At 39.5% G+C, this 144,179-nt stretch overlaps 2 protein-coding genes across 2 annotated transcripts; both read right to left on the bottom strand.

Annotated features, from left to right (window-relative positions):
• Positions 1-29,879: 29,879 nt before the first annotated feature.
• Positions 29,880-30,500, bottom strand: LOC126279119 (uncharacterized). Its single transcript, XM_049979598.1, has 2 exons — positions 30,321-30,500; positions 29,880-30,140 (listed from the first exon to the last, which is right to left on the bottom strand). Exons 1-2 carry the CDS (start codon positions 30,490-30,492, stop codon positions 29,977-29,979), a joined length of 336 nt encoding a protein of 111 aa, XP_049835555.1. The 5' UTR covers positions 30,493-30,500; the 3' UTR covers positions 29,880-29,976.
• A 2,714-nt stretch (positions 30,501-33,214) lies between these two features.
• Positions 33,215-89,232, bottom strand: LOC126278204 (origin recognition complex subunit 6-like). Its single transcript, XM_049978128.1, has 6 exons — positions 89,086-89,232; positions 88,077-88,215; positions 65,705-65,868; positions 63,108-63,182; positions 46,396-46,565; positions 33,215-33,535 (listed from the first exon to the last, which is right to left on the bottom strand). Exons 1-6 carry the CDS (start codon positions 89,154-89,156, stop codon positions 33,420-33,422), a joined length of 735 nt encoding a protein of 244 aa, XP_049834085.1. The 5' UTR covers positions 89,157-89,232; the 3' UTR covers positions 33,215-33,419.
• Between the last annotated feature and the right edge of the window lie 54,947 nt (positions 89,233-144,179).

Below are 144,179 nucleotides of genomic sequence, written 5' to 3'. Positions count from 1 at the left end.
GTTCCTCAAAAATTGTTATTCCAGTTGATCCTCTCTCCTTCTTTCTTGTTGTGATAATCATATCACTTTTACTTGTACTAAATTTCATCCCATATTCTTGTACTGTTCATTGCCATACGTCCAACTGCTCTTGTACATCCTCCTACTTATTCCCCCAAATCATCAGATCATCTGCAAACACCACAGCTTTCAGCTTCCTTTCACCAATTACTTGTGCTACAGTACTCGTTATATCATGCATTAGTACAATGAAGAGTAATGGTGAAAGTGCACTTCCCTGCCTCAAGCCATTCTATCAGTGTTATCCTCCGATAGTTCTTGCACTATTTTCTATTTCCCTTCTTAAAGATCGGGACAATTACTCCCTTTTACCAGTCTTCTGGGATCATCTTCTGTCTCCATACAATTTTCATTACTCGATATAGCCATTGTATCCCACCTCTCCTGCTGCTCTCACCATCTCTACACTTACTCATTCAGACCTGGTGACTTCCCTCCCTTCATCTTGCCCAATGCCTCTTCGACTTCTCATGTAAGGCCTTTTTCTATTTGCTGTTCCTCCTCTTTTTTCTTCTTGGCTTGTTCCTCCTCATCCAGGTCTCCATTCGAGTTCAGGAGTTCTTCAAAATACACCTTCCACGTATTCTTGAGTTCCTCCTTATTCTCTACATCTTGTCCACTTTTGTTCACCATTTGAGCATAATCTGTTGTACCATTCTTCCTCTTACTTTTAATCATCCCATATAACACCTTTTTTGAACCTTCACTATCCTCCTCCATCATTCTGGTCCACTGTTGCCTCTACTTTCTTCTTTCCTCCACCACCACTCTTTTTGCTTCTTTCTTTCTTGCCTGACACTCTTCCCTTGTCTTTACTGTTCTCTTCTGGAACCATACCCTAAAGGCTCTATTCTTCTTTTGTACTATATCCTTTGTTTTATCATTCCAGCAGGGTGTTTCTTTCCATCTCTTTTTTGTTGCTTGTCCTCCCACATACTGCTTCTGCCACACTTACTAATGTTCCCTTGAATCTACCCCACTCATCTTCTACTGTTTTTGGTTCATCCTTTGAGATGCTTTCCTTTACTACTCGTAGGTACTGTAGCCTGCTTTCTTCCTCCTTCAACTTCCATACCCTTATACATCTTTCCTGGTTTTCTGTCCCTTTATTATCCTTAGTCCTTATCAGGTTCATTACCAGTGATCAGTGATCGCTATCCAAGTCCTCTGATGGTAATACCTTAAGGTCAATGATGTTCCTATTCATCTCACTATCATACAGGAAGTAGTTAACTATTGACTTTCTCTGGACTGGGTAATCTTGTGGCTTTCCTTTTCCTGAACCAAGAGTTCCCAACCAGCAAGCCATTCCTTTGACAGAACTCCAATAGTCTTTCACCTTCCACATTTTGGCAGCCCCAAACCTCTGGTCCAAGCACACTTTCACAACCTTATCTTTCTCCTCCAATGTGTGTGTTTAAATCCCCCATTACTGTCATATTCTTCCTTCCCATCTGCTTCTGCATGCCCTCTTCAAGCTCTTGCTTCTCCTCAGAACTGCAACCCACCTGCGGTGCATACACTTGTATTACCTCTAGGATCGTCCCCTCCTTGAGTTATATTTTGTCTTCATCATCCTATCATTTACTCTCTTCACTTCCTCTTTTAATCCATGTCTTACTACTATTCTGACTCCATTTCTCCTTCCCTCCTCATTTCCACTCCAGTACAGTTAGTAGCCTTTCCTCAGTTCTCTTTTTCCTTCTCCTTTCCATCTCATTTCAGCTAATCCCAATAGGTCTACCATCTCCTCCACCTTTCCAGTCAATGTTTGTATATTTAATGTTCCAAATCTTAGTCCTTATTTATAGTCAGTTTGTTGTCGATTAAATCTGTCCTTTCTGAGGCCTGTTCTATTTTTGAAAACAGAAATCATAATGCACTACTGGCTTGCTGGGCCTATAGCAGCTTCACCACAGGCCTATTAGCCGCCACCTTTCAGGGGTCCTATAGGACCTTCATAGCTATCGTAGCGGTCCCGGGGCACACACAGTCCCCACTGTACCTTGCTCCTATAGGTAAGCCCCTAATTCATGCCACTGACCCTCCCCCATGACTTGGATGAGGGGTTGGACTTGAGAGAAACTGGGCATCTCATATAAATGAGGAACAGGGGTGGCCCCAGCACTGATCCCTGGGGCAACACCCATTTAACCATACCTCACTCAGATCCCACATCATAGCCATTCTCGAAACTGTGGATAATGACCTTTTGCAGTCTGTTGTTAATGTAGGAGGTGAACCAATTGTGAGCTGCTCCCCGTATTCCATAATGGCCCAACTTCAGGAGCAATATTTTGTGATTAACACAAACATCTTAGTAAAATCAAAAAAGGTGCCTAGCATTTGAAACCATTTATTTCATCCATTTAGTACCTCACAGAGAAAAGATAATATTGCATTTTCAATTGTTAAACCACTTCTAAAACCGAACTATACATCTGGTAGCAAATTATTTGAAATAAAATAATCAATTATCCTTACGGACACAACCTTTTCAATAATTTAGCAAAAACTGATGGCTTAGAAATGGGTTTAAAATTGTCTACATTATTGCTTTCTACAGAGCAGCTTTACTACTGAGTACTTCAGTTGTTCAGGAAACTGACTACTCTTAAAGGAAAAATTACAAATATGGCTAAGTACAGGGGTAACTGCTAGGTACTCCATCATATCCATGAGTCTTTAGTCTTCAGTGATTGGATTATTGACTCAATGTCCCCCTTGTCAGCATTACAGAGGAGATTTCAGACATCAGTCTCAGAAAGGCATTTTCCAAGAGAGTTAAATGATTACCTGTAAAACTAATTTTTTATTTAATACTCAGAAAGTTAAATACTGTACATGTATCTGACTTACCAGTAAAAGAAATATTTTTACATTGAACTCACTTTATATTGTTCACCTTGTGCTGCTGACGAGGCACTTCCTTCACAACTGACCATGTTGTTGTTGTTGTTGTCTTCAGTCCTGAGACTGGTTTGATGCAGCTACAACTGACCATATGGTTTTAATTTTATCCTGTGAATTTGTGATTCTATTTATGTCCACATACTCTTTGCATTCCTAATAACATTTTTAAGCACCTTAAAATACTGTTTATAGTGGGCTTCTGTAGCTCAATTGTGACTACTTCTAACATTTTGATATAATTCCCACTTTGTTTTATGTGATGTCCTTAACCCACTATTCAACTCACCCAGGCTGCCTTTTACTGCTATTGCACTATTCAGAACATTCTAATGGAAAGCAACTTTCAAAGAACATGAGAAATGTGTCAAGGGAAGCATTATATTTGTCATCTGTGTTATTGGCACTATAAACATCCTGCCACCCTTGTCCCTTAACAAGGTTTAAAAAACTCTCTATTTCCATTGTATTAGCTTTTCTACACAGTTTGTAATTACATATAACTTTCGTTTGGATACAAAAACATTTTAGTATTAAAATTTGTGCTTCATAGTCTGAAAGGCCATTCACTCGTTTACTAACAGAATGCCCATCTAGTAATGAAGAATGAATAAAAATATTGTCTATGGCTGTGATATTGTTACCCTGCACCCCAGTCTGCATCAGGTCAGATAAATTTAGAAGATCCTCCAACATCCTTTTTCTTGCACAGTCATATACAAAATTAATATTGAAGTCACCACATGTAACTAATTTTTGGTACTTCCTATAAGAGAACCAAGAACCTCTCTAGCTTGAGCAGAAATTCTCTGAAGTCCGAGTTTGGGGACCTATAAATAGCAACAATTAGAAGTTTAGTTCCCCTAAATTCAACTGCCCCTGTACACCATTCAAATACCTGTTCAGTGCAGTGCCATGATACATCTATGGACTCAAATGAAATACCGTACTGTGTTTTCATACACAGCCACTAACCCACTCCGCAAAGAACTTATTGAAAAACAGCCAGCTAATCTGTATCCTGGTAAAGGAAGCCTCTGAATTGTTAAATAATTTAAGTGTTGCTCTGAGATACCAATAATGTCCGAGTCAATATCTATAAGTAGTTCACAAACTTTATCTATAATAACTTTTATATTTTGTTGAAAAAAGCTAATTCCTTTAATATCTGGATCCCCAACCTCCTTTGAAGACCATTCCTTTGTTAGAGGGGCTTCCTTTAAGCAGGGATACCTATCAGCTAACTTCAATCTAAAAAAGTTGCAGCTCTAACACCAACTACTACAGTAATTTTCCCATTAGTTATCCCACTACCACCCACTACACTGTCCTCGATAAGCTTTGCATCCTCCCACTCCCATACCCACTGAGGTGCACACCATGCCTAATAACTCTGATCTATTGGTAGACTCAAGTGACACCACTAAAATGTGAGCCATGCCCTACACCATCAGTGTCTTCTACAGCCCCATGCCTAACAGTAGCATTAAGATAAGGCCAATCATGACGCTGAAATCAGTGTCATCAGTTTGAGTAACTATATTTGCCAGGTCACCACCTACATCATACTCCCCATCCCTATCAAGACTATTCCCAGCTCCACCCACAATCACTACCTGATCCTCTTTTGTAAAATTCCTACATAACTTCTCTATGTTAACAGTCACCTGAGTCAGCCCTGCACTAATGCTGGTGACCTGATACTCACTCCCCAGCACTTCCTGCCACTGCTGATCCACATCTCTGCCATGCGAACTACCTATCAGCAGAACCTTCCTCTTTCTGGTAGGATTTGCATCTGGCTTAGGCTTCCTAACTGCTGCATGTTCCTACACCTACAGCTACAAGAGGCTCTTCTCCACTAAACTCTGACAGTCGGTCAAATCTAATGATTATACGCAAAGTAAAATTGTCTGAATACCTCCTCCTCCCAACTGCCTTCTTACCAACTGCCACTTTTGACTCCCCAGTGCCTTTCACCCTCCTGTTTGTAATCTCATATGATGAGATTGGGTTACAGAGAATGGATATTGCCCTCAGATACTGGCACAAAGTAAACAATCAGGTTGAAGCACACTACTTTTTCTCTGCATTTTTAAGCCTTATTACTGCTGCCAATATTTTGGATGGCCTTAAGAAAGAAACTTCTTATATGAATTGAAGCGTATTCATGGAGACAGTGCATCTCCTTTTATTGCTGAGGCATCTTGTGGTCACCGTACAGTTCACCAGAGTTTTTTCTGAGATTGATTTATCATGTGTTGAAGAATTTATGTGCAAGAGGAGCTGATTACAAAAGATTTAATAATACAAAAAACTTGCCCTTCAGTTAAAAGTTTTGCTCCATGTGCTGGCTGGAAAATGAGGATTTGGCCAATATGGGTGTAAAAGTTATGCCCTTTTTAAAGACTTACAAGAACACATTAAAGGAGCTCAAGATTATTTACTTACAGCTGGCAGATTATGTTGAAGAACTTGGAAGATCCTCTGCCGCCGGCTAAATTACCTGTTTTTGGCTTTGTTTAGGGGCAAGTCGCACCCTTTTTGAGGGAATTCCTATGTGTGGCCGCATGCCACCTTTCCAGTACAATGTTTTGTCTTCTATTATTGTTGATGCAATGTCCATAGTAGTTAAGCCTAATGTATTATATACTTGAACGCAGCATGTGATATAAATCTCAATAATGAACCTAGACATTTCCCACCAAAGAAATTAACTCAGGTTATGCTGTATGGTCCTAGTTGAGAAAGATAAAAGGCCTCCAAAGATATTTTAACTTTCAGAACTGAGTGCAGGGACTTTTTGGGCAAAATGTGCTCAAACCTCCTTTTCAAGTCACTGTTAAAGAATAGCATTTGTAGATAATAAGCTTTTGTGATACAGTTGTAATAAATAGCACCCCAAGAACCAGTAAGACTTACATCTCAAATTCCTTGCAGACATTCTCTTCATGCTATTATATGAGTTCGAAGGCCAACTTCTTAGCAAGCAATAATATTTGGATCTCTGTGTGCACTACAAGAGATGTAAGATGAGAGTTGATCACTTTTGGAGAGACTTATTGACTGTTGGTTCCACCTGTCAGCATTTGTATAGCTTTCTTCAAAAGGTCCTCTTGCTGAAACATGGTCAAGCCTTCACAGGGCAAGGTTTTCCCATTAATAAGGAGTGTATTACAATCAAACAAGAAACTAATCACTGGACCCATATGTCAAATACATGATGTGCTGAAATTGGCTAGTGATGTCTTCAAGAATGGCATTAACAAGAGAATTATTTTGGACTGTTGCAGTCCTCGAGAACGGTATGGTGAGGATTTTAAAGCAGAATCAATGTGAAGATAATGAAGTCGAGAGAGCTACATGGAAGAGGTCCATCGTCCAGCAACTTATTGAACTAAAGGCCAAAAAGTTACAGATACTGGCTAGTAGGGCCACTGAACTAAGTGTTATTGACAGACATCATTTCTCTCACAAAGGAGTTTTGACTGGTTTTCATTGATTGATTTTAATTGTTTGCTTGACTTTTTATTGTTTGACAAAACACTGAGTATTATTTGGCAAAGTAACTGTCACTATACACTGATGAGCCAAAATATTAGGACCACTGCCCACCACGAGGCCGAATACCTCCTGGTCGTGTTGCGGCAATATAGTGCAGTGAGGAAAGAAAGCAAGTCGAAGAGAGATGAATGGACAGTCATTGTAGCAAAGACAGTGGAAATCCACTGATATAAGTGATTTTGACAAAGGGCACACTGTTGTGACACAGTGACTGGAAATGAGAATCTCTGACCTGTCGAGGAGCACCAGTCCTCGAGCTGCAGGTAAATCATTAAAAACCACAGATTTACATCATACGCAGATAAGACCTGAGCTGGAGGCAGGTTGGAGAGACTAGATCTGATGAGTGGGCCTGCATATTAATGGGAACGAAAAGGCTTCAGATCGGAGGGGACAATCCATCAGTGACACCCACGGAACTGGCCTGTCGTGGAAAATCGCTCGTATGTGGTCAGTTATTCATGCCCATAGTCATGTGTCACTGCCAGCATGTTGATGAACTGAGACAGCTCTGATCAATCTCTGCATCAGATAACTGTGTGAACACTCTAAGATCCAAACAAACTGGTCCTCACACCTCCCTGCTGCTCTCGTTGGCAGCTGCTCGGCTAGTGGCAAGCAGCAGCGGCACTACTGAGGTAACCAGTGGGGAGGGGAGAAGTGGTAGAAACAACGGAGTAGGGAGGAAGCGCATAACATTCAGCAGTTGTACTCAGCTGCACCCAGTGACGATGTGTGGCGTATATAAACAAACAATTTCATCCAGAGAACCAAAAACGAGATTTTCCAGTCCCCCCCCCCCCCCCTTTCATTAGTCCCCTATTCAGATCTCCAGGAGGGAACTGCTAAAAGGAAGGTGACTACACAGATATAAAAAAACCAACTAAATCACCATTCGGTGAGTGTGAATGCCAGAAGGTTGTATGTGGCAGGGAAGCAATCAAAACCAAAAAGGGAAATGCAAAAGCTCAATTGAGGTAAAGTAAAAGTCAGTGAAATGAAGTGGAAAGAACATAAAGATTTTTGGTTATTTGGATACAAAGTAATATCAACAGAAAATGGCACAATGAGAGTATGATTCATTACGACTAAAAAGTGAATTATTGTGAACTGTCCAGTGATAGAATTATTCTCACCAGGAAACCAATGCAAACAACAACAGTCCAGATAACAGGTGGTTATAATTAAAGTGCAGCTGCTGACGGAGGTCCCTCGTGGCCTGTAATTATTGATATGCTAATCCATTACCACAGAACCAGTTTACCCTGGAAAACAAATTAGTTCCAGTTGTGGCCCGAGAAGAGAGAACATGCCCTGTTACTGACACTGTTTTATGTGAATGGTAGTAATATGGTGCTGTGTTCAGAGAGTATCACCAACTGAAAGGTTTCAGGAGAGGCTCAATGTTATTATATGGTTTAAAGAAGATTACAAAGAAATTCAAACACATGCATGAGCTTTGCGTTGCACCTGGAAGAGGAAAGAGTCATATCCTGATGGAAGTTACTGACAATGTTGCTGTTGCTGTAACTGACCATGCAGCACATGCCCTGGGTAGTGCTAGAGCTCGTACAGTGTGATGACAGTTGTCCATTTCATGGTCAACTGTACAGAAAGTTTTACAGTCAGTTTTACATTGGCACCTGTACAACATCCAGACTACGCAGGAACTGAAGCATCATGATTCACAACAATATTCTGAACTTGCTCTTCAGTTACTGGCATGGATCAAAGTTGATGACAAGTGGTCATATAATATTAATGGAGTGACAAGGCACATTTTACAATACAGGACACAGTGAATACACAGAAATGCTTGACTTGGGGTACTATTAACCCATTAATGGCCACAACAATTTTCTGTTTTTGATTAAATTAAGTCAAAGTAGTCCTTTTAAGGGCAGCAACATGTTTCAATGACTAAAATATTAATTTTTAATTTTCACAATGTTTTATTTCACATATGATAAAACATATGATGGGCATTTACATTTACAGTTCAGTAGCACAATGTAAATTTTGTGCAGCAAGAAAGCAATGTTACAGCTACTTTTATTCATAAAAACTGACACATTACTCTTATTTAAATTTATAACCAATCATTAATGGTATTGGGAATATAAAAATAAACTGGATGAAATCCAACATCACATTATATCAACGATATGTTCTGTTATTTCGCACAATGTTTACCTGTGATACTGCTAAAACCCAGAAGCTGGATGAAGATGAACATTACATTTTATGCAATGAAATTTTGTGAATTTTCTGCAATTTTTACATCTCCTCTAATTTAGAATTTTGTCCACAAAGTGTCCAACATTGTCTCTGCAGATATCATTTGGTACACTGTTCCTGGATTTTGTCATGGTTGCCTGAAGGGTTATCCATTTCTGGTTACATCAATAGAGGTAGTGCAACACTTCATCAGAACACCAATAAGCTTATGTTATTTATGTTTCTATACAGCATCCACATATTAATGAGGCTACCATTAAGGCAGATTCTAACAAGAGGCAAGTACTATGTCTTAGAGCAGATCTTCATTCTATATAGACCTGTCAGTCTGTCGAAAAGATTGACACCTTCCCACCCCTTTGTTGTAGAGTTGTATTAAGCCTGGTTGAGGCACAGTTACATGTTTTCATTCTGCTTTATTCCATCTGTTGCAGGTTCCCTTGGTAAGACAATCACAGTTACAAGTTTTTGTTCTGCTTTACTCCATCTCTAGCAGGTTCCCTTGGAAGACACTCATTGATTTGCAGACTTGTTGCTACCACCATCACTTGGCTGTTATCACGCCACTTTAGCAGTTAAAGTCATTCATCTTGGAGATCCACAAGGTTCCTTTTTTAAGTTTTTCGTAGAGCTTTCTCAACCCCTCCCCCCCCCTCTCTCTCTCTCTCTCTCTCTCTCTCTCTCTCTCTCTCTCTCTCTCTCTCTCTCTCTCTCTCTCTCTCTCTCTCCCTCTCTCTCTCTCTGGATAGTGCCAATGTGGTGTAATTCATGCCTGATGCGTAATTCCAAGTGGCTGAGAGTTGAAATAGTTGTCAATAAAGACAGCAGAATTAGAAGCGAATAAACCTAGACAATGTTTTTCTTTAACTGAAGTTTCCAATGTTTTTCCTTCTTCTTTGTCACCAGCACCAGAGTAAGGACTGAACTTCACAATATGGCCCTCAGATGTTGCAAGGCACCCAACTTTTAACCATAGTGATTAGGTTTTCCCCTTATGAATTTTTTTTCATCTTGTTATGTCCTTAGTAGGGTTCCATGGCTTCATCTAAAGAGAACAAATGTCCTATTGACTGAACAAGTTGCAGAAACATGCTGTTGAGGTGTTTCAAAAGCGCATAATTTTGTAAGTTTCATTACTTAGATCTATAGTTGTGTTATCATTGAAATGCACAAAGTGATGGATTTTTTCAAACCTGTTTTTACTGAGTGAATTACTTACAAGGTAATTGTAAGTATCTGCCCCTGTCTCCCAACACATTCGAGGGGAATGGACTGTAACCAGAAAGAATAACGATTCCAAAATATTTGCATAATTCATCAACTGATAGTTCAAATTCTAAATATCCTTTATTAGCAGCATATTTCACTGTCTCTTTACAAATGTACTCCATGAATTCTTCATTGAAAACGTCCTTGAATAAATTTACAATCATCTTATGCGACTGCTTCATTTAAGCCATTAGAACAGGTTCTGTTATATTACCAGTGAAATATACTCAACTGCCAACGTTCATGTTTTCAGGTTTTTTTTTCTCTCACAGGCTGCACAATAACATTGTTTCTGTTTCCTTCTAAAGCGGTCTGTACTTCCATTGGCTGCGAAAGAATTCCTTTACAAATGTCAGTAAAACTAATGAGTCTTTCATTGTCACTAGGAGTATCATCAGGCACAATTGGAATCATTTCCCATCAGGCGATGGATGAAGAAATAAATCCGGCTCATCAGCTCATTCTATTTCAATGTAGGTACTATATTCATTGTTGAGATTCTCAAGTAGTGTTAGAATCTCTTCTGCATCAGCGGAATTGTCAGGATTATAATAGTATTCATTTGACCTGACAATGAAATATATCACCTAAGAATCTAGCAAAATGACCTCAGGAAACAAATGGTTCAAATGGCTCTGAGCACTTTGGGACTTAACTTCTGAGGACATCAGTACCCTAGAACTTAGAACTACTTAAACCTAACTAACCTAAGGACATCACATACATCCATGCCCGAGGCAGGATTCGAACCTGTTGCGCGGTTCCAGACTGTAGCGCCCAGAACCACTCGGCCACTCCAGCCGGCCTCAGGAAACAACTGCATCTATTTATTTTGCTCTAAAAGTAAAAAAAAAAAGGAAACGTTTTCTGAATTGTGTTTCAAAGTAGTGATAGTTTCTCATTGAATGGCATATGATACAACAAAGTATTACTCTATTATATAATCCTAGATAAAGATTTTACAACCAGAAATATCATCATCCTTAATTATTATTCTGATCTAATCCTAAAACCATAAGCCACTCACCTGTCACTCATTATGTTGCTGGTTCAGAGTAGCACCAAAAGTAAATGGCTAACTGTGCAATAATGGTATTTTTGTGTCACTGAAAACTACCACAGTGTGGAGCAGCACCCACTGACTGTACACACAAATATTTGTAAGCAGCCTACACCATTCTATCTTGTGGTAACAACACAAAATAAAAGCACACATGCAATGTACAATATAATACACGATGGGCATTAATGGATTCTGTGTTATGCAAGAAGAGCCACTGTACCTGCCATATGTGACTGTGTAGTAAGGATTCACAAGCATCTTTATTCTGAGTCTGTTCTTCTTCGAAGAGAATACACCCAGAGGGCTTGTCAGATGCACCGTAACATCTGCACATTATCAGACCACCTTGTACAGAACATGATTCTTGCTTTGGAAGAGTGGAACTGTGTAGAATCTTTGTTTTCATGCAAGGTGGGCAACATCGCATGTCACTCAAGCAGTGAAAGATCTACTTAATGCAACATTCCATAAACGTATATCTCCACAGGTTTTGCAGATGCGTGGCCTGTAAGATCACCTGATCTGAATCCATGTGTATTTGGCCCTGGGGATATCTAAAATAACAATTCACCAGGGACATGTCCCGTCTCACCTGATCTGAAGGCCACATTACAGAAACACATTGCTCAGATTCCACCAGTACTGCTGCCACCAACTGCTGATCACGTCATTTTATTGATGCAGCATCTCGTCAACATTACCTGTGCTCATATTGAACAAATTGTGTATGCAGCGGTTAATAATAAAATCAATACTATGTTTATTTCACTTGTTTGACCTTTTGTGCACATGTCGTTTTCCTAATCCTTACATACGGAAACATTTCTGTGCATCTTTCCTGCATTTACAGTAGCAGATTTGCACCGGGTGATCAAAATTGGAACTAATTTTTTTCCGCGTAAATCAATCCTACATTAACACATTAGAAAATCTATCAAGCTTCACTGCTATATTGTAATCAGAGCCCATACCGGACCTCCATGAGTAGCAGCACTTTAATTATAACCACCTGGTAAATGCTGATGTCACAAGCCAAAGATGAAGAGATTGTATGGAAAGGAATGGAAGGCAGAGTTACAGGAGAATACAGGTTCAATAGTAGGAATGAGGGAGGAGAAAGATTCCTTTACTCATGCAATCAATTTCAACTAGCAACAGCAAATACACTGTTCAAAAGTAGTAAGATGAGGAGGAGGAGTACTCTGAAAGGGCCTGGAGGTATAATGGTCATGTGGAGACTCTGATATGAGATACTGAATTGTAAGACATATCCAGGGGCAGATATAGACTCAGACCACAGTTCAGTGACGATGAAAAGATGGCCAAAACTTAAGAGAATGGTCAGAATGAATACATGTGTAAGGAAGTGAGATACTGAAGTACTGAGGAAAAAGCATGCGAAGTTCAGAAGAACGCGAAATCCCGAAGATGGGCTAAAATTTACAGACGCGCGAAATTTGGCACGTACTTCGATGCGAGATGCCTTTAATAGGTTCCACAACGAAACATTGTCTCGAAATTTGGTAGAAAATCCGAAGAAATTCTGGTCGTATGTAAAGTACACAAGCGGCAAGACGCAGTCAATACCTTCGCTGCGCAGTGCCGATGGTACTGTTATCGACGACTGTGCTGCTAAAGCGGAGTTATTGAACGCAGTTTTCCGAAATTCCTTCACCAGGGAAGACGAATGGAATATTCCAGAATTTGAAACACGAACATCTGCTAGCATGAGTTTCTTAGAAGTAGATACCTTAGGGGTTGCGAAGCAACTCAAATCGCTTGATACGGGCAAGTCTTCAGGTCCAGATTGTATACCGATTAGGTTCCTTTCAGATTACGCTGATACTATAGCTCCCTACTTAGCACTCATATACAACCGCTCGCTCACCGATAGATCTGTACCTACAGATTGGAAAATTGCGCAGGTCGCACCAGTGTTCAAGAAGGGTAGTAGGAGTAATCCATTTAACTACAGACCTATATCATTGACGTCGGTTTGCAGTAGGGTTTTGGAGCATATACTGTATTCAAACATTATGAATCACCTCGAAGGGAACGATCTATTGACACGTAATCAGCATGGCTTCAGAAAACATCGCTCTTGTGCAACGCAGCTAGCTCTTTATTCGCACGAAGTAATGGCCGCTATCGACAGGGGATCTCAAGTTGATTCCGTATTTCTAGATTTCCGGAAAGCTTTTGACACCGTTCCTCACAAGCGACTTCTAATCAAGCTGCGGAGCTATGGGATATCGTCTCAGTTGTGCGACTGGATTCGTGATTTCCTGTCAGGAAAGTCGCAGTTCGTAGTAATAGACGGCAAATCATCGAGTAAAACTGAAGTGATATCAGGAGTTCCCCAGGGAAGCGTCCTGGGACCTCTACTGTTCCTGATCTATATAAATGACCTGGGTGACAATCTGAGCAGTTCTCTTAGACTGTTCGCAGATGATGCTGTAATTTACCGTCTAGTAAGGTCATCCGAAGACCAGTATCAGCTGCAAAGCGATTTAGAAAAGATTGCTGTATGGTGTGTCAGGTGGCAGTTGACGCTAAATAACGAAAAGTGTGAGATGATCCACATGAGTTCCAAAAGAAATCCGTTGAAATTCGATTACTCGATAAATAGTACAATTCTCAAGGCTGTCAATTCAACTAAGTACCTGGGTGTTAAAATTACGAACAACTTCAGTTGGAAGGACCACATAGATAATATTGTCGGGAAGGCGAGCCAAAGGTTGCGTTTCATTGGCAGGACACTTAGAAGATGCAACAAGTCCACTAAAGAGACAGCTTACACTACACTCGTTCGTCCTCTGTTAGAATATTGCTGCGCGGTGTGGGATCCTTACCAGGTGGGATAGACGGAGGACATCGAAAGGGTGCAAAAAAGGGCAGCTCGTTTTGTATTATCGCGTTATAGGGGAGAGAGTGTGGCAGATATGATACACGAGTTGGGATGGAAGTCATTACAGCATAGACGTTTTTCGTCACGGCGAGATCTTTTTACGAAATTTCAGTCACCAACTTTCTCTTCCGAATGCGAAAATATTTTGTTGAGCCCAACCTACATTGGTAGGAATGATCATCAAAATAAAATAAGAGAAATCAGAGCTCGAACAGAAAGGTTTAGGTGTTCGTTTTTCCCGCTCGCTGTTCGGGAGTGGAATAGTAGAGAGATAGTATGATTGTGGTTCGATGAACCCTCTGCCAAGCACTTAAATGTGAATTGCAGAGTAGTCATGTAGATGTAGATTATGTGCACTTGAAGTTCTCTAAGGCTGTTCATGGTGCAATAACAAATATTATAGTATGCACTTCAGTTGACAAAAAACGTACAAACCTAAAAATGGAGTAATCAGTGAAGTTGCACAGGCAAATGTAAGTCACAAGGAAGGTAACTGTGAAGAAATTTTTGTTAATAGAAGAAATATTTCAATTCATACATGAAATACAAATATTTTCATGAAAAGATAGGAGCACAGCAATATAAACCACTTAGGAATAAAATCAATAAGACAGTAACGAATATAAAGCAAAATGGCTGCAGGAAAAAGATGGAAAAAGAAATGGTTGTCTGAAAGGCAGATTCATCATATAGCAAAAAGCAAGGTGACAACATTAATGGAGTAAAATGCAGTAGAGAGCATGTAGCACAATGAGGGCCTCTCAAATGACGATATCATAGAAGAAAATATGGATGTCAACTTGGAAAACCAGCAGATACGATATTAGATTAGAGTCTGGCACAGCTTCAGAAGACTCTCAATAACACTAAGTGGAAGGCAAAGGAAACATTCTTTCAGAATTACTAAAATCATTGAGGAAGTGGCAGCTGAAAGACTATTCAAGTTAGTGTGTAAAATTTATGAGATTGGAGACATACTATTAGACTTTCAGAAAAACATCACACACTTAATTCTAATGATAGCAAGGGCAGATAAATAAACGGATAACAGCATAACCAGTTTAACAGCTCACACGTCTAAGTTGATGACAAGAATAAAATACTGAGGAATAGGGAATAAAATAGAGGATCTAAGAGGTAACAAATAGTTTGGCTTCTTAAAAAGTAACAGCAATTGAGAAGAAGTGCAGGCAACACAACTGATATTGGAAAAATCAAGACACCTCCACTTTTTATTCAGGCTAGAAAAAGCACTCAATAAAGTGAAACTGTGCAATATGTGAGAAATGGGTATAAACTGTAGGGAGAGATGGATAATAAACAATATGTATAAGAACCAAGGGGGACTAATGAAAACTGACCAATAACAAAGGCTTTGAATTAGAAGGGAGATAAGACAGGGACACAGTCTTTCACACCTATTATTCATTATTCATCCTATACATCAGAGATTCTGTGACTGAAATAAAAGGAAGATTCAGGAGTGGGAATATAGGTCAGGGTGAAAGGATATATGTGATAAGATTCACAGATGAAACTTCTATCCTCAGTGGAATAAGGACAAACTGCATGACCTGTTGAAAGGAATGAATAGTGTTCTGAGAACAGAAGATGAACTGAGAGGAGACCAAAGAAAGACAAAAGTAATAAGGAGTAGCAGGAATGATAATGGTGATAAATGTAACATCAAGACAGGACATTATGAGATTTTAGAGTTCTGCTACCTAAATAATGCGTGATGGATGAAATATGAGATTATTAAAAACAAGACTAGTACAGCCAATGAGTATTCCTCACTACAACAAATTTAGTACTATGTAACATGGACCTCAAATCGAGATGGAAATTTGTGATAATGTACAGGCATGCTCAAAAGTATCCGAACGACCTGAATTGCACTTCGCCTGATTCACATGCAACCCGCATAACGCAGATGTCTAGCAGGTCCTCTAATCGCTCCTTGGTACAGTCGTTTGACTATTGAAACTGGTTCCAACAAGTCACCACTAGAAAACTTCTGTATCGCAGTACCTCAAGATGTAAAGTAATACTACGATACTACAAATATCAGGGAACACCTTATCACAGATAAGACTGACCTTAAGACTTGTAAGCTCACATTTATAACAATAAATGACATACCTGAAATGTTACCACTCTCATTATTACATCAGATAGGTAATGCACGTATTAAGTCGTCGTGTTCATGATTTCCTCTTCAGAGTAACATACTGTTCTTATTATTTAACAGAAAATGACATTAAAAATTTAACTTACTAACGAGCAGCTAGTTGGGAATATGTATGAACTTCAAATGACACGACGGACCGTCTCGTTCTGCATATGGATTCAAACCCAGGTCATCAGACTAAGCAAAGATTTCGTGACTGACGGAAACTAACAGTCATTCCTGGCTAGGCGTACAGAGAGTGATATACCTCAATTTTAGACAGTATAAGTTAGCAAATATCAACTTTAAATTACACAATGTAAACATTTTTAATGGACGCGAATTCCTAACCAACATCTGTTGTCCATGTTAACCAACTAGAAGGGATGTTAACTATTGATTCTTCACAAATAACTTACTTGAAATGCTGTGAGTTAAAGCTTTGTGTTCGAGAGGGATTCGAACCCAGAACCTAATCGGATTGATATCGAAGCACAATCAACTGTCACATATCGGATTTTCTCGACAGTAGGTAGATGTTTTAAGTGAAATGACGGGACGAAACATTACTTTTTTCCTTTCCTGAACTCGAACCTGGCACCTATCGCTGTCATATTCTAGAGAAAACGAACGTTAAATATGGGATTGTTACACCAGCAGCGACATGTGAGAATGTTTGAATTAGAAATAATATGACGAAGAGTTCAGTGCTGACTGGGAATCGAACCCCACACATAGCCTTGTTGACTACACACAAAGAGACGTGAACTACCGAATTTTTCTCCACCAGCAGCTCGGCATGATATCCTTGAACTTAGAGTGATCTCACAAATAGTTCTGTGTCTCATTGGTAGTCAAAAACGTCAGATATCGTTAGTGTTGACAACAAATGGAAATACATTAAAAATCAAAATTATTATCCACCAGCAGATAGGTGATCTCATGCTAGACCTTGATAATACATAATGAAAACTTTAGTGCCAGTCGAGGATTCGAACCCATTCCCGTGCAATATATGGAGATGCTGAATAATCTGCAGTTTTGAACAAACAACAAATTGTAGTCAAGCTGTATTGTCATGAAGAGGTCAAATTCCGCGTTAAGGGAGGTTTGAGTTGCATTCCCAGTTCAGAACCAATTTTATCGACGTGCAGGAAGTGCAAATAAGAGATGGAATAAGTGTCCTGTGATCCTACATAGCGTTTGTATTGTCACTAGAAATAAATAACTATTATAAGAAAGGTTACTAGTGGTAGAGTTTCTACATGTCGCCACTCCTGACTTTATTTTGGTTCAGCCTAATGTCTACTTGGTAGAGAAGGAATGTCATGATTAATATGAATTTCAGACCGCAATGCCATTACATCTTTACTTGGCGTAGCCAGAACAGAATAGAATCTGTCTCTCATTATCAAATATCAGCGGCAGAAGTTAAAATCGAACCCATACTGTATATGAACCTATCATCAATTCAATTCAACAGACCACCGAATCCTCTTTTCTATGACTCATTTCTCTATTATAACGCCGTGGCGCCACTCTGGATGAGAATTCTGACACAGGCACCCTGTAGTGGTTTGCAGCATGTTCAGTACATTGATTTACTTGTTTGACCGAATCGCCATGAATTGCTGCCTCGGCTACCCAGTGCATTCATCCGACTCTATTTTGTAATCACCGAAATAAAATCACGTAATTGCCACCTACACAGAACTGCCAACAGTGTAGGATGCAGAAATTTAAATAGGAAGTGTTCCTTTCCACTTGAGCTACTATATTGCGCTATATGTTTGTTGAAAACGTCAAGCAGTGCAAAAGAAAAGCTGGAACTGTCTGTCTCTCAGAAGTCTAGATCCGGCCATATGCATTATCTCACAGCACTGTGGAATGCGGAAGGTCTGGAGGAATTGTTGTTGGCTTCCGGAGCTCTATTGCTACGTGTCACCTAGTAGTGTAACGGTAAGTGTCGTTCACCACAGATAAGACATCGTGAGGTAGAGTACAGGAACTGCTACACTTTTTAAAACGCAGTGCTGCTGTCTGCTGAAGTTATCAGTCTAATGGAACTTCCCTTCACTTCCACCCCAAATAGCCGCGATATTTTGTTCTTTTCAGGTTTAATAGACGGCCAGGCAGCATATGCATCAGAAAAGTACTTCCTACTTTCGCTGTCGTGTGGTAGTGGCATTTTATTCTTCTTCAAACCTTGTTTGACAGCTTTAACTCAGAACAAATTTTCTACATGCATGTAATCAATAAACTGCATGTGCATTGTCAGACTATTATAGATAACACCTTTGCATACCTCTACAGAGCTGTTCCTAGCACAGCCGAGCATTGGCAACATCGTCACAAACATTTGGCAACACTGTGACAGTGCAATCACTTCCATGTACTGTACTGAATTGACTTACTAAATTCACTTGAATTCCCTTTATGTTTGAATGACTCGTTCTATACAATCCTCAAATAATCTAAGACACTGAGACAGAAAATTTTTAGGTTAAAGAAATGCTATTCTTCGATAAGTGACAACTTTTATTATCTTTCACGATGCATTAATGAGGGTGAGGACACAAGAAGACTGTTGTTGTTGTTGTTGTCTTCAGTCCTGAGACTGGTTTGATGCAGCTCTCCATGCTTCTCTATCCTGTGCAAGCTGCTTCATCTCCCAGTACCTACTGCAACCTACATCCTTCTGAATCTGCTTAGTGTACTCATCTATCGGTCTCCCTCTACGATTTTTACCCTCCACGCTGCCCTCCAATGCTAAATTTGTGATCCCTTGATGCCTCAAAACATGTCCTACCAACCGATCCCTTCTTCTAGTCAAGTTGTGCCACAAACTTCTCTTCTCCCCAATCCTATTCAATACCTCCTCATTAGTTACGTGCTCTATCCACCTTATCTTCAGTATTCTTCTGTAGCACCACATTTCGAAAGCTTCTATTCTCTTCTTGTCCAAACTAGTTATCGTCCATTTTGCACTTCCATACATGGCTACACTCCAAACAAATACTTTCAGAAACGACTTCCTAAAACATAAATCTATATTCGATGTTAACAAATTTCTCTTCTTCAGAAACGCTTTCCTTGCCATTGCCAGTCTACATTTTATATCCTCTCTACTTCGACCATCATCAGTTATTTTACTTCCTAAATAGCAAAACTCCTTTACTACTTTAAGTGTCTCATTTCCTAATCTAACTCCCTCAGCATCACCCGATTTAATTTGACTACATTCCATTATCCTCGTTTTGCTTTTGTTAATGTTCATCTTATATCCTCCTTTCAAGACACTGTCCATTCCGTTCAACTGCTCTTCCAAGTCCTTTGCCGTCTCTGACAGAATTACAATGTCATCGGCGAACCTCAAAGTTTTTACTTCGTCTCCATGAATTTTAATACCTACTCCAAATTTTTCTTTTGTTTCCTTTACTGCTTGCTCAATATACAGATTGAATAACATCGGGGAGAGGCTACAACCCTGTCTCACTCCTTTCCCAACCACTGCTTCCCTTTCATGCCCCTCGACTCTTATGACTGCCATCTGGTTTCTGTACAAATTATAAATAGCCTTTCGCTCCCTGTATTTTACCCCTGCCACCTTTAGAATTTGAAAAAGAGTATTCCAGTCAACATTGTCAAAAGCTTTCTCTAAGTCTACAAATGCTAGAAACGTAGGTTTGCCTTTTCTTAATCTTTCTTCTAAGATAAGTCGTAAGGTCAGTATTGCCTCACGTGTTCCAACATTTCGACGCAATCCAAACTGATCCTCCCCGAGGTCTGCATCTACCAGTTTTTCCATTCGTCTGTAAAGAATTCGCGTTAGTATTTTGCAGCCGTGGCTTATTAAACTGATAGTTCGGTAATTTTCACATCTGTCAGCACCTGCTTTCTTTGGGATTGGAATTATTATATTCTTCTTGAAGTCTGAGGGTATTTCACCTGTCTCATACATCTTGCTCACCAGCTGGTAGAGTTTTGTCAGGACTGGTTGTCCCAAGGCCGTCAGTAGTTCTAATGGAATGTTGTCTACTCCTGGGGCCTTGTTTCGACTCAGGACAAGAAGACTAACGAACTATAATCAAAATACACAGAGACGCCAACTTGTCCGTCATCATCGTGTTAAGTCGAAAGAAATAATTGGGTATTATTGCTTGCATCACCGTCATCCCATTGCCGACTTCTCGTACTGAGATTTTCATATCACCCTGATCACAAGACGCCGAGATATACCATGATGAGAGTGGTGTGCTGGCAGCAGTGTGTCCATAACCCCATGGTACAGGACGTGCCTCGTGTCGCAATGACTCAGTGAGTCGTCAGTTCTATATGTGGTAGGGGCCAGCATGTGCGAGCTTTTTTTCTGATTTATTTTATGGAGCTGCGAATTTCCAGCAAAAATTCTGTAATGAAATCTGAAGAAAACCTTCACACATCAAGTCCTCTTGGTAACTCGACTCAGTAAGTTGTGTTAACGGTCATAGATCTCGGCTTTCTGACTGCCAAGCTGCTCCACAATACAAGCATCTCTGAGGAAATTCGAATCGACCGTCAACAATACGAATTTCAATATCGCTCTTCACGTAAGACTCCTATGCCAGGGTGATAAGTATGAAGGAAATGAACCTCTTGATTACTATAGGGCCTCTATGCTAAATTTCCACAGTAGCAATTAGGAACTCTCTGCAGACATTTCCTAACAGTGGCTCTAGCAACTTACTGTTTCTCTGGGTAGCTTCAAATATGGGCAATTTTGTCGTCTTAAATCCAATTAAATTTTTTAAATATCACTTTTGAAAAGCATTCACTTCTCCATTAATTAATCTGTGAACCTAAAAACAAGCAATTTGCCTGAGTAGCTAAAGAGCAGGTTCTGAAAGGTATTGACACAATGTTTCGCATCCATTTACCATATGGAATCAAAGAAAGAAACCAAACACATTACATTGCATTTTCTCTCTGTTCCTTACTAACACATATGAATCCATGACATAAATAAATGATTTGAAGAATATTCTGTGTTAGGAAAAAGAACAGGGAGTGACACTTTAATTATAAGCACACTGGATCAGAAACAATCAAATTAATTCTGTGCCACATTGATGTATTGCATACTAGTGTAATAAAATGTTGTTGTTGTTGTTATTGTTGTTGTTGTGGTCTTCAGTCCTGAGACTGGTTTGATGCAGCTCTTCATGCTACCCTGTCCTGTGGAAGCTTCTTCATCTCCCTGTACTTAGTGCAACCTACATCCTTCTGAAACTGCTTAATGTATTCATCTCTTGGTCTCCCTCTACGATTTTTAACCTCCACGGTGCCTTCCAATGCTAAATTTGTGATCCCTTGATGCCTCAGAACATGTGCTACTAACCGGTCCCTTCTTTTTGTCAAGTTGTGACACAAACTCGTCCCCAATTCTATTCAATACTTCATCATTAGTTATGTGGTCTACCCATCTAATCTTCAGCATTCTTCTGTAGCACCACATTTTGAAAGCTTCTATTCTCTTCTTGTCCAAACTATTTATCGTCCATGTTTCACTTCCATACATGGCTAGACGCCATACAAATACTTTCAGAAATGACTTCCTGACATTTAAATCTATACTCGATGCTAACAAATTTCTCTTCTTCAGAAACGCTTTCCTTGCCATTGCCAGGCTACATTTTATATCTTCTCTACTTCGACCATCATCAGTTATTTTGCTCCCCAAATAGCAAAACTCCTTTACTACTTTAAGTGTTTCATTTCCTAATATAATTCCCTCAGAATCACCCGACTTAATTAGACTACATTCCATTTTCCCATTTTCCTCGCTTTGCTTTTGTTGATGTTCATCTTATAGCCTCCTTTCAAGACACTGTCCATTCCGTTAAACTGCTCTTCCAAGTCCTTTGCTGTCTCTGACAGAATTACAATGTCATCGGCGAACCTCAAAGTTTTTACTTCTTAAAATACTCATCAAATAAAAAGGGTTTTATGCCACCGTTGCTATCGAGAGTGAAACACAAGGTGTAGACTGATTTTATGGATCACCACTCAACGACATTAAAGCATTTTACAGTGTCGGAGTGAGGAGTGGAGCAGACGTAGGCGGCAGAAGGCGAGGGAGCACAGTGCCTCAGCCCCCGCCAGTAGGCAGCAAAGGGTCCCAGAGAACTGAGACACATGCGGTGTTTAGAGGCAGATCGTCGGCCAACAAATCGCTCGCTAAAATATTGTTGAAGCAAACTGTTATTACCAATGTGACAGAAAGCGAAATGTACTGTAGTTTCACTTGAATTACACTCATAGCGTCGGGACCGACAGGAAAGGTGCGATAAAAATTTTGTCGACGGGTGCTTTCATTTGCCAGAAGTCGTATTAGCTAGTCCCGCGCTTTACCTCAAGACTATGGTCATAGTTAAGGGTGAAGTACGCAGACTGCAGTCAAGATTTCCTCCAGGAAGTGCCTCAGTTACAATGTTGCCAGATGGAGCATACTGCCGGACATAGAATTCTGAGGGGAGCACGACTGTATTGTCCACCTTACGTGAACGACTCGGCGGTCAATTTTTTAGTCTAATACTGTATCTACAACACATATTGCACGCTGAAAACCCAGAAGAATTTAAAAAAGAAAATTAGTTAACTATAGCGTTCGAAGTATTGATAGTATTGTATACGTGTGTGTAAACGCCTTCCAATGCCCACTCAAGGAAGACAAGGATAGACAGTCTAGCTTTAATGTAATAAATACGCCTCTGTTGGTGGATAAACTCATACTCAGGTCACTAATCATTTTGAATATTTAGCAGTACTGTACACATTGGCGTTAAAATCGTTTTCAACCAATGATTCCCACAGCTACAGGAACACTACTTGTGATATCTCCTAGACAAAATACTAATGCAGTGCTATCAGACGAAAAGATCAACCTCTCACAAACTGTGCGAAGTTTGTTTTAGAACCTTTGTACATGGATAAAGAGCTTTTCCTATGACATATCTGTGAACGTTGCTGCATAAGGCGATTTAAGAGGAAACTAAATTCCTTCAGCTACAACAATGTTTTAAGAAATCGTGTTAACGGCACTAAATCGTGGTTTGTAAATCGTTTACCAGCCGTACTCTGCCGCATTTCGCTGGTTGGAAGGCAAAAAGCTTACTGACAAATTTCAAAGAAGGAAAAGGGGACGAAAAGTCTCCAACTGGAGGTTATGTTGTTTTATTTAAATGATTACAAAATCGTGTAAAACGAACAGTGAGGTTGTCAGTATAAGCACATTACTGTTTTCAGTACGATGTTGTACTGCCCAGGGCCTATAATGAAAAACGGCCCGTGTAGGTCAGGCATATTGTATACAAATGTAGAAGAGAGAGCATCACTAAATTCTACAATCCGTATGCATTGCATACACATAGAAATTACTGGTACAGTGTACTTGTGGAGCCCAATGAGTGAACTGCCTATTTTCCAGTGAGAAGAGCACTGGCAAACATTATCCGCTACATTAGGTTACTTAAACTGGTGTCACTCTGAGCTAGAATTTATGGTCAGCGACTACGCCAATGAGTCAAATGCGGGTTTTGCAACTGTGTAATACTTTCTTACATTATAGAAGCAATATTAAATTTGAACTAATGTTGCTAAAAGTTAGAACTTGGATAGCTTAGAATGAAAATATTTCTGTTTATTGCAAAGGAAAACTATTGATTTTCTAAAATATTCTCTGTCATACACAACTTGAAACAGGTCACGTCGACCAAATCATATGGCAGAACTGACAGCGACGTATATCGGAAGGCAGTAAGATCCCTTGGCTTTTGGTTTGGCAGTAGTCGACAGCCATTTCTAGGCGCAAGTAAATGAAGAAAGGCAACGTGTTTTGTTATCAAGTAACGTCTTCATCAATTACTTTAATTTTAATGTAATCTACGAGTAGTTGCTGATGTTTGATATTAACATGAAAAGGATTCTGTAGACAGGGAAAGAACCTGTTTTGGGCAACTGCTTCTATAATCACCAAAATGCATTAAATGATCTTCAAGCACATGTGTTTCAGCAGCGGTCTGAAGAAAATGATACTAATAATGACGGTAATAATCGAATTATCTGGTAATTTCACACGTCACAGTGGATTTTCTCGAACTAAGAAATTTGTTAAACTAGTGAAAATTTCAAAATGGCTTCACATCGAAGATATGACGCCTAGAAGAGTCTTTACATCCTGCTGACATGAGAGTAGCATAATCTCCGCGTCAGAATCTTGCTTCTACTTAACTATTTAATAGACTCACATTTTTTCTCCCCGTGACTAATTTTGTAAAGTAAGTACATCATCCGTTACAGTACACTCCTGGGACTGGAAAATGTGGCCACAATGGTCTGGTGGAACGAACTATCACAGGTGCAATGCGTGGGTTCAGGCTTTTACTTTTGAGACACACAAACAGGTTTACTTTACCTCTGGTAACCTCAAGAGAAAGACGTTATAATCCAGAATCCGCATTAAACATCACGTTTATGCATTACCAACGGGGCAGAGCCGGTTTGTGTTGGAAAAATGACATTGGCGGAAGTCATGGTAAACAGAAATACTGTCAAATTCAAATTGTTCTGAGCACTATGCGACTTAACTTCTGAGGTCATCAGTCGCCTAGAACTTAGAACTAATTAAACCCAACTAACCTAAGGACATCACACAGAGCCATGCCTGAGATAGGTTTCAAACCTGCGACCGTAGCGGTCGTTCGGTTCCAGACTGTAGCGCCTAGAAACGCACGGCCACACAGGCCGGCCGAAATACTGTCGCCACTAAACTTACTTAAATTAGAAAATTTTATTTTATTTGATGAACCGATAGCCATTTAAAGCAACAGGGCTCTTATTTTATTTGTACTTGATTGAAGTAGAGGCGCTGAAAAATTTGGTGCTGGACTGTGATTAGAATTCGTATCTCCTCTTTTGAGGATCTGAATCTCTCGAAACAGTATAGATCAATAATTTCGTTCCTTTTTCGAAGACTGCAGTCTTATATAGGTCTCCTCCAAAGATAAGTATGTTGGTCCGAATCCTGATCCAGTACAAAAATATTCATAATTTCATTTTCACGTGCAAACCAGCCTGCTAGTGAAAATTAACGTGCGTTTTTAATGTCTGTTCATGTGTTGTCAACAATCGCAGTAGGCGTCGTTATTGCTGGTCAACCACGCACACATCTTACTGTTGGTGACTAAGCAACTGATACTTAAGCTGTACTCGTGGATGATAAAGAAGGACGGTAGGTGTGCGGTTCGATTGTCGCTCAGGCAGAAAAATTTGTACCCTTATTTAAGATTCAAACACCTAGCAGCTGGTAAGAAAAACCGATACGTAACATTTCATTTTACTTAATTAACAATCCGATTATGAGTTGGGTTCGTATCTCCATCACAGAACTTCTCATCATGCGCTTCCTCTTAAAAAGCATGCACTCTTTGTTACTTCTGAATGGAAATATATCAGACATCTTTCATGGTTAATTAACAGAGACGAAAGAGTCTTGATGCGAGTACCATTTTATTACAAAGACAGTCGTCTTTTATTTTCAAACTTAGATTTGGTTACGGATATTGGCGAAAATTTCAGTAATTCCTGACTCTTCATGGCTAGTCGGCAGTATGATATGATTAAATTAGATTAATTCTGATTAGATTAATACTTGCTGCACAGATCATAAATACGACATTTTGTAATGATGCGGAACGCGTCATTTTAATGAAAGCTTTCTTTACATACCATGATTAAATTACTTTTCAACTATTTTTTACTCTCTCTCCTTTTTTTATATTTATGCCTCTCTCTCTCACTCTCTCTGTCACACACACACACACACACACACACACACACACACACACACACACACACACACACACACACACACATTTTTTTTATTTGTTTGTTGCGCTAGACTATCGGCCTGGCCGGAAAACGACAATAAATGAATCTCCTAGTTTTGAGTTCACTTATGAAAGAAATATAAAAATATCTCTGAGAGTTACTGATTTATGATGCTTAGTTTGCAGTCAGTTCTGAGTGTTATTAGTAACTCTACTCCAGTCCCTAAAACTAGTTACAGAGATTCGAATCAGATGCATTACGTATTTCAGCCCATGGCAGCCGCATCTCAGAGACGTCGGCTATGGTCACTTCCCAGCCCGCTGTAGGAACACATCTGTTCGCCCTCTTCCTGCTGGTACTGTAACAGATTTGGCAACAAGGCAAGGTATGTTTGGCGACTCTGTGATCGAAGAGTTACTTCCAGGTGTGCACGGAATTAAGACTCAAATTTCACTTGATTTTCTTGTCATATCCAATGAATAATCTGAGTTATTATTGCTTGAGGTGTAACAAAAGATTGTAAATTTACGGTTTTCAGTTCACTAAAGTCGCTGCACTGTCCTATCGCAACTTATCTCGTCTTTTAAATAGCGTTTTACAAGTTCTAGACAGTACTGGCCTCATAAGAGGAAGTTGAGACACATACAACTTTGCTGTTGCCTTAATAGAAATCTTGTTTTTTTTTTTTGTATTTTCTTCAATTCTTACAGGGAATAAGCAAATTTTTAGCTCAACAGATTAAAAGATAATCAGCAAGCTTAATTTATACTTATTTAGTCACTGCCATGTAATACACCACACCAGCTAAAATGCAGCCCCACTGTGAATGCCGTTCTCAAAAACGGAGTGAGTTGGTCGACATTTGCAAGGAGCTGGAAATCTCTCTACTACTGTCAAATGAATGGTAGCTGCTGTGAGTTGTCACATTGGAAGAGCTTCCGAAAGTCATGTACCTGTGGTACGAGTACCGAAGGTACCTGAAGTACTATCCGCTCCTGTGGATCCCATGTCCTCTGCAGTAAGTATGGGATCTGTCATTACTCACCCACTTTACTGCCAGAGGCATCTCAGCGGGAGAGCTAGGCCTCCTGTACAGGGTGGACAGGGACCAGGAAGGACTCACAGCGTTTCACCGATCCCCCTAAGCAACAAATTTCAGGTGCTGTCTTTCACTGAAACTGAGCCTGTGGGCCTCGCTTCACCTGTTTTGGGGAATCTGTTTGTCCAATATCAAGAGGAGGCAAACACAAAAGGACAGGGGACTATATGGATTAATTGTTGGCAGTTCAAATGTATGACAAATGCATTACTGAAATGGAAGCAAGGGACATGAAAGGACACCTGGTGCATTCAGTGTGTAGCCTGGTGGCCTCATACAGCATGTTGAAGAGGCTATACCTGCGGCCATTTAGGGAAAAGGGTGCATCCAACTGCACTCTGTGGCACACATTGGAACAAATGAGGCCTGTCATCTGGGCTCAGAGGTCGTTACTTGTGCCATTCCAGTGACTGGCAGACAAGATGAGATCAGCTTTATGGAGTTTTAATGGACTCACAATTTGCAGCATATTGCCCAGAACTGATTGTGGCCCTTTGGTCCTGAGTCAAGTGCAATACTGAACCAGAGACTTCGAAGGCTCTGTGACTTCCTGGACTTTGCACCATAGGGTTGAGAACTGTGGGGGTCTCACTAAATGAGTGAGGTGCACACTACACGTGTGAAGCTCACACAATACTAGGTACAGAAAGCTGGTTGAAATCTGAAACTGATAGCAGTGAGATCTAGGGGGGAGGGGGGGGGCAGAGTTTTATGGGTAAACGAAAGGCTATGCAAATGGGAAATGGAGATGATGCATCTGCCACAGTAAACATGAAACTCATATCCATCAAGATAGAAACTGAAGCTCCATGTGAGATTGATGGGTACACTCAGTATCAATCTTGGGCATAAAATGATAATTGGATTGTTCTATCACCCACTACACTCGTTTCTTGATGGAACCCAATGCTTACAGAAATCCTCAGTTCACTTGTATGCAAGTTCCCCAGTCACAGTGTAATCATCAGTGGAGATTTTTAAACATCCAAAAATCAAGTGAGAAAATTACAGTTTTGTTAGTGTTAGGTGTCATTAAAAAATGCCTACCTGGAAAATATAGTACAGAACCCCACTCATGATGGAAACATATTAGATCTAATGCCAAGAAATAGACTTTATTTCCTTGAGGGTGTCCACGTCAAAACTGGTATCAGTGACCATGGTGCAGTTGTGGCAATGATGATTACCACAGTACAAAGAAAAACTACAACAAACAGAAACTTGTTAATAAGCAGAAAGATGTTCAGTAAACCAGATAAAAAATCAGTAGTGTCATATCTCGATGAGGAGCTTGAAGCTTTCAGCGCAGGTCAGGAGCATTTAGAGAAACTATGACTCAGGTTTAAAAGAATATCTGACCATACACTGGATAGACATGTACCCAGTAGAACAATTCATAATGGGAGGGCCCTCCCATGGTAAAGAGTTCTAAAGAAACAGAGATTACTTTATAATAGGTGTAAAACAAACCATAGGGCTCTAGATACAGAGAAGCTAAATGAAACGTGTTTGGCCATCAAGAGAACGGAGCTTTTACTGACTACCGTAGCTGGGTACTGTCAAATGATCTTTCACAAAACCCAAATAAATTCTGGCCGGATGTAAAGGCTGTTAGTGGCACCACAGTAAAGTGTCCAGTCCCTAGTGAATGAGACAGGAATTGAAACTGACGGTAGCAAAGCAACAACTGAAATGCCTAATTTAATTTTCAAATGTTTCTTTGCAAAGGAAAATTCATAAGAATTGCCCCCAATTTAATCCTTGTACCCCTGAAAAGATGACTAAAAGAAGTATTAGTGTCAGTGTTATTGAGAAACAGCTGGAATTGTTAAAATTGAACAGAGCTCCAGGACACAATTGAATCCCTATCAGATTATATAATGGCTTTGTAGCTGAATTAGCTCCTCTTGTATCTATAATCTATTGTAGATTCCTCGATCAAAACACCAAGCACAGTTCTTGGCAAAAAGCACAGATCACACCTGTCTACAAGAAGGATAGCATAAGTGATCCACAAAACTACCATCCAGTATCCTTGACATCGATTTGCTGTAGAATCGTAGAACATATTCTGACCTCAGACATAATGACGTAGCTTAAACAGAATGACCACCTCCTCGCCAACCAGCATGGATTCCATAAACATCAATGATGTGAAAATCAACTCTCACTTTTCTCGCATGACATACTGAAGATTTGGATGAAGGCAGGCAGATGAATGCGGTATTTCTTGATTTCCGAAAAGCATTTGACTCAGTACCACACCTATGTAGATAGTCAAAAGTATGATCAAATTGGGTATCAAGTGAAATTTGTGACTGGATTGAGGACTTTTTGGTAAGGAGAAAATGCAGCATGTTATCTTGTATGGAAAGTCATCATCAGATGTAGAAGTAACTTCGAATGTGTCCCGGAGAACTGTGTTGGGACCCTTGCTGTTCATGTTGTATATTATTGACTTTACAGAGAATATTAACAGTAAGCATAGACTTTTAGCAGATGATGCAGTTATCTGTAATGAAGTGCTGTCTGAAGGAAGAGGCAATGGGAAAAATGATGGATGTCATTTGGAATCAGCTTTCAGGAGATGCAATTTAAAGTTTGAAACACTTTACGATCAAAGCTTGGGTGTGTAGTGTGAAGCTATGTGCACTAATACTTAAGAGTACTTCACTGCCTCATGTTGTTAATAAATTTTATAATTTTTATTTTAATATTACAGTCACTACATCCAATTTTCAAGTTTACTACACACTATTATCAGAAACAACAATGAATGTCAGATATGTGACACTGAAATAATACATTTAAGGCGATGTCTTTAGTTCTCACTGCTGCACCAAATACTTTGCTTTTTTCTGACACTTGCTCTTTGATTTTTTTCGTCTCATAAAATGGCTGTTTTCATGTAGCAAGCCCTGGCTGCTGGGCTTGCAAAACTGTGTCAAGTGTTGTAGGTCCCTAAACTTTTCAAGTAAGAGTGGGATGAGATCTGTAACAGAGCGTAAATGATATTATTTTCCTTCATAACTGCAGAAATTGATTTCTTGTAATGAAAGATTAATACTAAAACCACAGTGCCAGATATTTTGTTTTATTTTAAGAGCATGAAATGAGAGTAACCATCTTGGTTTGAAAAGTTCTCGGAACGCAACAGCAAAAGAGTACTTACATCGCTGAAACTTTTTATATTTTTTGATGTAGTCTCCTTGTAGGTTAATGCACTTGTTCCGACACAATTCCAGTGCCTTGATCCCATCTCGAAAATGAGTTTCCTCCAGGCCTGCAAAATAGTTGTCAACTCCAGCTATCAGTTCTTCGTTTGAAGCTGAATCTTCAACCATCAAGAAAAATTTTCAGTTTTGGGAAGAGATGGAAGTCTGACAGTGCCATATCAGGTGAACATAGCAGGTGTGGCAACAATTCATACCTTAGTTCGTGTAATTTTGCCATGGTGACGCACATGTGTGCGAGCGCGCATCAAGAGTCGCGGCACCCATCATGCAGATAATTTTTTCATTACTAATTCTTCAGTTAAAATGTGATATACCCTTTAGATGACATCTGACAAGCGTGAATAATTTCACGCACTTTCAGTCGGCAATCCCCCATGACCATTTTGTGCAGTTTTGCAATGATTTCTGGAGTAGTGACACATCTTGGCCGACCACTGTGTGGATCATTATCTAAGCTCTCCCGACCAAATTTAAATTCATTTGTCCACTTGGCAACAGCTGAATATGAAGGAGCAGAGTCCCCCAGTGTATTCTGGAAATTGGTATTAATGTCCTTTTCTTTCATACATTTCTTTACAAAGTACTTAATCACTGCTCGAATATAGGTTTTTTTTTTTTTTTTCCATCTTTGCAAATCACTACGCACGAACAACAACAGAACCACGTCATTGCCACAGCTCTCTTCCAAGAGCACTAATGTGGCATGTGTTTACAGGCAACAGCCCAATGAATATCACTCATTTCATTAGCACTGATCTCCTGTGGTGATTCTGAGAACTTTTTAAACCACCCTCGTAATCCAGAAGAAAGAATTCTCCAAGATTTAGCTCATTAGCTGTATCCTCAACTTCATGGCGACATGGGCTATGGAAAGGTTGCTTTACTGGTGAACTCTCCCATGCACCATTGTAACAACAGCTCCTTTACCGACTGAATTCAAAAGAGCACTTCTTCTTGAACAGAAGTGATAAAAAGCAAGTCCAAGATCTGAGAAGTGATGCAAATCTTGTCTAGGATACACTGTTTTATTGAGTTTATACACATCAGTCCAATTAAGCAAAAATTTTGCTCATCGTAACATTTCATTTGATAAAATTCTTTAAGAATTTGTAATATCTGTTCAACACACACATTTTCAAAACATTTTAATGTCTTACACTTACAGTCTTGGTCGGAGTCATGAGATGATAAACACAGTGTCATCACTGGCTTGAACATTCTGCCATAACTTCTTCTCTTCTTAAAAGACTTCTCTGTGTTACATACATTTTGAGAGTCATCTATGTCATCTTCTACATTTCCCATGTTATCGTCTTGCAAATAAATAACATCCATAGGGTGAATACGGAATAAAAGAAACAGATTTGGAAACATGTTGGAATGACAGTCATCATTTTTCCCTACGCCACAACTGACATCTAGCATTGTTTCCCCTCATAGGTAATTTTCAGATCATTACTACACAATCACTATCAGTGTCCTTGCTGTATAACACTGTATGTGCATTCTGTGTCTTCAGTTCTGCATTGCCACTCCTAACTCATTTTCGACAAAAAAGTGGCATCCACCATTTTTCCAGTTGGTTCTTCAAGTAGTAAGTCAGATTGTGATAAGATTTCAAAGTGATGCAAAGATTGTCAACTTGCTTTAAATATTTAAGAACATAAAATTGTGCACATCACACAATGAAAAAACAGTGTCCTTAGGCTCAGTTGTAGGTAAAGCAGGTAGTAGATTTCGGTTTATTGATAGAATACTGGGGAAGTGGAATCGTTTACAAAGGAGATTGCTTACAAATTACTTGTGCAACCAGTTCTAAAATATTGCTCAAATGTGTGGGACACACATCAAATACAAAAGGGGATATTGAATGTATACAGAGAAGGGCTACATGAATGGGACACACATCAAATAGAACTAACAGCGGTTATTGAATGTATACAGAGAAGGGCCGCATGAATGGTCACAGGTTTTTTGACCCATAGGAAAGTGTCAAGAGATACTGGAGAAACTGAACTGGTACTCTCTTGAAGATAGACATACACTATCCCAAGAAAGTCTACAAACAAATTTTCAAAAACTGGCTTTAAATGACTCTGGGGATATACTACAACCCTCTACATATTGCTCACATAGGGATCACGAGGACAAGATTAGAATAATTACAGCACACTCAGAGGCATTCAAACAATCATTCTTCCCATGCTCCATACATGAATGGAACAGCAAGAAACCCAAATAACTGGTACATTTGGATGTACCCTCTGCCATACACCTCATGGTGGTCTGCAGGGTATAGATGTAGACGTAGATCCAACAAATACTCAAGGACAATGGATGTAAATGCAACTCTGAGATGCAGACACAGACACAGAAGGGGAAGCTGTTGCAGGCCACAACATACCAGCCATAAGCCTGATGGGGTGGGGGTGGTGGGGAGTGGTGGGAGGGGTCAGCCCTCCTCTCTCAGGAGAAGTGGAGGGGAGGAGGTGAAACCTCATATGCTATGGCTATTTTCACAGTTGACACTGATGGCGTAGGATGTTTGTTTATTGCTTATTTAGCCTGACCGTTTTACATATGACCAGAACAACACATACAAAAAACACTGCAAAAACATTCACAAGAATACTGATACTAAGCGAAAGGACTGTGCTTTTTTTAAGACATGGTAATGAACAATATCACAACACGTTAGAAACAGGAGGTGCATGGGTATGAATCAGTGAAGTACAGGTGGTACAACAACTGTTTGTATTAGAGGAAATCATACAGAACATTCCAAGAAAATAAACTGGATATCAGGTTGGGAAGAAAGTAAGTAAAGAAATAATAAGGAAAGTGCTCTATTTATCATAATTTCAGGACATAAACAATAATAAAATACATTAGTTGCACATGAAATCACTGTACATAAAAAATATACAAAGAACAAAGAAAATTAGCTTGTTATTAACTGCATGCACAAATATCTTTCTGAACACAAACAAGTAATTGGCAGTATGTTAATCTTCCTTGTTCTTCCTATGAACACATCAGCAGTCATCTGATGATTCATTTATTTCCTGCAGCATTCTTCTCTTCCAGTCAGAATAGCTTTCCTCCTCTTTTGGAGGTGACTGACTTCTTCTTTTCACTGCTTTCTGCAAATCTGAAAGACGTGAATTGACTGCTAAAAGGGTACCAGTTTTTGATAAATATAACAGGCATATGTAGTTTCCTACTGACCTCTATTAAAAACACACAATAATACCACAACAGAGTGAGAAGGTAAAAGGATACGTGAGGGTGTGGGTGGAAAGACAAGGAGCACAGAGATCATAGATGTAGGTGGAAGAGAATTAAACGTTAATGATCAAGGAAACTACAGACAACACTTTTAAACTTGGTTCGACATTTAAAGAGTACTTTCAATCAAATACTGTCAATTCACTTTCTTTCTTTGTTGGTTCTAGCTCTTTCAATTTCTCTTATCATCTCCACAAATTGTTTTCTTTCTGATGTCCATATAACTCCTGTTATATTGGTTTTCCTATGTTGGAATTATTCTAATTTTAATAACAACGCTGTACAAAAAGACAGATTGTGGCTTACTATAAAGATGACACGTTGAGTTGCAGACAGCGGCAATTAAAAGACACTTCCACATAAGCTTTCGGCCACAGTCTTCATCTAAAAAAGAAGGAGAAACACACACCACTCGTTCACACGAACAAGCACACCTCATGCACAAGATTGCCAACTCTGGCAGCTCAGAGCAGAATTCTGGTCTGATATTGCAACCCATAGTTTCTATTGTTTAGTCTAAGTTTACCACCTTCTTTAAGGAATTTTTTTCTTTATTTGTGACTAACGAATATTATTTCTTTTCACATCTTTTTTGTTCCTTTGCTCTGGATCATTGTTCATTTCTTTTATCACATTAAAATGCACATTACCTTTGAAACTTCCTGGCAGATTAAAACCGTATGCCGGACCGAGACTCGAACTCAGGACCTTTGTGTTTCACAGGCAAGTGCTCTACCAACTGAGCTACCCAAGCACGACTCATGCCCCGTCCTCATAGCTTTACTTCTGCCAGTACCTCATTTCCTACCTTCCAAACTTAACAGAAGCTCTCCTGCGAACCTTGCAGAACTAGCACTCCTGAAAGAAAGGATACTGCAGAGACATGGCTTAGCCACAGCCTAGGGGATGTTTCCAGAATTCTGGGCACATTACCTTTATTAACCTGTTCCCACTAATTCTCTGAAAGATGTCTAAAGCGAATTAATCTCTATGCCACTAATACTTCTGAAATTTTTCATTATTCCAACAGACTGCTTCATCACCACTACTTTTTCTACCATCTTCAGTATGTAAATAACAACAAAAATAATGATGATGCTAATAATAGTAGTAATAATAATAATAATTTTTTCAACCACCTTCAGTATATAAATAACAACAATAATGATGATGATGCTAATAATAATAATAATAATAATAATAATAATAACCCCGTGGAGGCCTAGGGAAAAGAATAGGCCTCCGGTATGTTCTGCCACTCGTAAAAGACGACGAAAAGAACAAACCACTAATAGGGCTAACCCCCCCCCCCCCTTTAGTGTGATTAGTTGGTTCAGGACACAACTAAAGAAGCCTCGGACAAGCGCCGTCATGGTCGTGGACGACGCTTGAACCCTACGCCCATCCACAATGGTAACGACACTGCTAGCCAACTGGAAAATGATTTAAATCCAAATAGAGGTGTTTTGCAGGATATGCTTCCTGCAACCACCCTAGAAGGAAAACAAAGACAGAAGATGAGATGGTCAGATGAAGTTAATCAACACCTCATCTTCTGTTATTACCAAGCAACAAACCTAGGAACCAACACAACTGGATACAGATCACAAGTATACACAACATTTATCAACAGATACCCAGAATTAAAATTTTTAACAGAACAACAACTAGCTGATCAGATCCGTGTAATAATAAAAAATAACAGGATACCCCAGGCAGAATTAGAAAACATCAAACAACAAGTACAACAAATGCTGGAACAAAATAATGTGCAATCAGATGAAGAAGAAAATACAGTAATGGACTCACACATCCCAGAGCAAACAAACAAAGAACAACATGCGTCAATTAAACAATCAGAAACCTTAAGACTGCCACCAGAACAAGTACAGATAGAACACGAAGTGACACACATGTTAGATATAGAAGAAAAATTTCAGCTGACATATATAGAATACAAAGACACAAATACAGACATTAGACCATTCTTGCATAGACCGCCAAATAACCCACAAGTTGAAACAACAATAAAAACTATCACACACAACAAAATAAATGAAAACACAACTATGGAAGAGTTACAACTACTGGTTTATATAGGAGCACTCACTACACTAAATATCCACACTAGGCAGAGATCAGAACCAACCAACACAAAGAAGAAACCCACAAAACCAGCATGACAACACAGGATACAGATCATAATAGAAAAACTGAGAAAAGACATTGGACAGCTAACACAATTTATAAGACATCAAATGTCAGAAAAAAAAAAATAGGTTAGGTAAAATCACACAACAAGAAGCGATAGAGCAATTAGATGAAAAGATGTGGGAATGTGTTGTTTTATAAGTTTATGTTGTAAGGCAAGCTGTTGATGTATTATTTTTGCTACATTGTCATGTCTTCTGGGGTATTCTGTACTTGCTAGTATTGTACATCTGCTTGTGATGTGATCTACTGTTTCTATTTGTTGTTTGCAAAGTCTGCATTTATATGTTGTGGTATTGGGATCTTCAGTAATATGCTTGCTGTAATATCTGGTGTTTATTGTTTGATCCTGTATTGCAATCATGAATCCTTCCGTCTCACTGTATATATTGCCTTTTCTTAGCCATGTGTTGGATGCGTCTTGATCAATGTGTGGCTGTGTTAGATGATATGGGTGCTTGCCATGTAGTGTTTTCTTTTTCCAATTGACTTTCTTTGTATCTGTTGATGTTATGTGATCTAAAGGGTTATAGAAGTGGTTGTGAAATTGCAATGGTGTATCCAGTGTATTTATATTAGTGATTGCTTGGTACATTTTGTAGTTTCTGCTCGTTCCGTAAAGAATTTTCTGAAATTGTCTACTTGTCCATAATACACGTTTTTTATGTCAATAAATGCTCTTCCTCCTTCCTTTCTGCTTAATGTGAATCTTTCTGTTGCTTAATGTATGTGATGTATTCTATATTTGTGGCGTTGTGATTTTGTAAGTGTATTGAGTGCTTCTAGTTCTGTGGTACTGCCTTTCACTACTCCAAATGAATAGGTCAATATTGGTATAGCATAAGTATTTATAGCTTTTGTTTTGTTTCTTGCTGTCAATTCTATTTTCAGTATTTTTGTTAGTCTTTGTCTATATTTTTCTTTTAGGTCTTCTTTAATATTTGTATTATCTATTCCTATTTTTTGCCTGTATCCTAGATATTTATAGGCATCTGTTTTTTCCATCGCTTCTATGCAGTCACTGTGGTTATCCAATAAGTAATCTTCTTGTTTAGTGTGTTTTCTCTTGACTATGCTATTTTTCTTACATTTGTCTGTTCCGAAAGCCATATTTATATCATTGCTTAATACTTCTGTTATCGTTAGTAATTGGTCGAGTTGTTGATTTGTTGCTGCCAGTAGTTTTAGATCATCCATGTATAGCAAATGTGATTCCAGTAATATTGTATCCATAATTTGTATTATTTAGCATGTTGGATAGTGGGTTCAGAGCAAGGCAGAACCAGAAAGGACTTAATGAGTCTCCTTGGTATATTCCACGCTTAATCTGTATTGGCTGTGATGCGATATTATTTGAATTTGTTTGGATATTAAGTGTGGTTTTCCAATTTTTCATTACTATGTTTAGGAACTGTATCAGTTTAGGATCTACTTTGTATATTTCCAGTATTTGTGGTAACCATGAGTGGGGTACACTATCAAAAGTTTTTTGGTAATCAATGTATGTGTAATGTAGTGACCTTTGTTTAGTTTGAGCTTGATATGTCACCTCTGCATCTACTATCAGTTGCTCTTTACATCCTCGTGCTCCTTTGCAACAGCCTTTTTGTTCTTCATTTATAATTTTGTTCTGTGTTGTATGTGTCATTAATTTCTGTGTAATGATTGAAGTTAATATTTTGTATATTGTTGGTAGGCATGTTATGGGGCGGTATTTAGCTGGGTTTGCTGTGTCTGCTTGATCTTTAGGTTTCATATAAGTTATTCCATGTGTAAGTGTATCAGGGAATGTGTATGGGTCTGCAATGTAACTGTTAAATAACTTAGTTAGATGTGAATGTGTTGAGGTGAACTTCTTTAGCCAGAAATTTGCTATTTTATCTTTTCCAGGGGTTTTCCAACTGTGAGTAGAATTAATTGCTTTGGTGACTTCATGTTGCAAAATTATCAGTTCAGGCATTTGTGGTATCATCTTGTATGCGTCTGTTTCTGCTTCTATCCACCGTGCATGCCTGTTATGTTGTACCGGGTTTGACCATATGTTGCTCCAGAAGTGTTCCATGTCTGTTATGTTTGGTGGATTGTCTATTTTAATGTGTGTTATCTATTGTCTGGTAAAATTTCTTTTGGTTTGTGTTGAATGTTTGGTTTTGTTTCCTTCCATTTTCACTTTTTTTTATCTTCTAAGTCATTTGGCCAATGCTTGTAATTTCTGCTTCTTTTCATCTAATTGCTCTATCACTTCTTGTTGTGAGATTATTATTATTATTATTATTATTATTATTATTAAAAGAAATAATATAGCAGCAATAAAATGGTCACAATATCGTTTTCAGTTATCTCTGCCAAATACAAGACTTAATGTGGTGACCAGAGGCTGAAGCAGCTTACTTCAAGAAGCATCTGGCACAGGACATACCACTGGAACACCCAAGATGGAGCACCCCTTTGGTGCTTGTGATTGATGCAAGCCAAACAGCAGTGGGTGCAACTCTTCAACAAAAAGTAGGTGGCAAATGGCAGCTGTTCGCATTTGTTTCTAAGAACTTAACACATGAGTAGCAAAAATGAAGTGTTATCGACTGTGAGTTACTTGTTATTTATTTAGCTATCAAGCATTTCTGGCCATTTTGCAATTTTTATGGACCTCAAGCTGCTAGCAGCTATCTTTCAGTGAGCCGCACACCTCAGCTCACTGCGACAGTGTAGGCAGGAAGAGCCATCACACAGTTTACAATTCATGTGCGTCACATAACAGGAAAAACAATCCTGTCACAGACTGCCTACCTCAGAACTGTGCACTTTAAACTACATTCACTGGGCAGAGTTGGCATCTAAACATCAGGAAAATCCTCTCTTATGCAGCCATATGGAGGCGCAGTGAACGGCTCTAGCATCTGTCAGCTCCGAATGTGCCTGACAGAATTTGATGTGATGTAGCAAAGGGGAGGCAACAACCCTAGATACCAGAACAATATTGTCATAACTTGGTACACCCAAGAATCTGATCTACAGCCAATACAGTATTCAACAAATTGATGTGGCCTTTTATGACAGTGTAATAAGATTGGCAGGAATGTCTTCCTGCCAACCACTCACTTTCCAATGCCACCAACAGGATTTTCACATATACATGTGGACGTCATGGATCTGCTCCCATACACTTTGGGACAATGTTATTTACTCACTATCATTAATCATTTCACCTGGTGGTGAGATGTCATCACAATCCCATCTGCTGGGATGGTTGCAAGGGCGTTAGTGCATATACAGTTCTCTAGGTTTGGCTTCCTCAAAACATGATCACAGATTGTGGGAGGCAATTTGAAAGTCAACTTCTCCACAAACTTTTACTGCAGTGCAGCTGCAAACAAGAGTAATTCTACCACATGCTCAAAACTGCCCTAATGTGTAATGCAACATTGTGGACCAAAGAACTGCCTCTAGTCATGGTCGGACTGGGACTGAGGGTAAAGGAAGACATACAGTAATCCTCTGCGCAATTAGTCAATGGGGAGCAGCTGCTGGTTTTGGAAGAATTAATCCTCCCGCTCAGTTGCTCCAGAGCTATGTACACAGTTCGCACAACAACTCAGTGCCAGAATGAGGAACATTCAGCACACTAATATTGTCAGACATGGCAACCAGATAATGTTTGTGTACAGAGACCTGTACAAAAGTACGACGTTTGGCTCAGTGATGGTGCAGTGCGCAAATCACTCAAATCAATCATTTCTCTGTACTCTGGATCGTAACGGGTAGTTTCAACAGAAAACCACAATTTCAGAATTGATAATAGCAGCAAGAAGGAGTCAGTTTCTACAGAGCAGCTCAAACTTGCATACACCTACATGTGCACTCCTCACTAACCTCACATAACTGCACTGGAACATAGAGAACACAAAAGTGACATCCGCAGAACAGGAGCAGCTCGTTCCTGCACCAGCAACCTTTACAAGAACTTCCAGACAAGTACAGTGCAAGGTCCCTCAATGACCCGGTGCACCTAGTTCCAAAAACCTGGAGGGCTGATGTGTTGGCATCACAGATTTACTTTGTCACAGTGAATGAGCAAAGCTATTGCTGGCTATAAAAGGAATCGTTGCTTCATTTGGCATGGTGACAATTACGCATGTTAACCCAAAACTATCCACTATACCAGCAGCACAGCACGACTTGTGTGTGCTGACAAGAGATAGTTACCTCACATGTGGTTACAGTGTTACCAGATTGCCACTCTTTAACGTCCTTTTTCTGCCAGTTGAACTCGCCGGAGAGATTTTTTTTATCATTGGCATGTGAGGATTCATGCTGTGAAGCCCGACTGCACAAATTTCACTTCATCCTGTATATAGACTGACTAATTCAATATAATGAAAAATAGCTCCCAGCTCTCCAACTGGATGACACCTTTAACATTGCTTATGAACTCTTAAACGATCTTACTCGAATAACTACCGCATAATAGGTGGGAAGCATATCAAACAACTTTTTTACTATCCTATATATTGTGCTCATTCTGAAATTGACAATGAATTGTACAGGGTAAGATCTGCTTATAGCAACTAGTCTGAAATCTTGGTCTAAAGGTGCTTGGATTCACTGCTATGAAGTTACATAGCATCAGATTCTGCTGAAAGGAAGTAGCTTTACCTGAATGATTTTTTTAATTTTCTGCGAAATGTACTTTAATGTGTCCAGAATGAGATTTCACTCTGCAGCAGAGTGTGCACTGATATGAAACTTACTGGTAGATTAAAACTGTGTGCTGGACCGAGACTCGAACCTGAGCACACAGTTTTAATCTGCAAGGAAGTTACTTAAATGTGTGCTTTATATAAAAAGCTATTTTAACATAGTGGATTCTATATTGGCTGATACATTTAAAATCTTGTCCTTGGCTACAGCAAACAATAAAGCACAATTAAGTATCATTAAATTAAATGTATTGGTACTGCAGTAAACAAAGCACAATTCTCCTTAGTGGATTACTAAGAGCATATTTGAAATCTTACATCAGCTTTTCCACCAAGTACATTCAAACTGATTTCGACCCTGTTCTGATAAACTGATGGAAAATGGTTGAAATATAGAATTCAACTGACACTGATATTGGTGGAGATGGCATATCAGCTCACACAAAATGCAAGAAGGAATCCAAGTGTGATCTTGATTATGACAGAACTATTTTAGGGGACCAAGATCACAGTCTTCAGCACCTGTACTAAGCTACTAAACGCAAATATGGATAAAAAACAATAATCTCTCTCTCTCTCTCTCTCTCTCTCTCTCTCTCTCTCTCTCTCTCTCTCTCTCTCTCTCACACACACACACACACACACACACACACACACACACACACACAGGGCATAAGGCACATGTAGCACAGTGATGATGATGATGATGTGGAGATGTGTGCTTGGAGGAAAGACAGGCAGAGAAAGGAGAGACGGAACACGCCAGCAGTATTACAGGACTGAAGGATGTGTTGCAAGTGTACCTCCCATCCATGTAGTTCAGAAAAGCTGGTGTTGAAGGGAAGGATCCAGATGGCATGGATTTGAAGCAGCCACTGAACTCAAGCACATTGTGCTCAGCAGCACATTCTGCCACTGCGTGGTCAACTCTGTTCTTGACTATAGTTGTCATCTGAACGACCCCTCACACACCCACATTCTACAGGCTCACAAAATTCACACCCCCAACAATACAGGATGTCTCAATAGGTTCCCTGTGCTCCCACTGAAAGAATCTTGGCTCTTAACTAATTAGTCTCTCATATCAAAGATACAACCACATTCTTCATCGACACTCTACCATCTCCGCCCATAACCACCTGGATCCCTACTCGTCACTGCTGATGCAATCTTTCTACACACCAACATCCCTCAAGTCCATAACCTTGCTGCTATGTACACTAGCTCTCCTAATACCCTTCCAACTCCAAACCCTCTATCTCATTCCTTAAACTCCTTTCAATTACATTCTCACACACAGCTATTTCTCCTTAGATGGGAAGATATATAAATAAATCTGTGGTGTACAGTCATGGGCACCTCCATAGCACCTCCTATGCCAACCTGTTTATGGGCCGTCAAGAAGGAACCCTCCTGGCCTCCCGAAACACCAAGTCCCTTGTGCGGTTCAGATTCATTGATATCTTCAAGATCTGTACCTTATCCTCATACTTCTGCAACCGCAACACTTGACCTCAACCTCTCTGATGGCTCCATACATACCTCTATCCATATCAAGTCCACTAACCACCAACAGCAGACTTGAACTGCATTTTGACAGCTGTCACCAATTCCACACCAAATAATTGCTCCCATTTAGCCTGGCCACCTGTAGACAGCATGTCTACAATGATGAGAATACTGCTGCCCAGTATGCTGACGGTCTCACAAAAGCTTTCACAGACAGGCACTGATCCCCAAACCTAGTCTGCAAACAGATTTCCTGTGCCATATCCTCACACATTCCTCATCCGCACATTACCCTTACAAACCATCTGTAGAATGCGCTCCTGACCACACATCATCATCCTGGACTACAGCAACTCAATCATGTCCTTTGCCAGGGCTTCGACTACCGATCATCGTGCCCAAGAAAGAGGACCATCCCCTCAAGATCCTTTCCACCCTTCCTGAAGTGGTATTCCACCATCCATCCAACCTATACAACATCCTGGTCCATATGCCACTCCCACAAACTTGCCTTGTGGGAGGCCCGAATGAGAGATCTGCGTGGTTCACCCAGCCCATCCTGCTCTAATCCCTTCAAAGGCTTATCCTATCCCAAGCAAGAACCACCTCTGAAAGCAGTTATGTCATACACCACCTCTGCTGCAGTTTCTGTACAGCACTATATGTCAGCATGACCACCAACCAGCTGCCCACCAAGATGAATAGGCACTGACAAAATATAGCCAAGAACAGAGCTGATCATTCAGTAGTGGAACATGCTGCTCACTGCAACACGTTCAACAGTTGCATTACAAACTGTACCATCTGAATGGCACAATACCAGCTTTTATGAGTTACACAGTCTAGAGTTATCTTTGCAACACATCCTTCACTCCTGTAAACCTCCTGGTCACAATCTCTGCTAATCCACTGCACCCACATCTTCTACAGAACAGTCCAGTCCCCCCTTCCTCTGTTCCTTTACCCCCTCCCAATCCATACCACCACATCATTACTGTCACCTTGTGTCGCAAGAACTCACTGGCTACAGTGACAGCATGTCGCATTCCTAACCGTTGCACCTCGCTGCCTCTCCCTCCCGCATTCCATCCCAGTCCACACAATGAGCTGCAACCATTGCAGCATAGTGTGTTCAGATGACACACTGTAGCTGTGCAGGTGTGTGTGTGTGTGTGTGTGTCCTTTTTTTCCCCTAAGGGAAGTCTTTCCGCTCCCGGGATTGGAATGACTCCTTACCCTCTCCCTTAAAACCCACATCCTTTCATCTTCCTGAAGAAGCAACCATCGGTTGCGAAAGCTAGTAATTCTGTGTGTGTGTTTGTGTGTTTTGTTCATGTGCCTGTCTGCCGGCGCTTTCCCGCTTGGTAAGTCTTGGAATCTTTGTTTTTAATATATTATTCACATAAAGATCAAATTACATGGGCAACAGGCTGCCCCATTTCCAAATCCTTTAATTCTTGTTAGCTTTTCTAGTAACTTCAATTTCTCCATTTGTGTCCTTAATTAATTTATATTCAACTGAAGGATAGGAGCTTCCTAGTGGGTGTCAGCAATTTTTCTCCTCTCTTGCTATTTGTTGAAGAGGGGACAATGTGATGGTTGGAGAGCTCGCAGAGGAGCTTATTGGTTCTCTCTAGCTGATTTCAGTGTCAATGTTATCTGTAAGCTGCTCTATTTTCTACTCAAAAAGAAAAAAAAGAAAACTATGGTCTCATGCCATTGGACCTGGCAATATTTGTGTTCTGTCACTTTCGTCTGATACTACCTTGATTGAAACGAGGGGTCTTCTGAGATGGTTGTGGTAGGCTCATTTGCTCTCAGTAAGCCTATATGGCTGAGACAATGAGTCCTATTGAAGCTATGACTATCACTTTTGAAGATGGAGCGAAGGGGACTGCAGAGTTTAGCTAAGATCCACATTTGCATGAAAAATTCCAGGTACATGTGTTCATACTAGCTTGTGTTGACAGGGTCTGAGTTGAGGAACCTTTCCCCTAAGATGTGTTTATCATGGAAGCAAAATATGACACAAAACACAGAGAGGACTTTTTAATATGATAATCTGTCACTACTTCTGAATATATAATTTGCTTCATAAATGTCATTTTTGGTATTTTTGTTTCTTCAAATGTTGTTATGTTGTTACACAGATAAGACTCCAGGTTGAGTGTCCAACCAAAAATATTGTGCTCTTGTTTGGTCATGTGCATGGGATAGTTGACTAGTTGGTGATTAGTTTGTATTTCCCACAGATAGCCTACCATTGAAATGATAATGCTATCTCTCCTTGGTGCTAGCATTTGAAGTAGTGTGTTGGACTTGGAATGGACAGCTTCATCATAAATTGTGTGAAACCAGCCACACAAATGTAGCCATTCAGCAAAGCTTGTTGCTGATCTTCATTTTATCCTTCAAATCAGCAATACAGTCCCATTTACATTCTTCTTTTAGCTCTTTAATATCAATGCATATTAAATCTATGCATGAGAGAAAATTGCTGCTATAGATGATAATTTGATGAAGCTCCATCATTGCTGGATACTCACTTATTACTCTGCTGTGGCAGGAGGAGGAGGAGGAGGAGGAGGTGGTGGTGGTTTAACATCCTGTAACTGATAGGAGCACTACACAGAAGTACACATACAAGTAGGAACAAGGTTAGGGAAGAAAATGAGTTGTGTCCTTTTCAAAGGTATCACCCTGAAACCTTTAGGCAATTTACAAAAACAATGGACAATCTAAACAGCTGGATGAATATATGACGTGCCACCCTCCAGTGCTAACCACTGCAGCAGCACACTTGGCATTCTATGCTCAGGCTTTGTGAAGTCCAATGGGAAGGGTCTATGTTCCCATGCAGTGTTCTAGTTCTTAGAAAATTCACCAACTTCAGACTATTGGCCATGCACTGGAAGTCCTTTTTTTCTACACAGAAGGAATAAAACCTAGTCAAATGAAATCCTGTGGTATTTTTATGGTTGTAAAAACATGATTGACAACACCTGTTTCTTTGTAACTGTAAGTAATTCATTCTGGGCTGAGCTCTACTGATTATCAAAAGCCCTCTTTCACCGGTTGGTGTTACTGGTCGCAGAAGGCACAACTATTTGTAAGGAGGTTTTTCACTTGAGACAATGGTAAATGGTGTGCTCCCCCAAGCAGCAGTTAAATTTAAAGTGAATCCTGTCCCTGTCTCGTAAACCTGACAAAGCCTAAAACAACTGAAATGTAGCTTATTTTAAAGAATTTGCTTTGATAACAAATCTTTCAATAACCACCACCCCATCAGCATGCAGCCAACACATCAGCATGTACCCGACACTGAGACTGAAAGGGGGGTGGGGAGTCTTTATATAGGGTTTGTAACATTGTTATTGTCTAGAGTTGAACCAAGATCCCAATTTCCTGTGAAAAAGTGTATTCCATTATGGCACTCAGTGGTCTTCACCAGGGTATGCAAAGAACATATGTTTACAGAGAATTGTTACCACTGTCCAGCCCCCAGTTCAAGCATACCAGTTCTGCCAAACAAACACACACAGTCAAAGCTGGCTGAACTGCGTGACATGTTTGCCTTTGGCATCACACACAGAACACATGCAGCTTTTAAAATTTTTTGGAGATGTTTGAATTTGCTCTTTCCCACCCACGAAAATCTCGGCATACTCCAGTAATGACTTAGGAAAAGCTATGAAAATAATGAATCAACAATGTAGGAAAAGACAGAATGCTTCTTACCATGAAGAAGATGCATCAAGTTGCAGTCAGGCACACTTAAAAGATGCTCACATATATCTTTTGGCCAAAGCCTTCGTGACTAATGGAATTCTGGACTGAGATGTTGGAGTTGGTGGTCGTGTGTGTGTGTGTGTGTGTGTGTGTGTGTGTGTGTGTGTGTGTGTGTGTGTGCGCGTGCACGCACATATGTATGCGTGTACTTGTATGTGTATGCACGTGTGTGCATAGTGCATATGAGTCTCTCTCTTACTGATGAAGGCTGTCTACCTGGAATTAATTGGCATATCACATCAAGATTTATGTTCCAAAACATTACTACTAATCAATAAAGCAGCTGCCAACATTTCTTTTCCATACTCACAATTCCTTTAAATTCCACAAAAATCTCTTTCTGGATTTCTCAAGATTATTACTATAAAATGAAGGCAAGTTATACAGAGCCCCTGATTTAACACTTCAGATGTTCACTAATGACATTTTAGAAGCAAAATTACATAATAAAAAATTGAGACTCAATGATTTAAACTCTACTTATGACAAAAAGTAACAATCACACCCAGTTCCTTACCATTCAGATTGACTTCTTTTGATATTGGTGCATGTTCTGCAGGTTCTTCTTTTTGTCTTCTCATAGATGCAGCAGATTTGTCAAAATCAGCAACTAACTTAACAAACCCACTTTTTTTTAGATTACACATTTCCATGAATTTACGCATCTGAAGCTTTACTTTTCTTTCCCTGAAAAGATTAAGATTGAATGTCATGAGAAAACTGCTGTGCAATACTAATGGATCAAACAGTGCCACTGCCATGAAAGCTGTACATCTATAATTATCTCAGAAACTAAATTACAGTAAAGGTGCAAAACTATATTTTACAAAATAGCAGAAGGCAAGGCACAGACATTAGCTTTCAGGACCAAAGATTCCTTCTTACTGAAAAATCATGCACGAAATAGGGAGATTATTAGATAATGTTTGAAGTCGCCCACCATTTCATATTAAATTACAATCACTAGGATAGTGCAAGAAGGAAATCAACAATGAAATGTAAGCCACAAATAGGTTTTGTACACCTGAGAAGCCACAAGCAGCATGGAGGGTAGTCAACAATTCAGACTGAAGGGGTGAGAATACAGTTGGGTTTTTTATTGACTTTTTCAAGCAAAGAGTTTTTTTCCTAGTTTGGGTTCCCCCAAGAGGTAAATGACTTGCTTTTGTCTAATCCCAAGTTGAATGCTGGGGGTGGACATGGAATTGGGGAGGGGGAGGGGGGGGGGGCATGACAGCAGTTATATACAGAAGCATGAATGCTAATCTGGCAATAGAAGTGTTGAAAATTAAGTGACGAGGAAATTACTAAATCTGTATTTCAATAGCAATGTGGAGAAAAACAATAGATGTCTTTAATGAAGCCAAGAGTACTACGCTAAGTGGAAGCATTGCTACAAGTTACTCATCAGAGCTTTTTAAATCCATGTGATACATCCTACGTTGAATAGGTAGCATTAGTGAAAGCAGCAGTGACTACCTGGACACATCACAGCATTTAAATAGTATGCCAGGCCAGCCAGAATGTGCAAACACTGCTTAAGTACCCAACTAAGCTGCATCCATTTATGGAAACGTTTTTTTTTTAAATAAATGTTTTAAATTACAAGTGAAACAAGAGATATAAGATGATATATATGAATATAAGGAAAAAATTATATCTAAAGAAGAAATGGCAAAAAGTATACAATGTTTAAAGACTAAAAAAAGCTTCATGATAAGAAGGAATTATAACTGAACTAGCTGAAAAAGATCCGCTTTGTTTTCTAAGAACATTCCAAATCACTCAAGAACATTGTACAAATAAATACTTAAATAAATCACAAAAGTGTTAGTGCTTGACACTCAGAAATACTCTTGAATACTCAAAAATACTCTTATATCCATTTAAGTATTCAACACTACCTATTCAACAGCACCCTAATTTGAAATGTAGTCCTCTTTCATTTCTTGATCTGCACTGAATTGCTGATCATGTTCTTCAACTAGTCTCTTGTTGGCTCAAATCACAGTTTCACACTTACACTATTTGATCCAGTGCTCTATATTTGTATTTGCATGATGTTAATTAACTGTCATTTGTTCATTACCACCGAAATAAACCTGCAAAAATTTATAAGACTTGTTTGGAAATGGTGACAATGATTCAATTCTGTATCTGCTCTTTTACTGAAAACACAGGACTGAACTGATGTTCTTCACAGCACATGGAAGTAGCACCAAATTTGGTCATTTGAAAGTAAGCATTGTATGGTCTGATATTTTGTAGAAAATGTTTTGATTCCAGATTTTTTCCACTCATGTAGTTAAATAATTCTGGTGGAGAAATTTCCAGTAGTGCTAATCAAATTTTGCCACTCATGCAGCACATTCCTGGTGTTTCTCTACTGAATCTCTTGGCACCACAGAACTGGCACACATGATCCATTTTGCCAGAGACAACATGTTTGTGTTTGGTCTAGTCTCTATTGCGATCATAACGGAATGCTTATCATCATCATCATCATCATCATCATCTAAGACTGATTTTGCCTTTCAGCGTTCAGTCTGGAGCATAGCCCCCCTTATAAAATTCCTCCATGATCCCCTATTCAATGCTAACATTGGCGCCTCTTCTGATGTTAAACCTATTACTTCAAAATCATTTTTAACCGAATCCAGGTACCTTCTCCTTGGTGTGCCCCGACTCCCCCTACCCTCTACTGCTGAACCCATAAGCCTCTTGGGTAATCTTGCTTCTCCCATGCGTGAAACATGACCCCACCATCTAGGCCTATTCGCCCTGCCTGCTACATTTATAGAGTTCATTCCCAGTTTTTCTTTCATTTCCTCATTGTGGACACTCTCCTGCCATTGTTCCCATCTACTAGTACCTGCAATCATCCTAGCTACTTTCATATCCGTAACCTCAACCTTGTTGATAAGGTAACCTGAATCCAACCAGCTTTCGCTCCCATACAACAGAGTTGGTAGAATGATTGAACGGTGCACAGATAACTTAGTCTTGGTACTGACTTCCTTCTTGCAGAGAGTAGATCGTAGCTGAGTGCTCACTGCATTAGCTTTGCTACACCCCGCTTCCAGTTCTTTCACTATGTTGCCATCCTGTGAGAATATGCATCCTAAATACTTGCCACCTGTTCTAACTTTGTTCCTCCTATTTGGCACTCAATCCGTTTATATTTCTTTCCTACTGATATTGCTTTCGTTTTGGAGATGCTAATCTTCACACCATAGTCCTTACATTTCTGATCTAACTCTGAAATATTAATTTGCAAACTTTCAACCGAATCTGCCATCACAACTAAGTCATCCGCATATGCAAGACTGCTTATTTTGTGTTCACATAAAATAATCTCACCCAGCCAGTCTGTTGTTTTCAACATATTGTCCATAAATAATATGAACAACATTGGAGACAGGTTGCAGCCTTGTCTTACCCCTGAAATTACTCTGAACCATGAACTCAATTTACCGTCAGCTCTAACTGCTGCCTGACTATCCATGTAAAGACCTTTAATTGCTTGCAAAAGTTTGCCTCCTATTCCATAATCTCGTAGAACAGACAATAACTTCCTCCTAGGAACCCGATCATATGCCTTTTCTAGATCTATAAAGCATAGACACAATTCCCTGTTCCACTCATAACACTTCTCCATTACTTGCCGTAAGCTAAAGATCTCGTCCTGACAACCTCTAAGAGGCCTAAACCAACACTGATTTTCACCCAATTGGTCCTCAACTAATACTCGCACTTTCCTTTCAACAATACCTGAGAAGATTTTACCCACAACGCTGATTAAAGAGATACCTCTGTAGTTGTTAAAATCTTTCCTGTTTCCATGTTTAAAGATCGGTGTGATTACAACTTTTGTCCAGTCTGATGGAACCTGTCCCGACTCCCAGGCCATTTTAATTATCCTGTGTAGCCCTTTAAGACCTGACATTCCACTGTATTTGATGAGTTCTGACAATTTCATCCACCCCAGCTGCTTTATTGCACTGCAGTCTATTGACCATTTTCTCCACTTCCTCAAATGTGATCCTATTTCCATCATCATTCCTATCCCAAAACTGAAACAATACTGATCGCATTTTCACCTACATTGAGCAACTCTTCAAATTATTCCCTCCATCTGCCCAAGGCATCCACAGGATTCACCAGCAGTTTTCCTGACCTGTCCAAAATACTTGTCATTTCCTTCTTACCTCCTTTTCGAAGACTGCTAATTACACTCCAGAATGGTTTTCCAGCAGCTTGATCCATAGTCTCCAACCTGTTTCCAAAGTCTTCCCAAGATTTCTTCTTGGATGCTGCAATTATCTGTTTGGCTTTGTTTCTTTCTTCAAGATAACTTTCTCTGTCTACCTGAGTTCTAGTATGTAGCCATTTGTGATACGCCTTCTTTTTCCTTTTACAGGCTGCCTTGACTGTGTCATTCGACCAAGCTGTTTGCTTCATCCTACTTTTACACACTACTGTTCCAAGACATTCTTTAGCCACTTCTAGTACTGTGTCCCTGTACCTTGTCCATTCCTTTTCCAATGACTATAATTGACTACATTCAACTAACTGGTACCTTTCTGAGATCGCTGTTATGAACTTGTGCCTGATTTCCTTATCCTGAATTTTCTCCACTCTTATCTTCCTACATATGGACCTGATCTCCTGCACTTTCGGCCTCACAATCCCAATTTCACTGCAGATTAAATAATGATCAGTGTCATCAAAGAATCCCCTCAATACACGTGTCTCTCTCACAGCCTTCCTGAACTCCTGATCTGTTATTATATAGTCAATGACAGATCTGATTCCCCTGCCTTTCCATGTATACCGGTGATTGCTCTTATGATTAAAAAAGGAGTTTGTGATTACTAAGCCTATACTAGCACAGAAATCCATGAGTTGTTTCCCGTTCCTGTTGGCCTCCATATCCTCTCCAAATTTACCCATAACCTTTTCATACCCTTCTGTTCGATTTCCAATCCTGGCGTTAAAATCACCCATGAGCAGAACACTGTCCTTGTCCTTTACTCTAACAACTACATCACTGAGTGCATCAGAAAAACTATCCATCTTATCTTCATCTGTCCCTTCACAATGTGAATATACTGACACAATCCTAATTTTCTTGCTAGACACTGTCAAATCTATCCACATCAGTCGTTCGTTTGCATACTTTATTGCAACTACGCTGGGTTCCATTTCTTTCCTGATTTAAAGCCCTACACCCCACTGTGCTATTCCTGCTTTGACTCCTGACAGGTAGACCTTGTATTCTCCCACTTCCTCTTCTTTCTCACCCCTTACCCGAATGTCACTAACAGCTAAAACGTCCGGCCCCATCTTAATTGCAGCCCCTACCAGCTCTACCTTCTTCCCAGAGAACCCCCCATTGATATTAATAGCTCCCCATCTCATTACCATTTGTTTGCCAAGTCGTATCTTAGGAGTCCCTGGTTTGTCAGTTAGAGGTGGGACTCCGTCACCTCCAAAGGTCCGAGGCATTTTTCTCTGTTTGTTGCCAGCATCATATTTAAAGTACCAGGGAAGCAGGTTGATAGCCTTATTTGCCCCAAGTCCCATTGGGTTTTACCCCTAACGGCTGAGGGACTAACTGGTGGATTTGATAGCCTTTGCCGTATGAGCACAAAGGTGACGACTCAGAATATGTCCGAGATGCCCAGTCTTATTCCAAAGTAACTGGTATCCCGACTGTCGGGACCACTTACTTGGCCACTCATACGTTGCCCGTGGTTCATGAACTAGGACATGACTACAGGAACCCACACCATGAACCACAAATGCTTCTCCTGTGAAACTTTAATTTCTGCTACTTCTGCTTTGCACTTCCCATATACTAATGTTTTCTACATCTACATCTACATCCATACTCAGCAAGCCACCAGACGGTGTGTGGCGGAGGGTACCCTGAGTACCTCTATCGGTTCTCCCTTCTATTCCAGTCTCGTATTGTTCGTGGAAAGAAGGATTGTCAGTATGCTTCTGTGTGGCCTCTAATCTCTCTGATTTTATCCTCATGGTCTCTTCGCGAGACATACGTAGAACTCAATATACTGCTTGACTCTTCGGTGAAGGTATGTTCTCGAAACTTTAACAAAAGCCCGTACCGAGCTACTGAGCGTCTCTCCTGCAGTCTTCCACTGGAGGTTATCTATCATCTCCGTAACACTTTTGCGATTACTAACTGATCCTGTAACGAAGCGCGCTGCTCTCTGTTGGATTTTCTCTATCTCTTCTATCAACCCTTTTTGGTACGGATACCACACTGCTGAGCAGTATTCAAGCAGTGGGCGAACAAGCGTACTGTAACCTACTTCCTTTGTTTTCAGATTGCATTTCCTTAGGATTCTTCCAATGAATCTCAGTCTGGCATCTGATTTACCAACGATCAACTTTATATGATCATTCCATTTTTAATCACTCCTAATGCATACTCCCAGATAATTTATGGAATTAACTGATTCCAGTTGCTGACCTGCTATTTTGTAGCTAAATGTTAAGGGATCTATCTTTCTATGTATTCGCAGCACATTACACTTGTCTACATTGAGATTCAATTGCCATTACCTGCACCATGCGTCAATTCGCTGCAGATCCTCCTGCATCTCAGTACAATTTTCCATTGTTACAACCTCTCGATACACCACAGCATCATCTGCAAAAAACCTCAGTGAACTTCCGATGTCATCCACAAGGTCATTTATGTATATTTTGAATAGCAACGGTCCTATGACACTCCCTTGCGGCAAACCTGAAATCACTCTTTTTTCAGAAAACTTCTCTCCATTGAGAATGACATGCTGCATTCTGTTATCTAGGAACTCCTCAATCCAATCACACAATTGGTCTGATAGTCCATATGCTCTTACTTTGTTCATTAAGTGACTGTGAGGAACTGTATAAAACGCCTTGCAGAAGTCAAGAAACACGGCATCAACCTGTGAACCCGTGTCTATGGCTCTCTGAGTATCGTGGACGAATAGCGGGAGCTGGGTTTCACATGACCGTCTTTTTCGAAACCCATGCTGATTCCTACAGACTAGATTTCTAGTCTCCAGAAAAGCCATTATACTCAAACATAATACTTGTTCCAAAATTCTACAACTGATCGACGTTAGAGATATAGGTCTATAGTTCTGCACATCTGTTTGACGTCCCTTCTTGAAACGGGGATAACCTGTGCCCTTTTCCCGTCCTTTGGAATGCTACGCTCTTCTAGAGACCTATGGTACACCGCTGCAAGAAAGGGGGCACGTTCCTTCGTGTACTCTGTGTAAAATCGAACTGGTATCCCATCAGGTCCACCGGCCTTTCCTCTTTTAAGCGATTTTAATTGTTTCTCTATCCCTCTGTCGTCTATTTCGATATCTACCATTTTATCAGCTGTACGATAATCTAGAGAAGGAACTACAGTGCAGTCTTCCTCTGTGAAACAGATTTGGAAAAAGACATTTAGTATTTCGGCCTTTAGTCTGTCATCCTCTGTTTCAGTACCATTTTGGCCACAGGGTGTCTGAACATTTTGTTTTGATCCACCTACCGCCTTGACATGAGATCAAAATTTTTGTTTGTCTGCAAGGCTGTGGCTATGTTTATGTTTGCTGTGAAGTTCCCTTCGCTTCCGCAGCAGTTTTCTAACTCTGTTGTTGTACCACGGTGAGGAACTGAATGGGAAATCAGCAGCAATGGGAGTGAAACTCAAACAGGGGGGAAACTAAAAACAGGAGGAAATCTTAGAAAACTACAATAGAAAAGGGGGGGGGGGGGGAGATTGTCATCTGCTAAAATGTTAGATATATCAGGCAACAGCTGTAAAAAGGCACGTAGAGATTAAAATAGAGGCTCTGCGTGGGGTGCAAGTAGAGTTCGCAATTTGCACCACTGTTCCCAGCTTTTGTCAGGGCTGTACAGTTTGGAGCTGTGTCGAGCGTACCACTGAAAGCCTTCATCGACTCGGTAATGGTCTTGGCTGCAGATTTCTATACCTGCATTATAAAATACAGAATTGTAGGATTCCCACTGTAGGGATGCACAACACAACGGGAGCATGTACTTGGGTAGCAGAGTACTTGTGGAGTGCAAATGGTTTTTTTTTTTTATAGGCTATACAGTAGTTTGAGGTACTCTGGTGAACACTCGCCAGTCGATGCACAGATAGTGAATTCAGACTGTAGAGTTAAGACACTGAGACTGTCAAAATCTTATCAGTAAATTGTCAAAGTGTTTGTGACAAAGTTCTCAAATTTTATTACACTTCAGGAAAGTTCTCGCACTCAAATTATTCTTGGGACTGACAGCTGGCTGAAACCTGAAGTTGAAAGCTCTGAGATACTTAGTGAGTAATGGAACACACAGGAAGAAAGATTAGACACCAAGCACAGGGAGTGTCCATTGCAGTTGACTAAAATTGTGTCTCTGCTGAGGTCGAAATTGAATGTGACAGTAGTTATCAAGCCACATATAACAGGTTTAGGTGAAACGAATTAATTGGTGTTGTGACTGTTATAGTCATTCAAAGAAAATCTAAGGCCAGTCGCGAGTAAATATCCAGGTCATGCAATTTTAGTTATAAGCGACTTTAACCTACCACATATAGACAGAGATGTCTATGGACTCAGTGCATGGATACAGACAGATAGTTTTGTGAAGTACTTTTGAACATGTTTTCCGAAAACTGTCTTGAGCAGCTAATTCAGCAGCCCATATACAATGGAAATATCTTAGACCTTGCAGTGACAAACAGGCTGGACCTTATCGATGGTGTCAGTATAGAGGCGGAAGTTGGTGACAGTAAGTCATCATAGCTACTATTGCTATGAAAGTTAATACATCAGTTAAGAAGGCTAGGAGAGTGTTCCTGCAAGAAAATGCAGATAAGCAGTTGTTAGCATCTCATTTAGACAATGAACTGACATCATTTAGTTCCAGTATGATAGAAATAGAGGAATTACAAACAAACTTTAAACGGATGGTAAATTGAGCACTGAACAAGAATGTGCCCACTAAGTGGATTATGGTTGGAGAAGACCCACTGTGGTTTAACAACAGAATTTGGAAAATGCTGACAAAGTAAACACTGTTGCACTCTCAGTTAAAAAGAGAACGCACAAATGGTGACAGGCTTAGGTTAGCAGAGATTCATGCATCTCTGGAATGATCCATGTGTGAAACATTAGCAAAAGACATGACTGACAACCTGAGAAAATTCTGTTTCTTAGTAAAATTCCAAAGCAGTTCCATTAAGTCGCTCATTGACACATTTGGTGTGGCAGTGGAAGACAGCAAAACAAAAGCCGAAGCTTAAAATTTCACATTTAAGTAATCGTTCATGCAGCAGTAAAGTACAAACATACAGTCATTTGACCAACACACACACAATCCTGTATGAACGACAAAATAATAATCGTCCCTGGCATTGAGAAACAACTGAAATGATTCTAATCCCACCAACATACATTTCACATACGGATGACAAAGATAATATGCAAGAAATTAGGGCTCAAACGAAGCCAAATAGACAGTAATTTTTTTCTTGTTCTATTTGTGAGTGGAACAACAAAGGAAATGACTAGTAGTGCTACGGTGTGCCCTCTGCGATGCACTGTACGGTGGCTTGTGGAGGCTGTAGATGCGCATGCAGCTGTATCAGTACCAAAACTAAAATATTCCAAGGAAAGTGTGGCTAAAGAGTTTAAAACTGAGAAACAGATTCCATAAAATCTTCCTTAAAATATCGATCGCTCATTTCCCACATATATTTGTACATTAACACGTGCATACAACCTACAACTTGTCGGACACCCTGTAAATTGGTTCAGCAGTTTTTGCAATGAAAACATAAGACAGAGTTACTTTTTCATTTATGAGTATGGATTTAGTAAATCAAAGATTACATACAGTGCAGTAGGTATTACTGAGTTGTTACGATGAAGGAGCACTGAAGTACTTAAAATATGTTATTAAAATACCAAAACAAGCACAGAAAAAGCTGAAACAATAACTCAGGATATTGTGATTCACTGAACGCTAACATAGAAAAACAAATTCAGCTAAAATGTTGTGTACAGACATTTGTTCACCTCCACCATCGCACAATGGTGAGTGTTCTCACTGGAGGAGAAGCCCACACATAGCACAAGTGACTGTTTGGAGGTGTGTTAATATCATTAGCTAAGTGATTACATTCAAGGACACCAGTTTTTTCATTGTGTGTACCACGTATTCATCCTCGGCAAACTACTCTGCAGGCCCATTTCCTGAATTCTGACTTTTTGTAACTCCCAGTAATATGACAAAACCTTTCTTTTGTCTGTAGGTAAAGAAAGGGATCTTGGGTATGAACAAATTTAGATGAAGGCTACCATAGCTTTGAATGTGTCTCATTGACTTAATATCCTTTACATCACATATATCTCTATACTGAGAACTATGAATTCATTGGTAGGAAAATCATGAGGACTGATTCAGAGAATATCACCGAACAGCTGATGGACTATCCACATATACACACGACAACACTGTTGCATTGTTGTTGTGCTCAGATAAAATGCTACAAAACGCTGACATAAAAACAGCCTGGTATACAGGACTTTTTGTAATGTCAATAACTTTAATATTACTCTGGGCATCTTTCGTAATCAAGGTAGTGAATGGCTCTATCCTTGATCAGTCTTTAATACAACAATGCATCATCATGACAAATGGGAATCACTGATGAACACCAGGGCCTTACAGTTCCATAAGACTGTTCGCATTGGTCAAAACCTGAACTTAGGAATCTCAGGTTAGCCAAACCTGTACCAAACCAAACCAGGGTGCACTTCTTTTGGCATGACCTGAAAGGCACTTGTGGTTTCTTATTGAATGACATGGACATAGCAAGACTCATCTCCCCCTTCCCCCCTGCCCCCCCCCCCCCCGACCCCGTGTATTCTCTCTCTCTCTCTCTCTCACACACACACACACACACACACACACACACACACACACACACACACACAGAGAGAGAGAGAGAGAGAGAGAGAGAGAGAGAGAGAGAGAGAGAGAGAGAGAGAGAGAGAGAGAGAGAGAGAGAGCTAACGTATTAAGGGGTGACAAAAGAAAAACTAGAACATGTAAATATATTTCAATATTTGGATCCAGTAAGGGACAATGCAGAACAATACAACAAATATAATTAAAGAAAGAACCCAAGCTCGAACTGGAGCATACTACACAAATTTCTAAAACATTATTCTTTTGGCTGCTGCAGACCTGATTGTTAAACACAGAGCTAAGCACCATGTCATTGTTTAACAGTCCACATCGAGGCTTCAACCTCGGCTGAGGCTACCCAAGCAGCCAGTCTCACTTTGTGCTGAATATTTCGGAAGTGCTTTCTACAATGTCTCCTTCTGTTGTTCCAGAATATGTTACTGCTGAGAGGCACATTACTGTACATGTAAGAATTGATTCCTGACTGAATTAACTGTTATTACAAATCCACAAAGCTTTAAACATGTATTTTTCTTAAATGTTTTCTGATACAATTTTGCTTACTAATTCCAATAATTTAGTGTTGCTTTCAATACACACCAGTAGTTGAGTGGTCCTCCATAGTTATAAGCCAGTAATACCTACTGCACTATATGTAATCAGTCAATATACTAAAGTCATACTCATATCATAAAAGCAAAAGTAACTCTGTCTTACGTTTTCATGACTGAAATGCTGAACAGATTTTGTAGATGAAATCTGGTATGGAGATAGTTTAAACACTGAAAAAGAGCATACGCTACTTTAGAATGTGTGTAGTATAAGATATTTAATGATTTGAACAATATTATGGGAATTGGGGAATATTTACTCTTTGAAAAAGCTACTCAACTCTTTGACTTTTGAACTTTTATATTTGTGAAAACATTTTTATTAGTAGATATCTTCTAGATAATACAATTCAACATAATGGATACAATGCTTATACAATACTCAAATTGTTTAATTTATATTCACATACTAATATTATAAATGGGAAAATAACTGTGTTATGTTTTCATGGCTAAATCACAAAATTGATTTCGATGAAATTTGATCCTGAGGAACTGTATCACAAGACTTACTTGGCAGCATCATGAATGACTTTTGATGGACTACTTGAATGGTTATCGCATTGACTTCCTAAAATTTTTTCACATAGTTGACACTATAATTATTATTTAAATTCATAAAAACTAGCATATTTTGTCTTACACATTTTTCACAAAATCATATAATTTTTACTGGAATTCTTAATACAACTATCTTCACTATTTACTGAAGCGATGGGAGTGAGGACAATACTGTTTTAAAAGCTCTTATACTGTGTATCACTTTTCTTCTTCCCTGCTTTGCATGCTACACAATTCCTGGAGCGTCCTTTCTTGGTGGGATTGGGAGGGATAAACCTAACAAAACCTGAAAACGATTGCTTATAGCTCACAAAATATCAAAAGCAATCACGTATGTTCTACGTCAGTAAATAGATCTACAATGAAACTTTGATTTTTTTTAAGTTCTCTGATCTTACATTTTCCCCAGCTCCTGTGAAAAACACATAACATCAATGCTAAAAATTATCTGATTTTATTTTTCTTCATAGTCAGGTTTAACTCCATTCTACATTCTTACTCGATGTTTTGCTTCAATTCACACCATTTTCTTCCTATTGACACTTGATGTAACTGAACTAGACTTTAGTGGCACAAAAAACAGACAGTTTACACCACTGGTGGTTCCAGAGTTAAGGGAACGTGGTAAGCAAGCCGGTGCAGAGAGGGGAGATGTGAGAGAGAAAATGCTGACGTAATACACGATCAGCATTGCCAAACCAACTTGCAATGTTCAGCTTCACCGCGCACTTATGAGACAGCTACTGCTACATTGTGGCAGCAATGGAAAAACAAGACAATCGACATGAAGTATTCTGGAGCGAGGCAAAATGTGATGAAGGGACCCAGCCGCCACGTTTTCTCATAACTCAGTCTCGTCTTTTTGGCCATTTCTGATGTACTGTATTCAGCAATATCGATTGTTAACCTTCAAATTCAAACACTGAGTTTAGAAGAATATGCCTGGTCAGAATCAAGGAAACCTCAGGCATTTCCAGCTAGTGAGCGCTTATTGGCTGACATCCTGTTACGTTACCCAATAGCCAGTGCACTCACCACACCACACTAAAGCCGAGATTTTACGAGGACACTGTGTTGCACACAACTGCCCTAACAGTCAATGTGCAAGTGTGGCATGCATTTGTGCAACTTGTTGATAGGAAGCAACCTCTAACAAGGCACTTAGTAATGTATGGCCTAAGTGAGGCCTCTCTAGCTATCTGTTTATAATTATATGTAAGCAGTCAATAAGAATCCTGTACAACCAGTTAAGTACAATATATATTATTTTTTACCAACGACTTCTAATTATTTTAGTTGTTGCAGATCCAGACCATGCAGCCAGCACCTTATTGACATTACTGACAAACCTACTGTTACTTATATGTTTCTATTTAGCACTGGCCACCAGTCAACACTGGTGACGACTTGTTCGTCATCACCATAACAGTTTGAACTGTTGTCCACCTGCTAACCACTGTGCCAACTCGCACTGTCAAGAGACAAAACTCATATGACTTATCCGTAGTGTAATGAATAACATTGTGGTTTAGAGATTTAGATGTGACAAATTCACATCCTGCTATATGCTAACATTTTTTGTCCAGATTAACATAGTTAACACAGTCTGGGACTTCGTTATGAATGTAATACAAGTATGTTCTGCAAAATTTGTTCTTGAAACATTTCCATCTGATTAGAGAACAAAGGATGAAATAAATATTTGGCTGTCCATTTCCAAATATGTGATGATTTCCGAGTGTTTGGCTAGGCAGGAACCTAAGCGAACATCTTCCTTTTCACAAATACCTCACTGTTTATTTCCCAAATATATGGCCATTTCAGACTGAGTGGTTAGGCAAGAGCCAAAGAGGAAAGCTTTAATTGCTGAGACAAACAAGTAGTGATAAAATTCATATTCTTCCTTCTCACAAATATTTGGCTCTTTGTTTCCAAATATGTGATGATTTCCAAGTGTGCGGTTAGAAAGGAACTAAGGAGGACACCTTAATTGGTGCAAGTGAAACGATGAGCAGTAACATTCATATTCTCCCTTGTCACAAATACTTAGCAAATTTGCACAACTACAAACACTTTACAGGAAAGAGTCCTCACTATAACTGAGATTCTCCTGTCACTTACGCATTCATAAACATCAACTTTGCACTATAGCAATCAACAAATCAAAAGCCTCATTTCTCATCACCTTTATAGCATCACTACATCAGGATTATGTCAGGTCATGCAAAAAGTAGTATGAAAATTACTCAATCCACAGACATAAAATGACCTCGCCTTCTGGATGTTTACAAGCAATACACTAGAGGTCACTGTGCTTGCATCATCAGAATATGCTGCACTGCCATTAGCTACAGAAGGAACACACACACACACACACACACACACACACACACACACACACACACACACACACACACACCGCAATGTTAATTCCAACACCTTTCACTGTATTACAGTTTCTGATTCACCATGTTCATCAATTTTTGCTTCTTTCTCAATGAGCACAAAGGAAAGATCTCTCAAACACACATGTTTTGACGTATAATTTGTAGTCATAGCAGGTCGGAAAATAGCTTGTTACCTTGTACCCAGATACCAATTTCAATTTTCTGACGAATTTTCGCTTGCTGTTATATACCTGTGATTTTTTTTAAGAACTGATGAAATTCACTACCACAAATTATTGTATAACTATTGTATTGTAGATTTATTGCCATGTATTGGAAAGGATTACGATTTTTAATCACATATGCTATTCACAAATATTTTTGCTCATATTTCGCAGGTTTTAATGTTTTCCTTGAGTCTGAATTTTCCTCAATTTTACATTTTTTAAGTCCGGACCACACGAAATCGTGAAACAGCAGTTTCACTGTATTTCTCAGCTTACCAATGGTATATAACATGTCATGCAATCTATTAACAAAGACGAAACAGTTAGAAAGAGCTATAGTGGCTTGGCCTGTCTCACAGTCAGCGACATAATAATGGACTTAAAACCTGTGAGCCTGCTGTATAAGCCAATGGGTTAATCATTAGAGAAGGACAGACTGCCTTTCTCTACTACATACACTATGGAAAAAGAGCATCTACTGCACAGTTTTCACCCCATTAGGAGATCTGGCAATTTGTTTCTGAAATTTCCAATGATTTCTTGTTGATCAGAAATCTCAGATAGTTAGTAATATTTTGAACTTTAGTGTAACTCTGGAAATCAAGTGTACATAGTCCAAAATGTTCATCTTTTCCTGTGTGTTTTCTGGCAAAATAAATAATATGTGGACAGTCACAAACGACCAGTTGTGTTTGGGCCCAAACAGTTAATGGAAATGTGCAAAAATGGTACCTTTGATTGGAATATGCAACAAAATTTTCAAGACAAGAGAAATCTCAGTGTATCAGTATTTTTACTTATATGTGTGTGCTTCAGTATATAAACAGATGACTGTTTATTATTCTTGTCTTCCTGAAGCATTGCATGCAAAATATTTACTTTTATGCACTTGACATACAAAATAGATATTACGGTACTCCTTAAGTCTGTGTATTTGTCAGTATAGTATCTTCTGTTAAGGATAAAATGAAAAATAACAAAACTGCTTGGATCATTCTCTGGCTGACTGTTTTGCCCCAAAGGCAAATCATCAAATGCACAACTAAGTGGACAATCATTTCCAATCAAATCTGACACCATAACATGCTTTTATCACACGCATTTCACTATCAATTATATTCCTTGTTGAGACCTTCTATGTTGACAGCTTAAGCCTGTGCTTTCAAAATCTGTAGAGGAGTTATCAGTTACGCTGACATTGAATAATTTATCCCCACTGTTGCTCTTTGTATCTCTGTTATCTGTTCCTATGAAAATAGCTGATGACCAAATCATTGTGATACCTATCTTGGTAAACAGTAACACACCATGTGAAACTGAATGCATAAAAATGGGAATGCAGCGGAACACAACTTATCAGCCAAAAGAGTGAAAAGCTACTAAGGTAAGGGGAAGAAAATCCACTGTATGGGTAAACTCGTCAACAACACACAGATATCCGAAGAGCGGTGCAACTACACTCATCATTGACACTCAGAGTACAGCAAGGTGGCACGAGTTAATTCATCAACAGTGACCAAGGAAAACACAGAGGAAGTGCTTCAACTCATCAACAGCACCTGTAGACTGGCGTTTCATTACATTTTAACTTGTCAACATCAGCCAAATGGTTAAAGAGCAAAATAATTATTAGTTGGATGAAATGTAGTACATGTAAGATACTCAATAGATCAGTTCTTACCTATGCAACAAATGTCTGGATGCTAACAAAAGCCAATAAATGATGCTTACAAATTTTCTAAAGGAAAATAAATGGAAAAACTATAGCCCATTTGGCATCTGTGCAGATAAATGTATAAATAAATATTTTAGAAAATGAGGACACTGCCACATTTATAACATCACACAGACTAAGATGGCTAGTATATAAATAATGAATGATATGTGACTTTTAAAAGAAATTATGGAAATCAGTATAAGATATTATGGAAATGGATATATCATAACGGAAAAAGGAATAGACCAAAATTAAAATGTTTACATGATGTTATAAAGTATCTGGTAGCAATGAATGCATGAGATAGGAATGGGAAAGCTAAAAACTGACAAAATTAGGAAAATGGTGAAGCATGCCTACGCTAAAACTGAACTGCAGAGCTGTGTGAATCAACAAGGTACTCCTGGTGGCATTCCTGAATCCTGCTCTCTAAAGTCTAAATCTAATTACTGATAATTCTTATTTCAGAGATATCAAAATGCAAACTGCAATATAGTTCTAGAAAGTGATAGATTTTAAGGAAGAAGTCTTTATGTGAAAGCTACAAACATGAAGAGACAAAAGTGGAATATGACTTCAAATAATGTATACCTGTAACAAGATTTTTGGAATATGAATAATTTTGAAAATGTGTGGTTCCAATGAAAAGAAAATTCATATTATTGTATAACAGATTTAACTTAACAATAAACCTGAAATAGCAAAAACAGTTTTGTGATGAGGCTTACCTGCAAGCTAGATATACTGCAATTATACCGTACATCTTGTCATTTCTGTCTGCAACAGCATTTTGTTCCAAATATCTGACAAGAAAAGCAAAGATTCATAAGACAAGTAAATGTAGGATAAAGTGCACTACCTTACTCTTGCTATAGCCACCATATAACTTAATGCACAAAAATATAACTTCATCGAAGTGACACATGTAATAATTATGAGGTAAGACAAAAACACCTTTCACACAAATTTCAAAGCTATAACTAATTACACTCTAGTTTTCTAACACAAATACTGTCCGCATATTTAGTAGCAGATTCTCTCTCTTCACTGGCTACAAAAATTATACAGACTAATTCAAAAGCTAAAAGTGATATATTCATAACAATGGACTGTAGTATCAGTGACTCAGTGGCTCAGATGGATAGAGCATCTGCCATGTACGCAGGAGATCCCGGGTTCGAGTCCTGGTCAGGGCACACATTTTCATCTGTCCCCGTTGACGTATGTCAATGCCTGTAAGCAGCTAAGGGTGTTCATTTCACTGTAATTTCATTATAACGAGCTGCTTGGTCACTGATGGTATCTGTTCTTACGGACATATCCGACATGTCTGAAAGAACAGACACCATCTTAGTATATACAGGGTGTTACAAAAAGGTACGGCCGAACTTTCAGGAAACATTCCTCACACACAAATAAAGAAAAGATATTATGTGGACGTGTGTCTGGAAACGCTTACTTTTCATGTTAGAGCTCATTTTAGTTTCATCCACCTACGCTCAATGGAGCACGTTATCATTTCATACGGGATACTCTACCTGTGCTGCTAGAACATGTGCCTTTACAAGTACGACACAACATGTGGTTCATGAACGATGGAGCTCCTGCACATTTCAGTCGAAGTGTTTGTACGCTTCTCAACAACAGATTTGGTGACCCATGGATTGGTAGAGGCGGACCAATTCCATGGCCTCCACGCTCTCCTGATCTCAACCCTCTTGACTTTCATTTATGGGGGCATTTGAAAGCTCTTGTCTACGCAACCCCGGTACTAAATGTAGAGACTCTTCATGCTCATATTGTGGATGGCTGTGATACAATACGCCATTCTCGAGGGCTGCACCAGCGCATCAGGGATTCCATGCGACGGAGGGTGGATGTTGTATCCTCGCTAACAGAGGACATTTTGAACATTTCCTGTAACAAAGTGTTTAAAGTCATGCTGGTACGTTCTGTTGCTATGTGTTTCCATTCCTGATTAATGTGATTTGAAGAGAAGTAATAAAATGAGCTCTAAAATGGAAAGTAAGTGTTTCTGGACACATGTCCACATAACATATTTTCTTGAATTGGCAGACTCAGAAAGATAGACATAAATTATCCTGCAAAAATCTACTCACAGACTTTCAAGAGCCAGTATTAAGTGAAAAATCTAGAGATATACTTCACACCCATACATGATGACAATGATAATGATATCTTAGGCTGGGTGCACAACAACATCTTAAGCACCACTCCCAGACCCCTAGACATCATTCCTGTAGAGTCTGTGATGACAAAATTATACTAACTGTGGTATGCAGAGGCATTTACGTAGTCATTCTTCCCATGTTTCATATGTAACTGGAATGAGAAGAAACCCTAACATGTGCTACCATGCTAAGTACTCTTTACCTACACTTCACAGCAGTTTGCAGAGCATAGAATTCACACATTATAGATCCTGCCAAATGCTTGACTATAGTAACATTATCTCGTATCTGATTGCCGACTTTGTGATGAAAAGATACAAAATTAGCTTAATATGTATATGTCAATTCACTGATATAACGCAGAATAATTTTCTGGAGCAATTCTACATAGAAACACAAAGAATTCATTCTAAAGCAATGTGCCATGAGGATAATATCTAGTTACAATCCTGAACTTATATGTCACAAAAACAAGCAGTGCTACTAGCAACTGCTTCACAATACATTTATTCTTTTTTGAAGTTTGTTGTTAACAATCTGGAACTATTTGAAAATAATTTTAGGTTCATAAATATAACACATCAAACAAAAATAGCCTCCACTATTCGTGACTTAACCTTAGTCACATAAAGTAAGTAGCCATAAAAATCTATGACAACTCCCTTGTGAATAAAAGGTGACGGCAGATAGTTTAAGTTTCAAAAACAAACTGAAATGATTTCTACCAGACAACTACTACTCCACAGATTACTTTCTGAGTAGGCAGTATGCACATGGTTGGGCTACATTCATCAAATTTTGTCATTGACCGAGATCTTAACGGAAAGATTGAATTGCGTAAATCAGTGTTTACACTGATAAAATGTAACCTGCCAACATGTTCCACATCATGGTAAGTTGTCACTAATAAGAACCATGGAACAAGGAAAAAGTACAAAACTAAACTAACAATCAAAATGTAATGGTTATGGTTATAACAAAGGACACATATATTATGGTTATAACTCATATAACACAATAAGTAGGTAATTTATGGATACACAAACACATGGAAAATTTGCTATGGATGATAGCACTGTTGCCACTATGAAAAATTTTAAACAAAGATTAATGAGATTTTGAAGTTCACTTACTGATCCAAAATTGTCTGAGCAAAGCTGCTTATTTCAGAAATGCCAAGTTGTACACAAATTTTATTCACATCTAGTGTCTCCTCCATTCCTACAAGCTTTTCTATTATGCTGCGATTTGTTATGTATAATCTATTCTTCATTCCAGAAAGTCTTACAAAGTCATCCTGGAAATAGACAACATTCAAATAATTTAAATCAGAGGAGCGACATATTATCATCAATCAAAAGAAAATGTTCTTTGTTACTGGACATTTCTAGCATCCTGCACATTAAATATAATACAATGTCTAAATCATCAATGAAAATTACTTATCTAATGTTAAACAGACCTAATTAATAGTTGTATAACACTAAAAATATTTCCAATTTGCACATATAACTCAAAGACGATTTAATTCTGTTTTCCATTTTAGTTGCTTCATTTCTACTGAGTAGGGTAAGTTCAGGTGCTGAAAGTAGTAACACAATGCCTGCTCGTGGGAAAGCACTAGTCATGCAGTGGTATGTCAAGTTTCCTTCTATCATAAGTGGATATATAGTTTTTCATTGTGTACACTACAAATCAATAACACATATCACATAATTAAAAAAAAAAAAAAAAAAAAAAAAAAAAAAAAAAAAAAAAAAAACGGAAAATTTGTGATGGATGACAGTACATTTCTAATGAATCAGTAAAGGATATTTGCCAAACGTTATTGTGCAGAGAATGGAAGTAAATTTCACGGACTGCACAGGAACTTCAGATATCTGAAACAATTGTGCACAACATCCCCAAAAAGCAACTGAGACTGCATACATAGAAAGCCCAGATCCTACAGAGGTCACTGCCAATATATAAGGTGCAACAATGCCGCTCCACATGCAACATTTTAAATAATATTGCCAGACAATAATTTTCTGAAATACATTAAATGTATTCACATTTCCGAATATGGACAGCCATCAACCGTATTATGGAATGACAACAATGAAAATTTGTGCCAGACCAGGACACGATCTCGAACTTACCACTTATCGCGAGTGGTCGCCTTCATGGCCAGACCCAAACTTCCATATGTTGTCAACCATGTGTCCTCAACTTGTGCGCACACATCTACTATGTATATTCCCATACAGTGCAGACATTGTCATTGTAAAGTTTAACGGGAAGCCATTCTATTTCCTTAATTTCTCAACCCTTGCTGTTGATGTTGTATGTTAGTGACTTTTGCAGACAATATTAATATGAGGGCTGTTCAAACAGTATCTGACTTTTCTTTACACAGTCAATCTTTATTCATATACAATATTGTGAAAAGAAAAGTTGCTACTCACTATATTGCAGAGATGCTGAGTTGCAGATAGGCACAACAAAAAGACTGTCTTTTTCTACCTATCTGTGACTCACCATCTCTGCTATATGGTGAGTAGCTACTTCCCTTTTCACAATATCGTTACATGCCATCCCGTGTTTTCCATTGTTTGATTTACTCAGATAAAATTGTTTGACACTAATCACTTTCAAAGTAGTTCCCTGCAGCTTCTACACAGCCTTCCAATGCGCTGCTACTGCTGGAAGCATCGCTGGAAAGCCTCTTTTTCTATGGCGCACAGCTTCTTCATTGAATTCTGCATAGTGTCTTCCCTGCTCTGAAATCTGATCCCTTTCAGAGACTTGGGAAAACACAGAAGTCACTTAGTGCTACATGAGTGGAATAGGTAGGACGACGAACCACAACCGTGTTGTGTTTGGCCACAAACCTCTGAATTAATTGTGAGTAATGAGCGGGTGCATTACCGTGGTGGAGGTGCCAGCTGCCCGCTCCTCAACATCTGGTTGTTTGTATGTCACTGCTCCATGAAGACAACGACAGACCTTCTTGATAGAATTCCTCATTAACATTAGTACCTTCTGTGGTGTCCTCAAGGCGAACCACATCACTGGACTCGAAGACAGTCAACATAACTGTCACACTGCTATGGTCCGGCCTTACTTTTTTGGGTGTTGGGCACCATGAATGTTTCCACTGCAATAAATGTAACTTTTTTTCTGGGTAATATCCATAAGCTGAGCACTCATCATCAGTGATCACTGTGTTAAGAATGTTGAGATTAGTATTCACAATATTCAACATGCCCGGTGTCATCTCCGAATGAATTTGCTTCTGCTTCGGCACAAATTTTGCTGAGATCCTCCTGCGGTCTACATGTTCTGTTGAAATGAAATGAATTGACCCATTACCAATTTTTATCTGATCTGCAAGTTCTCTAATCATCATTCATCTATCCTGGATCACCAGGGTACTTACAGGATCAATAACAACCTCATTTGCAGATGTTAAGAGCCTATATGAATATGCTTAAGCTTCAATTGTGAGTAGTCACCTTCGAAACAGCTGTACCACTGCTTTATGTGTGTGGTACCCACTACTCCACCCCCGAACACTTGTTGAATCTTGCATATCGTTTGTTTAAACATGGGAATGCCAAGCTTAAAACAAGATTTGATACACTAACATTGTTCCACTTTTTCTGTCATTTTGTCCGCAATACAAAATCTGATGACGCCAACTTACCAGTGTTCAGTCGTCAACAGCTAGCAACTGACTGGCTGTTTTGTAACAGGGTATAAAAGGGATGGCCAAGGCAGTAGACAAAGGAGGCAAGGACATGGGTCCTCCAGACCCAGCATGCAGCAGGAGATGCCTCAACCCCAACCACTCACCACACCATCAGCCTCAAAATTGCTTAGAACATTATATCTTTCATGGAGAAAACAGAGAAACAAATCAACTGTTCACTTTCACAGAAAAGATGGAGAACCAGTCGAAGTGTCTACAAGTCATCTGCCAATTATAGAGGCAAAAAATTTGAAAGACCATGTTCAGCATGGAGAACCAGGGGGGCAACATTACACCAGGATGTGTGGGAGGGAGGGGGGGGGGGGGGCAAGAGGTGTTGCTCATTAAATAAACTAAAACTATGGAATAATCTGGTATGACTGATGTAGAGATAACATAGGACACTGGATTCCTTCTGTGAGGAATGAAAGGAAGAGCACCATGCAGTAGAAGTCCCCTCAACAGAGCGGATTTTATTAGATGAGGTAGTAGTCCACCAGATGTTGCTCTCCGAGTGATGAGAAGTCTTATTTTAGACCACGAAAATGTACTTGAGATCATGAAGTGAATGTAGGACATGTAATTTCATCTCTTGTCAAATAGTCAGCCATTTCACTTCACAGCATACACATGCAACTTGGGACATAGAGAAAGATGACGGAGCATGCAGTATGGCTCAGGTCAGAGAGAAGGCAACAAATTGCAGATACGAGTATCACAGAATGACTAGAGTTACATCAATCAATAACTCGGAGACTGCTCATGGAGTCACTACAAATTAAAACACAGTCGAGGGAGGTGTGTTTCATAAAATGTGGGGTTCTGTTAGTGGCTTTTTTTGAGCTCTGCTGCAACACACTACATGTTCTCGGCAACAAATGTTGTTCTTGACAGGCACGTGATGTGAGAGCTTATCCCGTCCACATCTACATCTACATGGATACTCCACAAATCACATTCAAGTGACTGGCAGAGGGTTCGTCGAACCACCTTCACAATTCTCTATTATTCCAATCTCGTATAGCGCGCGGAAAGACTGAACATCTATATCTTTCTGTACAAGTCTGATTTCCCTTATTTTACTGTGGTGATTGTTCCTCCCTATGTACGTCAGTGTCAACATAATATTTTCGCATTCGGAGGAGAACGTTGGTGATTGGAATTTCATGAGTAGATTCAGTCGCAACGAAAAATGCCCCCTTTTAATGATTTCTGTGACACTCTACCCCATATTTCGCAACAACAGAAAACGTGCCACCTTTCTTTGAACTTTTTCAATGTACCCCATCAGTCGTACCTGGTAAGGATCCCACACCGCGCAGCAGTATTCTAAAAGAGGACGGACAAGTGTAGTATAGGCAGTCTCCTTAGTAGGTCTGTTACATTTTCTAAGTGTCCTGCCAATACAACGCAGTCTTTGGTTAGCCTTTCCCATAACATTTTCTATGTGTTCCTTCCAATTTAAGTTGTTCGTAATTGTAATACCTAGGTATTTAGTTGAATTAACAGCTTTTAAATTAGACTGATTTATCGTGTAACCGAAGTTAACGAGTTCCTTTTAGCACTCGTGGAAACCTCACACTTTTCGTTATTTAGGGTCAACTGCCACCTTTCGCACCATTCAGATACCTTTTCTAAATCGTTTTGCTGTTTGTTTTGATCTTTCTCCAAAATCACCTATGTAGATAAGGAACAGCAAAGGGCCTATAACACCACCTTGGCGAACACCAGAAATCACTTCTGTTTTACTTGACGGCTTTCCATCAATTACTACGAACTGTGACCTCTCTGACAGGAAATCACGAACCCAGTCACATAACAGACGATATTCCATAAGCCTGCAATTTCACTACGAGCTGCTTGTGTGGTACAGCGTCAAAAGCCTTACAGAAATCCAGAAATACGGAATCGATCTTAAATCCCTTGTCAATAGCACTCAACACTTAATGTGAATAAAGAGCTGGTTGTATTTCACAGGAATGATGTTTTCTAAACCCATGTTGACTGTGTGTCAATAGACCATTTTCTTCGAGGTAATTCATAATGCTCGAACACAATATATGTTTGAAAATCCAGCTGCATATTGACATTAATGATACGGGCCTGTAATTTAGTGGATTACTCCTACAACCTTTTTTGAATATTGGTGTGACCTGCGCAACTTTCGGTCTTTGGGTATAGATCTTTCGTCGAGTGAAAGGTTGTATATGATTGTTACGTATGGAGCTAATGCATCAGCATACTCTGAAAGGAACCTAACTGGTATACAGTTTGTTCCAAAAGACTTGCTTTTATTAAGTGATTTAAGTTGCTTCACTACTCCGAGGATATTTACTTCTACGTTACTCATGTTGGCAGCTGTTCTCAATTTGAATTCTAGCATATTTACTTCGTCTTCTTTTGTGAAGGCATTTCGGAAGGCTGTGTTTAGTAACTCTGCTTTGGCAGCACTGTCTTTGATAGTATCTCCATTGCTATTGCGCAGAGAAGGCATTGATTGTTTCTTGTCGCTAACATACTTCACATACAACCAGTCTGTTTAAATTTGGCATGTTTGTTTCGTTGTTTCTGCAATAGGATTCTAACCCGTTTTGTGTACCAAGGAGGATCAGCTCCATCATTTGTTAATTTATTTTGTATAAATCTCGCAACTGCTGCCAATACTATTTCTTAAAATTTAAGCCACATCTGGTCTACACTTATAATATTATTTGGAATGAGAGGAGATTCTCTCTTAGGAAGGCGTCAAGCGAATTTTTATCTGCTTTTTTGAATAGGTATATTTTTCACTTCCTTTTCAAGAATTTGACGATTTTAATATTCAATCTCACTACGACAACTCTGTGTGCATCTTATCTACAGTTTTAGAGCTGTCAGAGTAAATGATGACAGCACCCTGATACTCCTGAAGAGCTAAGAGGAACAGACACTGAGAGGTCATGGGTACGACTAAAACTGCAGGACTTGAAATAAATCAGTCCCAACTTGTGGTCTGGGTATTACCCGAGGGGAGGGCGTGCAGGGAAATGGGGAGCACATACTACAGAGGTTCAGTGGAGCTCCTGGCAGAGGGTTTCAAGGTGCACTCAGCTGATAATCCCACACGAGGCTCGGTGTTGGGATCAATGCCCATGGTATGCAAGAAGAATTTTATAAGTTGGATGATTAGGATATTTTCAGATCGTGATTTCGCAAGCGAGTAAAAATTTGTACCATCAGAACTACTTGTGTACTACTTTACACACAATGGTAAGGAGGTGTGGGCTAGAGAAGCGTGCAACAGTTGTCGTCATACACAAGCTGGACAGGAGTAGAAATGATTAACAAACACACAAATACAGTAAAGACAAGTTTTACTTAACTTGTAGCTTTCTTCCAGCATTGAGAAGAAACTTTACAAAAGAACAAACAGCAATTAAGCCCAGCTATTACAAGAATCAAACTAAAGCATCATACAGTGTGAGGCTACTGCCACTCGTACACGAGCAAAATATCGATTGTTGACTAAGACTGAAGACTGTCACAGACTGTGACTGAGCTGTGTGTAGCTGCTGCCGGCCATCCTACACTGCAGGGGCAGAGGGCGCTCTTAGTTGAAGCAACTGAAGGAATGGCCCAGCAAGCGTGCATCACTGGATCCGCAGGGTCCCTGCACGACCCCTTCGGCATGTGTTTGCATTGCCAACAGTGACAGGCCAGTGAGCATGGTGTCGATCTATGATATCAGTGAAATGAAGAGGGAATATCAACACATTGATAAGGAGACCATCTACAGTTCTAGTCCAGAAGGTTCCCGTTGTCAGCCTCATAATGACAGACTGGTGTTGCTGATCCATAACCCTGACAACCGCAGCTCACTCAAGATTAGACCAGAGCCCAATAAATGTGGAGAACAGTAGAATGATGTGCACCGTAAGATGCAGGAAAGGAAGCAGAGAGCATTACACTTCTACAAGCACCTAATCTTTAGTCGACAAAGATGGAACAGCCAAATAAGCTTTTTTATAAAAAGGGAGACCCAAAATCTAAGACTGTGTGACAACGTCCAAGTGCAGGGTACGTAAGTAGAATTCCGGGTCAGGATGGACTGTCATATGATGACAGAAATGCACAATTCGCATTTTCATGGGAGAGACCCAGAAGCCATGGAAAAGCGTCCACATGAAGGCCCTTCGGAGGCACCTTGGTGCTGGCATTCAGCCAATGTCACAGTTTGGGCACTATACCAAATGCCAAAGTCACTGACATATACTGCAAGGGTAAGCAGCAGTCCAACAGAGTACATGAGGCCATTAATGCTGATGAGGAAGTAACACTTGTAAGCAGGATTGCACAATACTGTTCTCTTGGAAAGATGAGTAATGTACCAACTGTAACTCGAAACAACTGGTGAGGTAAAAACTGACAAACCAAAATCTGCTGAGATCCTCAAAGCCCCAGTCATAGAGGGTAAGTAAAATGTCATGAAGCCAAGTGGTGTGGTGTAGTAAAAAAAAACTGCAATTAGCTGTTGGTGTTTATAAGAAGCCCATCAGATTGCTATTTCCAGCCCCAACATATTGCTTGTTGAGTATCGCCCATCCCAGAAACAAATCTGATAGGGCAGACAAAAGGCTCGTGATTCAATGACATAATCATCATGTTATCATCCTTTCAAGCAGTTTGTAGGGCATGTTGGCAAGACCAATCTGGCAGTAGCTGCAGATGTAGGGTTTTTGTCTGGTTTAAGGATTAGCATGATGGTAATATTGAAAAGCCAAAATAGTTGAAGACCTCAAGGATATGGCACCTCTGAGTTAACAGTCGCATCTTGGATCATTGGATTATAAATTTAATCAGGTCCTGGAGCTGTGTCATAAGCCAAGTGAAGAGCCTGAAGCAGTTCCCAGTCAGCATAATATTCATCACATAATTTGGCAACAGGTGATGGACAATAGGCAGGTCTCTTCAACTTGGTTTTTATATGTTCAAAAGGTAGCAGAGTAAGAAGAAGAAGAAGAAGAAGAAGAAGAAGAAGAAGAAGAAGAAGAAGCCGACACTGTCACAAAGTGGGTCGCAAGGTGTTCAACAAGAACTGGGACTTGAAACAAACACCACCATGAAGGAACAGGCCAGGAATGGTGGTTGATCTTTGGTGGCCCAGAAGACTACAGAGCTTGGCCCACATCTGAGATGAAGAGGCACGTGGTCCCAAGGGGGAGATATAGTGCTCCCAGCATTCCTCCCTGTGTTTAATTAGACAGTGAGCCTTAGCACCAAACCACCTAAAAGTAGAAGGGGGGAGGGGAGACTGTGAAAGGTGTCACTTGGGACACTGCACAGATCTTCAATGATCCTAAATAAATGTTGTAATGTCCTTTGTCCACCATGGCACCACTAGGAAGCGAAGAGGTTCTGTAGAAAGGGGAACAGCAGTTTCAATGGCATGGATGATGGTGTTGAAGACAACTTCCACAACTCCACAGATGCAATATGATATAGGGTGCAGCTAACAACAGAGGTATCCCCCAACTGCCAGTTGGTTCTTCAAAGAGCCCAACATGGCAACTGGCATATCAGATGGTGACAAGGAAGAGACTGTATCACCATTAAAAACTTGGTTTTCGATAAAGCACAGTTTAAACAGAGTTTGAAAGGCTTTATGGTAAGTAAGTCCTTCTACTTTATAGATGAATGAATATCTTAGCTGGGACTGTTAGACAAGCTTAAGTAAAAATATCCGTTAAATTTCAGTTTTGACAGCATTTAGTCACAACAGTCAAGGTTATGTATTCTGTGTATCATAAATTTATTAAAATGGCATAACTATGCTTCGTTCTGGCAGTGTATTAATTCTGCAAATTTAGCTTTTCCAGTTTACTGTAATGTATTCACATATCTTGACAATGTCCTGACAAATAATCAGGGAAGTGAGTATTACACTCAAATATGACATTACTGTCACTTGCCTGGACATCAACAAATTTCCTCTTGTTCTCAAGTGTGTGTTGTTCTCCAAGAAACACACTTCATTGGTAATCATTCCCCAACCCTTTGAAGTTACCGTGTTTTTTGTCAGAGCTGTGTTTTTCTGAGAGAACACCAGAAGGGGGCTGTACATTGATCTGCACAAATATCATCAGTGAGTGGATTCCTCTTCATACCATTTTGGTAGCAACAGCAGTGCCAGGGCAAATGGCCCCAGAGATGTTGGTAATGTTTGTTTACTGTCAAGCTGTGCACTTATGTTGAGATGGCCACCCTAATCCAATAACTTAGAACATTCTTCCTACTTGGGGATAAGAGTGCACACCACCCACTTTGGTGACATACCATTTTGTCTGGTAGGGGCCTTCTGATTGACCAGTTTCTTTCCAATCATGGTCAGTCTCCTTCAGTGATGTTAGTCTTACCCACCTCAGAGCTGCTCGTAGCATCTTTTTGGCTACAGATCTTAGTCTCTTCCTCTAATCTCGCAGCTTCAGTGCAAAGGTCACTACACAACAATCTTTATGACAGTGGACACTTAGATTCGGTTTTCATTCCACAGACACAAAAGTGCGATGATTCAGAAACATACATTATTTAACTTTTAGTCAAAAATGTAAAATACATAATTTCTGGTAAAAACAAGTACATCACAAAAAAATATACAATATTGCACACTGAAGTGCAAAAAACTGGTATAGGTATGCGTATTCAGATACAGACAGATGTAAACAGACAGAATGCAGCACTGCAGTTGGCAACACCTATACAGGGTGACACAAGTAAAACTGTTTGTCGGAATATTTGGCGAAATACACATTGGATTAAGAAAAATGGTAACAAATGTTTTTCACCTCGAAGAGGGACATCAGTTAACATAACGCTTGATCCCCCTGCACCACCACGGAGGCAGGTGACTTTAAAATCTTAAATAGAAATCCCTATATTTATTGCAAATTATCTCTGCGAAAAAATATGTAACTTTTATATGAAACATTTCTTTAGTTTCATGATAGAAGGTGCTGTAATTGATACACATTAACATGGGATGACAATTGTTGCAAAACAGTAATATCTCACAAAAATGCACATCCAATTAGGAAAATCAAAGTACATTATTTGATATTTGGGAAAATTCTATCATATGACACCATCTACCCTCCTGCAATGCATTCTTAGACTACATTTAGCATTACCCAAGAATGATGCCGTGGATGTAGTAGTAACGTGTTCCCTTCAGCGTGCTTGATTTTGTTGAGTCCCTTTGCCTCTCACTATCTTTGGATGCTTGATTACTGTGAGTCCCCTTGCCTCTCCCTATGGCAGGGTGCTTGATTACTGTGAATCCCACTGTCTCTCAAAAGTGTTTCACTGCAGCAAATGTTCGAAATGTTGTCCGTTGTTTGTAATGCACACTGCAACTCTGTGTCTGAATGACACAACACGGATTAGTGTCTCTGCACTAACATTTGCACATTCATTGCAAATTCGTTGCCGTACATCCACGTAAACTCTTGTGTGGGCCATGTATGAGGACCTCCTCCCTCCTTGTGCAATCCATCAACCTGGATAGTTTCGATTCAAAACTTCTTGAGCTAGTCGTGATTAATGTACTAGGCATCCATTGTGCTGAAACCACATATCCAGTCTTGTTTAGAGTGGAACATCATCCATTAGTATGGGTAGAACATTATCCATGATGCTGCTATACATTTGACCAGTGACATAACCTTCTATGAAGTAAGGACCAATTACCTGCACCTGCATACCTAAAGTACGAAACACCCCATGGGCATTCATGTTCAACTTGTCTTATCCACTGGAGATTCTCCACTGACCAATAATGAATACTATGTCGATTCACTTGACCACAATTGGTAAAATTTGTTTCATTGGAGAAAAGTATCTGTGAAATGATATTATCAATGGCTTCCTGTTGTTCCTGTATCCAGTTGCAGAAATTGCAGTTTTTGTGAAAATCGTCACCATGCAGTTCTTGTTGCAGCGATAAATGAAATGGATGCCATTTATGTGCATGTGGTATGCATTTTTGCCAAGAACTAATGTGAGGATTTGCAGCAATCGCAGCTAAAACATTCAATGTGTTATTTTTGTTTGTCGCAGGCTGCAGTCAGACTCTTTCTCTAGGTTTAGCACTTCTCATTTCAGGAAACAGGTGGGCAATACTGTGAAATGAAGTTATAGACAGAACATTCCTATCGGAGAACAGAGTAGCATACCTTTGACGAGTTTCGTCAACATTTCTGATGAGATGTTCAAATGGCTCTGAGCACTATGGGACTTAACATCTGTGGTCATCAGTCCCCTAGATCTTAGAACTACTTAAACCTAACTAACCTAAGGACATCACACACATCCATGCCCGAGGTAGGATTCGAACCTGCGGATGTAGCGGTCACGCAGTTCCAGACTGAAGCACCTAGTACCGCACGGCCACACCGGCCGGCTGATGAGATGTGTACAGTCTGAATCATTCAAACAACATTCACAGTCTGACCATGGACTGAGTGAATGATCATGGTCTCTGCTTCATTTAAGTGTGGGAGGTGTCACATGATGTTGTTGATGTTGTTGTTGTTGTTGTTGTGGTCTTCAGTCCTGAGACTGGTTTCATGCAGCCGTCCGTGCCACTCTATCCTGTGCAAGCTTCATCTCCCGGTACTTACTGCAACCTACATCCTTCTGAATCTGCATAGTGTATTCATCTCTTGTTCTCCCTCTACTATTGTTACCCTCCAAGCTGCCCTCCAATACTAAATTTGTGATCCTATGATGCCTTAGAACAGGCTCGTCCAAACTGTGCCCCTGGGGTGCTAGCACCCGCGATCGCCTGCAGCCAGCGCCCCGGGCGAATTCGTATGTTGTCGCAGTGGCTGAGCCGGGTCACATAGCTGGCCGTGCAAACCGCCCGCCGAGCCTCGCCATGCTGCTGTGTGCGTACTTCGTACATAATTGTCTTCTTTAACAATGTTGACTGTAAGAATTAAAGAGCTTTATAACCTTAATTCTATTTTTTAATAAGTATTCAAACTTGCTCTGTTAAAATTATTGCGTACAAAACAGCAAACTAAGGATCCAATTTCTAAATTCTGAAAAGGGATACAAAAAGATGAAGCCCCAAGTATAACAAAAAATATTTACTTGTAACTGCTAATAGTAAGAATGAGACTCTGTATCCCTTACAGAAAATTATTTCTAAAATAGAATATTTATAATTCTAGTTCATTTAAGAAATTGACATATTTTTCAGAAGAGGCCTATTGTACATAATGATGAGTATGCATGTGCAGTACTAATAGAATTAATCTGTGGGTTAGAAAACAACTAAGATGTTCTTAAATTCTTGTTTTGGGTATTGTTTTCTAAACCTTTGCGTAGTAATTCTGCCAAACGAAAACTAGTTCTTACTTAAACAGTAAATGGTTTGCTTGTTTTACCACTCATCGACCTCTTTTACAGAGGTACGCTTCCTCTGTTACTTTGTTAATGTTGGATCTGACTGCGGGACAGTCCAGCGCAGCGTAGTGTTGTGCGGTCTCACTTGCTCTGCAGCTCCTATGCCGACACTAGCAACACACGGTCGCGGCGCTGAAATACCCTGCCTTGTGCAATTCTTGGATGAGCCTGCCTTAGAACATGTCCTACGAACCGGCACCTTCTTCTTGTCAAGTTGTGCCACAAACTCCTCTTCTCCCCAATCCTATTCAGCACCTCCTCATTAGTTATGTGATCCACCTATCTAATCTTTAGCATACTTCTGTAGCACCACATTTTGAAAGCTTCTATTCTCTTCTTGTCCAAACTATTTATCATTCATGTTTCACTTCCATACATGGCTACACTCCATACAAATACTTTCAGAAATAGCTTCCTGACACTTGAATCAATACTCGATGTTAACAAATTTCTCTTCTTCAGAAACACTTTCCTTGTCATTGCCAGTCTACATTTTATATCCTCTCTACTAAGACCATCATCAGTTATTTTGCTTGCCAAATAGCAAAACTAATTTACTACTTTAAATGTCTAATTCCCTCAGCATCACTCGACTTAATTCGACTACATTCCATTATCCTCATTTTGCTTTTCTTGATGTTCATCCTCCTTTCAAGACACTGTCCATTCTGTTCAACTGCTCTTCCAAGTCCTTTGCTGTCTCTGACAGAATTAGAATGTTATCAGCGAACTTCAAAGTTTTTTATTTCTTTTCCATGGGTTTTAATACCTACTCTGAATTTTTCTTTTGTTTCCTTTACCGCTTGCTCAATATACAGATTGAATAACATCGGGGAGAGGCTACAACCCTGTCTCACTCCCTTCCCAACCACTGCTTCCCTTTCATGTCCCTCGACTCTTATAACTGCCATCTGGTTTATGTACAAGTTGTACATGGCCTTTCGCTCTCTGTATTTTACCCTGCCACCTTCAGAATTTGAAAGAGAGTATTCCAGTTAACATTGTCAAAAGCTTTCTCTAAGTCTACAAATGCTAGAAATGTAGGTTAGCCATTCCTTAATCTTTCTTCTAAGATAAGTCGTAAGGTCGTCAATATTGCCTCACATGTTCCAACATTTCTACAGAATACAAACTGATTGTAGATTGTATTTTATTGGTCCTGTTGTCTACATAGCAGTTTATGCATAAGACATTGGACAAGTCAAGTTATAAATACACAGGCTGAAAGTAATTTCAAGGCATACATATTTAAGCTTACAATAATACACTTTACACGTAAGTAAGTATTTATATAACAAATTTCATAAATTTAGATATTCTTCAATGGAGTAAAAGCAGTGATGCTGTAAATGACTTTAGAGATTTTCCAAATGTATTGACCTCAGTGATAGCTTTTATGTTTTCAGGAAGTTTGTTATAAAGCTTAACTCCCATGTGAAAAGTACCTTTTGGGCACAGTGCTGTGCTGATTTGAGTCATATGTAAGTTTCTGCTTTGTCTGGTAAAGTGCTCATGTATATCATAGTTTTTTTGTAGTCTCCGGTCCTTGCCTATTACATTTAATTTAAAGAACAAAAGGGTTTCCATAATGTATACACATGGTAATGGGGGAATACCAGATTTCTTAAACAGGGGTTTACAAGAGTCTCTAGGCTTGCACCCACACAAGATTCTAATGGCCCTTTTTTGTAGATTAAAAGTACTATTAGCTGTTTTAGAGTTTCTCCAGAAGGTGACCCCATATCTAAGACGAGAATGAAAGTACGCATGATATGCATTCAGTACTGTTTTCTCACTACAGCACGATTTTAATAAAGATGATAACACGTTTTGCTCAGTTCTGCATTGAGATATTCAATATGCTTATTCCATTTGATGTTACTCTGCAGCCAAAGTCCTAAGAATTTGGTTTCAGTACTGTTACCAACTGGTTCGTCATTGATAGAGACTGATGGGATAAACATGTCCTTGTTAGGAACATTGTGGAATTTTAGAGCAAGAGTTTTCTTACTGTTTATTACAAGCTGATTACTCTGTGCCCAGTTACTAAGTTGTTTCGTGACAGTGTTTACTGTCTGCTGTAACTGTTCATCGTCGCCTCCTTTTAGTAGAATCGTGGTGTCATCTGCAAATATGATTGTTTTGTGTGAATCAATATTTAAGCTTAGATCATTTATGTACAGAAGAAACAGAAGGGGTCCCAATACGGATCCTTGGGGTACACCACATTTTATTTGTTTATAGTCAGATAACTGATTAGATACAGTTTTTAGTTCAATATTTGTGTGCTTGACGCACACTGCCTGTATACGATTTGTCAGGAAGGAACTGATCCACTTGTTGGACAGACCTCGAATACCATATCTTTCTAGCTTTGATAGCAGGATTTTATGGTCCACCATGTCAAAAGCTTTTGACTAGTCAATAAAGACTCCTATTGTTTCCTGTTTTATGTCCATCAGGTTTAGAATGGAATTGATGCACTCATAGATAGCAGTTGTTGTTGACCTCTTATTTCTGAATCCATGTTGTTCATTACATAGGATGCTGTTTTTATTAATAAATTTTATAAGTTTCTCATACATCACTTTTTCCAGTACTTAAGAGATGAAGGAGGAAATTGTGATGGGTCTGTAGTTATTTACATTGTCTTTATCCCCATTTTTATATACAGGAATAACTTCTGATGTTTTCAACACATCAGGGAAAGTGCCTGCCTGAAGTAAGCAGTTGATAAATGTGTGAGTACTTCTTCCCCAAGGTCGGCGTCTACCAGTTTTCCCATTCATCTGTAAAGAATTCCCGTTAGTATTTTGTAGCTGTGATTTATTAAACTGATAGTTAGGTAATTTTCACATCTGTCAACACCGGCTTTCTTTGGCATTGGAATTATTATATTCTTCTTGAAGTCTGAGGGTATTTCGCCTGTCTCATACATCTTGCTCACCAGATAGTAGAGTTTTGTCAGGACTGGCTCCCCCAAGGCTGTCAACAGTTCTAATGGAATGTTGTCTACTCCTGGGGCCTTTTTTTTTACTCAGGTCTTTCAGTGCTCTGTCAAACTCTTCACACAGTATCGTATCTCCCATTTCACCTTCATCTACATCTTCTCCCATTTCCATAATATTGTCCTCAAGTACATCACCCTTGTATAGACTCTCTATATACTCCTGCCACCTTTCTGCTTTCCCTTCTTTGCTTAGAACTGGGTTTCCATCTGAGCTCTTGATATTCAAACAAGTGGCTCTCTTTTCTCCAAAGATCTATTTAATTTTCCTATAGGCAGCATCTATCTTGCCCCTAGTGAGATAAGCCTCTACATCCTTACATTTGTCCTCTAGCCATTCCTGCTTAGCCATCTTGCACTTCCTGTTGATCTCATTTTCGAGACGTTTGTATTGCTTTTTGCCTGCTTTATTTACTGCATTTTTATATTTTTTCCTTTCATCAATTAAATTCTATATTTCTTTTGTTACCCAAGGATTTCTACTAGCCCTCGTCTTTTTACCTACTTGATCCTCTGCTGCCTTCACTACTTCATCCCTTAGAGCTACCCATTCTTCTTCTACTGTATTTCTTTCCCCCATTCCTGTCAATTGTTCCCTAATGCTCTCCCTGAAACACTCTACCACCTCTGGTTCTGTCAGTTTATCCAGGTCCCATCTCCTTAAATTCTCACCTTTTTGCAGTTTCTTTAGTCTTAATCTACAGTTTATAACCAATAGATTGTGGTCAGAGTCCACATCTGCCCCTGGAAATGTTTTACAGTTTAAAACCTTGTCCCTAAATCTTTGTCTTACTATTATATAATCTGTATGATACCTTCTAGTATCTCCAGGATTCTTCCATGTATACAACCTTCTTTCATGATTCTTGAACCAATTGTTAGCTATGATTAAGTTATGCCCTGTTCAAAATTATACCAGTCAGCTTCCTCTTTCATTTCTTACCCCCAATCCACATTCACCTACTATGTTTCCTTCTCTTCCTTTTCCTACTGTCGAATTCCAGTTGACCATGACTATTAAATTTTCATCTCCCTTCACTACCTGAATGATTTCTTTTATCTCATCATACATTTCACCAATTTCTTCATCATCTGCAGAGCTAGTTGGCATATAAACATGTACTACTATAGCAGGCATGGGCTTCGTGTCTATCTTGGCCACAATAGTGCGTTCACTATGCTGTTTGTAGTAGCTTACCCGCACTCCTATTTTTTTTATTCATTATTAAACCTACTCCTGCATTACCCCTATTAGATGTTGTATTTATAACCACGTATTCAACTGACCAAAAGTCTTGTTCCTCCTGCCACCGATCATCATTAATTCCCATTATATCTAACTTTAACCTATCCACTTCCCTTTTTAAATTTTCTAACCTACTTGCATGATTAAGGAATCTGACATTCCATGCTCCGAACCAAAGAACGCCAGTTTTCTTTCTCCTGATGACGACGTCCTCTTGAGTAGTCCCTACCCGGAGATCCGAATGGGGGACTATTTTACCTCCGGAATATTTTACCCAAGAGGACGCCATCATCATTTAACCATACAGTAAAGCTGCATGCCCTCGGGAAAAATTACGTTTAGTTTCCCCTTGCGTTCAGCCATTCACAGTACCAGCACAGCAAGGCAATTTTGGCTAGTGTTACAAGACCAGATCAGTCAGTCATCCAGAATGTTGCCCCTGCAACTATTGAAAAGGCTGCTGCTTCCCCTTCTTCATGATAGCATTATCAAAAATATAAAAAAAGTACTTCAAATGTCTTAATCAGATCTGTATTCGTTTGAGATTGTACCATTTTGCAACAACGGTCACTTCACTTCCATGTCTGCTGATTACAGTGCCATCTATCATGAAACAAAAGAAATGTTTCCTACAAAAGTTTTTCACAGAGAATCCCAATCTGCAATAAAATATATGTGATCCTATTTAAGATTTCAAAGTCACCTCCCCACTCACTCCCAGAGATGCTGCAGAGGGCCCGAGAATTATGTTAATGAATGTTCCTCTTCGAGATGAACAATGTTTATTACCTATTTTTTTGACCCGATGTGTATTTCGCCAAATATTCCGACAAACAGTTTTGAATGCCTCAGCCTTTATAAGATGCCAAGTGTCTGGTAGGTTATCAAGATTTAAGTGAGTTTGAATGTAGTGTTATAGTCGGTGCACAAGTGACGGGACGAAGCATCTCTGAGGTAGGGACAAAGTGGGGATTTTCCTGTATGTCTATTTCATGAATGTACCGAAAATATCAAGAATCCAGTAAAACATCAAATCTCCAACCTCACTGCAGCTGGAGAAAGAACCTGCAAGAGTGGGTCCATGACAACTGAAGAGAATCATTCAACATGACAGAAGTGCAGCCCTTCCATAAATTGCTGCAGATTTTAATGCTGGACCATAAACAAGTATCAGTGTGCGAACCATTCAACGGATCATCATCAATATGGGCTTTCGGAGCCAAAGGCCCACTCATGTACCCTTGATGGCTGCATGACACAAAGCTTTACGCCTCACCTGGGCCTGTCAACACTGACATTGGACTGTTTATGACTGGAAACATGTTGCCTGGTCAGACAAGTCTCGTGTCAAATTGTATTGAGCAGATGGACATGTACGTGTATGGAATCCACGGACCCTGCATGTCAGCAGGGGACTGTTCAAGCTGGTGGAGGCTCTTTAATGGTGTGGGGCATGTGAAATTGTAGAGTTATCGGACCTCTGATACATCTAAATATGACTGACAGGTGTCAGCATCCTGTCTGATCGCCTGCATCAATTCATGTCGATTGTGCATTTTGACAGATTTGGGCCAATTCAAGCAGAAAATGTGACACCCCACATGCCCAGAATTGCTACGAGTGGCTCTCGTGAGTTTAAACATTCCTGCTGGTAACCAAACTCCCCGACATGAACATTATTGAGCATATCTGGGAAGCCTTGCAACATGCTGTTCAGAAGAGATCTCCACACTCTTGTACTCTAACAGATTTATGGACAGTGCTGCAGGATTCATGGTGTCAGTTCCCTCCAACACTACTGCAGACAATAGTTGAGTCCATGTCACGTTGTGTTGCAGCACTTCTAAGTTCTTGCGGGGGCTGTATACAATATTAGGCAGATGTACCAGTTTCTTTCTCTCGTGTGTGTGTACACCAGAACAAAAGTTTGGAATATCGTAGAGTTTACAACAATGATTTCTTACAGCACACACATTGAGGTTTGTAGAATACCTTATTAACGAAATAAACATAATTCCTTCTGAAAACAAGAACTAATTTGTTTAGTTACAAAAAATCATTACAAAACAAAGCAGGCTCTCTCTTCAGTGTACATTTTGAAAGCAAAAACAATGAAAATCTTTATCTCATGATGATCATGTAAGTCTTCCCTGCATTTGGACGAGTTCTTCCACTTTGCGAGGCATGCTCTGGATGAGACCATGAAGTTTATCTTGGAGTGTGAGGTCCCACTCATCAATGGCAGCTTCACTGAGGTCATGAAGATTGTCAGATGGACTCGGATGCTGGTGGCCAATGCATTTGGTTGCTGTTGCATCTTTGAAGTTACCAAGACCCTGCTAGAGTACTGAGCGGTCTTGCATTGTCATCAACCAGGATGAAACTGTCACCAACTTCATGTCTGCAGGGCTTCACAGGCATTTGTAGGGCCCCTCTGAGATATTGGGGACCATGAAGTTTATCTTGGAGCCAAAGGCCCACTCATGTACCCTTGATGGCTGCATGACACAAAGCTTTACGCCTCACCTGGGCCTGTCAACACTGACATTGGACTGTTTATGACTGGAAACATGTTGCCTGGTCAGACAAGTCTCGTGTCAAATTGTATTGAGCAGATGGACATGTACGTGTATGGAATCCACGGACCCTGCATGTCAGCAGGGGACTGTTCAAGCTGGTGGAGGCTCTTTAATGGTGTGGGGCATGTGAAATTGTAGAGTTATCGGACCTCTGATACATCTAAATATGACTGACAGGTGTCAGCATCCTGTCTGATCGCCTGCATCAATTCATGTCGATTGTGCATTTTGACAGATTTGGGCCAATTCAAGCAGAAAATGTGACACCCCACATGCCCAGAATTGCTACGAGTGGCTCTCGTGAGTTTAAACATTCCTGCTGGTAACCAAACTCCCCGACATGAACATTATTGAGCATATCTGGGAAGCCTTGCAACATGCTGTTCAGAAGAGATCTCCACACTCTTGTACTCTAACAGATTTATGGACAGTGCTGCAGGATTCATGGTGTCAGTTCCCTCCAACACTACTGCAGACAATAGTTGAGTCCATGTCACGTTGTGTTGCAGCACTTCTAAGTTCTTGCGGGGGCTGTATACAATATTAGGCAGATGTACCAGTTTCTTTCTCTCGTGTGTGTGTACACCAGAACAAAAGTTTGGAATATCGTAGAGTTTACAACAATGATTTCTTACAGCACACACATTGAGGTTTGTAGAATACCTTATTAACGAAATAAACATAATTCCTTCTGAAAACAAGAACTAATTTGTTTAGTTACAAAAAATCATTACAAAACAAAGCAGGCTCTCTCTTCAGTGTACATTTTGAAAGCAAAAACAATGAAAATCTTTATCTCATGATGATCATGTAAGTCTTCCCTGCATTTGGACGAGTTCTTCCACTTTGCGAGGCATGCTCTGGATGAGACCATGAAGTTTATCTTGGAGTGTGAGGTCCCACTCATCAATGGCAGCTTCACTGAGGTCATGAAGATTGTCAGATGGACTCGGATGCTGGTGGCCAATGCATTTGGTTGCTGTTGCATCTTTGAAGTTACCAAGACCCTGCTAGAGTACTGAGCGGTCTTGCATTGTCATCAACCAGGATGAAACTGTCACCAACTTCATGTCTGCAGGGCTTCACAGGCATTTGAAGGGCCCCTCTGAGATATTGGGGACCAGTCAAATTACCATGGTTAGGAATTAGAGGAGTCCACTGGCCCATCATTATTGCTGCCCAGAATATTACACTTCCACATGCAAATGGATGGACTTCCTGAACCTATTGGCATTCCTGGTGTCATCTAGCACTTCTCCAAACCCTAACATGTCTAGTGTCTGGTCGCAAACAAATCCTTGTATCATCAACAAGCATGACATTACTCCATTCTGCAATGGTCCAATGTTGATGTGTAATAGTACATGTCCTCTGATTGCATAGGTTTGGCTGGTTCAGTGGTCTTATGGAATGAAGATCACCCTGATGCAATCTTCTACACATTGCTTGGTCTGAACACAAATCCCTGTTGCCTAAAAGAAGTCATTTCCAATATTAATAACAGTAGATGTTGGAGGAATTTATGCTGCATTGGTATTGTCATACAAGGATGACCACTGCAAAGTCTATCGTTCACTTATACTGACTTTTTGTATTGTCTCCACACCTTAAGACACACCACTTTGAGTGAAATGCAACCAATCGGCAAAATCTTACTGTGTAAGACCTGCTGAAAGTAAAGCCACTATCCGACTATCAAAGTGTTGCATGCCTCTACGTGGCATGTTACTGCAGCGCTGAATGCAAACTGAATTAAGCTGTTGTTGATATTGGGCTGCTTGCGGGGTCATGCTGTGGCAGCGGTATGTTTACGTGACTGGGAAATGGCGGATACGTGTTGCAGCATTTCTGGAAATTTAATTCCATGGGGTGAAAGCTTTTTTTTTAAATATATCATTATTAAAGTACTACTGAAGTTTTTTAAAGCTACATCTACAAAAATTGGTATTTGACTTCTCAATTACAGATAAAAAAATCCATGTTTCAGTGTTTTTGGAAATTGAACCCCTAAGGGGTGAAAAATGGGATGTAATTTTTTTGCGGAAATATTTTATTATGAAAACATTTTTAAAGCTAAATATATGAAAAATTAAATATGGCTTCTCATTTAGAAAAAAAAATACATCTTAAACTATTTTAGGAAATTCAACCCCTAAAGGGCTGAAAGAGGGTCAGACTGAATGAATCACTGACTTATTATTGCCCAGCCCAAACTGCTACGGATAGAAACCTGAAGTTTGGAGAGGGTGAGGATCTTATACTGTAGGCATCATTGAAAAAGAGAGTGGAAGAAACTCCACTCCTAAGGGGGTGAAATAGGAAATAAAACGGTTTTTTGAAAGTATCTCACTATTACAGGTATTTTCAAGCTCGAACTATGCAACTGGTATTTGGTTTCTAAGTCACAAAATATATGTGTTTCAGCATTTTTGGAAATTCAACCACTACGGGGGTAAAAGAGTGGGTGAAAGTTTTTTTTGGAAATGAAAAGTACTAAAGAATTTTTAAGGTTACATTTATGAGAGTTGGTATTTGACTTCTCAGTTAGAAATAAGGAAATAATACATGTTTCTTTGTTTCTGAAAATTCAGTCCAAGAGGGAATGCAATAAGGGATGAAAATTTTTAAGAAAATATTTTGTTAAATTATAAAAATTTTAAAGGTAAATTTATGAAAGTTGGTAGCCCTATATCACTTCTCAGTTAGATATAAAGAAATAGTTATTGATGGATGAAAGTTGCTATCGAAATATCTCCACAAGAAAGCAAAAGACATGATTAATAAAAACTTTGGACTACAGCTACTAGAACAGTTCAGAAGTACATTCAGAAAAGACCATGCTTATTCGGCATTAGCACTACACACTTAGAAGGTGTTGCAATTTGTGAAAAAAAATAAAAATTCAATTAAAAAGAAATATCTGCAGGCCATACAGTGTTCACGAGCAAAGCAGTGGATGATCAGCTTGTGTGTGTGTGTGTGTGTGTGTGTGTGTATCAATAAATCTAAAATCCCACCATAACATGAATTATATTTATTCTTCTGATAGGCCTATCACTTTTGTTGGTTTACCAATGCACAACTAAACTGTCATCCCACACTTATCTACAGATCAGTATATCACCACAATTAATATTTCTTACATATTTTCAGCAGCATCACCAGCTTAAAATAGACCATGAGCTACACTAAAGACAAATCTGTCAACAAAACCCTGAAATCTTCATTCCCAAAAGTAATACAGATTCACCAATTATGTTGTCAGTTTTCTGTTCTTGAATATGTTACAACACACTGTATCATCATTTCATCACAGGTCAAAGCTGACATCTGATTGTTCAACTCACAGTAAAATAATAGTAAACCAATGTTCCAATAGTGCTGAAGAAATAAGAATGAACATTAAGAACAGTTGGTTACAGCTCAGAGTACACAAGTATGCTCTAAACAAGTACAAACACATGCCTACTGAGGAAATGTCTCGGAAATACTATACCCTTTCACAAGTTATGCCACAATGCAGAGCTGCTAGATCAGCACACATCACTGCCTTTGCGCTTTCACTTAATTTTAAATTTTTGGCACCTCCGGATGATATTTTCAGGTCTAGTATGCGTTGCAGCTCTGAAGCCTTCCTGAAAGATACAAAAATATTTGTAAAGCATATAACGTATTTTGAATTTTCATTGCACTTCTGTTTGAAATAAAGGAGTAGATTTTATTCATTACAGCAGCCTATTGCTTTACTGTACAAGGTATATGAAACAAAGGGGTTGCTAAGAAAACGACCTCATACTTTTGGTCATACACATTTAGTACCCAAGACAATATTCCTACTTATAACGGTCCTGTATTCTTTCAGCGAACAAATTTAACTCTTGAGCAAAACACTACATTAATGGCTACATGAACACAAGCATAAAAAATAGTGCCACAAAATCAAGAAAACTATTTACTGAATATTGATAAAAAACTACATGTGACTGGACTATTTTGGCAAGGAACTTAAAAGTTCTAATTAAATAAGGGTCAAGTAAAAAAAATCGTCTATTTCTTCCCCGGCAAAGAGCGTCGTGGCAATAACATTTCTAAAAAATTCATTGCGTGCAGCACATTGTAGTATGGTATCACAGAACTCAGTTTCAGTTGTATCCAAATTAAATCCGCCATACAATTATCAACATTTAAAACATCATAGCACACACATTCGTTACACCTGATTTCGTGCTTGCCAGGACGACTCACTACAATGATTTGCTGAATAGGGTACGTAAAGTTTCCTTTCACTTGGCATTGACACAATAACATAAAAAACATTCACGATTATCTGGGTTTCTATATCGCTTTTCCTTGTACATGAAGAAAACAGTTTCTGGGGTAAGGATCATTTTGGAAAATCACTAAAAATCGATGTGCCATGTCGCTCTAGTTTGACACCAGGTTTCTTTTTGCCATGAATTACTCTTCTTGCGATTCCAAATACTCGTAAATAATTCGCTACTTACTTAAGGACTTTATCGTCTTCTATTCCGAGTTTCGGAAGTAACGACTTCAAATACGTGTTTTGAAAAGCCATTAGTAGCTCGTCATTATTCAAAATAGTAAACAAACTTTATTTCCCGCGCATTCCAAAGTCATTCCACACTCAAGACTCTAGTAACGTACCGAATGCGAAAGTTCCTCTACATGTCATGCTGGTCATTCGACCATCGATACCACTACTAATTAATTTATTTGTATATTAGACGTATTTACTTATTTATTCATCCATGGGCCATTTGTTTCAGTAGTATCGGACTTGACAGAAACATACAGCTATAATATATACAGAGACAGCTGCAATCCTCTAGTCGGAAAAGTGTAAGAATTGTCCAGGATAATTAACCCTTTAACAGGCACATTTTTTGTGGCGACTCAGCGAAACTAATTTTTTTTTGCATCGAATAAGAATTGTGATCAATTTATTATTTTTAATTTTTGGTAATTTTATTTTTGTAATTTAGGTCTAAAAATTATGGTGGTAAATATATCACCACAGCACTGTTTTAAACCTTACATTTTCGGTGGTAAACCGATTTCCCACTTGTGAGCTTTACACTTTGGTGGGAAGAAGATATCGCATTTCCATTTTATAAGCTGTAACATGTTGTCATTACATGTAAATTTTTTTTAAGAAGACGATGATTTATTTTTATTTTACTTTATTTCAAAAATATTTACATTACAAATTTACAGGTAATAATTCTTTTTCAACAAAATGTTCAAATGATTGATTTACAAGTAATAATTCTTTCACAAGCTGCGACATCGATGTGAAAAAACACAGTGACCCGTATATGTAATAAGTTTCCTTTAATTTACGTCTATGGTCACAATCTTTTTTGTTTAACAGATTACCGGTTTCGGTCTTTAATGACCACCATCAGATCTGTTTCATAAAAACAAAGCTCTAATGTACTGCAGCTATAGTGGCATCCTCAAATGTTAAATGCGGATTCAGCTCCAGCATCGTAAAAAAAAAAAAAAAAAAAGAATAGGTTTACTGATAACATGACTCGAGCATGTGATGTGATTTATATGATGTATATGTATTTGACGATGCTGGAGCTGATTCCGCATTGTTCAACAAAATGTTCAAATGATTGTTACATTTTCTTTTTATTTTCCATGAAACTGACGGAAGCATGGTTCGATACACGTTGCAGGAGCAGCGTACATATTTTGTTCTCTTGTCATGAGCTTTTGTTGAACACTCTCGGTACCGTCTGTAGGTTGTTTCTAAAACAGGCATAAGATCGCCTACTTTTGCCAGTCGAACATGATTTGATACGGTGTTCTTCTTGGTTAGAATGGTTACTAGACGTCCTTTTCTTTGCGGGATGTAAAACCATCTATCAATTGTTTAGCGATTCGTAATCGAAAGTTCAATTGATCATCATATCCCTCTTGTCCTTTATTAGTTTTATACAATATAAAGGCACTTACAACAGCCATGTCTAATAGGAAATAAAGAATCTGATGCCACCACTTACGAGAACATCGACCTATTACATAACATTCTCTGAGTTGATCAAAGTGATCTACACCTCCTATTATTGTATTGTATGTTGCCACAGCTGTTGGACACGTAACCATGCTGGTTGTGCCATCCTTATCCTTTCTTGAAACAAGTGTGGTATCACTAGGATTGTCTAAAGTTGTCAAAATAGTGACAGGTTTGTTGTCCATCCATTTCATAGCTGCAATGCCACGTTTGCTTTGAAATTGAAATTCTCCTCTTTTCGAGGCACATTAATCTTTCATCATTGAAGGAAGCCCTTTCCGGTTTGCTCTGACAGTCCCTATAGAGTAGATTCCATTGTTCAAAAGCATTTACATTAGATTCACTGTGGTGAAGAAGTTGTCAAACACTACTAAACTGCTACTATATTTCAGGTCTTGTGTAAGGCTAATGACTACACGCTCTCCCAGAGAATTTTCTGTATATCTGTCATATGATTTTCCTGTGTAAATATCAAATTTTATGACATAGGTAGTCTTTGAATGTGCCAAACACCATACCTTGTATCCTCGTTTTACTGACTTGAGAGGCATATACTGCTTGAGTGAAGAATGGCCCTTGAAAGGTATCATGCTTTCATCCACAGCCAATACCTTACTAGCAGTGTATGGCTTACGAATTGTGTTGTTCAGAAAGGTTATAAGAGGTCTGACCTTGTGAAGTATCGTGGTTTGGATGCCCTCTTGGGGAATTCAGCATGTTGTCATTTATGTGAATAGTTTCACATATCTTCTTGAAACGTTTGCATGTCATAGGTTTCGATGTGTAAGGCTGGCCTAAGACAGGTTCTGAACTCCAGTAGTGCACTACACTTGGTAACACAACCACACCCATCAAGATATTCATTCCAACTCAAGCCTGTAACTCCTCTACAGATACATTTGTCAAGTTATTTGTTGACTCACTTACAGTCTGACCAGATTGCCGTTTTTGTTTCTGTTGCTCTGATTACAGGTTTGTCTGCTGAACCACATACTCCAGCATCTCATTGGTAAATATAGAAAGGAAGTAGTCTCTCTCTGTGCTGTGTTTTGTCAGTGGGTGGTTGACAACTGGTTCTCCTTTTGTATCAACGTGAAGAAAGTCGAAAACAGCAGTGTCATTGGACCATTCCTCTTCTGCCAATGGCTCTTCTGCACTTACGGTACTGTCAGTAGAAATATCGATGTCCATGGAGCAAGAATTGTTTGCATTGATATTGATATTAGGTTGTGGAACCAAACACGGACAAACGTCTGAAACAAATTCATCTTCTGATGCTTCATCACTTTCTATTTCAGAATCCTCAGGATCGCTAGGTAGTGAAAACAGCAACTCCAGTGCTTCTTCTGGTGTGTATTTCTTAGTATAGGCGTGCTTCTTTGACATTTTTGCTACGAAAGCAAAGAAAGATTGTGAGGCGAACAATAAGTGATAGTATGATATTCCAATTATATTTGCCACCAATATTAAAATTCACTTACCACAGTGTGAAAACAGTAAAGCTATGAGCTGATAATATTGACACAGACATATACTTCAGAAGCGAAGCAGACTCTTCCGAAAACAGTAGTGATCCAGCGATACACACAAACTGATTGTTGTAGCAGTTTTCATACACCTGGTACAGTGTACTACCAAAAGATGCCAGGCAAATACAGCGGTGGTAAGACGTATTCCCAGAAGCATTGTGATACCTCGACGTTTGTAGTAAGTATGCTTCCCAAGGATCACAAAAGACATTGTGGTATATATATTTCCCGAGCCCCTTTCAGAAACGACTTTTGGTGGTAAGCATACTTCCCAAGAACACTGGGAACACAAATTATTTGGTGGGATACATACTTCCTGCAGCCCTAAAAGCTATTTCAGCAAGAGACAGAAACCAGATCTAGTGCAGCGGACTACCACTAGGGGCCAGGAGCGTACTGGAGTGGGAACACGTATTTCCATGAATGTAGTAAAGGAATACCATTAGTGGGAAGTATACCTCCCACAGCCTGCGTAAGGGTTAACCTACACAGCTTGTATACCTGCAACTGCTAAAATAAAGGAGGCCTGTAAACAAAGAAGACAACATGTATAATGTAAGTTTATAAAGTTCTACAGTTTGCACAAGTATAAATTATAGCTCCTTGCTTGGGATCATGAAGACCAATTCAACGAAAATAAGGATATACACCACCATCACAGTAGAAAATGCATGAAATTAAGAATTCCACAACATAACACACCTCAAATTGAGAGAGGCATTGATTACATGACAGTACAGTTATACAACTTTTTACCAGCACACATCCCTATTGTCAAATCGAAAGCTAAATTTAAGGATCTGAACAAGCAGCTACTATTAGAAACTCCTTTATATTCACTCACAGAATTTCTTTCACGCGAAAATAACTGAAGTAAACAGATGAAGTATAAAAAATGTATGCAGAAAGAGAGAAAAAGGAAAAGTGAATAAAGGTAACCTCGTAACAACATTATTGCATCTAAATATAACTTTGGTACAAGTATTACTTGTATTGCTTTCAATGTTTTTGTATTAATGTAAGCAAAACTGGAACTAGAATATATATGATCTATGTGACTGTCTTATGAATTATATATAAAAGATGTAATATGGTATCAAATTATTGCAGTTAAATGTTCATTCATTTATGTACTGAAAATATGTATGCCTCATAAAATCTATTTGGCTTACTTCATCTAAAATTGCGCAACAATTATGTAAATTTACAGAGGTATTGTGGCTAAAATTTATAAGTTATCTAAGCAAAGCAGTTTGATTCAGTAGAAGTAATGTTTTGTAATGTAAAACTGATGATGCAAATATGTATTTGGACATGCTTCATAGATGTACATTATAAGCCGATCTATGAATAAAAATAAAGTAAAAAAACATTTCAAAAATAAGACATGATAAGGTGAGGATATGGCAGGAAATCGGCCATGGCCGAAATAAAGGAACCATCACAGATTTCACCTAAGCTATAATCTTCAAAAAACGAGTCCACTGTATTAAGACTGGAGTAGTCAACTTGCTCATATACACTACTGACCATTAAAATTGCTACACCAAGAAGAAATGCAGATGATAAACAGGTATTCATTGGACAAATATATTATACTAGAACTGACATGTGATTACATTTTCACGCAATTTGGGTGCATAGATCCTGAGAAATCAGTACCCAGAACAACAACCTCTGGCCATAATAATGGCTTTGATACGCCTGGGCATGGAGTCAAACAGAGCTTGATTGGTGTGTACAGGTACAGCTGCCCATACAGCTACGCCTGGGCATTGAGTCAAACAGAGCTTGAATGGCGTGTACAGGTACAGCTGCCCATGCAGCTTCAACACAATACCACAGTTTATCAAGAGAAGTGACTGGCGTATTGCGATGAGCCAGTTGCTCTGCCATCATTGACCAGACGTTTTCATATGGTGAGAGATTTGGATAATTTGCTGGCCAGGGCAGCAGTCGAACATTTTCTGTATCCAGAAATGCCCGTACAGGACCTGCAACATGCGGTCGTGCATTATCCTGCTGAAATGTAAGGTTTCACAGGGATCGAATGAAGGGTAGAGCCATAGGTCGTAACACATCTGAAATGTAACGTCCACTGTTCAAAGTGTCATCAATGCGAACAAGAGGTGACCGAGACATGTAACCAATGGCACCCCATACCATCAAGCTGGGTGATACGCCAGTATGGCGTTGACGAATACATGCTTCCAATATGTGACGAATACACGCTCCCAAAGTGCGTTCACTGCGATGTCGCCAAACATGGATGCGACCATTATGATGCTGTAAACAGAACCTGGATTCATCTGAAAAAAATGACGTTTTGCCATTTGTGCAACCAGGTTCGCCGTTGAGTACACCATAGCAGCATCCAGGGTAGCCACAGCCATGGTCTCTGAGCGGATAGTCCATGCTGCTGGAGACGTCGTAGAACTGTTCGTGAAGATGGTTGTTGTCTTGCAAGCGTCCCTATCTGTTGACTCAGGGACCGACACGTGGCTGCACGATCCGTTACAGCCATGCGGATAAGATGCCCCTGATCTCGACTGCTAGTGATACGAGACCGTTGGGATCCAGTACGGTGTTCCGTATTACCCTCCTGAACCCACCGATTCCATATTCTCCTAACAGTCATTGGATCTCGATCAACGCGAGCAGCTATGTCGCGTTACGATAAACCGCAATCGCAATAGGCTACAATCCGACCTTTATCAAAGTTGGAAACGTGATGGTACGCATTTCTCCTCCTTATACGAGGCATCTCAACAACGTTTCACCAGGCAACGCCGGTCAACTGCTGTTTGTGTATGAGAAATCGGTTGGAAACTTTCCTCATGTCAGCACGTTGTAGGTGTCGCCACCGGCGCCAACCTTGTGTGAATGCTCTGAAAAGCTAATCATTTGCATATCACAACATCTTCTTCCTGTCAGTTAAATTTCGCGTCTGTAGCACGTCATCTTCGTGGTGTAGCAATTTTAATGGCCAGTAGTGTATGATTGAAAGGGGAATAACAAAATACATCACCTACATTGTGACTGCAACATACACAATAAGTAAATAAATGAAAAATAAATTTTGAAAATAAAAACACTACTGAAAAAGCGAAAATACGTGACTAAACTACACGCATCAAAAAAATTTTGGGTCACCTCTGTTCCAAGAGTTCCAGAACCTGTACACTAAATTGGAATAGAGATCAACATAAACATCATTTCCACCTATTTTATTACACATGGAAACCACACATTGCATGTTGTACCACCATACATTGAGACCTTCAGAGGTGGTGGTCCAGATTGCTGTACACACCGCAACCTCTAATACGTAGTAGCATGTCCTCTTGCTTTGATGCATGCCTGTATTCATCGTGGCATACTATCCACAAATTCATCACGGCACTGTCGGTGCAGATTGTACCATTCCTCAACGGCGATTCAGCGTAGATCCCTTAGAGTGGTTGGTGGATGGCGTTGTCCATAAACAGCCCTTTACAATCTATCCCAGGCTTGTTCGATAGGTTTCATGTCTGGAGAACTAGTCGAGCGATGTCGCTATCCTGAAGGAAGCCATTCACAAGATGTGCACGACAGAGGTGCGAATTATCGTCCATGAAGGCGAATGCCTCGACAATGTGCTGCCGATATGGTTGCACTATCGGTCGGAGGATGGCATTTAGGTATCGTATGGCCGTTACTGCACTTTCCACGAGCACCAGTGGCGTATGTTGTCCCCACATAATGACACCCCAAAACAGCAGGGAACCTCCACCCTGCTGCACTCGCTGGACTGTGGGTCTAAGGCGCTCTGCCTAACCGAGTTACCTCCAAACACAGTTTGAGTCGTAACACGACGTCCTGTGACTGCACGAAAGGCATTATTCAACATGGTTGCATTGCTGTCATTGTTCCTCCATGACATAATTCGTAGATAGTGGTCATTCACTGCAGTAGTAGCCCCTGGGCAGCCTGAGCAAGGCATGTCTTCGACAGTTCCTGTCTCTCTGTATCTCCTCCATGTCCAAACAACATGGCTTTGATGCAGTCCAAAATGCTTGGACACTTCCCATGCTGAGAGCCTTTCCTGGCACAAAGTAACAATGCGGACATGATCAAACCACGGTATTGACTGTCTAGGCATGGCTGAACTACAAATAACAGGAGCCGTGTACCTTCTTCCTGGTGGAATGACTGTAACTGATCGTCTATTGGACCTCCTCCGTCTAATAGGCACTGCTCATGCATGTTTGTTTACATCTTTGGGCGGGTTTAGTGACATCTCTGAACAGGCAAAGGAACTGTGTCTGTGATACAATATCCACAGTCAACTATTATCTTCAGGAGTTTTGGGTACCGGGGTGATGCAAAACGTTTATTGATGTGTGTCCATCAAACTGCATAAAAATACAAAATGGACAATATGTCAGTCAATTCTGTGGGTGAAACATGGAACTGATTTAAAATACCCCTCATAAAATAAAACACAAGAGCACATTACATAGCACTGCTAAAACGTATGACAAGCACACAAAAACCTGCCAAAACTGTAACCATTATGATGGGTTTAGCATTCGATCCTCCCTCAGCAGAGGTGTGTCACAGTGCATCTGACTATCGGAAGAAACATTCAGTGTAGGCTTTCATGGCTAGTGTCTTTTTCAGTTAAAACTTCAGGGCTAAGAGGCCATGGTCAATGTATAAAATTGCTTCCTGATGTTTTGTCTCCAACTGCAAGAGACATCTTCCGTGGCAGTAGCTGTTTTACATCGGAAAATATCACCCACAGTTGGAAATTAAATGTCAGGAAGCATACTTCTACTACAGCCTCTCAGTATGGAAGTTTTAATGGGAAGAGCATGAACATTCTTTGCAAAGACAAATGCAGCATCGATGTTTCATCAGTTTACAGAATCAAAAGAACCCATGAATGAATGATGGTCTTGTAGTCCTGTAAGCTAACTTATTCATTTATGTTGTAAAAACACTTCTCAATAATAAATGGTTTTAACTGAACTCTAAAAACCTTTCCCTCTCCAACGTCTTTACGTATGTTGGCAGCACATTATAAAGAATAGCACTAAAGTAGCTCACATGTATTTGAGTGCAGGCTATCCTAACTTGTTCAGTATGGAGGGAATAACTGTTGCACAATTATAACTGTGGTGTCAGATTTGTTTGTCATCAACATACATTTGTGCATGTACAAGAAGGGGACAGTAGGCAAACACTACTTTTTAAATACAGGCTTGCAGTGACCCCTAGCTGAGCTCTGGGACAAATTTGAATAGCTTTTTCTGTAATGTAAAAATTTCATTTAATTGATTATTAATTTTACTCTAGAAAACAATACCATAAGGTACAAGGGACTGGAAGTAATGACAGTAAGTAATTCTAGCAACACCAGGGCACCAAACTTTAGAAATAATTCTCAGGCAAAAATATGTAGAACTGAGTTTCTAGGAGAGATTATTTACTTGGTCTTTCCAGTTTGTCTTATTTGACATGCATTCCTAAAAGTACCCTTTTTAACTCATTTCTGCCCAGGTCTTGGATTAGACTTATTTTCCCAAACTGTATATAATTTGTTTTCTTCACAATTAGGGTCAGCCTGTTGGCATTGAACTGTGAGGGCAAGAACTTAAAGGACTTCATCAGTTGTAGTGGCCAGATATTCCTTAATGTCACTCACTATTACACTAGTGTCATCTGTGAATATCATGATTTTGGCAGCAGTAACAGAGGTGTATATATCATTTTATAAATAAGAAACAGTAGGGGCCTAACACACTACAGAAGGGTACACCTATTTCAACTCTTCGTGCATCAGATACTAATCTGATTTTATGATTAGCATGAGCTGATGTGAACTGCACCACCTGTAACTTATTTTGCAAATATGTAAGATGGGACTCACTTGTTTACTATTCCTTTATCGCTGTTGCATCCAAGTTATGTGAAAGGATTTCATGACTAACAGTATTGACAGCTTTATAAAGGTCTAAATTAACTCTGACAACACTGTTGTTGTTGTCCAGATTTCGGACTATTTTGTTGGTGTAACCATTTATCTCTACTGGTACCAGTTCAGAAGCTATGCAGGGTGTTATACTGTAGCCTCCGGTTGTCTAAGTACATGCCAACGTGGTGCTTCATTCATCTCTCAATTACTTTAGAGATGCCAAGAGGGCGGAAATGGGCCGGTAATTTTCAACTTTATTCTTGTGTACATAAAGGTATCACTTTCGATATTTTTAATCTTTTGGGGAGTACACCCTCAGTGAACAATAAATTAACAAAATGAGCTAAGAACTTCACAATTAGTGGAGCAGCATGTATTGTATTATAAATGACACAGGAACATTTTCTAAGTCTTTTAATAATCTTTACTACTTCATGATCTTTACTTCATAATCTTTACTACTAGCTGAACCTAACTTAATGATGTATGCTGGTGTGTAAAATCTAAATTTCTCCTGATTTGCAAATTTTAAGCTAAGTTTCTGGAAAGTCATTATAAAGTAATCCTTTATGTAATTTGGCAGGTCTTTTTTGCCAATATTGATATCAACAACAATTGTAAGAGAAAGTTCCTGCTATTCATGTATCTTCCCTGTTTCACTTTTTACAATAGCCCACACAGACTTCGATTTGTTTCCTGACATCCTTATTATGTTATAATTTCAAAGCAGCTTTGTCTTTCGAATTACCTGTCCATACATTTATGATTGACTGATCTGGCCTTGTAACAATAACCTTGCTGTGCTGGTACTGCGAACGGCTGAAAGCAAGGGAAATTACAGCCGTAATTTTTCCCGAGGGCATGCAGCTTTACTGTATGATTAAATCATGATGGCATCCTCTTGGGTAAAATATTCCGGAGGTAAAATAGTCCCCCATTCGGATCTCCGGGCGGGGACTACTCAAGAGGACGTCATTATCAACAGAAAGAAAACTGGCGTTCTACGGGTCGGAGTATGGAATGTCAGATCCCTTAATCGGGCAGGTAGGTTAGAAAATTTAAAAAGGGAAATGGATAGGTTAAAGTTAGATATAGTGGGAATTAGTGAAGTTCGGTGGCAGGAGGAACAAGACTTCTGGTCAGGTGACTACAGGGTTATAAACACAAAATCAAATAGGGGTAATGCAGGAGTAGGTTGAATAATGAATAGGAAAATAGGAATGCGGGTACGCTACTACAAACAGCATAGTGAACGCATTATTGTGGCCAAGACAGATACGAAGCCCACATCTACTACAGTAGTACAAGTTTATATGCCAACTAGCTCTGCAGATGACGAAGAAATTGAAGGAATGTATGATCAAATAAAAGAAATGATTCAGATAGTGAAGAGTGACGAAAATTTAATAGTCATGGGTGACTGGAATTAGGTAATAGGGAAAAGGGAGAGAAGGAAACATAGTAGGTGAATATGGACTGGGGCAAAGAAATGAAAGAGGAAGCCGCCTGGTAGAATTTTGCACAGAGCACAACTTAATCATAGGTAACACTTGGTTCAAGAATCATAAAAGAAGGCTGTATACATGGAAGAAGCCTGGAGATACTGACAGGTTTCAGATAGATTATATAATGGTATGACAGAGATTTAGGAACATTGTAAGACATTTCCAGGGGAATATGTGGACTCTGACCATAATCTATTGGTTATGACCTGTAGATTAAAACTGAAGAAACTGCAAAAAGGTGGGAATTTAAGGAGATGGGACCTGGATAAACTAAAAGAACCAGAGGTTGTACGGAGTTTCAAGGAGAGCATAAGGGAGCAATTGACAAGAATGAGGGAAAGAAATACAATAGAACAAGAATGGGTAGCTTTGAAGGATGAAGTAGTGAAGGCAGCAGAGGATCAAGTAGGTAAAAAGACTAGGGCTAGTAGAAATCCTTGGGTAACAGAAGAAATATTGAATTTAATTGATGAAAGGAGAAAATATAAAAATGCAGTAAATGAAGCAGGCAAAAAGGAATACAAACGTCTCAAAAAGGAGATCGACAGGAAGTGCAAAATGGCTAAGCAGGGATGGCTAGAGGACAAATGTAAGGATGTAGAGGCTTATCTCACTAGAGGTAAGATAGATAGTGCCTACAGGAAAATTAAAGAGACCTTTGGAGAAAAGAGGACCATTTGTATGAATATTAAGAGCTCAGATGGAAACCCAGTTCTAACCAAAGAAGGGAAAGCAGAAAGGTGGAAGGAGTATATAGAGGGTCTATACAAGGGCGATGTACTTGAGGACAATATTATGGAAATGGAAGAGGACGTAGATGAAGATGAAATGGGAGATACGATACTGTGTGAAGAGTTTGACAGAGCACTGAAAGACCTGAGTCGAAACAAGGCCCCCGAAGTCAACAACATTCCGTTGGAACTACTGACGGACTTGGAAGAGCCAGTCCTGACAAAACTCTACCATCTGGTGAGCAAGATGTATGAGACAGGCGAAATACCCTCAGACTTCAAGAAGAATATAATAATTCCAATCCCAAAGAAGCAGGTGTTGATAGATGTGAAAATTACCGAACTATCAGTTTAATAAGTCACAGCTGCAAAATACTAACCCGAGTTCTTTACAGACGAATGGAAAAACTAGTAGAAGCCGACCTCGGGGAAGATCAGTTTGGATTCCGTAGAAATGTTGGAACACGTGAGGAAATATGGACCCTACGACTTATCTTAGAAGCTAGATTAAGGAAAGGCAAACCTACGTTTCTAGCATTTGTAGACTTAGAGAAAGCTTTTGACAATGTTGACTGGAATACTCTCTTTCAAATTCTGAAGGTGGCAGGGGTAAAATACAGGGAGCGAAAGGCTATTTACAATTTGTACACAAACCAGATGGCAGTTATAAGAGTCGAGGGACATGAAAGGGAAGCAGTGGTGGGGAAGGGAGTGAGACAGGGCTGTAGTCTATCCCCGATGTTATTCAATCTGTATATTGAGCAAGCAGTAAAGGAAACATAAGAAAAATTCAGAGTAGGTATTAAAATCCATGGAGAAGAAATAAAAACTTTGAGGTTCGCCGATGAGATTGTAATTCTGTCAGAGACGGCAAAGGACTTGGAAGAGCAGTTGAACGGAATGGACAGTGTCTTGAAAGGAGGATATAAGATGAACATCAACAAAAGCAAAACGAGGATAATGGAATGTAGTCAAATTAAATAGGGTGATGCTGAGGGAATTAGATTAGGAAGTGAGACACTTAAAGTAGTAAAGGAGTTTTGCTATTTGGGGAGCAAAATAACCGATGATGGTCGAAGTAGAGAGGACATAAAATGTAGACTGGCAATGGCAAGAAAAGCGTTTCTGAAGAAGAGAAGTTTGTTAACATCGAGTATAGATTTAAGTATCAGGAAGACATTTCTGAAAGTATTTGCATGGAGTGTAGCCATGTATGGAAGTGAATCATGGACGATAAATAGTTTGGACAAGAAGAGAGTAGAAGCTTTCGAAATGCGGTGCTACGGAAGAATGCTGAAGATTAGATGGGTAGATCACATAACTAATGAGGAAGTATTGAATCGGATTGGGGAGAAGAGAAGTTTGTGGCACAACTTGACCAGAAGAAGGGATCGGTTGGTAGGACATGTTCTGAGGCATCAAGGGATCACCAATTTAGTATTGGAGGGCAGCGTGGAGGATAAAAATCGTAGAGGAAGACCAAGAGATAACTACACTAAGCAGATTCAGAAGGATGTAGGTTGCAGTAGGTACTGGGAGATGAAGGAGCTTGCACAGGATAGAGTAGCATGGAGAGCTGCATCAAACCAGTTTCAGGACTGAAGACCACAACAACAACAACAACATTTCTACAACATATAAAAGCAATGTTCTGACTGTCTGATTCACTGAATGACTCATGATCGTCCAGCCCAATGATATAAACTTGAAATTTAGAAATGGCATTTATTTTACACTGCAGATGTTATTTAAAAAGGCATTTTTCAAAATTTCACCCTGAGTGAAATACAGAACGAAAGGTTTATGAAAAGTAGTCACTATTAAGGCAATTATGAAACTAAACCCTCAAGAACTGTTATTAAGTTTGTCAATGAAAAATAAATAATTTTTTGGAAATTTAACTCCTATGGGGATGAAATAATTGGTGAAAGCTTTTTTTGGATGTATGTGATTATTAAAGAACTGCTACAGTATTTTTTCAAGCTACATCTATTAACACTGGTATTTGACTTCTCAGTTACAAATAAAAATGAATGTTTCAGTATTTTTGGAAATTCATGGAGCATTTTTAAAGCTAAATCTGGACATTTGAATTTGGCTTCTCAGGTAGAAATAAAAAATAATCTGCGTTCACTGTTTTGTGAAAATTCAACCTCTTTGGGGGTGAAATAGGAGATGAAAGTTTTTATGGTAATGTTTTCAGTTTTGAAGCTGAAGGTATGCAAATTTGCATTTGGCTTCCCTGTTAGAAACAAAAAAATTGCATTTCACTGCTTTTTAAAATTTAACACCTAAGGAGCTGAAATAGGTCGTGAAATGTTTTATGAAATTGGTTCTAGTGAAAACATTTTTAAAGCTAAGTCTTTGGAAACTGGTATTTGGGATCTCCATTAGAAATTAAGACATATGAGTTTCTTTGGTTTTGGAAATTCAGCCCACTAGGGAATGAAAAGTTTTAAGAAATTATTTTATTATGAAAGTATTTTCAAAGATAAATCTATGAAAATTTGTATTTGGCTTCTCTGTTACACTTCTTTTTTTAAAAAAAAGTGTTTCACTGTTTTTTGGAAATTTAGCCCCTAAGGGGTGAAATAGTGGATGAAAATTATTAAGAAATTATGTTGTTATATTAAAAAAGTTTAAAGCTATATGAAGAAATGTGTGTAAGGGAATGGAACTTGCAATGGAAATATCACTGCAAGGATGCAAGAGGCATGATTAACAAAAACCTTGTATGCAAGCTACCAGAATTGCTTTTTGGTCTGATGTACATTTGGAGAAGACCCTGGGTTCTGGTCTTAATTAGCATGAAAAGTGTAGAAGGTGTTGCAGTTTGTGAACAACATAAAATGTGATTACAGAAAAACAAACAAAAAAAGTCTGCCTAGACCTAACAGTCTACAAGAGAAAAGCAACTGGTGGTGAGATAGTATTCTACAAACTGGGGATCTGTGGATCTCCTCACTTGAGACTGAGCATTTTTAAAGTCGTACATAAAATCTTAACGCCTGATGCCATCCAAGAACTACTTGTGGTATCAATATTTGAAAGTGTGTTATCTACTAGACTGTCCATTCTGTTTGTTATTCTTGTGCAGTTATTTATAAAAGGAAAAGTATTGAAGCTGTGTTACACATTAAGAAGCAGCTTCCTAGTTGCAGAGTCATGAATATGATCTCTATTGAAGTCCACACAGACAATTATAGTGGCTTTTTTTTAGTAAACATAATACCCAGCAGAGGCTCAAATTTATTCATGAATGTGTTTAAGTTCCCACTAGGTGCTCTATAAATTGCCATAATTATTATGTTACCTAGCTGCCCATGCAGTTGAACTGTAGTGGCTTCAAAATGTTTGACAATATTCAGAGCTTCTGCTTTTGTATTTACTAATATAGGCTTTTTTTAAGTTTAAGAACTGTCAAATCACACTTGTAGGCTATTTCCCACATATAATATACAATTTATATGGTACCGGTAGCTCACAAATCATGAAGTTTGTATGATTTCCTATTTTGGTCACATATTAAGTTTATTTACTTATTCATCCAGAGATATTCCAAGATTGTGGGACACATGAGTGGTTTGCAAACATTGCATGCATGCACAAATGTGTGCATACGACATCCAAGAACTAGATTTAGTGACCCTACAGGAATGGACTCCAGTCAATTTCACACACACACACACACACGCACACACACACACACACACACACACACACACACACACACACACACACACACACATGGGAAAGTGTTGTAACAATGTACAACCAAGTGGAACTTTTTGTGGCATGACAAACGTTCTGTATCATAAATTGCACCTTAGAAAAATACATTGCAACAGCAGTGTGCCCCTAATTGTGGTGTCACTTTTGTGGTGTATGGGAACCTGGCTTGAGGTTCAGGAGGCAACATGTTTATGTGAGTTTTACAGTCAAATGTCTTTCGCTGCTAACTGCGTGTCTTGCTAGTCAGTCTGCTTTGATATTATATTTAATATTCACATAATCTACATGAATTCTATAATTTAACCAGTCTTCTTTGCGTGATGACATTGACCTACTAGATCCTGCTTTGTGAGATGGTAACTGTTAATGCTTTGATAATTTTGAGCGGTTTTGCATATTGTACTGCCTGCATAACAGTGAATGTTTGAGATACAAGTATGGAAGCACCATGTGGTAACTGGAACTTCCTTTCTTCCACACTTTATGGAAACACATCCTGTATGGTTTTATGAACGCATTTTTAAGCCATCTATATATATTTGAGTATGTCTGTCAGGCAAATGCAGGTGAAAACTGTCCACGTCCTTTTCCTTTGCTGGAACAGTGGGCATGTTACAGGAATATTTTGATAATAACTGTGGTAGTCACATATGGAAGATGTGTAGGATTTTGTACTGCATTTTCTCTGGGAATACTAGGTACTTTTTAGCAGTGTTGTGATAGATTGTGCATCTATAATCTATACAGGAATGTACCACTCTATTTTATAATGTAGGCTGAATGTTCAAGTGAGTTCTCCACCATATTTTGTCATCTGAAAAGGTTCAACTCACTTTTTGTGTGTACTGATGACAGTTTTGATATGAGGTTTCCAACTCATTCCTGAATCAAATAGAACACCAAGAAACCTAGCATGGGATTTTATTTGTATTGTATGAGCTGAGAGTTGTGCACTGTTCAAACAGCTTGGTAGAGTTTGTTTCGTGAGAGTAAAAATTATACATTTTTCTGGCAGAATGTTCAACCCTCAGTTGTGTAACGTCTGATCCAATATCAGTCAATTAATCAATTCCTTTTATTTGTCTGAAGACAACATTGCTGTTGCATAAGACATCATCAAGTACAAGTTATTTCTTTGTGAACAACAGAATATAATGTTACATATAACTTACATACATTTTAATTTATACTTTTATAAGTTATTTCCTTGTGGGCAACAGAATACAATGTTACATATTAAACTTACATAAATTTCAGTTTACAATTTTGTATTATCCAGTTTATAATATACATAATATAGTTCACATTACAGTTAAATCATAAAAATTCCTGACCATTATAGAAAACCTTTCTTTTTTGCCATGATTCCATCACCATCTTAAATTTATTCTATGGCAGTTCTTTAAAACTTACTGGTATTTTGTTCAGAAACACCTTGCCAATGTGTGTAAAATTGTTTTTGGTCTTGGATAGTCTATTCCAGGGGAAATTTATCAAGTTTCTGTTCCTGGTTTCATAAGTATGGACATTAACCATAGTTTCATACATAAGAGCATTCTCTTTGGTGTAGACAAGAACTCGCAGTATGTACAAGCTGGAAACAATACGTATTTTCTATTTGATGAAGTATTCTTTGCAGGAAGTTGGGTTTTGTAGAAAATGCACCTTACTACTTTCTTCTGCCACAAGAATCATTCCCCCAGAGTATTATCCCATAGTTAAAATGTATCTGAAAAAATGCATAATAGGCTATGAGGAGGAGGTCTTGATTGGCACAGCTTTTTAATTTTCTTATCAATTACAGTACTTTTGATAATTTATTACAGTCCAGATGGATGCCTAACAATTTCACTGAGTCTTCCTTGAGTTTGTGCATGTCAGTATCAAGGTTCCTGGGGAATAAAAGTATGTGTTCTGTTTTATCATCACTTAGCTTTAATCTGTTGTCCCTGAACTACTCACTGGCCTCTTCCATCATTAGTTCATTCATTTGTATCACAACCTCTTCATCTGTATGACATGTGATGAAAGTGGTGTCATGTGCATACATCACTACTTTACATGGCACCATACTTTGCAAGTCATTTACATATATAACAAACAGGAGGGGTCGCAGCACAGAACCTTGTGGGACCCCATACATAACATTCTGAAAATTAGATGTTTTTGCTTGGATTTATGATCACCATTAGTTTTATGTTAGATAAATATGATCTCAAAAATGCCAGTACATTGCCTTTTATTCCATATTGTTCTATTTTGTTTATTAAAATATTATGTGAAACAATGTCAAAGGCCTTGCTAAGAGCCAACAAAGTGGAATAGGTATGTTGTCTATCTTCAAAGCCAACATTTTGAATGGCCTTAATTGTAGACAAACCTATTTCTAAACCCATACTGAGCCTTGTTTAAGAGGTTATTACTTTTAAAAAATCATTCAGTTGGTTTTTTACAATAGTTTCAATAATTTTTGATATTATTGGGACTATTGCAATAGGCCTATGGTTTTTAGGTATGTTCCTGTTTCAATTTTTATGCACAGGTAATATGGTGGTTAACTTCAAGCTGTCTGGAAATACTCCTTTTGTGAGCATAAGGAAGTTAATAGGGTGACAGAATGTATTTACAATTTTTCAATGGTAAAATTGGACAGACCATAGACATCCTCTGTTCTAGAGTTGCTCATCTTGGAGACAACATCTATTATTTCCTTAGGGTCACCAGAATTTCAGTGAAAAAAATGAAATTTTCACCCTGCAGCAGAGTGTGCGTTGATATGAACCTTCCTGAAAGATTAAAACTGTGTGCCGGACCGAGACTCGAACTCAGGACCTTGGCCTTTTGCAGAGAAGTGCTCTTCCATCTTAGCTACCCAAGCATGACTCATGTCCCAACATGGTCCGGCACACAGTTTTAATCTGCCAGGAGGTCTCATATCAGTGCACACTCCATGGCAGAGTGAAAATCTCATCTGGAAACATCCCATAGGCTGTGGCTAAGCCATGTCTCTGCAATATCCTTTCTTTCAAGAGTACTAATTCGCAGGAGTACTAATTCGCAGGAGAGCCTCTGTAAAGTTTTCAAGGTAGGAGACGAGGTACTGGCAGAAGTAAAGCTGTGAGGATGGGGCGTGAGTCATGCTTGGGTAGCTCAGATGGTAGAGCATTTGCTCGCAAAAGGCAAAGGTCACGAGTTCGAGTCTCGGTCTGGCACACAGTTTTAATCTGCCAGGAAGTTTCAACATTATCTAGGCATGCATTTTTCTTGTATGTTTACTGTTGAGACAGAAGAAATTATATGATCTCAATGTATCTAACAAGAGGCTAGTTTGAGAATTATGCACATTCACATGCATATTAATATCTCCAAAGATAAGAATTTTTATATGTCTTATATCTGAGCAGAAACAATAACAATTTTTCTATATGTTGCACTGTAACTTTTGAGTCAGTACTGGGAGTACAGTATATGGAAATCTCAATAACCAGGCATTCTGGAAACTTAACAGCAGCAGCTTGAAATTCTCCTACTTGAGTTAAATGCTTAATATCTATTACGCTGAATTTAAGTTTTACACAATCTCTTACAAGTATACCTACACCTCCTTTCCACATAATGGATCTAAAATAGACAGATGCTATTTTGTAGCCATCACGAATGTGTACAACTGGCTTTCATTTTTTGTGAGCCAGTGACCATTAAGACACAGAACATCACAATGTAACTCTTCTAAAATTAGTTATAATTGAGGCAATTTGTTTCATATTGATTGTTTATTTATGAGAAAGAAACAAAGCTGTTTATTATTCATCTCTGGTAAATCTAAACCAGATTCTGCATTATTTAGTAAATACACAAGATGTTCACTTTCACAATTATCTTAGTCAAGTTTGGGATATTTTGTTTCACATCTCAAGGTACAAACTCAATTTTGTAAATTGGGTGGGTACCCAAGTACAATTTGGATGGCCCCTTTCCGTGATCTAGCCAGCTGTGTGCTATTGTGCGTACAGAGTTTGCTTCTGATTTAGAGCTTCGCAAGTATATAAGCCCATTCATAAATTTCTGTTTACCCATTCTGTTCATATGCAGACTTTTAGTTGTAAAGAAGTGACTGTCATAATTACTAATATCTAGTACACTGACATTATACTAAACAATCTGGAATAACTTTTCTGATCTCCACGTTTACACATGACCAGTCAGGGAGATCATATCTTACTGGGAAGATTGCAGCTGTTAAGGCCCATCCACACGCAACGATCTGTCTGTGCAAAATTCTGCGCACATCACGTGTGCGCAGACAGATCGTTGCGTGTGGGCAGAAGATTTGCGCCAACATAAGGTGTGTGCAAACCTGGAAGTTTGAGTTGGAGGTTTGAGCGAAACCTCTCAAATCTGTGGGTTCAAACCACATTTGCGCAGACAAGTTGGAGCGTGTGAACAGGAGATCGCCGCAAATCTGGCGCGAAACAGCTGTTTGCTCAGCCTAGTGTTTGTATTTGTGCGCACAGGGCATTAAAATGGCTGATACTCGGAAGTGTTCTCGAGATTTTGTAAGTGAATTCATTGAAATATACAGAAACCACCCATGTTTGTGGAAGATTAAAAGTAAAGAATATAGTGACCGAGACAAAAAGACAGCAGCATACAATTTTAATTGAAAAATTGCGGGCTGTTGACGCCTCGGCAAGCAGAGAAACGGTAATAAAAAAATAATTTCGTTGCGAACTGATGAAATTATTTGCCAATGGATGTCGAAACATATAATTATCTCTTAAAGCTTGTAACTCCTCATATTATGAGAAAAAATACTTGTATGAGAAGGGCAATTTCTCCTCATGAACGGCTGGCGGTAACATTAAGATTCCTAGCAACAGGAAGGAGCTACAAGGATTTGGAATTTTCATCTGTAATATCGAAACAAGCATTGAGTGAAATAATACCCAACAGATGTGAAGCTATTTACGCTTTCCTGAAGGATGAGTTCATGAAGGCAAGTCAAGTAAATTAAGTCTGTCAGCGAACTGTTTACCTTAAAGTGTTATCCAAAGTTCAGAAATCTAGGTGGTCTGGTGTAGGAGTAGATCAAGTATACCAGCCAGTGTTATGGTATTTTGATCTGCTCGGCTTTCTTAGTGATCAAGAAACGCCAAGACCAAGCAGGAGTACAATTGAAGATGAAATTGGAGTGTCAATGTGCGAGGAAATGGAACACGAGGTAATGTAAAACAAAACTGGTTCGCCCTGCAGTTCTCGCAGTAAATTTACGTGAGGAAACTGCTTTCGCTTTAGCAGCCACTGTCTACACCATTTTGACCGCTTTCTCTGTTTCCTGCGGTTGGTCTGAATGTTTTTTTGCAACACCAGTTGCGAACACAGACCACAACAGAACTTCCTCCATTTCTATATTTCAAAATAACTGAATTAAATTTTGACGTTTACGGGGAGCAATAGTCGCTTGCCACTGATATTTCATTTCTAGACCGACAGATGGCGGGCGAGTAGTAGATTGGGGTTTGTGTCGTGTGAACACACCACATTTGCAGCGATCTTTTGCATGTACAGACATCTGCGCCGATGTCTGCGCAGACAGATCGTTGCATGTGGACCGTGCTTTACTTTGGAGTTCCTTAACTGTTGCAGTTTTATACCTAGCTGAGTTAGTATGTTATATGATTCATTGCAGTCAATGTCATTGGAACCAGCAATAATAACAACACTATCGTTTCTAGAGAGTCCATTGTTACACTTATCTACGTCTTATAAAACATTTTTGAGTTTCACACCTCCTTTTACAGTGGCACTAATTTTGAAGTCCGTGCTGTTATGTGGAATCTTTGAGACACCTTTCCCATGGCTGTCGCTGAATATATGAACTTTCCTCTTGACACTGCCTTTGACAGTTCACATACAGCCTGATCCAGACCATTGGTTGACACATAAATACAAATATCATCTGCATACTGGAAGATTTTCACTGGAGAAGGGACAGTTCTATGCCACTCAGCAGTGTAGAATGCAAAGAGTATTGGGCTGACAAAAGATCCTTCCGGGAGACCTAGTGTAGGTATACATAGTGCAATTAATTGATTCCAGAAGTGAACCTATATGCTTCTTTTTCGAGAATAATATAACTTCTATAAATCAGATATGGTGGCATGCGAACAGATTCCAACTTTCTTAGCAACACAGGTATATGAAAATTACCATAGGCTCCAACAAAGCAAAACAGTTGTGTGAACATTATAATAGGCCCCAAAAACATCAAGGACGACAGCTGCAACATTCTCTTTAATTGTTGCTGCATCATAGATTTCATAGGTTAAGATATTTAAATTATTGACGATCCCTTGTTTTTTTCTGAACCCGAACGGACTTGATAGCAGTGTCTTATTTGATTACAACTACTGATCCAAACGATTTTTGACCAAAACATTCTATAATTTTGCTGATGCAGGAAGAAAGGCGAATAGATCTGGACACAGGTTTCTCGTCTTCTTTATGTGGCTTCAGTATAGATATCACAAGCTGAGTTGTCCTATCACCTATTAGTTCACAGTTCATTCATATGTGATTCAATATCTGTAAGGTTTTTTTTTCTGAGCGCTATGTCAGGAATATTTTGTATCATTTGGTACTAGTGTATTCTGCCCTTGCTGGCTCAGGAACTTTTTTGTAGTTCCAACATAGAATCACATAACTACTGACAAATCGTCAGTGGCAGCCTAAGGCCGCACTTTTCTGCTATTTTTCAATGGATTTCTTGCTACTTCACTACATTAAATGTGGTTTGTGTAGAAACAACTAGTAGTGAAAAATTATTGTTCAAACAGTGTTCAGATTTAGTTCTATGGCAGCTACTTCTCAATGAAATATGCCAAATGCTGAAGCACATTCAGTGTTAAGGTAGTTCTTGTTTCCTTAACAATAAAGCATCAGTATTCTTGTATTAGCAGTTATGAAATGGAAGCTCCATTAAAGACACGTGTTGTACACATCATAAAATTATATTATATACGAGTAGAGCCTTGGTTGGAGAAAAAATCTTTTATATTCTGTATACAATCCTCAGATTTCATGGCCATATTAACTGGTGTAAATACTGAAACCAATAATGTAAACACATGCAGTTGCTCTCTTTTCTCACAAAATCTGTAGCTCTTATAACTGAAAGTTTTTTTATAGTTTAAGTAGTTTGTGAACAGAGAATATCATATGCAGTAGCATTTCTAAGTCAATACGTTTTACTACAAGCTATAAAAAATGACTGAAGCATCTGCTGAAAAATTTCATTTGTAACTGTTGTTCAGCTCAATTTAACTGGTACAACCCGGAAGGACATAAGAATCATAAACAGTTAGGTGCTCCTCATACGAAATAATTGCTGAAGGCAATCTGCAAACAAATTACGAAAACAAATGGATCAGCATAATATATATTCACTTAAATTTGTCTAAATACTATATTTTGCAACATAAAACAGTATTTAGAAGAATCTTAGCAAATAATAAATCATATCTTTTGTAAGTAAGCCTCTTACACATCATTTTGTGACTGCTTCTGTCACAGTCTTCCGGAACAGTGATTTATGATCTTGAAATGCTCAAATAAAATAGGTTTTATAAGAGTGGAGTGATGATTTCCTGTAAGTTCAATGTTCGTAATACATTCATTAATAGACCCAAAAATATTGTTATTAGTTTCTGCCGTAGCACATCAAAAGAGCACTAGCATTACTTTTTTACTTTTTTCAGCGTGCCATTTCCCTCCTACAAGCAATAACCTTGCTCTGTCACTTCATATAGTTTAACAATATCTGTGGAAGGCACCTTTATATCTCCCATACTCCTAGTCAGCTGTTGATATTCACATTCTAACATATAAAGAATATGCACATTTGATATGATTTTCTGCAACTTACATGTAATGAACTCTACTGCGGACAGGGCTGTTGCTAGATGTACTGCAGCCTTAGGCTACATTTGCAAAATGGTGCCCCCTCTGTTTTTCTACCATCAGTGTCCACTATATCCGCCCCCCACTTCCTCCACCACCAGTGTCCAATGACACAACAACGCAAATCTCCTATTATAATTTTAATCATTATATTAAGGTAACCAGGCACCATCACTTTATGGGGACATTCCTCAATTCTCATGCTTTGTCCTCAGTTCATTTAAAACTGTTCGAGGATAACAAATGCCCTAAGTTTCTTACTTTTTGTTCTCAGTTTTTGAAATTTCCCAAGATTACTGAAATAGGAAGAATGTACTGAACATTTTAAACTGAAACTCTACTGAATATACCAGTGCAACCAAATTTTGTACCAATTACTCATTTTATTTTATTTCAAGAAAATGGACTAATAAGGGTGTAGAACTATTTTCTGGTGTGACTGAATTTTTCCTTGAATTTAGAAATAACTTACATTTCGATGTATGGGCAGGGGCGTACCCAGCGAGGGACAGGGGGAGGAGGGGGGCAGCTGCCCCCCTTTGAAGATATTCGCAGTTTTTTACTAGTTTATTGTTTTATTTAATAAGAAATGCCGCATGTTTTCTCAGAGTGTACAAATGCATTCTTGTATTGAAAATGTTTATTAAAAGCAGTTTTTCACTGGTTTACTGTTTTATTTAATAAGAAGTGCTGTGTGTTGTCTCGAGTCCTTGTTTCCTGAGACTAGTATGACCCCCCCCCCCCCCCCCCCCCCCGGCCCCTATTTCAGATCCTGGGTACGCCCTTGTGTATGGGTATGACGAAATGCACTTGTCTTTTACTCCTTTTAGATATGTTGAAACAGAAGTAGAAAATCTAGCTTGTGAACAGGCAACCAATTATTCACAGAAAGTAATAGTAGTTGTATTGAGTGGTTCTGTTGATGTCTACTATTAACATCAGCAAAACCACTCAATACAACTGATGTTTGACAAATGATCTGCTGAAACAGAAACAAAGAGAGGTGCTGAGGGAGGTATGAGATCAAGTTACAACATTATTGCAAGGCAGCAGTTATGCCCCACTCCAGTGTTTGACAGTGGTGAAATTAGGACATGTTTGTTCCCATTTCATATTCAGTGGGGGCTGCTTTAGTTTTGATGTAGGTTGAGGCTGTGTGTTTACTTTTGACAAAGTAAGTAAAGACTTATTAAGTAATTGTTCAGTATGCTTTTGAAAAAAAAAAGGAATTAGGTCTAATTTCTCCTCTTTTTCATTGTTTTTCCTCATTTGCTCATTTTTGTCGCTGTTTTATACGAAATTAATTTTTTATATCCTTTGCCACCACTAAAATTTTGCCACATAGGCGACCACCTAGTAATGCCTATTGATAGAAATGGCAGTGGCTATGTACACAGCTACATTCGTTACATAATGAATTTTCACTCTGCAGAGCAGTGTGAGCTGATATGAAACTTCCTGGCAGATTAAAACTGTGTGCCATATTGAGTCTCAAACTCCCACATTCCTATCTCGATCTGGCACACAGTTTTAATCTGCCAGGATGTTTCATTCCTTACATACATTGACAGTCTGTCAAAGCAGACAGAAAAATACTACAACAGTTACCATAAGACACTGTATCAACATCTGGAATTTCAGCATTAAAATTAATGGGTTTGTCTCTATTACACTTAGTGCTGAAGATATATTCAGAATATAATACTCTTTGGTGGCCAAATGACTTGCAAAATCTGAACCTCTTAAATGCTGATGAAAGAGTAATATTTTGTAGGCAGCTTTGAACTGATTAGCAGTGGGACTGTTGTTATCACCATCATACATCCTGATCAAACTGGAAAAGGTCTCAATGTGGTCTTGTAACAAATAGTGTGCCAGTAAGAACTTACGTTTTGGAGTAGAGCTGTTTATTAGACAAACTTATAATCTTCTTAGACTCAGAATTTGCACATTAAAACTAAGAAAACCAATCTTTCCAATTTGTTTAGAAGACAGATGGGTATTTACACCCAGTCTTAATTACCTTACATATTCATCCAGCAATAACAAAATATGGCTTGTTGTCTGCAGTGAGAGAAGTGCTTTACATCAACTTGTTAACAGATTCCTACAATTAAAGCAATAGCAACTACTGTTTATAAACCTTATATAATGTGTTCGGAAAAATTACGTACCAGAGACGCATATTTAATGTTTTGTGTTAGTTCTGTAATTACGATATTTGTGTTTCGCCTCTTTCGTTGAAAAACAATGTTATGTATGATAATATCGGAAACTAAGCAAACAGACTTCATAGAAGATATTCCATGCCCTGTGCTGCTGAAACAAAAGCATCTAAACTCGGAGTGATAAGCAGTGGTTTTATATAGCAAACGAAGCATTTCCAGACACTTTATGGTTGATAAGTAATGTTTACATCCTTGTCCTCTACGACATCAACTAGCAACAGTTACTCTGATACACCTGTGTATAAGCTTTCTGCCCTGCATTGTATTATTTTGCGTTATTCCTTTGGCGGTATCCTCTTTCCAGATACAATACAATGACATATCACAGTCTGTATAATTTCCTCGAATGTTTACGTATTCTGTAATATAGAATAACACTGCATCTAACATTCAACTGAAGTTAGTAATGTTAATCGATTATATACATATGTATAGTACCATGTACAAATGTTAATTCGTTCAAATTCCGACTGCAATATGTCGTGGAACATATGATGCTATAGTAGTATAAGCCAGTAGAAAAATACTCCTGTCTGGGCACAAAAGGACTAATTTGCTCCTCTTGAAACGACTTTGACAAAAAAGTGAGGAACCAGCTACTTCAGTCCTCATTCTGCCTTGCTCACCAAAACTTTTGGCACTGAAACATATTTCCTGTCTCAGAACATTCTAAAGTAATTCCTCAAGTCTGTCTTTGTAGTGAAGTCTTCATACTCTGAATCTCCATCTCACTGACACTCTCTCTATATACTGAGGTGAAAAAATCAAAGGATACTTCCTAGTATTGTGTCATACCTGCTACAGCCCAGTGTACAGCAGCAACTGGCGTGGCATCGACTCAAGTCGTTTGGAGTCCCCTGCAGAAATATTGAACCATGCCACCTGTACAGCCATCCATACCTGTGAAAGAGTTGTCGATGAAGGATTTTGTGCACAAACTGGTTTCTCAAGTATGTCTCATAAATATTCGATAGGATTCATGTTGGCTGACATGGGAGAGCCCACCATTCTTTCAGAATGTTCTTCAAACCAGTCACGAACAATAATAACCCGATGACATGGCCCGTCTTTATTTGGGAACGTGAATTCCATGAATTATCAGATCAATTGGACCATTTAAACACAACCCACGCCGTTACAGAGCTACCACCATCTTTCATAGTGCCTTGTTGACAACTTGGGTCCATGGCTTTGTGGGGTTTTTGCAACACTCTAAACCACCAACAGCTCTTACCGACTGAAATCCAGACTCATCTGACCAGGCCTAGGGTTTAGTTTATAACGTCTCGAGTCCAGTAGAGGCGCTACATGCAATGTCGTTCTGTCAGCAAAGGCACTCGCGTCAGTCGTCTGCTGCCATACCTCATTAACGCAAAATTTCGCCACGTCGTCCTAACAGGTACGTTCGTCGTACGTCCCACATTGATTTCGCGGTTATTTCATGCTTGTTAGCACTGACAACTCCACGCAAATGCCGCTGTCGTTAAGTGAAGGACGTCGGCCATCATGTTGTCCATGGTGAGAGGTAATTTGGTATTCTTAGCAGACTCTTGACACTCCGGACCTCAGAATGTTGAACTGGCTAACGATTTCCGATAGGGAATGCCCCAAGCGTCTAGCTCCAAATACCATTCCACGTTCAAAGGTTGTTAATTCCCCTCTTGCAGCTACAATCACTAATCACTAATTACCTACTAAATATGATGGAAGAAAGAAGGAAATTAAAAAATTCTGTGAAGAAGGAAGACCAACTGAAAGCATCATAGAAGAAGAAGCAGAAGTAGATGCACACAACATAGGTGAACCTAAATTAAAGGAAGAGTTTGAACTAGCTCTGAACAAACTGAAAAACAACAAATCACTTGGTATAGACAATATCCCAGCCGAACTTCTGAAATCTGAAGGAGCAAAATTGAATCAGGAGTTGTGTAATGTTGTTTTCAACATGTACGAGCAGGGTAAAATTCCCACAGACTTTGAGAAAAACATTATGATCCCCATTCAAAAGAAGGCAAATGCTACAATATGTGAAAATTATAGGCCGCTCAGACTAGTTACTCACGCCTCTAAAATATTAACCTCAATTATCCTAAAACGCATAGAACAAAAGTCGAAGCTACACTCTCCAAAGACCAGTTTGGATTGCGGAAATATAGAGGAACCAGAGAAGCAATATTTGCTCTAAAACTAATAATAGATAAACGACTAGATAAGAACCTGAAAACATACATAGCTTTCGTAGATGTAGAGAAAGCCTTTGATAATGTTAAATGGGATAAGATGTTTGAGGTACTCAAAAAAGTAGGACTAGACCATAAAGATAGAAAAATGATATGGAACCTGTACAAAAACGAAACAGCAGTTATCTGTGGACGGACAAAACCAGAAGAGGTGCAGATACGAAAAGGTGTCCGACAAGGTTGCGCACTATCTTCTGTTATCTTTAACGTATACATTGAAGAGGCGCTGAAAAAAGTAAGGGAAAATTCACAGACAGTTGTAGTAATTCATGGGCAACGAATAGATATGATAAGATATGCCGATGATATAGCTGTCCTGACTGAAAGTGAAGAAGATCTTGTAGTCCTACTGAATAGAATGGTTAAAGTTATGGGTGAAGAATATAATACGAGAATTAATAAAGCAAAACAAAAGTAATGGCATGCGACAAAGAAGATGAAGTGAAAGTCCAAGTTCATGTAGGCAATGAACTGCTTGAACAAGTTGATAAATTTACTTATCTGGGCAGTAATATTGCCAGGGATGGAAGGAGCAAGGCAGAAGTGAGAAGTAGAATAGCTCAAGCAAAGGATGCTTTTAACAAGAAGAAAAACATATTAACATCTAAGAGCATCAGCCTTGAAATCAGGAAAAGATTTTTGAAATATGTGTGGAGTGTGGCATGCTATGGGTGTGAAACATGGACTCTCGGGAAAGAGGAAGACCAGAAGCTAAATTCTTTTGAAATGTGGTGCTATAGACGCATGCTCAAAATAAAATGTATCGACAAGGTCACATACGAAGTGGTTCTGGAAAGAGCAGGTGAGAAGAGAAGCTTCTGGAGTTTCACTGTTAAAAGAAGAGTGCAATTTACAGGCCATCTATTAAGACATAAAGGACTCCTGAACACAATCTTAGAGGGATATGTCGAGGGAAAAAAGACCAAGAAGAAGACCACGACTGAGGTACATGGATCAAATCGTGAAAGGTGTGGGATGTAACACGTATAAAGAAACGAAGAGAAAAGCTGAAAGAAACCACAGAATGGAGACAAGCTGCCATTGTAGCTGTTGCAAACCAATCCTTGGATTGACCACTACAGAAGAAGAAGAAGCTACAATCACGTCGGAAATATTTTCAGGTGACTCACCTGAGTAGCCCTCCAATCCACCACTTTTTAATATCTTGTGTATGCGATATTACCGTCATATTTGTATGTTCATAATGCTATCCCAAGACTTTTGTCACCTTAGTATGTTTGTCTCTCTCCCACAGTCTCCCACTGATTTGCAGTATATCCAGCAGCCACTGTCTCCTCTGTCACTTGCGCTCCCTCCTTTTGTCTTTCTTTGCCATTGCCACTGTCTTCCCCATACCCTGGCAGCTCAAGAATTCATCTATACTCATGTGTAAAAAGCTCTGGGCGGGTCCAGACTCCCCAAGCCTATGTATAGTGTCCATTCATCTCACTTCAAGTGCCTTCTCATATCCTCCCACTGCCACTATATCCATCCCTCTTTCTCTCTCTCTTTTATTGCCACTGTCTCTCTCTGACAATCACTATCTCCTCTCCCTTTGACTGTCAGTGCTGTTGCCTTTATCCACCACTCTTTCTCTTTCACTGACACTTTCTTTCTCCCACCATCATTGATTCCGCTCTTTTTCTCTCCCACAAGCAATGTCTCATCTCTCTCACCGTCTCTCTGCTACTCTCTTTCAGCACAAAAAAGAGCTAATATGTTCGCATTCCAAAATTTTTGGTTAGAAAGTTCAAACGAGACAGATGGCTTCCACTTTTCTGTCAGTCTCTTCAAGTGGAAGATATTCGCATTTTGTTCTCCGACAGGATCATTTTGCCGCTGGTTCCCTTTTCTCTACTGTAGCAGCGTATGCAGCTTATATAAAACGAATCGTTTGGTCAGTAAAGTTTCGACGTTTATTTATATACTTCGACATATTTATATATTTTGACTCATATCAGCAACAAATAAGCACACATAATCTAAGGTTAACATTAAAACGTTCACTTTACATTTTTTCTCAATACTTAGCTCCTTGGTTGCAATTCATTGGAAGGAGTCTTGTCTGTGGATTTTTTTGGAGGTTGGTAAAATAATTCTGAAGACCCCATGTGAGGTTAAAAACGCTGAGAAGGGCCGTTAAAAACAAACGACGCCAACTATTGACTACTAGCGTAGTGCTCTTGCACGATGTTGCTCTGTCACACACTGCCTGGTAAACATAAGGATTGTGTTCAGATAGGACGGTTTTGAACATCCAGACTTGGCTCCAAGTGATTTTCATTTCTTTGCACATGTAAAGAAGTGGCTTGTACTTCGATGGTGAACGTCATGATACTACCACAGGCTACAAGCAAATATTATATGGATAGAACATTTCAGGTAGTGAAAGGCAAAACGTGCTTATTTCTGAATGGTGACTTTGTAGATAACTAACGTAACTATTTCAGTATTTTATTTATACAGTAATAGAGTTTATTTCCCGAATTTCCCTCGTATGCATGTCCTGGTATGCACACAGGGTATAATAGGGAAGACAAACAACTCAAAATAGGAGGGTGGTTTGAAAAGTTCTCGAAATCATCACGAGAGGTCAGCGCTATCGGAACGAGTTGTTCACCTGATATTCGTTTATAATACTAATGCTAATAATAATATTAATTTTATTGTCATTCGACCACTACAGCAATAGACAACATCAGGCATATAATACAATATAACTTAATTCAAAGAAAACAAGAGGCATGTCATTAATATTACAGAATTATATTACATTTGAAATAATCATTTGTGTCATAGAATGGGTAAGCAACTAGCCATTCATACAGTTTTTGTATGGATGCTTGTTCAGGTAGTCCTTGTACATCTTGTAGAATCTTATTAAGTAATTTGTGTCCCATCAGTTCAGGGCTGTTAAGTGACTATGACAGTCTGTGGTAAGGAGTACAAATGCATCTGCTCCTTCTCGTGTTGTAGAAATGTATATTTTCTCTTCGTTTTGCTTCCGGCAACTTCTTTTTTGTGTGGAATAAAACATAGTAAATATATAGGTTTGTTAACTGAACAATGGTTTCAGTGTGCTTTATATGGAGAACCAAAAATTATCCTAACGGTTTTCTTTTGCAGTATTAGGATGTCGAGCACATAACTCGCGGTCCCACATAAAATAATACCATATGTTAGGATACTTTGGAAAAATGCCAAATACTAAGTTTCAACAAATTTTGAGCTACACAATCCATAAGTCGCCGTAGCAAATACGTCACTCTACACAATTTACCACTAATATATTGTACATGAGTCATAGGACAAGGGAGATGCTGGTGCATTTTGTTAGTGAGGGTTGCCTACATCAGGGGCAGGTATGTACTCAGGGGCAAACCTATTGTTCTCCTTTGATTCACAAGTACTTGACCTATTGTTCTCCTTTGATTGACAGGTCCTTAACCTATTTTTCTGTTAAGTGGTTTTCCATGCCATCCTCATTTATTTTTGATTGATAGGCACTTATCCTTTTGTCCCCTCACCCCCTCCTGCAACCCCCCTCCCCCTTGCCGCTACAGGTACACTTTCAGGTCTGAGTTATTCGAATAGTTCCTCTCACTCTTAAAAATTTGACTTACTACTTATTTAAATTGATTAATTAATTAACCTCTAACCCACTGGTAAATCCCCTCTCCTCCCCCAGAAAATGGCGGGAACTTCAAGTTCCATCAAGACAATGCAACATACCATGGCTACCTCCACTAACCTAAGAAAATGGCGGGAAAAAAGGGCACTCGGGCTACCTCCACTAACCTAAGTCATCCATCCGCCACCTTTTCCTAGGAATTGGCTGGAAAAGGACTCAGCCTATGCTGGGTAGGACAGACATAAGCCTTACTTAACATATTGTTCTATTAAGAGGTTTTCCATGTCAGCCCCATTTCCTTAAACTATTGCACCGCCTTTTATGCCAAATTAAATAATTAGTTATGTCCTCCCACCATTTTCTTGTATACTTTTCGAATTTCACATGCTTTTGAACGCAATTTCTGGCACATTCTTCTTTGTCACCCACAGCTAACACCAAGTTGATATAAAAAAATTATGCAAATTAATTAAATCGATATTTTTCACATGTATGTGGTAGTTTTTTTTAATTCACAGCATCCTACTGGTCGGTGAAATCGATGGAATATAGTTTAAACAAAAGATCGCTAATAGAAAACACATCCCCCCCACTCCACACCCAACGCTGACACCACAGCCACCGCCGTCAGCTGCCAAGTGATGCGTAGGTGTCACTTCGTGTCCAGCAAGGATTAGGTGATGAAATCTCTTTCATACATGACACCCAAAAAATTCCTGTTGAAACACTAGTTCACCTAGGTACCATTGCTGGTACAATGACGCAGAGCTGCGATGCAGGACTAGCTCCGAGATAGATGCCCCAATGCTTCCCAGAATAGCATAGGGTGCATTCTGCCTAGTGATTGTCACTGAATTTACCAGTGAAACTGCTGCTGCTGCCAGTGTGGGAGCACTGTCTCAAATCACAGTTTTTGCTGAAGATGAGTGCTATGAAGGAGGTGAAGTTTATGATGGAAGATAACAAAATATATATAATGGTTGCGTGGGATTATGCATATCACGCAGCACAAATTGTGTTATAGGAGCAGGAGGCATGTGACCGTGTCTATTTGCAAAGATATATAGCAGACATGTCTAAAATTATATCTGATCTACTTGAAGAAAACCACAGACACAACATGTGGATAAAAACTGTACACTGTCACAGTGGTAGCAAGGTTGAGAAAAAAGAACACAGAGGTTGTGAGGTAGAAATTCATTTATTTCTGATCCAACATAAAAGTAATTTTACATTTTCATAAGCAGACATGGCAACACTTTTGATACATGTTCTTGAATCAATGGAGACAAGGACACCTGTAGAATTCCAGGTCTTGAATAGCAGCAAACTTAAAGATTCATCGCATCCATGAGATTTTCTCCTTCCCCTTCACGTAGACGTTGGTATCTTTGTGATCGAATAATTTAAGCGCAGTCACCGTATCTTTATAGGGAATGCCAGGATCGTCCTGGTGAATTCCATGGTACGAATGTGTTAAACAATTCGCACTCCTCCCTGACCTAGCACACTTCATGTACTTGAAGGACCTCGGTGATGTAATGTTTGCTGAGAATGTGTCTATTATTCCAGCATCTTGTGTGTACGCTATGAACGCAATATCTTTAAATATGAACTGTCTATGGTCACCATCATAGAAACCCTGAGTGTCTGTAATGATCACGCCTTGAGACACCATTGTGAAATGCTCTAGGTGTGGAGCAGCACCTATTCATTTATACAGCTTGTTGCACAACACTGGTGAGCAGTCAGTAGTTGAATACATGGTCATGTAGAACTAGAGCATACGTGGCAGTGAGTTCTGGGAAATTTGTTGAAGATTCAAATTTAGTTCGCACATCTACAGGTCAGGTTTTAAATTGTAGGACATTTCCAGTGGCAGATGAGGACTCTGACCACAATCTATTGGTTATGACCTGTAGGTTAAAACTGAAGAAACTGCAAAAAGGTGGGAATTTAAGGACATGGGATCTGGATAATCTGAAAGAACCAGAGGTTGTACAGAGTTTCAAGGAGAGCATAAGGGAACAATTGGCAGCAATGGGGGAAAGAAACACAGTTGAAGAAGAATGGGTAGCTCTGAGGGATGAAGTAGTGAAGGCAGCAGAGGATAAAGTAGGTAAAAAGACGATGGTTGCTAGAAATCCTTGGGTAACAGAAGAAATATTGAATTTAATTGATGAAAGGAGAAAATATAAAAATGCAGTAAATGAAGCAGGCAAAAAGGAATACAAACATCTCAAAAATGAGATCGACAGGAAGTGCAAAATGGCTAAGCAGGGATGGCTAGAGGACAAATGTAAGGAAGTAGAAGCTTATCTCACTAGGGGTAAGATAGATAGTGCCTACAGGAAAATTAAAGAGACCTTTGGAGAGAAGAGAACCACGTGTATGAATATCAAGAGCTCAGATGGCAATCCAGTTCTAAGCAAAGAAGGGAAGGCAGAAAGGTGGAAAGAGTATATAGAAGGTTTATACAAGGGCGATGTACTTGAGGACAATATTATGGAAATGGAAGAGGATGTAGATGAAGATGAAATGGGAGATACGATACTGCGTGAAGAGTTTGACAGAGCACTGAAAGACCTGAGTCGAAACAAGGCCCCCGGAGTAGACAACATTCCATTAGAACTACTGACGGCCTTGGGAGAGCCAGTCATGACAAAACTCTACCAGCTGGTGAGCAAGATGTATGAGACAGGTGAAATACCCTCAGACTTCAAGAAGAATATAATAATTCCAATCCCAAAGAAAGCAGGTGCTGACAGATGTGAAAATTACCGAACTATCAGTTTAATAAGTCACAGCTGCAAAATACTAACGCGAATTCTTTACAGACGAATGGAAAAACTGGTAGATGCGGACCTCGGGGAGGATCAGTTTGGATTCCGTAGAAATACTGGAACACGTGAGGCAATACTGACCTTACGACTTATCTTAGAAGAAAGATTAAGAAAAGGCAAACCTACGTTTCTTGCATTTGTAGACTTAGAGAAAGCTTTTGACAATGTTGACTGGAATACTCTCTTTCAAATTCTGAAGGTGGCAGGGATAAAATACAGGGAGCGAAAGGCTATTTACAATTTGTACAGAAACCAGATGGCAGTCATAAGAGTCGAGGGGCATGAAAGGGAAGCAGTGGTTGGGAAAGGAGTGAGACAGGGTTGTAGCCTCTCCCCGATGTTATTCAATCTGTATATTGAGCAAGCAGTAAAGGAAACAAAAGAAAAATTTGGAGTAGGTATTAAAATTCATGGAGAAGAAATAAAAACTTTGAGGTTCGCCGATGACATTGTAATTCTGGCAGAGACAGCAAAGGACTTGGAAGAGCAGTTTAATGGAATGGACAGTGACTTGAAAGGAGGATAAAAGATGAATATCAACAAAAGCAAAACGAGGATAATGGAATGTAGTCGAATTAGGTCGGGTGATGCTGAGGGAATTAGATTAGGAAATGAGACACTTAAAGTAGTAAAGGAGTTTTGCTATTTAGGAAGTAAAATAACTGATGATGGTAGAAGTAGAGAGGATATAAAATGTAGACTGGCAATGGCAAGGAAAGCGTTTCTCAAGAAGAGAAATTTGTTAACATCGAATATAGATTTATGTATCAGGAAGTCGTTTATGAAAGTATTTGTTTGGAGTGTAGCCATGTATGGAAGTGAAACATGGACGATAACTAGTTTGGACAAGAAGAGAATAGAAGCTTTCGAAATGTGGTGCTACAGAAGAATACTGAAGATAAGGTGGATAGATCACGTAACTAATGAGGAGGTATTGAATAGGATTGGGGAGAAGAGAAGTTTGTGGCACAACTTGACTAGAATAAGGGATCGGTTGGTAGGACATGTTTTGAGGCATCAAGGGATCACAAATTTAGCATTGGAGGGCAGCGTGGAGGGTAAAAATCGTAGAGGGAGACCAAGAGATGAATACACTAAGCAGATTCAGAAGGATGTAGGTTGCAGTAGGTACTGGGAGATGAAGCAGCTTGCACAGGATAGAGTAGCATGGAGAGCTGCATCAAACCAGTCTCAGGACTGAAGACAACAACAACAACAACAGTCTATAGGTCCAGACTTAATTAGTTCGTTCTGTTTCGAACAGTCTATTACGATGATCGGTGAAAGCTCCTTGAACTTACATGGATTGAGTAGACACCCCCTCTCTCTAATTCAGCAATTTCATAGTAAGAAGCATGAAAACTTGCATACATGTCATAAGCTAGACTGTATACTGTTTGATTCCACTGCAGATGTAAATTGTTATATGGGTAGAATTCTGAATTGAGGTAGACTTTGAGAATAGTTAACTTGCAGTTGTCGAACACAGTTGAATCATTTGTTATATTGCCTCTTCTATCAGTCTGAAATGCAAGTAGGATGAATCTAGGTGTCTCTAGCTACGAAGAGGATTTAATAGCCCATGTTTTTCTGCTCGCTGTCGTTAACACTGGGTACTCGAAAACCTCCCACGATCAAAATGTCAGTGACAGAAATGTACTGGAATCCAGGACTTTTAAAAGCTTCAAACGCTCCTTGTCGGATACACTGATGTGAGGCATTTTCCATATTATCTTGCTGATTGTGATCATATTCTCCTCTTGAGCTCCTTGAATGCATGAGTAATTGTCCATCGCATCCTGCACCAGAATGAGCTCCAGTTTAGCGTTCAGAATAATCTGTCTCATGCCCTCAAAGTACCACATAAGCATTTTTGGAGGTATGCATGCAGTAAATCGCTTGTACTCTGCAACTGTTCTATCCTCTGGATCGTCTATGAATCATGCCGCATTTTCTAAACTATGCAAAGCTCTGGGTGATGCAGAGACATATGTTTTAAGTGTCGATGTTATGCCGACATTGCGTGTATGGTCGATCTCAGACCCACTGAGTTCATAGGGTATCTCTTGGAACAGGAATGCCCAAGCGTTACGTGTAAGCTTTGATCCCACTGTATCGCTACCTTCGGTTTTCTTGAACGACCCATCTAGATATATGAAACTCTTGCATGGAACATGAGTGCATCTTGGTGCTGGATGACAATCCTAATGTCATCGTCTTTGTTAAATGTTGTTGAAGCATAAGTTTTATGAGAGAAGTATTCCTGAATGTATAATTCTCTCATCATACTCTACAGGACTGGTTATATCGACTGAGGATGTCATTGCACTGTTTCAAGCCAACCAATTTAAGTATCTCTTAGTTCGTACGTGTTATCTCTTTGCTGTTCGGTAGTGAAGTGACATGCTGTGGGTTGCGGGCGCTTGTTTTATGCTGTACGCCCATACCGCCTTAGACATAATTGTACAATGATCTCCTCACCACGAAAGTAAACAAGTTGGATATTGTGGCCCACAATACGCAGCCCCAAGTAATCCAATGTCTTAGCTGTCACTGGAAGGTATACTGCATTGGCACGGCTCTCAACAATCTTATACTCCGTTGCAACTGAGGGGAAGAATCCATGAATAGTATGAATCAGAATATCACTGAGACAGGAGTTCGTTGGAATGTTAACACTATACTCGGATTGTGCTGATGGGAAATATGTCCACAGTTTCATCTGACTTGTAAAATTTACTTGGATCCTTCTTCAAAACCTGCCCTTTTTGTGAAACCCAGCAGGCGCCCTATTGAACCTTTTTGGTTAAAGTTAGTTGTTGCATTTACGGTCCTTATTTCACATTTTAGTGTATTGATGTTTCCACACAGTTCAGTACCTTTTCCAGACTGTTTTAAGACTTTGTTTAAATCGACGATATGGTATGCACCCAGTTCTATTTCTACAATATCTTTTTCACCCTTAATATCCAGATGCAGTTCAGTCTGAATGATATTTGGGTGCTGTTTACGTCTCCAGCCCAATCAATGCAATACTCTATTGACCAACGCTCAAATCAGTTGGCGGGAAGTAATTTGCACGCAATAAAGATGATAGTTCTTTTAATGTCAAAGTTTATGACATTGTACCTGAACCTCAGCTGATGAAGGAATGTTTAAAGCTCCTTGTATAGCATGCTTCTCATTTGCAAACGTCAAGAGAAACACGATGCATAGATGTCCGCAGGGGTATGTTTTAATATCCTGATAGCGCGGATAGTTGCAGATCACACGTCTTCTGTGAGTGGAGTATCGCTGTAATTCTTCTGGCTTTTGCAGCTCACCAAATGAGTCGATATAGTAGACGGCATCCCCATTTTTCGTAACGTACGATACCCAGTGGGTGTCAGGGCCTCCAGCAACATCTAAATTCACAATGCCACATTCACCAGTTTTCCACATAGTCTTTGGTAATGTATCCCGCATAAACACACCACGGAATCTTGGTATGTTGAATTTGTTTCTAACAAACTTAAGAAGATCAGTATTTGTGAGTGGTAGATCTGGTAGGACCGCGAATGGGCTTTTTTTTAAATTTATGAGTAGACCAAGACCTTTCCTGTACAGTTTCAAGTATAGTCCTTTCCGATGGCTGCGACTTCCACCATATGGTTAAGACTTCTTGCCTCTTCTAACTGCGCTTGGGAATTTTGCGCGTTTTTGACCGTTAGAACGATAACTGCAGCACCATCAGCGAGGGAACCTACCGCCGAGAGCGCGGAGAGAGTCGGGATGAGAAATGGAAGAAAACCGCCAGATATCTTGGGTATTGATAGAGCTCGAGGTGCTTTAATCGACCCTCTTCTTCTTATTATTCTTCTTCTTCTTCTTCCAGCATCTTTCTGCTTCAGTGCATTTGTAGCTGCAATCGCTGTCAGGATACAGTTCTTCAAACAGCTCTGCTCCCCGCCTTTGTCCTTCTTCTTGTTTAGTGCGCAACGTGCAGCATTCATAACTCGCTTGAAATTCATCACTCCTAAACCCAACTTAATTTTTCCTCGCATGGTTTTATCAACTGCATATGCTGCGATGCGTTGACCTATTGCAATATCCTTTCTTCCCCGTATCGTCTTAGTCTTATCAGCTACAGTCCTATCTGCAACGTAATGACTTGATAGATATTTATTTGCAGTGTCACATTCCATACACCCTTCGTCGAGCTGATTAACTCCCTTATCACCTTGTGCCAAGCATTTCTGAAGCTTTGTCCCAAGTCCACAGTAGTTATACCAAGGGATATATAATTCCACTGGGAGTTTGTCTAGAATACCACCACCTCCTCTAATATGTCACGGTCTTGAAATGCCTTTTATGGAACTCCCCACCATGATCTGTTTGGAGGCTGTCTGAGCATCGATTCGTCCCTGTCTGTAGAAAACGCTCAAACACATCCGCAACATTTCTACCCGTTTTTGTTTTAACAGTTAAATTTGGAGTATGTATCAATAACCATTAAAATATATTTGAGACCTAATTTTAATTTTAATAATCAACAGGCTCAGTTGCATCGTTTACCTAGAATTTACCTAGGTTTCAATCGGAATAACCCAACCTTCTTCAGAATAACAGTAACTACTGTTTGTCCATAGTGGACATCGTCAAGCTAAAACTACAAATCCATAAATTATCGTCAGACTATAAAACTCATCTGGAACTGCCTCGGCTCCACTTCGCGAGCGCGATGCGGCAGCCACGAGTGCTGTACTGGAACTGACCGTAGCGTCATGAGGCCCGCCTAGGCGGACACAATCTCTTGCTCCTGCGCATGAACTGTATGATAGTTACTTGTTGGGACAAGGCGTGAACTTAACTCCTGACCTTAAATTTACTAGTAAAGTGAGATAAAAGGTATAGCTGAGGAAAAGGGCATATATGTTAACCTGTGCAGAACGTACTTAAATTCTAGGTAAACGATGCAACTGAAGCTGCTGATAATTAAAATTAATGTTTATACATTTGCTGACAGGGTCGCAAAATGTTGAAGATATTTAAATATTTGAATCCGTTATTCTCATGTGAATATTCCCTCATATCTAAAAGATCAGCTTGCCATAAGTCATCCAAACCTTTAATCATAACATGCCTACGGGTATGTTTTGCGTGCTGGTTTGTGCAGTTCTCGAACTACTGTCTCCATACTTATTCGATGATACCTCTCTCTCTAAGCTCAGAGATTACTGAAACAACCTCATTCGAATGAGCTGTAGTACCTGCAGCAGCTGATGCCATGACCAGCCGTAGTCGATCTATTAGTTAGTTGGGGTCGTCATAATATATATGTCGAGAGATTCGATTGTTCACTGCTTTATGCTCAATGTCAATACCATCACCGCTACTGCTGTTGTTGCCGTTTTCGCCTTCAAGTATTGGGTTTATAATGGTTTCATATTTCTTGTTGCTCAGGCTTTTCGCGATCTTGCGTACACCAGTCATGTGCAGTATTTCATGGTACGTTTCCCTATCATTAACAGAATAATTTATAGGTTTTTTGTAGGTTAGGAAAATGAGATTCATTAAGGTGTTCTCTCAAATCGCCTATCACCTATCTGTATTGTGTCATCAGTCACAGTTGTAGGACGCATACTCAATAGAACGTTTCTACTTAGCGCCTGCTTTGTCTTACCTTCCAATTTAAGAGAGTGGAGGGGATGACCCAATAAGGGAACATTTCAATTCCAATGTGTTTATTAACTACCAAAAATAATCTCACAAAAAATTTACATACGCCGCTCAGGCAAGATTATTTACGAAACACTCATTACATAAAATCATAAGCGAGTTAATAAATCATTAGCCAAAGATCTCCCATAAACATTGAGAAACGCCATTCAGCAAAATATTTAAGAAACTCTCATCGCATTAATAAACTAATAAACCATTAGCAACCATCTCATAAAAAATTGACAGTAGCTACTAAGGCTGAATTTGACCGTAACTTTAACAAAACAAATCTAGTTAAGACATGTTATTTAAGACCCTTTCAATTCCAATACGTTAATATTACATGTAAAATAATAGTGGACACACAGCCACTTATAACATATTTATTAAAACGTAACTTGGGCAATCTTGGAAATTACTAGACTAGAGAACCTTGAAGAGCGAACCACGGAATTATTCAAATACCCATTGGCTTGTAAGATGGGCTTTTAGGCCATATAAATGTGGTGTGCGTATTGTAAGACCTTCGGTACACATACCATCAGATTATTTGACTTCTCGCTCTAACGAAGTAGGCGAGTGTCAGCAATGTGTGTCATGGTCTTATTGTGGCGTGTTTATCTTCTGCTGTTAGGTCAGACGATAGAAATGCCACTTGCACGCTTAGAGTAGCAGATTGACGGTGACCAACTTTAAACAGAACTTGATTAATTTTCACACACGTTTATTAACAAGCATAAAAATTACTTAACTTGATTCTGGATGCTATTTACAATTGACAATCTGAAGTTCCTTTGGTCTTGGTACGTTAATCTTATTCTCACGTATCTCTGATACTTGATCAAGTGTCTATACATTTATCTTCATGGCTATGTATAGGAATATGATAATCTTATTAGCAGTAGACTGAAACTTGACTATAGACTGGTACAGGCAAATGCAGACTGGTGCAGACAAATGCAGACTAATGCAGACTGACTAATCGGAGGTATGTACACTCGTTATAATACCTCGTGCGTTCATGTATCACTGCGCGAGTGTGATCCTCAAGGAGGAAAGGTTCTACATTAGCAGCAATCTCATTGGCTACGTTGCATATTAATACGCGGATCGGCAGAAGCAGGTCCGTCTCTAAGGCAAAGCCATCTCGTAGTGCGGAGACGGACGAGCGCTGCACCTGCACTGTTGTGCTTAGCGGGGCGTGCTCTAGTGGGAAAGTTGTGTACGTGCTGACTACGTGGAACTATGTACACAACAATAAAGTTACAACTTTGTACAATCATAAATGTGTAATAACAGAAGTAAGGCCCAATCTTGTAAGGCTGAAGTTTAACTACGAACAGTGGAACCGACTGAGTGACGTCATACTTAACTTTGAACCAAGATGTGGCTCTGTTTCCAACCCCACGTCGAATAGGCCACCGAAGTGTGAATCATGCAAATGCTACTGAAGAGGAACACACAAGCTTAGTCGAAGTCCATCGTCCATAAGCCAAACTTGTAATCTAAAGGGAAGACCTGCGCTTCGGTTGCCCACTGCCTCAGCTCACTGAAACACAGAAAACACCCAACAATAGGAAGCCAAAAATACTGTTTTCAAGATTGACCAATAAATTAACACTATAAAGGCTCAACAACACTATTTACACTCGCAAATCCTTTCTTAAATTGAAACAGTACCTGATAAACGCTAAGAGTGGGAAATGAACCTAGCTCGCGAGAACTGACACTCACGACAACCTAATGGCACACATATTGGCCACCTAAAGTGGGACTGCAAAGCTCAACATGGTAGCCTTAAGAAATAAAAACCCAGATTGCCCGCAGATGGGCATATTGACATTGATTAACTGATAACATAAGCAAATTAAACACTTGGTAATAATAGCCAATGAAATAACATTCTGCAAATACATCAATATTGTGCGGAAGCAGAGCACACACTTAATAAGAGGCATCCAATGAAATCGAATACACATAACATCACGCGTTCGGCAACATCTTACTATACCAAGAGCGATCGCAATCACAGTTAACTAAAGGCTCTTAGTAATTAGAGTACTTAACTGGGTGTCTTGATGCTGGGGCGATTTTGCGAAGATGTCAGACCATCACTTCATCACTTCGCAAGACCGTAACAGCGTATCCCTCCAAGGAAGCGGGCACATCCACAGCTCACGAGGTTCCCGAAGAATGCACAGCGCCAGCCAACTCCCGCCGCCTCCAGTATAACCACGTCATAACCGGCGCCTGCCGCCGTCTTCGCTTCTGCCCGCCAGCCAATCGCCGACTCGCGCACCGCCATCTTCCGTTCTCAAAGCGCTGTTGCCATTACTCGCGGTCGGCACTCGCTTATATCCCGAGACGGCCCAAGCCCCCTGTACTAGGAAATCGATCGTACTCACGTCAGAGATACTACTGGCGCCGATCCCGCCACGGCTCACCGAACATGTACGGTCTTCCCCTTCTAACGCCGAATGTTCTATCTTACCAGGGGCGTGACGGCAATAGTCAATGGCAACACCTTCGTTATCGTGTGTTTTTGTTATTGCTGAGAGCTATCGGAGAGATTCAGTAACCGGCTTAATGGTCTCTCACAGTATTTGCTGTCGATCCATATGCCATAACCTCAGCAACCGTAATTTCTCACGAACTGCTTTCCGCGCTTGAATCACTTTCTGCTTCGTTGACATCTCGATGTATGCTAATCAGACATCTGCGCAGTGTTAGGCTTTACATATCCGCTCGTTTTCTTCTTCCTCTTACTATGTGCCTGCTCCCCCTTCTCAACAAGGAACTCTACTATGTTCCCCTCAATAGCCTCGACCTTTACAGTTAAGTCAGCTACTTTCTTACCGACTTCATTAACTAACTCATTTAACGCATTCATCATTCTCAGAAGAGTCTGGTAATACACCTTTAGTTCCCTGCACATACCTCCAACTTTATGCACAATAGCCTGAATTTTCACATCCGTGTAAAAGAGAATGTTCTGTCTGTGTACACCCATACTCTCGAGTTGAGAACTAGACATGCGCGCGAATCTATCAATGGTGCAGTGTATACTGATGTACTATCCTCTCTTACCGTGCTATATATGCAGAAACTCTCGAAAGTTTCGCCTGTACCTACCATCACTGAGTTTTCTAGTTTTATCAATAACGAGAAACCCATACTGCGAATGATTCCAGCAATCAGTACATATCTTTACAAAATCATTGAACGACATGTCAGTTCCGACATGTGCCTGATAAATGTGTTTTAAATTCAGATTGTCTTGCTTGAAGGCTATAATGAGGTTTGCATTATCCATAACCAACTGTTTCGATATTCTTGAATATGTTTGGCTTAGATAAAATACATCAGTACCCATATGACGACCAAAACAGAAATATTTTAGAATTTGGTCTTGGTTTTCCACAGCAACTTCATCAAATATGAAGACAGTGTTTGGCTTTGCCTTTCTAGGTGGAGGGATATTACCGCTTACACCGAATGTCGTGTATGTAACACCATCTACACCGCACAATATCTCCCATAATAGCTGTTACTTGGGTTAAAACAGTGTTTTTGAGAATACAAAACATGTTGAAATCGGACTCCATCTACATGTGTTACCAGCGTCATGAGAACATTAGTCTTTCCGCAATTGGATGGACCTACAATAATGGCTCGTAAATTATCAGAAAGGAGAATCCATTCTTCTTCTTCAGGTCTTCTTTTGCATCTTCACAGGAGCAGTCACCGACAACAAAGTCCTTGTGACGAGGATGTTTCACCCACCCTTCCATGATACTAACTACGCCAGGTACTGACAAGTAGGTGGCATACATGGAAAGGTACACTTGAAGGAAGAGTAAGAGTATGTGTAGCCAATATAGCTCAGTCCAAATTCACTGATCCAGAGGCGTAGTATAGCACTGTACTCTATTGTATCCAGTCACCTTCGCATTTGGGGAGCGCTTTCTCAGTTTTCTTTATGTCTGTAAATACACATGTGGAAGTCAACGCATCGCAGCATTTGTAGTTGATAAAACCATGTGAGGAAAAATTAAGTTGGGTTTAGGAGTGAAGAATTTCAAACGAATTATGAATGCTGCACGTTATGCACTAAACAAGAAGGACAAGCGTGGGAAGCAGAGCTGTTTGAAGAACTGTATCCTAACAGCGATGTATGCAGCTAAAAACGCACTGAAGCAGAAAGATGCTGGAAGCAGAAGAAGAGGAGGAGGATCGTTTAAAGCACCTCGAGCTCTACCAATACCCAAGACATCTGGCGGTTTTCTTCCATTTCTCATCCCGACCCTCTCCGCGCTCTCGGCGGTAGGTTCCCTCGCTGGTGGTGCTGCAGTTACCGTTCTAACGGTCAAAAACGCGCAAAATTCCCAAGCGCAGTTAGAAGAGGTAAGAAGACATAACCATATGATGGAAGCCGCAGCCATTGGAAAAGGACTATACTTGAAAATGTACAGGAAAGGGCTTTGTCTATTCACAAATAAAAAAAACAGTCCATTAGCGGTAATACCAGATCCACCACTCACAAATACTGATCTTCTTAAGTTTGTTAGAAAAAAATACAGCATATCAATATAATTACATCTAAGGTAGGAGGGGTGTATAGAATAAAACAAGTGCACGCAAACCACAGCATGTCACTTCACTACAGAACAGCAAAGAGATAACATGTGTGAACTATGAGTTTCTTAAATCAGTTGGCCTGAAATCGCGCAATGACATCCTTACTCAATATAACCAGTGTGGTAGAGTATGATGAGAGAATTATAAGTCAGGAATACTTCTCTCATAAACCTTATGCTTCAACCACATTTAACTAGAATGATGACATTAGGATTGTCATACAGCACCAAGATGCACTCACACTTCCATGCAAGAGGTTCAGATATCTAGAGGGATCATTCAAGAAAACCGACAGTAGCGATACAGTGGGATGCAAGTCTTTTAGACTAAACACCATCTGCTGCATTTTGTTATCGTTCAGTAGGAAGCTATTGCCTTTAAACCAATAGGATGCTTGAGCCATCATCTCTTTAACACAAGATTTTAGGCAACTGAAATCATTACTACGATGAAGGAAAGTTGTATGTTCTGCATCTAGTACAGTCATGGACTTGATGAATGATGGCAGATCATTAATCATTATTAGAAACATAAAATGCCCCAGTACAGATCCCTGTAGTACACCTATTTTAACTAATTCAATACTGCTTCTTTTCATTACACACACCCGATTTTCTATTTACTTTAGCACCTATGTCTGATACTAAAGTCTGTAAACTCGTTATTTTTCCTACATCCTCTTCTCAAGCTACTTTCACTTTTTCAGCTACCGTGCCCTCTATTGTGGGACCAACAGTCTCTACCAGTTTCTGTTCGATCCTCCCTCCTTCAGTTTCGAAACGACTATTTATGTCTCCTAACTTTGTTTGGGCTTATTTATGTCTCCTAACTTTGTTTGGGCTTCCTCCATATCATGCTTCAGATTACCGATTTCGGTACTCAATGCTAATACTTCTGCTCCAATATTATCTACCTTTGTGTTAACAATTCCAATATTACCGTTAACAGTTTTAATTGCTTTATTCTGGTCATCCATTCTACTGATTAACAAACTGAACAAATGTTTTACATTTCCGGAAATCACAGGTTGAAACTCCGGTTCTGTCTTAATAGATTCCTCGTATCCGTCATCCGTCGATTTTCAGCAGCAGCGTCTATGATGCTGGCCACCAAATTCTGAATGGGTCTCGCTTCCTGGGTCGTGCATTGGTCGACCGACTGTTCCGCATTTGGTACATCAAATTACTCGTTTCGCCTAATTTATTCATGTTGCGCAGTTTGCTAATTACTGTGAAACTTAAATATGCGGCTTATTTCTGCCACTTACTGTTACTGTACTTGAGCGACTTTGTTTATAGCAACAAGTTATTATTCGCTACAAAACTGCACAATGCAAATTCGTGCCTAGAACAATACCAAACTGATATTGTCCTGTCACCTGCGTCGCCACGTGTAACCTCCCCCTTACTAATCGGCCTATCCTGCTTGCGATATAAAATATAATCGTGGATCGCGTGTGTACCTTATGCAATTTTTCTAATTGGATAAGGCTATCTATCCCGAAAAAGTAATACCGATAAGTAGGGGGAAAGTGTACTACCGATATTTCTGATAGAAAAGTCTACTAAAATTAAAAAGTAACTAAACAGAACAGGGCTACAATTTGTAAAACTGAAAGTTGTTTTGTGCATTCACTCACGAACAACTCCGGACGGAAAAGGGATACCACTGATCATGAATCGAAAAGTTACACTAATGAATGAAAAGGAAATAATTACTGTCGCCAGCCCACTAGGGCGATTTACATCCACAATCCTGTACAAGATGACGGGAAAGAAAAACATTTGCAGATGGAATGAAGACATGTAATTATAATTCCGATACCTAAACAAAACAAACCCTGCAATACTATTAGTGTGTGTCAATGCTATAAGACTTGTGAGTACAATTTGCTAGAACACTGACTGTCAACGAGATCCTTCGGGATTTCCAGGCAGAGTAGAGAGACGTGTAACTGAAGGAACATTAATGTGCAACGTCAGTATAAGACTCGTTAACAGGTGTGGAGCTACCCCTAAACATGTACGTCCTCGCCAAACACAGACGAGAGTGAGCAGTGGCCACAGTGCAGCAAAAATAAACTCTTCCTACATACAAATGATGGGTGTCACTACACGAATCTCGCTAGGCTATGAAAAATGCGATATTAGAGATTCAGTACCTATTAACCTTCCACCAACGTGATTGAAATTCTGAACAATACGTGAACAATGACTGCTGGAAAAACATACTGCACATGCCTGATAACAGTACAATCATCAATGACGAAATGCTGTGCGTCTTTGTCGACGCTAGCGACACAGGACCGCAGACGGTGACTCTTGGAGTGCAAACTGACAGCGACGTCCATCATCCCTCCTGCTTGTCCCAGGGGAAGAGCCTTCTCACTGGCTCCAAGTATCCACTGAAAAATTACCGAACGGAAACTGATAAATGAGGGGAATCACCGACCTGTGGATAAGGCCAGCTAATTTCGCTAATTTCGCTTCTCACCTGTGGTCAGAGCGTCCAGAATACTGAGGCGGCAACGTATCTGTAATACCTGAGCAGCGCCCCACTGTATCAGTCGCCACATACCGTTTGGATGAGGCTACCACAGTGTCACGAGTCGAAACCTGTAAGGATAAAAGCATTGTAGTATTAACTTTGTTCATGACTTTGAATTGCTGGATTTATCCATACAGACCTACTAACAAAAATGCATTACTTGGTAGTAACAACACGCCCTACTCATAATATAATAATATCATCAGGTGTATAGTGTTGGACGTTAAGATTTTACTGGGAATCCATCTCTCGCCATGAGCATAAAATAGTATAAAGACGGCCGCATTTGAAAGGTACGACCCAAAGTTTTGTGATGTTGCGCCTTACCCTTAGATTTTATGCTGATCACCTACTTAACTTTTTTTGACCAGTGAGGACGTAACGCAAAATATTATATAGCTGTTTATAATTTTTATATATTGCGATTGCGCAAAATCATCATTGTTGGCGTGTTCTTGTAATTAGTTACCATGTAAATCGATTATGCAAACTCGTGATATTGATGTGCTTTCGTATACAAATGCACATTACTTTATCAAAATACATATCTATCTTTATTGACGTCGGGCCACTGCATTGATAAATGTACAAAGCTAAGCGTCGATTTTGGTGTGTAGAGTAACCTTATGTGCGAGGAGCGATCAGTAACTATGGCAAGACATTTTTTTCTGAAAGCAAGTTGGTTTTATTCCCGATTCCAATAAACACATTACTCGTCATTTTTTTGGCTACAAAACCCTATTTCTCAACATAATCTCCGGTCAATGTTACGGCCTTAACGCCACCTTACTGGGAGGACCCGTATGCCCGCATAGTACCACCCTATCGGCCGACTTCGGAGACAACGTTTAGCTGCACCTGTAACCTCCCCGTCATCAATGTAGTACTTGTCACGGGGCGAATCCTTCGTTGGACAAGACGGTGGAAGTCAGAAAGTGAGAGATCCTCGCTGTAGGGGGGGATAAGGAAGAACATTACAAAGACGTTTTGTGAGCTGCACTCGGGTGCGCAGACTTCTGTGACGCCTTACGTTGTGATGGATAAATTGCTTTGCACTTTTGTGGCGACGAACACACTTGAAGTCTTTTCTTCAGTTTCATGAGGGTAGCACAGTACACTTCAGAGTTGATAATTGCATCGTGAGGTACATCAAACATAACAATCCCGAAGACTGTCGCCATCACATTACCAGTTGAGGGTGAGGGTTTGCACTTTTTTTTTCGCAGGAGATGACACTCCACAAATCGCTGTTTTGTTTCCGGTTCGAAGCGATGAACTCAGATTTCATCGTCTGTGACAATGTTCGGCAATAAACTGTCACTAACAGCCTCGCAACGCGCATGCTACTCCTTCGCTGCTCTTAATGGTCTTCTGGTCGACGGCGAGGATCCTAGCGGGTACACACATTCGAGTACACCAGCTGGTGGACGAGTGGGTCAGCACTACCAACAAACACGCCCAGTTGGGCAGTGAGATATTTTATTGTGATCCGTCGATCACCTGGAATGAGAGTGTGCGCACTTCCAACACTGTAGGGTTGCGCAACATTGTTGCGATGATGGCACACACCTCGCCCAACGACTCGCCGTGCTTCCGTTCACTGCCAGGTCTCCGTAGATATTGTGGAAGCGCCTAAGAATAACTGCGATGCTCAGGTTTTCCGCCAAAACAAACTCAATTACAGCGCTCTGCTTGGAACCCGCCCCATTACAGACGCCGTTTTGAAGGCTACATATTGCGCCGACACCTATCGGGACTTCAAGAAAGGATAGGAGCTGAAACGGGAATATTCCTCGATGTTACACAACAAATTCTGCATATTTTCAACCGAAATTGGCCGAGAAAGAAAATGTTGCATTACTTGTTGAAAGCACCTCGTATGTTGCTTGTCGTTGCTGGACTTTTCGCTCCCCACCAAATGGCTCTCGCGGTGTATCCACATCACGGCACATTCAGTTTAGCGAAAGTTCAACGACGTGAGTGGAAGTGTTGCCATCATGCTCTTTACCCCATGATTATTTTTTGCTGTTGCACTCAACAATCATAAAGCATTTCCTGTTCGTGTTCATACTGTCATACTATGACGCACTCCAGTGTTTGTCCTACACTTTTACGAATCCTAAAGCAAACTGCCCCCCCCCCCCCCCTGAACCATGGACCTTGCCGTTGGTGGGGTGGCTTGCGTGCCTCAGCGATACAGATAGCCGTACTGTAGGTACAACCACAACGGAGGGGTATCTGTTGAGAGGCCAGACAAACGTGTGGTTCCTGAAGAGGGGGAGCAGCCTTTTCAGTAGTTGCAAGGGCAACAGTCCGGATGATTGACTGATCTGGCCTTGTAACAATAACCAAAACAGCCTTGCTGTGTTGGTACTGCGAACGGCTGAAAGCAAGGGGAAACAACGGCCGTAATTTTTCCCGAGGGCATGCAGCTTTACTGTATGATTAAATGATGATGGCGTCCTCTTGGGTAAAATATTCCGGAGGTAGAATAGTCCCCCATTCGGATCTTCGGGGGGGGGGGGGGGGGGGGGGAAGGGGGGGACTACTCAAGAGGATGTCGTTATCAGCAGAAAGAAAACTGGCGTACTACGGATTGGAGCGTGGAATGTCAGATCCCTTAATCGGGCAGGTAGGTTAGAAAATTTAAAAAGGGAAATGGATAGGTTAAAGTTAGATATAGTGGGAATTAGTGAAGTTCGGTGGCAGGAGGAACAAGACTTTTGGTCAGGTGAATACAGGGTTATAAACACAAAATGAAATAGGGGTAATGCAGGAGTAGGTTTAATAATGAATAGGAAAATAGGAATGCGGGTAAGCTACTACAAACAGCATAGTGAACGCATTATTGTGGCCAAGATAGATACGAAGCCCACACCTACTACAGTAGTACAAGTTTATATGCCAACTAGCTCTGCAGATGACGAAGAAATTGAAGAAATCTATGATGAAATAAAAGAAATTCTTCAGGTAGTGAAGGGAGAAGAAAATTTAATAGTCATGGGCGACTGGAATTCGAGTGTAGGAAAAGGAAGAGAAAGAAACGTAGTAGGTGAATATGGATTGGGGCTAAGAAATGAAAGCCGCCTCGTAGAATTTTGCACAGAACACAACTTAGTCATAGCTAACACTCGGTTTAAGAACCATGAAAGAAGGTTGTATACATGGAAGAACCCTGGAGATACTAAAAGGTATCAGATAGATTATGTAATGGTAAGACAGAGATTTAGGAACCAGGTTTTAAATTGTAAGACATTTCCAGGGGCAGATGTGGACTCTGACCACAATCTATTGGTTATGGACTGTAGATTAAAACTGAAGAAACTGCAAAAAGGTGGGAATTTAAGGAGATGGGACCTGGACAAACTGAAAGAACCAGTGGTTGTACAGAGTTTCAGAGAGAGCATAAGGGAACAATTGACAGGAATGGGGGAAATAAATACAGTAGAAGAAGAATGGGTAGCTCTGAGGGATGAAGAAGTGAAGGCAGCAGAGGATAAAGTAGGTAAAAAGACGAGGGCTAGTAGAAATCCTTGGGTAACAGAAGAAATATTGAATTTAATTGATGAAAGGAGAAAATATAAAAATGCAGTAAATGAAGCAGACAAAAAGGAATACAAACGTCTCAAAAATGAGATCGACAGGAAATGCAAAATGGCTAAGCAGGGATGGCTAGAGGACAAATGTAAGGATGTAGGGGCTTATCTCACTAGGGGTAAGATAGATAGTGCCTACAGGAAAATTAAAGAGACCTTTGGAGATAAGACAACCACTTGTATGAACATCAAGAGCTCAGATGGAAACCCAGTTCTAAGCAAAGAAGATAAAGCAGAAAGGTGGAAGGAGTATATAGAGGGTCTATACAAGGGTGATGTACTTCAGGACAATATTATGAAAATGGAAGAGGATGTAGATGCAGATGAAATGGGAGATACGATATTGCGTGAAGAGTTTGACAGAGCACTGAAAGACCTAAGTCGAAACAAGGCCCCAGGAGTAGACAACATTCCATTAGAACTACTGACAGCCTTGGGAGAGCCAGTCATGACAAAACTCTACCATCTGGTGAGCAAGATGTATGAGACAGGCGAAATACCCTCAGACTTCAAGAATAATATAATAATTCCAATCCCAAAGAAAGCAGGTGTTGACAGATGTGAAAATTACCGAACTATCAGTTTAATAAGTCACAGCTGCAAAATACTAACACGAATTCTTTACAGACGAATGGAAAAACTAGTAGAAGCCGACCTCGGGGAAGATCAGTTTGGATTCCGTAGAAATACTGGAACACGTGAGGCAATACTGACCTTACGACTTATCTTAGAGGACAGATTAAGGAAAGGCAAACCTACGTTCCTAGCATTTGTAGACATAGAGAAAGCTTTTGACAATGTTGACTGGAATACTCTCTTTCAAATTCTGAAGGTGGCAGGGGTAAAATACAGGGAGCGAAAGGCTAGTTACAATTTGTACACAAACCAGATGGCAGTTATAAGAGTCGAGGGACATGAAAGGGAAGCAGTGGTTGGGAAGGGAGTGAGACAGGGTTGTAGCCTCTCCCTGATATTATTCAATCTGTATATTGAGCAAGCGGTAAAGGAAACAAAAGCAAAATTCGGAGTACGTATTAAAATCCATGGAGAAGAAATAAAAACTTTGAGGTTCGCCGATGACATTGTAATTCTGTCAGAGACAGCAAAGGACTTGGAAGAGCAGTTGAATGGAATGGACAGTGTCTTGAAAGGAGGATATAAGATGAACATCAACAAAAGCAAAACGAGGATAATGGAATGTAGGCGAATTAAGTCGGGCGATGCTGAGGGAATTACATTACGAAATGAGACACTTAAAGTAGTAAAGGAGTTTTGCTATTTGGGGAGCAAAATAACTGATGATGGTCGAAGTAGAGAGGATATAAAATGTAGACTGGCAATGGTAAGGAAAGCGTTTCTGAAAAAAAGAGAAATTTGTTAACATCGAGTATAGATTTAAGTGTCAGGAAGTCATTTCTGAAAGTATTTGTATCGAGTGTAGCCATGTATGGAAGTGAAACGTGGACGATAAATAGTTTGGACAAGAAGAGAATAGAAGCTTTCGAAATGTGGTGCTACAGAAGAATGCTGAAGATTAGATGGGTAGATCACATAACTAATGAGGAAGTATTGAATCGGATTGGGGAGAAGAGAAGTTTGTGGCACAACTTGACCAGAAGAAGGGATCGATTGGTAGGACATGTTCTGAGGAATCAAGGGATCACCAATTTAGTATTGGAGGGCAGTGTGGAAGGTAAAAATCATAGAGGGAGACCAAGAGATGAATACACTAAGCAGATTCAGAAGGATGTAGGTTGCAGTAGGTACTGGGAGATGAAGAAGCTTGCACAGGATAGAGTAGCATGGAGAGCTGCATCAAACCAGTCTCTGGACTGAAGACCACAACAACAACAATAAAAGCAAACTGACGTAAGGTCTAAGCCGGCATCTCCAGGAGAATTAAAGTAAATACTGTGGACATGTGTGGTTGCGCACACATACCATTTAATGAGGTCCGATAATCGATTTTAAACCTACGATCTGTATTTCTATAATTATTTAACCTGGAAACTGATTACATGAACCAACAAACAGCGATGCTTACAGTTCTGCTATGGTCTGTTTGTAGGCTGGATTCATTCGTCATAAGCAAAGCAATATGGCGTACGAAATGTACAGTATTTAATAATCACTTTCTGAATAGAAACCTAGTCACAACAGGGAATCATATAGCGCTCGTAGAAAAAAGTGTTCCGTTACTGTTACCTGAAATGCTCCTCCATGATACTGACAAGAGGGAGATTGAGTTAATAATTAAATCACTAAAGACCAAGAACCCTCATGAATATGACGGTATATCTAGCAGAATACTGAAGTATTGTTCTATGTATGTTAGCCCAGTACTTAGCCATATCTGTAACTCTTCCTTTAGGAGTGATCGGTTTCCTGAACGATTAAAGTACTCGGTAGTGAAGCAATTTTATAAAAAGGGAGACAGGGATAATGTTGACAACTATAGACCTATTTCTATGTCATCGGCGTTTGCCAAATTTATCGAGAGGGTTGTATATAAAAGGTTAATGGAGCATTTAAATTCACATAATTTGCTGTCAAATGTACAGTTTGGTTTTAGAAATGGTTTAACAACTGAAAATGCTATATTCTCTTTTCTCTGTGAGGTTTTGGACGGATTAAATAAAAGGTTGCCAACGCTAGATGTTTTCTTTGATTTAACGAAGGCTTTTGACTGTGTTGACCACAAAATATTACTGCAGAAGTTGGACCATTATGTAGTAAGGGGAGTAACTTACAATTGGTTCGCCTCTTACTTTAAGAACAAAAAGCAGAAGGTAATTATCCGCAATATTGAGAGTGGTAGTGATGTTCAGTCCCAATGGGGCACTGTTAAGTGGGGGGTTCCCCAAGGGTCAGTGATGGGGCCACTGCTGTTTCTTATTTCTATAAATGATATGCCTTCTAGTATTACAGGTGATTCAAAAATATTTCTGTTTGCTGATGACACCAGCTTGGTAGTGAAGGATCTTGTGTGTAATATTGAAACAGTATCAAATTATGTAGTTTCTGAAATAAGTTCGTGTTTGCGGAAAATAATTTGATGCTAAATCACAGTAAGACTCAGTTTTTACAGTTTCTAAATCACAATTCAGCAAGAACCGATATTTTGATCAGACAGAATGGGCATATTATTAGCGAGACGGAACAGTTCAAGTTCCTAGGCGTTCGGATAGATAGTAAGCTGTTGTGGAAAGCCCACGTTCAGGATCTTGTTCAGAAACTAAATGCTCCTTTATTTACCGTTAGAACAGTATCTGAAATAAGTGACAGTTCAACACAAAAAGTAGTCTACTTCGCATATTTTCATACGCTTATGTCATATGGTATTATTTTTTGGGGTAATTCTTCTTATTCAAAAAGGGTATTTTTGGCTCAAAAACGGGCTGTTCGAGCTATGTGTGGTGTAAGTTCGAAAACCTCTTGTCGACCCCTATTCAATAGTCTGGGAATTTGGACATTGCCCTCACAGTATGCATTTTCTTTAATGTCGTTTGTTGTTAGCAATATTAGCTTATTCCCAAACGTTATTAGCTTTCACTCAGTCGATAATAGGCAGAAATCAAATCTGCATATGGAATGCACTTCCTTGACTTTTGTGCAGAAAGGAGTGCAGTATTCTGCTACATCCATTTTCATTAAGCTACCACAAGAACTCAAAAATCTTAACAGTAGCCCAAACTCTTTTAAGTCTAAACTGAAGAGTTTCCTCATGGCTCACTCCTTCTATCCTGTCGAGAAGCTCATGGAAGAGCTGAAAAATTAAGCAAATTCCAATGTTACATTGTTGATTTTCTTTATTTAAACTTACGAATTGTCGCCTGAATATGTTACTTATATTTCATTTTATCTGTTTCTACTATCGTGTTATAATTTCATGTAGTGACTCGTTCCATGACCATGGAGACTTCTGCTTAATTTGGTCCTACGGAACAATAAATAAATAAAAATAAATAAATATCTTCCTAGAGTTCTTTTTTGCGTTAAGAACATGGAAAATTCTAGTGACCATAAATATAAGAATGGACAGCCAACAATACATCTCGATAGTGTCTGACTGTTTTGCTGGCAGGGAATAAATTATGTGTGTCTGATACGTAAAGGATGGAGCGTGCTTTTGGCAAACTTAGACCATTACCTATAAAAATTTTCGTGTATATAATCCTAAGACCGTTCAGCAACTTGCCTACTGGGATAGGAACGCCATATTTGATGTTGTTGATCATGACATCTTTTTACAGTTATGACTCCTCAAATTGGAAAACATAAGTGTTATATTTTTAGTTGGATGTGTACGTGCTGTGGAACATTGTAGTTTGGATGGATTATTCTGTAATGACAGGACGTAATACCTCGATACTATACTTAAAAAGAGACAATCAGGACCTATGATGGTTTATAAAACTATGTGCCGTACGCCTATAATTTTAAAGTGGAAATCAGTTAAACGAATACAGCGATACTGATAGCGATTTACTTACTAATCTGATGGTGGAATTCAGAGTTACTTCGCCTGAGAGCTGAAATCATCTCGTCTGTCCACGTTACTTCCTACACAACCAAGACTGGCAAAATAACTCTACTGTTATGGCAGAAACATTGTTTTTCAAGATGTGTCGTATGTGCTCAGGACGTAGCTCCGTGACGTAGCAAAATCGGCGCAGAAATTGGCGCCAAGAATCTCCATTGGTGGACTAGTAGTGCAT

The sequence above is a fragment of the Schistocerca gregaria genome, chromosome 6 (genome assembly GCF_023897955.1).
Source record: "Schistocerca gregaria isolate iqSchGreg1 chromosome 6, iqSchGreg1.2, whole genome shotgun sequence".
In the NCBI taxonomy this organism is placed as follows: Eukaryota; Metazoa; Arthropoda; class Insecta; order Orthoptera; family Acrididae; genus Schistocerca; species Schistocerca gregaria.
The sequence above is the reverse complement of the archived record's forward strand: the minus strand, read 5'-3'. Positions and strand labels throughout refer to the sequence as shown.

Excerpts from the sequence above, each read along its gene's own strand:
- LOC126278204 (XM_049978128.1), bottom strand. The coding sequence starts at position 89,156 with ATGGCTTTTCAAAACACGTATTTGAAGTCGTTACTTCCGAAACTCGGA. Across the intron at positions 65,869-88,076 it reads GTGGCATAACTTGTGAAAGG|GATGACTTTGTAAGACTTTC; the intron begins GTATAGTATTTC and ends GTCTATTTCCAG. Across the intron at positions 63,183-65,704 it reads GCTCAGACAATTTTGGATCA|ATATTTGGAACAAAATGCTG; the intron begins GTAAGTGAACTT and ends TTTTCTTGTCAG.
- LOC126279119 (XM_049979598.1), bottom strand. The coding sequence starts at position 30,492 with ATGGTTGAAGATTCAGCTTCAAACGAAGAACTGATAGCTGGAGTTGAC. Across the intron at positions 30,141-30,320 it reads ATATAAAAAGTTTCAGCGAT|ATCTCATCCCACTCTTACTT; the intron begins GTAAGTACTCTT and ends GCTCTGTTACAG.